Raw genomic sequence first — 144,179 nt, forward strand, 5'->3', positions numbered from 1 at the left:
ATTTATTGTTTATTAGCATATTGTTTAGCCTCCATATATTTGTATTTTTTTCCAAAATTTTTAATGGTTGACTTCTAATTTCATATCATTGTGGTCAAAAGTGCATGGTATGACTTCAATCTTTTTTATTTGTTGACACCTATTTTGAGATCTGGAGAATAGTCCATGTGAACTTGAAAAAAATATGTATTCTGCTATTTTAGGGTGAAGTGATCCAAATATATGTGTTAAGCCCATCTGATCCAGTGTGTCATTCAAAGACATTGTTGCCTTGTTTATTTTCTGTTTGATGATCTGTCCATTGATAAAAGTAGAGTGTTAAAGTCCCCTACCACCATTGTCTTATTATCAATGAGTTTCTTTAAGCTTGTTATTAATTGATTTATATACTTGGGAACTCCCAAGTTGGAGACAAATATTTAAACTGTTAGATCTTCTTATTGTATTGTCCCCTTTGTGATTATATAATGTCCTTCTTTGTCCCTTTTTACAGTCCAAATCCAACCAGGAGGCACAGAGAACACCCACCAAAATCAACAAAAGCAGGCCAGCACCACCAGACATACTGTAATTAATTTTGCAAAATGTGGCTACCTGCAGATTTCTCAGGAGAAACTTGGCAAGTCAAAAGGGAGTGGCATGATACATTCAAAGTGATGAATAAGAAAAATCTCCAGCCAAGAATACCCTATCCAGCAAGGTTATCATTCAGAATAGAAGGAGAGACAAAGGATTTTCAGACAAACAAAAACTAAAGGTTTGTTACCACTAAAGCAGCCCTGAAAGAAACATTAAAGGGGACTCTTTCAATGGGAAAGAAAGGCCAAAGGTGACGAAGACAAAAAAAGATCAGAGAAAATCTCCAGAAATAATTACAAGAAAGTAATAAGGTGGTAATATATTATACCTATTAATAATTGTTTTGAATTTCAATAGACAAGACCCTCCAATTAAAAGACCTATGGTGTCAAAATTATTTTTTTTAAAGAAGGACTCATCTTTACGTGCCTGTAAGATACTCATTTTAGACCTAAAGACACCTGCAAATTGATGGTGAGGGAGTTAAAAAAACATTAGCATGTAAACAGATGTCAAAAGAAAGTAGGAGTAGCAATATTTACGTCAGACAAACTACACTTTAAAACCTAAGCAATCTTTTGAAAGAAAAACAAAACTATATGTAACATGCTCTTAGATTTCAAACTATACTACAAAACCATAGCAATCAAAGCAGCATGACACAACAGACACATAGATCAAAGGAATGGAATACAAAGTCCAGAAATAAAACTCTGTTTATGTGGTCAACTAATATATGACAAGAAAGGTAAGAATAGACAATAGGGAACAGTGAGTTTTCAGTAAATGGTGTTTAAAAAACTGGAAAATTATGTGATAAAGAATAAAAACAAACCACTTTTTACACCATAAACACACACACACGCGCATGCATGCGCACACACATGCACACACACACACACACACACACCCTAAAATGAATCAAAGTCCTGGATATAAAGCCAGAAGCCATAAAATTCCTCAAAGAAAGCATAGGCAACAAACTCTTGGAGATATGTCTTAACTTTGCTCTTTTGGCTCTGTCTCCTTAGGGAAGGGCAATAAAATGAAAAATAAACAATACATCAAACCACAAATTTTTTGCCCAGCCAAGGAAATCATCAACAAAACAAAAAGGCAGTCTACCTAATGGGGGATGATATTTGCAAGTGATATACCCAGCCAGGGATTAGTATCCAAAATATTTAAAGAACTCCTACATCTCAACACCAAAAGTATAGAAACAAGTGATTTAGAAATGGGCCAAAGACACGAATAGATATTGTTTGAAAGACAACATACAGAGGGCCAACTGACACATAAAAAGATGTTCGACATCATTAATCATCAGGAGAATGCAAGTCAAAACCACAATAAGGTATCTATCATCTCACACCTGTCAGAATCAAAAAGAAAAGAAATAACAATTATCGGCAAGAGTGTGGAGAAAAGGGAATCTTGTGCATTGTTTCTGGGAATGTAAATTGATGTATTCATAATGCATGTGAGTATAGAGGTTCCTCAACAAAAAGAAAAATGGAAATAACATAATATCCAGAAAATCCATTCAGGATGTCTATTTGAAGAAAATGAAAACATTCACTTGAAGAGACATTTCCACCCTATATTTATTACAGCATTAATACTGTAGCCTGGATATGGAAGCAACCTGTGTGTCCAACTATAGATGAATGTATAAAGAAGAAGTAGTATATATATTATACTTAAAATATATGTATATTATATGTATCTGTATGCACACATACAATATACACAATGGAATATTACTCAGCAATAAAAAAGAATAAAAATTTTGTCATTTTTGACAATGTTAATGGACCTAGAAGTTTTAATGCTAAATGAAATTAGACAGTGAAAGGCAGATACCATATGATTTAACTGGTAATGCAAAATATGAAAACAAACAAAACAGAAATAGTCTCATATATAGAAACCAAAGTTGTGGTTGCCATAGGGGAGCAGGAAAAATGAGTGGCTAATTATTTAATATTCAGATCTCTGGCATGGTGTTATTGTTCAATATTGTTCACTGTTGTATTTAGTTTTTCAGCAGAAACCTAAATATCTTACTTACAAATAACAAAATTGATTGCAACTATTTTAAAAACTAAGGCAGAAAAATTGAGAAGATAAGTTTGGAGGGATGTCTGATTAGCTCAGTCTGGGGAGTTAAGCATCTGCTTTCAGCTAAGGTCATGATCCCAGGGTCCTGGATTTGAGCTTTGCTTCCTGTTCCTTGCTAGGTGGGGAGATCACTTCTTCCTCGTCCCTCCCCCCGACTTGTACTCATTCCCTCTCTCTCTCAAATAAATAAATATGATTTTTTTTTAAAGATAAGTTTAGGGGCGCCTGGGTGGCTCAGTGGGTTAAAACCTCTGCCTTTGGCTCATGTCATTATCCCAGGGTCCTAGGATGGAGCCCTGCATTGGGCTTTCTGCTCAGCAGGGAGCCTGCTTCCCCCTCTCTCTCTGCCTGCCTCTCTGCATACTTGTGATCTTTCTCTGTGTGTCAAATAAATAAATAAAATCTTAAAAAAAATAAGTTTGGAAATTGATGTTTTTGTGACAGTAGCAATAAATTTGAAAATGTAGTTAGTCTTCAGAATTAGTGCAATATCATTAAATACCCGTTAAGAGGATGATGATTGTTGAATATTTTCAGTGTAATAGAAATGACATAGCAAAGGCATAAGAAAAGATACGTAATGCCAAGATTTCGCAACCTTCTCTAAAAGTAAAACTTAAACATCTAAGATATTTTTCAGAAAGTCTTGGTACTCAGTGTTTGTTATTCAGTTAACAGCCTGGTGGTCAAGTGTGACCCCAGTATCTCCTGGAACATAAATATTTCTTAGGGGCGCTTGCCAAGGTACAAACAAACTAAATGACACACTACAAGCTCAAAGCCTTTACATTCTGGAGGTGTGTATGAGATGCACTGGCTTCAAAATAGCCCAAGTGTCAGAATTTCCTGTTCAAATTTTAAGTGACACATTGATGAGAAATCTACTTTTTCCACTATTGCCTCACTCAGTTCTCACAGGGCCAGCAGTCTGTGAAGACCACAGACACTGTTTGTTTACAAGAGTAACCTGGTCTCCCACTGGAAGATGCCCGACTCTCTGGTCAACAGAAGGTATGTGTCACTCCTCTGCTGTCTCTCTCTCAGCTGCCTCATTTGCTGGTAGACTACAAATGCTGAATAAGATATACCCGAGGTACAATTAATATACAATCCAATCACAGAGAACATTGGTATATTTATTCCAACAATTCAGGCGACAAACAAGAATGGATATGAAATATCCTGGAGAATTTCCTAAAATATTTGAATTCTTACCTGTAGAGAAGTAATTAATAATGTATGCATGCACATAATTGTGTTTGCAGATCAATGTAATTTCAGGTGAAATCCATAAGCATCATAAAAGAAAACACTTAACTTGGATTTGTCATCAATTATAATTATACATATTATTTTATATTTAGCCCAGTCTTAAAAAATACATTATTAATATGAATCCATTAAATCATAATGGTCAAACAGAATTCCTCATACATTTGCTTAGATGAATGAAAGCAATTTGATTTTTCATAAAAAGCAAGATGATGTACCTTCTGCAAATGTTAATTTAAACTTAACTACAAACATTCAAAAGACTTTTTAAAAACATACCCAAACTTGGAAAAAAAAAAAAAGATATTCAATACTTAAAGACACTCCTGTCTAATGAATTATGTTACATAGTCTAAAAGGTATGAATGCTTTATATGCATTATATTTTATTTTAATTCATATTTTAGATTAGTAGAAGCTAAGTAGTTAAACACGAAGTAACTTTATAAATATCATACTTTGTAAGTTCTGAGATCCAGGAGTAATTTCAGATTTCACTTATTACAGAGCTCATTGATTGAATTATGAAATTACACTTCTTTGATTTATTAGAATTCTTTATACAAGTAAACCTGTCCACACTGCCTTTGACATTCAGAGATCTTTCTGTGGTTTGTACCACCAGTGGTCTTCCATAAATGATCTACACTTTTATTTATCATTTATGATTTCATATCTTTATCATTAAATCAATTGTCAACTTCTAGTGTTATATAAGCATTTTTATTTTTTTAAATATTTTATTTATTTATTTGACAGAGAGATCACAAGGAGGCAGAGAGGCAGGCAGAGAGAGAGAGAGAGGAGGAAGCAGGCTCCTGTCTGAGCAAAGAGCCTGATGTGGGGCTCGATCCCAGGACCCTGAGACAATGACCTGAGCTGAAGGCAGAGGCCTTAACCCACTGAGTCACCCAGGTGCCCCGTTTTTGTTGTTTTTTTTTTTAATATTTTATTTATCTATTTGACAGAGAGATCAAGCACTTTTAAAAAATATATTTTGGTCTTTGCTTTCAATGTTTAGATTTCCAATAAGTTTAGGATGTCATGTAATATTTTTCAATATATAAAATCTTTCTTTTAAAATTAAATGACTTCTGGAATTCCACAGTTATTCAAAGTAAAAATTCACTTCATAACAATGCACTACCTTTTAGTAAGGAAATGTAAATCCCCCAATAACAGACATATACTACATGAAAATCCTGTATGTGGTAACACTAGTACTCTCAATCTTAGACCACTCAATTTTAACCAACATGGATTTAAAAGTTGTCAAAAAAGTTGGTACAGTATTTTTTTAAATTTAGTTTCTTTTTTTTTCTTTTATTTATTTTCAGCATAACAGTATTCATTATTTTTGCACCACACCCAGTGCTCCATGCAATCCATGCCCTCTCTAATACCCACCACCTGGTAACCCCAACCTCCCACCCCCTGCCCCTTCAAACCCCTCAGATTGTTTTTCAGAGTCCATAGTCTCTCATGGTTCACATCCCCTTCCAATTTCCCCCAATTCTCTTCTCCTCTCTAACTCCTCATGTCCTCCATGCTATTTGTTATGCTCCTCAAATAAGTGAAACCATATGATAATCGACTCTCTTTGCTTGACTTATTTCACTCAGTATAATCTCTTCCAGTCCTATCCATGTTGCTACAAAAGTTGGGTATTCATCCTTTCTGATGGAGGCATAATACTCCATAGTGTATATGGACCACATCTTCCTTATCCATTCGTCTGTTGAAGGGCATCTTGGTTCTTTCCATAGTTTGGCGACTGTGGCCATTGCTGCTATAAACATTGGGGTACAGAAGGCCCTTCTTTTCACTACATCTGTATCTTTGGGGTAAATACCCAGTAGTGCAATTGCAGGGTCATAGGGAAGCTCTATTTTTAAATTCTTGAGTACAGCATTTTTTATACAAGTTTTTAATTTTAACCCAGTTATTCCACTATCATTGAAAAGTTCTATTGAATCTGATCTTATATTGATAAGGACAATATTATTTCTGAATTCCTTTCTTCTTCCCTAATTTATTGCTTTACATTACTCCAACCAGTTGTGTCAAACATAGAATATGTTCTATGTTGTGTCAAACATTGAATACCGTCGTAAAAACAATGTATTCTATCATGAAATGCTTCTTTAAAGCTCTAAGGAAATTAGTACCAAATTTTACATTGTTCAACAGCAAATGAATGCTATCACTCACCACACACTCCACCCTCTGTGACTGTCCCAGCAATCTTCTCATCACATACACTATTCATCAAGTCCTTCAGTACAGTCCCATTCAGCCCTGTGCCTGACACCACGCAGCTGCAGAGATGAATAACCAAGGAGTTACCTATGCAGAACTCAGTCAGGTTAAGGGTTCAAAAAGACAGCAAGTGAAAGCTAAGAGCACTAAGAGTCCCATTTCAAAAACTGAGCAGGAAATAACCTATGTAGAATTAAATCTTCAAGATGCTTCAAATCTTCAAAATGCTTCTCATGATCCTCAAAGGAACAGCAAGAACTCCTACTGTAAAGGTAAAACATGTAATACACATGCAGTATATATGTAGTATATGTACTATGATGTGCAGTTGGCCTGCAGAATGCAGAGAATGAGTAGGGAATGATCTTCTGTATTTTTCATTTCTGAAGATCAGAGCTTGAAGTTGCAATATAGTGTTGTAATTGATATCTGACAACTAACTTTGTTCCAGCCTTGCTATAATTTGTAATCTTTACCCACATCTCCTGGGGTAATAAATTTACTGTAAATGCAAAGGTATATTCTGAGAAATGATTATAACAATAGATATAAGTTTGGGGTCCAAATTTTTATATGTGACTCCCTGTGCTCTGTTGGTTCTACTGCATGTAAATTTCTTAAGGATTATTTCTGCCAATCCTTTCTCAGTGTTTTCATTCCTCTTCCAACCATTTACCTTTATGTTCAGGAAAGCTCATTGCTGGGATCCTGGGAATCATTTGCCTTCTCTTGATGTCCACTGTGGTCACAATAGCTGTTATTCCCTGTAAGTGTTTGAATGACTACAAGAGAATTTTTCCCTTTAATGATATTCAGTGCCTTGAAATATTGCATAATATTATGGAATTGTATTACCTCATTTTAATGCATGTATGTTCTCAGTGTGGAGTGGTTATTCTGAATTTGTCAAAATTATAAATAACAGAATAATTGTAGAGAGTATTACACACATATTCAGATTTCATTGCTCAAAAACAAGTTATAGGAGAGACCTTACGGAGATATACAAGTTAATTCTTGAGATTAGTTAAATCAAATACTGTAAGATACAGTGAAGTTTGTTCTTTATGTTTTTGCAATATTTTCCTCCATATCTTCATTATTTTATTCACTTTTTTTGGTAAGTCAACTTTATTGCAGAACTTTCTCATTCTAAATAATAGACCAAGTTACAAAAAGAAACTCACATCATTATGATTTATTTACTTTAATATTAAGTTTTTGTGAGGATTACTTTAATTTTTCTAGTTACTGAAGGAACAGAGCAGAACAAAACACTCCTGGAAACAAGGATCCAAAAAGGTACAATCATTTTGCGAACTCTGATATTAACATAGATTTCTATTTTATCTTTATCTTAAACAAGGAAAAGATGATAATAGATTCTTTTGGGGAGAATAAATTAGAAAATCATGTAACAAAGTTTCAGAAATGATGACTATATGAAGGTATTACTTCTAATGTAACAATCTGAAGAAATACTCACTCAAATTCCCATATCCATTGTTACCCATTACCTCAAATTCCCTCCTACTATAACAGGGATAAGGGATAAATCTCAAATAATGGTTTCCTCCAGTGACTCTCATGACATGGAGAGATGGAAATTTTGGGGTGTTTGCTCTATATAAACACATAAATTAGGGAATGGTTGGCTAACCATTCTCTGTTGAGTGTGCATAAGCATATTTTGTCTTATTTATACCTTCCTAGGTATACATGGATATGTTATGCACACATATATGTACACATAGGTGAGCATGTAAATTAATTTGAATTTGTTAGTATTCAAAATTCTTTTGGATGACCTCTCATAATCTTTCTCCAGCTTATCACTGTTGTCCGAAAGAGTGGCTTACATATGATAACAATTGCTATTATATTAGCACTGAAAGAAAATCATGGCATGAGAGTTCAGAGTCCTGTGCTTCTAAGAACTCTAACCTACTTTCCATAGATGATGAAGAGGAAATGGTAAGGTTCAGATGTTTCCATTTTATTAAGAGCTTATCTGTTAATATTATAATATTATACTTGTAGAGTTCATCCATAGTTTTATGTTTGTGTTTGTATTTATAGATAATTGCTATTGTTTTAAAGTCTGCTAATGTTCCATAATTTGGCTCTAAATATTTTATTTATATTTTATGCTGTTAATGTAAATTTGATAAATTTCAGTCTAGGTTTTCATAGAAAACTGTGCTTCTATATATGCCATTTTGCCTAATTAATCTTTACTATTTAATCTTACCACAATTCAAAGAAACTAAGTCTATGATTGTGAAATTGATCACAAAGGAGCTAGAACCACATAATTACAAATCAGATCCTGAAATAGAAGCTTAGAGCCTTTATTAGCCCTGCTAATTTTCATATTGTGAAATACCTTTGCTTATTTTTGGACTTCATATCAATGGATTCATGCAGTGTGCAATTTAATTGTGTCACCTTTCACTCTCACATATTTGTAATCCATCTCTATTATCAATTAGTCTATCATTTGTGAATGTTCACTGCCCTGTCTTACATTAATATGACCTTTTAAAATCTATTCTTAGAAATTTAGTCCTTTTAGTATGTGGGTATCATTAATAACTATTTTATGGAAAACCTTTCCTTGTCTATTTTCACACATTGTATGTACAGTAATTTATGCCTGACTATGTAATAGTCATATACTTAGGCATATAAATATAAAAGGCCTATAAAAATAGTAGTAATATATTTAGGCATATAAGTATAGTAGTAATATATTTAGGTAAATAAATATTACATTTATCATCATAAAATACAAACAGAATTATAACATTATAATTGTATTTATGTTTAATTATAATACCTTTTTATTTAAGGATTAGAATGAAATTGCATGGTCATAGTTATGTGTTTTCAATTTATTAAATTATTCCAGTATTTTTTCTAATGTATTATTTAAATATATACTTTATCAAATAGAACCAAAATTCAGTAGTCTCAGAAAAAATAATTCAATAAGATCTGGTGGTTCTATAACAACACTATTTGTCTGGGCCATGAATCATTAGGATGTTATCTTTTGCGAGGATGAGAAGTCATCTAGTGTCACTTTTGATACTTGCCCATTTCTCCTTTTCCCTTCTTAGAAGTCCTTGTCATATTTTAGATATGAGCTCTTTTTTGAGTTTATAAGATACAAATACATTTTGATGCAGTGACTTACATTTTTACTATCATACTGGAGTTTTTAATCACCAATATTTATTTATTTATTTGTTTATTATTTATTTATTTAATATTTTATTTATTTATTTGAGAGAGAGACACACAGACAGTGCCAGCAAGCATGAGCAGGGGGAGGGGCAGGAGAAGAGGGAGAAGCAGACTCCTGAACTGAGCAGGGATCCCAACAGGGTACTGGATCCCAGGACCCTGATTATGACCTGAATTGAAGGCAGCCATTTAACCAAATGAACCACCCACATGCTCCAAGTACAAAAATTTATTAATGTAACTCTAGTTCAATTTATCATTTGGTCGTTAGTGATTGTTTTGGACTTATTTCAGAAATTAGTCTAAATTAATGAATATAATTGCTTATGTTATTTTCCAGAATTTACAGTTTTCTTTATTTATTTTTTAACTCTTAAATAGGGTTTATAACTCATTGGGAATTTATTTTTTCTGATGCTGTGTTTGTCATATTGTGAGATAATAGATTTTTGATGAATAATGCAGTTAGTGTCTAAAAATTTTCTCTTTCTAGCATGCCTTTTTTCCACTATTTTGACTGAAGATAAAAAACTTGGGGCTTTTGTCTGTCCCCCTTGGTAGCCATGGGTTGGCAGCCTCTCTGTCATCAGTCTGGGACAGGTGAGGGAAAGAGAAATTCCAGGGAACTCACCACCATGTCATTCCTCAGGTCTAGAGTACCTGGTTCTGTCAGCTTTCTTATCATCTATCTGAATCTTCTTATGTTGTCTTTATAGACTATCCAGGCTTTTTGCTGTGTTTGGTGGGAGAAATAGTGAAAAGTTTTCCTTCTCTATCTTTCCAGAACCAGAAGTCTGATTTGTAGTGGTTTTAATTTGTATGTTCCTAAGACTAATAGTGTTGAACATCTTTTCCTATACTCATTTGCCATCCATATAATGTTTTCTGAAGAAGTTGACTATTGAAATATTTTGGTTATATTTTTAATTTTTGTAATTATACTTTGAGAATTTTTTATGTATCCTGGCAGCCAGTCTTTTATGAGATTATGATTTGTAAATATATCTTCTGAAGTCTATGATTTACTTCTCTTTTCAAAGAGTAGAAATTATCTTGTCAAACTACACTTCACCAATTTTTTCTTTTATGGATCATGTTTTTCTTGTTCTATTGTCTGTCCAACATTAGGTCATGCATTTTTTCTAATACATCTTTCTGAAATCTTATCATTTACATTTATGTATGATTAATTTTAGCAGTTTTGTACATAGTATAAAGTATATATTTATTAAAAATATATGATAGTCCATTCTTTCCACAATATTTTTTGAAAAGACTATACTTCCTCCACTGAATTATTTGTATCTTTGTTGAAATCTACATTCTGTATGTGTGGATATAAATTTTGCACTTCTGTTTCATTAACCTCCTCATGTGTTTTTATGTCAATTTCATACTTTAAAAACCATCCTTTTTTATTTTTCTTATTTTTTTTATTTAATCTTTTATTTTTTATAAACATATATTTTTATCCCCAGGGGTACAGGTCTGTGAATCGCCAGGTTTACACACTTCAAAGCACTCACCAAAGCACATACCCTCCCCAATGTCCATAACCCCACCCTCCTTCTCCCAACCCCCCTCCCCCCAGCAACCCTCAGTTTGTTTTGTGAGATTAAGAGTCACTTATGGTTTGTCTCCCTCCCAATTCCATCTTGTTTCATTGATTCTTCTCCTACCCACTTAAGCCCCCGTGTTGCATCACCACTTCCTCATATCAGGGAGATCATATGATAGTTATCTTTTTCTGCTTGACTTATTTCGCTAAGCATGATACACTCTAGTTCCATCCATGTTATCGCAAATGGCAAGATTTCATTTCTTTTGATGGCTGCATAGTATTCCATTGTGTATATATACCACCTCTTCTTGATCCATTCATCTGTTGATGGACATCTAGGTTCTTTCCATAGTTTGGCTATTATGGACATTGCTGCTATAAACATTCAGGTGCACGTGCCCCTTTGGATCACTACGTTTGTATCTTTAGGGTTATTACCCAGTAGTGCAATTGCTGGGTCATAGGGCAGTTCTATTTTCAACATTTTGAGGAACCTCCATGCTGTTTTCCAGAGTGGCTGCACCAGCCTGCATTCCCACCAACAGTGTAGGAGGGTTCCCCTTTCTCTGCATCCTCGCCAGCATCTGTCATTTCCTGACTTGTTGATTTTAGCCATTCTGACTGGTGTGAGGTCATATCTCATTGTGGTTTTGATTTGTATTTCCCTGATGCCGAGTGATATGGAGCTCTTTTTCATGTGTCTGTTTGCCATCTGGATGTCTTCTTTGCAGAAATGTCTGTTCATGTCCTCTACCCATTTCTTGATTGGATTATTTGTTCTTTGGGTGTTGAGTTTGCTAAGTTCTTTATAGATTTTGGACACTAGTCCTTTATCTGATATGTCGTTTGCAAATATCTTCTTCCATTCTGTCAGTTGTCTTTTGATTTTGTTAACTGTTTCCTTTGCTGTGCAAAAGCTTTTGATCTTGATGAAATCCCAATAGTTCATTTTTGCCCTTGCTTCCCTTGCCTTTGGCGATGTTCCTAGGAAGATGTTGCTGTGGCTGAGGTCGAAGAGGTTGCTGCCTGTGTTCTCCTCAAGGATTTTGATGGATTCCTTTCACACATTGAGGTCCTTCATCCATTTTGAGTCTATTTTCACGTGTGGTGTAAGGAAATGGTCCATCCTTTTTTAAACATTGAGTTTATACTTGTTCTTTTCAGAGTTATATCTATTCTAGATCTTTGCATAAATGTTTCCTTCTTATTTCTATCTTGCTAAAGATATTTTTTTAAATAAGAGTGAATGTTAATTTTATTAATTGCCTTCTGCATCAGGGAAATCATACCATTTGATCTTCTTTACTCTGCTAATATGATGAAGTATGACTATGGAATTTCAAATGTAAATCCAACATTGTATTATTTCAATAAATCTACTTATGTCATAGTCCTTTATTTTCACACATTGTCCAAATCTATTTATGAATGCCACAAACATGTAATTTCCTTTTTTTTTTAGCATTCCCATCAAAATGCACATAACACATATTTTCTACCCTCAAGGTTTTCTTTTTACTGTTCAATTAGCATTACATTTTTCCTTATTTCTAAACATCTAAATATTCTGTAACTGAGTGTGAAAAGCTTTCTGAATGACAGATTAAATTGTATTAGAATTTGTAACAACACTTCTGACATTTTCATTTCTTTTTTTTTTTGTTTTCACAAAGTTGAATTTGGTAGGATTTTTTCAATTTTATGTCTAGTTTTAAATATGTTTCCATATTTTCAAAATATTCTCTTATGATAATTTTACTGTGGTATAAGGTACATACAGATGGATGCAATTTTACATGCCAAAAGATGCCAACAGATGGCTGCATTTTCAAGACTCACCATCATGTGGAATGAGAATACGAATATTACCATCACTACAAAATGCCCCTTTCATGTTCTAATCTGCATTTAAAAAGCACTTTATGTAAATGGATCATACAGTATGTATTCTTTCTTTCTTGGCTCTTTTAGGGAAAGCAAAACTTGAGCAATTCACCTATACAGTTGCATTGGTTTTCAATTGTCCAAACTCATTTCTTTCTTTTTTTTTTTTTTTAAGATTTTTTTTATTTGTCCGAGAGAGAGAGAGAGAGAGAACGCATGTGCATAAGCGGGCAGAGTGGCAGGCAAAGGTGGAGAGAGAAACAGGCTCCCCGCCGAGCAAGGAGCCCAATGCGGGACTCCATCCTATAACCCTGGGATTGCGACCTGAGCCAGAGGCAGCGGCTCAACTGACTGAGCCACCCAGGCATCCCTCCAAACTCATTTCTATTCCATTGTCTGATTCTACTTAAATTTATTCATCCATACTACTGTTGATACTCTTGGATATTTGGGAATTGATCCATCTGGGGCTACTGTGAGTTATTCTACTATATGTAATTCAAAATCAGCTTTTGGCTAAATATATGTTTATCATTTCCTTGTTCTCTAACTTTAATTGGCTCTTCTCTGTATAGCTTCTTGAGAAGGTCATCAGGTCATGCATTTTATAACATTCTTCCTTTTGAGTATAAGTGACAAAGCTTCACATTGTCTCTAAACACCACTTTAGTTCCACTCTAAAAGTTTCAATATAGCCTCAGTTTAGTATCATCCACTACAAGGTATATTCACAGATTTCATCTTGGAACTATACATTTTTCAGAAGTATACCACTTTTCCACAAGTTTGAAAATTGTCCACATGTCTTTTCCTTGTTGCTTCTAATTTAATCCTTTGTCTATTACTTTGAATATCTCCATTCTTCAAAAATGTGATCCCTATTCATGACCTAGACCCTTTTCTCCATTCATCAGTTATGTCAGGCTTGTTCCTACTGCTTGGATAGTCTTCCATAGGCCTCCTGATTTTGTGACTAGCTGTTCTCTCCCTACTAATGGAGCAACTTTTAAATCTCCAACTATACCATTAAATTGTTTATTTATCCTTCCAAATCCATCATTTTCTGTTTCATGGTGTTTAAAGGTTCTGTTGCAAAGTGAATAATATATGTTTGTAATTGTTTTATTTTTCTCTTATTTTGAGAGCCTTAACATGTTGAAATGTTTAATTTCTAATAATATATCTTATTTTTACAGTTACCTTGTCTGACACTAGAATAGCTATTTCTGCTCATTTATGGGCTGATTGTTGTAGGGAAGATCTTTTGTTATCCATTTTTTGTACCTATTGTGCTTTTGAGTCTAATGTGTGCCTATTACAGAAAGCATGTAGATCTTACCTTTTCACTTGGGAGACAATTTCTATCTTTTGATTGAAATATTTATTTAATTCACTTGAATATCTTTAATGGGATAGTTGGGGTTGGGTCTGTCATTTTGCTACTTATTCTATGTCTGTGTCTTTATTTCTTCTTCCATGTTGCCCAACAACTTTTGTATTAAACGTGTTATTTTAGTGTTCCATTTTAATTCCTCTATTTTTGTCTTAGCTATATTCTTAAGTTATTTCCTTTGTAGAAGCTGTAGGTATTACAAATATACCTTTTGTTTGTTTTTAATAGCTAAAATAGACATATAACATTGTATAAATTTAACCGTACAATGTGTTCATTTGATACACTTATGTATTAGAGTATGATTACTAAGATAATGCTAGATAACACTTTCTCATGTTATATATTTATCATTTTTGTGGATATTGAGAGCAGCAAAGATTTAGTCTTACCAACTTTGAAGTTTATAATACAGTAATGCTGACTATAATCACTACATTGTTCATTAGACTTCCAGAACTTATTATCTACTAGTTGTTACTTTGTATTCTTAAACATCTCCCCAATTCCCCATACTTCACAGCTTCTGCTAAACAGCATTCTGTTCTTTGCTTAGGTTCCTTCCATAACTGGCTATTGTGACTAATGTTGCAAAGAGAATGGATATGCAGATATAACTTTGAGATGATTTCATTTCTTTAAATTTATACATAAGAGTGGCATTACTGATTCTTATGGCAGTTTTACTTTTAATTTCTTAAAAACCACCACACTATTATCCATTTGGCAGTACAAATTTACATTTCCTTCAAAGGACTTCCTTTTCTTGACATGCTCACCAAAATTAGATAACTCTTACCTTTTTGAAAAAAACATCTTAACCGGTGTGAGGTGATATTTATTGTGGTTTATCTGATGATTAGTGATTTAGAGCACCTGTCACGTATCTTTTGACCTTTTGTATGTCTTCAGAAAAGTCTTCTCAGGTCTTTTGCCCGTTTTTTTTTTTTTTTTTTTTTTTTTTTTGCCCATTTTTAAAATTGCATTGTTTTCTTTGTTTTTACCACATTGTGTGAGTTCTTTATGTATTTTGGATATTAGTCCTTTATCTGATTTATAGTTGATAAATATTCTCTCCTGTTCTGTGCATTGTTCTTTCAATTTTTTTTTTTATTGTTTCCCTTGCTGTTCAGAAGCTCCTTAGTTTAATGCAGTCCTACTTTTTTCTTTTAGTTTTTGTTGCCTTGATTTTGGTGACTTATCCACAAAATCATTGCCTCTACCAACATCCAATATCCTTATCCTTCGGCCTCTACTAGTGATTTTATATTTTTATATGTTTTTATGTTACTTATTTTTGTCTTTTTTTCAGCTTTAAGAACTCACTTTAATGGGCACCTGGGTGGCTCAGTGGGTTAAGCCTCTGCCTTCAGCTCAGGTCATGATCTCAGGGTCCTTGGATCCTATCCTGCATCAGGCTCCTTGCTCAGTAGGGAGCCTGCTCCCCCCTCCCCCTCTGCCCACCTCTCTGCCTCCTTGTGGTTTCTCTCTCTGTCAAATAAATAAATAAAATCTTTACAAAAAAAAGAATTCACTTTAACATTTCCATAGGGCAGGTCTAATAGTTAACATTTCTTCTAACACATGGCATTAACCAACCATCACTAGGATCTTGCTTTTCCTCTCCTCTGACTGCCATCTTGGGCGAGAGTTAAAACTTTGACATGCTATCCTCGGAGATGCTGGAAAAGTCTTTATCTCTTCTTCAATTCTGAATGACAGCTTTGTTGAGTGAGGTATTCTTGGTTGACAGGTAATTTTCCCATTGATCACATTAAACATATCATCCCACTCTCTCTTGTGTCATCCATGGGAAGAAATTCTTGTGGAGAGGATACTTTTTGGTGTCTGGTTTGGCATGCTGACCTCAGAGCTCTCAAAGCATTATTGGAGCTGTCATCCAGGATCAGGTACCAATGGAAACACCATAGCAACTGCGTGTTGGTGCACAAGTGCACTTGCTGTGGCTGTGGCACTCAGGTCTGGGGTGGAGACGTGCACGTGCACTGAAAACTGTACTTGGGTCTCAGGGGCTCACCATGTGACTCTGGCTGGCTGGAGGGAAGAATGTAGGGGTGACATGGGCTTTTGGATGACAAGATTCATTTGGGACATGAGGCTGTGGGGCAGGGTGTGGTAGCAGCATAGTCTGAGGACAGTAAGTCGAAGTTTCAATTCTGTCCCAAGTAGCAGTCACAAGATAGCAACAGCATGAACCTGTGGTGTTTTTTTCAAATCATGTGTCAGGACCCAAGGAGCTGAGCATGGAGCTCTAGCAGTCTAACCCCCAGTAACAGTTCAAAGCTGTGACCTGGGAGCTGAAAATTTGTCTTGGGATGTAGCAGTACAGTACCCCCAATGAGTACTCAGGACCCTGCCAAGGAACCTACAGAATGGGACTCAAGGCAGTGAGAGCTTTACCCTAGCAATGACGGGTCAGAGGCTTGAGCTTCCATAGGTGGAGGAAAAGGTCCATGCAGCACCAACCTGGTATTAGCAATGGCAGTTCAGAGTCCAGGCCTGGGATGGGGTTGTGGTTTAGAGCAGAAGCACCATTTACAGTAAGACCCAGAGCCATACCATGGAACCTGATAGGTAGGGCATAACATCGTGGCATTTCATCCATGTTGTAGCATGTAACAGGATTTCCTTCCTTTCCAAGGCTGAATAATATTATATTGGTATATGTATACTATGTTTCCTTGATCCATTCATCTGTTAGTGGACTTTTGGGCTGCTTCAACCTCTTGGCTCCTGTGAATAATGCTGTAGTCAGCATGGGTGAACAGATATCTATTTGAGATCTTGCTTTCAATTTTTGTATATATTTCCTATATGTAGGTTTACTGATTCATATGGCAATTCTAGTTTCAATTTTTTAAAGAAGCACCATACTGTTTTTCATATTTTCATAATAGCTCACCAATATATATTCCCAACAATAGTGTATTGGTAAGATCAACACTTTTTTAATACTATACATCTTAAGGAGTATGAGGAAATATTTTAGAGAATTAGATTTGCATCTCTCTGATAACTAGTGACATCGAGCATCTTTTCATATGTTTTTAACCATTTGTATATTTTCTTTGGAAAAAATCTCCTTTTAATTCCTTTGCCCATTTTTAAATTGGGTTATTTGGGTTTTGTTACTAACTCATATGATTCCTTATATATTTTGGATATGAATCCTTTGTTTGATATATGATTTACAAGCATTTTTTTTTCATACTCTGTCATTTCATTCTCTTAATCATGCCCTTTGAGTCAGAGAAACATTTTAGTTTAATGTAGCCCATTTGTCTACAACAGACTTTTCCTTTGTGGTCTTTGCCTTTGGTGTCATATCAAGAAATCATTGCCAAATACAATGTTTTCCCTTTCCCCTCATATTTTCTTCAAGGAATTTTACAGTTTTATATCTTGTGTTTAGGTCTTTAACTTGGTTTGAGTTAACTTTAGTATATGGTGTAAATATTGGCATCCAATTTCATTCTTTTATATCAGATAATCAGTTTCCCAACACCATTTGTGAAAGATACAGTCCCTTCCCTACTGAATGGTCTTGGCACGTTCATCAAAAATGATTAGACCAAATACACATAGTTGTGTGTCTGGGTATATTTTTAAATTATTGTTTACATGGGGAATTTAGGGTTTTGTGTATCTTCATCTTGCTGATATTATCCCCCTGCAATCTGAAATACTGTGCCAGGCAGATAAGGATTCTGTGGTAGATGATGAGGTCTAATGGATATTATCACCCATTCCCTGATCTTCACACTGATTCAAGTCCCTTCATGATCCATTCTGTTCCTTCAGGAATATTTTTTTTGTCTGTAGTTTGGAAGTGTGCTTCAGCCATTTCATTATGATGTCTTAGTTGTGGATTTCTATGTGCTCTACTAGTAGTTTGCTAAGCCCCTGGTGTCCAGGACTATTTTTTAAATATTTGAGAAGTTGTTTATACATTCTGCCCTAGGATTCTTTTTTTTCTGTTGTCTTTTTTCTTTTTTTCTGCTCTGTTGTCCTTCTCAGTTTGAATTTAAACCTATGCAGGTTTTCCTGATACTATTTGGAATATTCTGAACATTGTTATTTTTTCTTTTTTCTTTCTCATCCTATGGGATGAATAAATTATGTTACTCCTTTGACAACCTGGTCATTTCTCTTCTACTGCATCACAAATTTTCTGTATTGCCAATACAGTGAATTTTTCATTTGAGTTATGTATTTATAAACAGGATTTCTGAGCTCTAGTTGCATAGTTTTATTTCTCTGTTGATAATTCCTACTTGAACTATTGCTGCCATAATATTTTCATTTAATTATTTGAACATAGTTTTCTTTATAATTTAAATAGATTTTTAAATATTACTTTAAAATACTTTTATTTTTCAAATAAATTTAACATCTTATCTTCATACAAGTTTCTATAGACCTTATTTTCCCTTAGTATGGAAGACATTTTCCAGTTCCTTTCCATTCTTTTTTTTCTTGAAGATTTTATTTATCTATTTTAGAGAAAGAGAGAGTGAACACATGCAAGCAGGGAGGCGTGGAGTGGGAGGGAGAATGAATCTGAAGCAGATTGCACTGACTGTGGAGACTGACAGGGGCTCAATCCCACAACCACAAGATCATGATTAAATAAAACCAGGAGTCAGACACTTAACTAACTGACTGAGACACCCAGGTGCCCTCCCAGTTCATTTTCATGTCTTTTTTAAGTTTTTTAGGTAGAATTTTTGATTATGTAGTTTAGTAAGTATGCATTCTATTTCATTTTTCTTTCATTTATTATTTTTGAAACTTGCAAAAAGTTTTACTACAAAATCTTCTAAGTCTGCCTGCTGATAGGTCTGCTCAGTTTTTCCAAATTCTTATTGTTTATTTTTATTTTTGAGCCAACATTCCTAGGGCTTGCCTTTGTGATTTTGTAGCTTAGATGTCAAACACTAATATTTTCCAAAGACTGTGTGCAAAGACTGCAAGTCAGTAGAGCTTCCACCATCTGCAATGTGATGTGTATGCATGTGTGTGTGTGTGTATGTGTGTGTGTGAGAGAGAGAAAGAAGGGGGGATTGCTCATAACTTTACTAGCAGTTCTATTTTCTACTGGGTTCATCTTGGTATCCTCTTTCTATGTGCTTATATATATATATATATTTTTTTTTTCCATCCACCAAGAGTGTGTAGAGAGTTCTTGTCAACTCTCCCGTTGTACTCTCAGTAACAGAATCTTAAGTATTTATGGGGGTCACAGTGTTTGACCACAACATCTGACTAATAAACATATGGGTTTTCTTCATTTGTACCAAGAGAAATCATCACTATGAGCTGAAAAGCCAATGGGCTATTTCAGTCCCTTATCTACTGCTAATTGAGTCTGTGGCACCAACACCATTGCTTTCTGCAGCTTCTCCAAATTGTGGAACTACAAGCTTCTGGATCACTGAGCTACAGTGGGCAGGCAGGGAGGCAAGGGAGCAGTGCTGGACAAAAAAGACTATGGATGTGCTTTTTCTTGCTTGAATCACTAGGAGTGATTTTCAATGATAGATATTTCACAAAATATTGTTAACCTTTGATCAATTTTTAGGACCCAGAAATTGTTGCCTTTGTAAGTTTGTCCTTTTCACTCACTCCTACTATGATACTCTTATAATATGTCCAGTGTGTAACATTATATGATAGTTTTATAGAATATCTAATGATAGAACATTATATGATAGTTTAAAAGATTCTATAAAGTAAGAAAGAGTTAAATTTGTGACTACAAAATTCAAATGACTATGAGTTTTTATTTGACTTCTAATAAAATTTGCTTTCTCATAGTGTTTGTTGGATGTCTTCATTCATTCTTCATGGATTAAAGTCTGCCAGAGAAGCCACTATAATTCATCTGTGCGGCCAAAAGGCTCATCTTTCTTTTCCAAAGGGTAAGTTTCTTGAGAACATTTATATTTCATGACTTAAAAGAATTGCTTTTATGAAGAAAAATAGCAATATGTGAACAACTATATAAACACAATTGTTGAGGTGTTTCTATAGAAAAATTATATGGGGCAGATTTAGAGATATAACTATTTGTCTAAATAAATTGTTTATTCAACAGAATATTGTTATGTATTGCTAAGATTAATACCATCTAATTCTCTGTATTTCAGGTTGTTGGTATCCTCAGAGAGTGACAAGGATTGCTCATTTTTAAATTTTGAATCAAGAAAATGTTCTTTTGACTCCTGTTTAGAAAGGAAAACATATGTTTGTAAACACCAGGCATATTAGCCACTTAATTTTGGTATAATGCTGTCTCACCATCTTAAAAAATTATATATATCTCATTTCTTTTTTTTTATTAATTTTTTATTTTTTATAAACATATATTTTTATCCCCAGGGGTACAGGTCTGTGAATCACCAGGTTTACACACTTCACAGCACTCACCAAAACACATACCCTCCCCAATGTCCATAATCCCACCCCGTTCTCCCAAAACCCCCCCCCAGCAACCCTCAGTTTGTTTTGTGAGATTAAGAGTCACTTATGGTTTGTCTCCCTCCCAATCCCATCTTGTTTCATTTATTCTTCTCATTTCTTTATAAGCCAATTTTTTTCTCAGAAATATTTCTGATATTATTTTTAGAGCAATTTTAGATTGACAACAAAATTAAGAGGAAAGTACAGAGCTAGCTTACATTGTCGCTGTATGCACATGTGCCTGGCTTCTCTCATTATCAGCATCACTCACTAGAATGATTCATTAGTTACCAACGAGGAACCTGCAGTTTGCATCATAATCATGCAAAGCCCGAAGTGTACCTGAGGTTTCCCCCTTGGTGTCATAGAACTGTTTTTCTGTCTTAATTTTATTAATGTAAATAATATAAATAGTCAGAGACAAATTATACATTTCTTAAGTTTTTGGTATTTGTTAAATCATAAATTACAAATTAAAATATCAAATACTGTTACTATAAAGCTCTCACCAAGGTAAATAATTCCACTCGTATTTCCAAATGAGTTGATTTCTCATAGTCCTTAAAGAGACCGCAAATGACAACCTAGGGTGGCAATGTTATCAATCAGAATTGAGCCAGGAGACAGAAACCAGAGGAAGATTGATATAAACAATTATTAAGTATTTGTAAGGGAAAGTCTACTAAGAGGAAAGGCTGCTAAAATAAGGAAAATTATAAAATACCTTTGAGTAAAAGGAAAGTACTCAAAGTAGTGAACACTGAGAAAGACAGATCTACTCTCTGAAGATGGGATTTAGATGTTATTGAAGACAATATGGCCACACACAGCTTCATCGCAAACATGCTCACTGCATTGGCCTGGGACAGGGCAGCTCCACAGTCCGCAGGCTGAACGAGGTGAGGATGAATCTCAGGCTGTGACTGGCAGACAGGAAGAACCCCTGTTAGGAGGGACGGAGCAGAGGGAAGGAAGTTGTGACTGGGACTGGCCACAAAACTTGCTGGAGGCTGAATACACAGGACTTCCTGTGTGTGTGCTGTTGGCAACGAAGCCATAGCAGCCAAACACCATGAAACCAGGAAGAAGAGCCCTTTCTGATGTGTCTCTCCATTGCTTTTTACCAACAGAACTCAACTTCATGTGAGCTAGCAAGGAAGAGAAGTTGATAGAGCCTAGCTCCTTTACCTGAGAACAGGGCACTGAGGGATCCATGTGATACTGAGAGGACTAATTGCTTCTCGGCCTTTTGGCTAAGATCAAGTGGAGCTGAGAGGACTAAATGGCTAACAGGCACTCAGGGTATGTGCATGCTGAGTGACCTTAGTGGGCTTTTGTTAATGACCATGGCCCCACCCTCCTTTGGCCTCTTGCTCAAAAAGGTCGGTGGTTGGGGTTGTCGATGTGGTTCTCTCAATGGCTGCATTCAGCAGTGCATCGTTGTTTACCTCAGGGGTTCCCAACCTTTGTGCAATGCCCTTTTTCTAACTTATGAAGTGCATCTTCTATAGTCGTGAAATTATGGCTGGTATAAATGACCCATATAGATGATGGAAAAATGACATGCTTAGACTTACTTTAGAACAAAATGCTATCTCAAAAATCCTAATCTTTTCACTAGGAATGGTGTAGGGCATGAGTGCACTGTGGCTTTTAATGGCTTCTGATGGACAGTTCGTGGTCAAAGGGGTGAAAGTGGGTGCCAAGATCCTAAAGTTCAAGTTTCACACCCCAGCCATGGGCAAACAGGCACTAAACGTAATTAGCTGGAAGTTGAAAGGGTAGACTTGAGTCTCTGACAGGTCTGCACCAACATTTTGGGGGCTTACAGGCCACTATCATAGATGGCTTACTGGGGTGCTGAGTTTGAAGACCTTTTCTTATAAAGGTGTGAAGAGCTGGGGTAGCTTACAAGGCCTGGAACAAGGAGTTTTAAGCCAAGGCAGACTCGTCAACTTGAAGATTTAGAGGGCATTTTTAAGAGCAGCAATCCAGTTATGAAAGCAGCTTACCAGTTGAAAGGCACCTGAATGGATGCTCATGGGATAGAAGATCATATCTTCAATTGTAATAAATTATTATAAATAACAACAACAACAAATCAGAAAAAAACAGGCACTCGAGTTTATCCTACAACAGGGTTGCTATATAAGAACCATTAATATCTGTCCCACATCCTCAGAGAATGGAACCAACATCTGTCTTCTGAATCTGTTTTAGTGCAGCATTAATAGTGATGAGATTTGGTTTTTTTACCAAGATTGGTATTTTCCTTGGATAATAACCAGTGTTCTTTGATACATTTTCTTGTTTGTTTGTTTGTTTTCCTCACCTGGGTTGTAGATAGTTTGGAAGATAATCCTGTTTTATTAAATTCTCCACATCCCTACTTTTGCTACTCTTCACTGCAATGCTTAGAAAAATACTTTAATGGGAAAAAAGTTAAATAAAAAAGAAAACAAGAATTAAAAATATCATGATACTTGTTGTGGGTCAAAGAGTTGGGTATTGACAGAATTTGGGAAAGCCTTTAGTAATCTGATAATTATTCAGAGACATTTCTACCCTAGTTTATTCACAAGAGGGAAAAAGCTTACATTTGATTATAACTTGCAAAATGAGTTAGTATTTCATATATATTATCTCTTTGAATATAGCTTTGTTCTTTATGTTCTCTATATTTATTCCCTAAACTCATATAGAGAAATTATACGAATATTCAAAATTAATTTCATACAATACGTAAATAACAACTGTTAACTAACTGCTAAAGTGGTATTACAAACTGCCCAAGATTGCGTTTACATTTAAAAATAATTTAAAGGTTCCCCAGGGAGGCTCAGTTGGCTAAGTGGCTGCCTTTGTCTCAGATCATGATCCCAGGGTCCCAGGGTCAGTCCCCTGGAGGGTTCCCTGCTCAGAAGGTAGCCTGCTTCTCTCTCTGCCCCTCCCCCTGCCTGTGCATGCTTTCTCTCTCTTTCATTTATAAATAAATAAAATCTTTTAAAAATTCTTTAAAAATAATTTAAATTTATTCCTCATTCAACCATTTATAGTTTGGTGGTGTTTCAGCTGTTGTAGGCTGAGCATGTATGAACTTGACCTCAGACTACAGATTCAGTTCAGATCTTTCTTATGCATTTATTCTTAGAGGAGTGAGATAAAAGGTGAGAGACCTTTTATAACAGATTAGTACCTCTCAGAGGAGCCAGGAGATGTGTTAATATTTAAGCTAATATTTTAATTAATATTTTATTTTTTTAAGATTTATTTTATTTTATTTTCATTTATTATGTTCTGTGAGACCATAGGGGGAGGGAGATATGTGATTCTTAATGCCTGGGCCCTGAACTTGTAAGATGTTACTTTCTTACTCACATTATATTGCGAAAAGAAGTCACATGATCCAACTTGCCTTTAATTGTCTGCAAAGTTACTCTTTTCAAAGTGGTCAGATGGAAGAAATGTAGATCACTGAAATATACCTAATCTACTACAATAGTAACAGGAATATTTTTCTCATTGTATTTTATGAGATAAGTAAGTCTGTTTGAAAAAAAAATATTGGAAAATAGAAAAAAGATTACTTTTTTACTTCCATTCTAGTTTGTGTGTGTGTGTGTCCTCTATACCAAATATTTTCGGAAGGTAGTTTTGTTTAGTGGTAAACATCATCTTATAGATGCTTTCACCAGGATCCCTAATCAATATAAAAATGAGAGTAACCAGTATGGGGTAAAGTTCAAGGACATCGCCAATGAAACCAGGTCATTTCAACGTACTTTCTGAATGCATCGTCTTAGCCCTATGACTTACTTGGACTCAGGTTCCTCTCCTGGAAAATACAATGGAAATCATGTTTGATTCATAGAGTTACTTGAAGATTATTTGAAGAACACCTCTTGGCACAAAAGTATCCACTAAATCTCAGTTGTTTTTACTTAAAAACTTCATGCTTCAGTTTCATCATCTGATATGAGGGCCATAATTATAGCCACTTACTAGGGCTGATCTGAAGAATACATAACATAATCCCTAAAGATCCTTAAAATAATGTGTAACCACATTCAGTTCTTGCTATATGTCCTCTTTTCTTATTTTGTTTCCTTAATATTTAGTAAACTCGGATTTCAAGAAGACTCGAAGTCTAAAACTTTGTTTTCCTCTTTTCACCTATCCAAATCTCTATTGTTTCAATATATTGGTATAATGTGGCATCAAAAATATCATCGATTTAACCAATTCATTCATATACATCAAACATACTGTATTTTAAACAAGATTTTCAAGAAATTCAACACATCATGTATGGACACTAAACAAGAGTAATTTTTTACTAGACATGCATTCCCATTTTGAAAATCAAGTCATGGTTACTGTTCTTTTTCTCAATGAAGAAGAACCACTGTGTCCTTCCACAATATGTTGTTTTGGATGTATTTAAAGGCTATCTTTTTTTTTTTTTTTTTTTGAATTGAAGAAATTTGAAAGGTACTGTCAAGGTCTAGATTTGGGGATCCTACAGGATCCTAGGGGAAGAAGACACCAAAATGCTCTCTTCTTTCCAATGCTGGAGCATCCCATCCACACATATGATCTTTTATTATTGAAAATGGAGAAAATGAAAGAGAAGCTGCTTAATACATCCTGATGTGGGACACCTCCCAATTTTCTCCCAAAGTACTTACTACATATCTAAACATTCATAAAAAGGTGCCTAAAGTCTTACACGTACCCATGAGAAGCCATGGGATTTATTTGGTAGAGTGAGCTTGGGTTAGGGGAGCCACCAAAACCACTGGAGCTATTTAAATATGGAACGATGTTAGGAGGATGTTAATGAAGAGTGAATTCAGAATAGAAAGAGTTGTGGAGAAGTCAGGGAAATGGCAACTTCCTGTGTCTAACCTTCTGAGAATATACATTAGGTGTTCAACATAATGAATGGGCTTGTTTTTCTGGATCCCAGAGTTAAACTGTACTCATTTCAGTACTAAATTCAGAGGAAGATGGTGCCTTTTTAAAATTTACTGTTATTGGAACAGACCAGAAAGTATTTTCTTTGCAGGCACTCAATTCCAGAGAGAATGCAAAAAGTACAGACCTTGTCTTTCCAATCTCATGTACCAAATTTACTAATGTAAAAATTTTATTTCATGGTAATAAATGAGTGTAAACTTATAGATAAAATAAGACTTCAGCATTTAGAAAGTGCTGCTCTGCCATACGTCTTATGAGTCTCTTCCCTTAATTACAACCTGTGCTTCTTTGTGACTCCTCCTACGGCAACATGTAACTATCCACCTCTTGTCCCCCTCAAATGGTCTGAATTAGATAAGAATAATAATGCAATCTCAGAAGAGACCAAAAATAATTTTTAAAAGAGACTGATGTGATAACATCAAAAGGTAGGACACCTGTACTTAGGACCATATAAGAAGAGGGAAACAATTGGCAGAGAAATATTTGAAGAAATAATGGCTGAAACTATTCCAAATTTGTTGAAAAACACAAAGTCAAATCAGGAAGCCCAACAGAACCCAAATAAGATAGATAAAAATCAAGTCATGAGTGGATGCATTAAACTCAAACTTCTGAAAGAGATTAAAAAAAAAAATCTTGAAAACAACCAGAGAATAATAACACCTATATGCCCAGAAACTTATGAGTAAGGAAAATAAGAAATAATGGAATAGTCATCGCAAGAAAAAAAATCTGCCAACCCAGAATTCAATATCATTGATAGTGTCCCAAAATGAAGATAAATTAAGACATTTTCAAACACTAGAGGGAACATCCATCACCAGCATGCCTGCATTTCAAGAGGTGATTAAAAAAGGAAATTCTTCAGGGTTATGAGTAATAGTATCAGAAAGTTGGGCATTTAGGAAGGTAAGAAGAGCATGAGAAATTATAAATATCTACATAAATATTAAAAGCCAATATTCTGTTAATTTCTTTCTATATGTATGACTATTTAAAGCAGAGTGTACAACAGTGACTTCCAGTGTTTGCAATGTATGTAGATCGTAATACATATGGTAACTACACCATAATGTCTAGGGGAGATGATCAATAAATGTTTTATACAAAATTTCTTAAATTGTAGAAAATTAACTCTAATAAGACTATGAGAAGTTAAAAGTGTATACTGTAATCTTTAGAACAGTCACAATATAGGGTAAACAGAGGTAGTCTAGAAGCCAGTATATTAACTGGAATGAAATTCTAAAAAATATTCAAATAATCCTGAAGAAGGCAGGCATAGAAGGCACAAAAACAAAACAAATTATGGATCTAGAATAATTTAATTTTGAAACTAACACTTATGTAATATGAAAGATTAAAAATAATTAAGAAAATAAATCATCTACCCCAAATTCTTACTTTGTTTATTCTCAACATAAAGTATGTGGCCTGGATTGAGTTAGTATTCCTAGGGAGATTAAGCTTAGATCGCCTTCCCCTGCTATAGATATAATATTTTCCAACCACAAAAAAATGGGTTTAGAAACAGGACAGATGGTAACCACAGTTGTGGTGAGCACAGTGTTATGTACAAATTTGTCAAATCACTGTTTTACACCCAAAACTAATGTAACATTGTGTTTCAGATCTACTCAAATAACAAAAACAAAAAATCTTATGCTTATTATTTTAAAATCTCCAAATGTGTGTAGTAATGCATAAAAACACTAACCTTTCATCCACATAGCCACCATCATCATCATTGTCATAATCATCATCTTCATAACAAAACAAGATTTCTCACCCTTAGGGTTTATTATATGCAAAATTATTTTCTCAGAGCCCAGGGATCATTGTCTTCAAAGACAATGACAGACCTAAAGATATCTGAGAAAAGGAAAATATCCTGACTTAATCTTTCTAGAGTGACTGCTATTTTTAAATGCTAATTGTTCATTTTGCTAGATATACAATTGTTACGTTTTTGGAAGCAATCTTCTTTATACAGTTAAATGTGATAAGTATATTTACATATCAGGGATAAAATAAACCTCTAATATTATCTCCTCTTAGATACACCTTTTTTCACAAAGTTTAGAAATGTAAAATGTTTTCAACTTAACTGACCAGGTCATACATGAAATACTGTACTTGCACATTCAGAGCCCATGGATTGTCCTTTTCCTCTTGATCTCCGTATGTCGGGACCCCTGATAATACATTGAATATGTGGCATTTCTAATGACATGACTTCTACATTCCTCTGGATTTACAATTTCAGTTCTGACACTAGCTGCTTTGATTGATTTTGGTTTGGGAAATACTTGGATCTAAGAAATCTGTGTCCTAAGGAAGATTTTTGTAGCACTTCCACAAGTTTTGTAAATGGAATAGTCATCTTCAGCAAATCCCTCAACTGAAAGCAATACTGATGCTTATAGGGACACCTGGGTGTCTCAGTTGGTTAAGTGTCTGACTTCAGCTCGGGTCATGATCCCAGGGTCCTGGAATCAAGTCCTGTGTAGTTGAATTCCCTGACTACCAGGGAGTCTGCTTCTCCCTCTACCCCTCTGCTTATTCTCCCTTTCTCTTAAATAAATAAAGAAAGCCTTTAAAAAAATACTGATACTTACAGTGTAGTCCAGAGACATGACAACTCCTCCATGTATTCTGACAACATCTTTTCAGTTTTTCAATTATCTAGGCTTCACTGGCATTTATTTCTTCACTAGCATCAGGGGTGCTAAATACCATGCAGTCAAAATTCCTTATGGAACTTTGGATTACCCCCTAAATTAACTACTAATAGTTTACTGTAAACTAGTAGTCTTACCAATAACATAAACAGTCAATAACGCATATTGTGCATGTGATATGTATTACATATTACATTATTATAAAAAATTGAGCTAGAAAAAGAAAATATTATTAAGAAAACTATAAACATTATATCAGTCAAGAAAGGTGAGGTTATCATGTAGTAACAAGTAATTTCCAAATATTGGGTTTTATTACATCAACAAAAATTAGATCTGCAACAAGAGAAATTTATTTCTTACTTAAACCATATGTCTCTCACCCAGATCATCTTCACCCCTGGATGAAGGTTTATTAAGTAGCCTCTATCTGGAACATCACTGGTTCTTGTGTCAGAGAGAAAAGAGCTATAGAAAGCCATGAACTTGCCTCCTAGTATTTCATCTCAGAAGTGACCAACTTGAGCTCAACAGGGTGAAGGTATATATTCCTCTTATTAGCTTAAAGGTAACAGATAATGAGTATTAAGATGCTTAAGACCATTGCCAGAGTAAGAATTTAAATACTTTCATTAAATTCTTTAATTTTATTTTAAGATGATCTAGGCTATGTGGCCTTTGAAACTTAACAAAATAAAATCCATTGACTTTGCCCTGTTATTATGACTTTAAGAGAAAGGCACTCAGGAATTAGCATAGGAGATACCAGACTGTATGCTAAGTGTGCTGACAAGTGTTGTGTGCCCCCAGTATGACTAGCTGCAGGAGGAATGAAATCCCATAAGATAGAATATACAGTATCTTCATACTTTGTCCACCAATATTGTTCCTCCCACAGTTTCAATATTTCCAGAGGTAAAATTCTTTGTATATTATCTGAATTGATTAAAAAAGTAATACAAATACTATTTTATGGCAAAAATATTGTTCAATTTTAATGTACTGCTCATCGATATAGATAGACAAATTACGATTACTAAACTTTTATGAGACTGAGGACCTTCAAGATTACTAAACTTTTAAAGAGAAAATCACCAAATGATCAGAACTCTCAACGGAAAATTAAGTGATCAAAAACAAAATTTCCAAATAAAAGTAATCGGACTTCTAAGAATGATCTTGAGAAAATGATGGCTTTTGTGTATATAGTTAAATCTTTCTTCATCTCAACTGGTGCTACTCTGGCAAAACAAAACAAAACAAAAGAACAAAACACCAGAAGATGTGCCTAGGTAGTTCAGAAGATTTAGCAGGGAATTCTTGATTTTGGCTCAGGTTATGAATTCAAGGTCCTGGGATCAGATACTGCCTCTTCTCCTAATTCAGTGCGAAGTCTGCTTGAAGATTCTCTCTCCTTCTCCCTCTGCCCTTCCCTGCTCCCACTCGCCCTCTCTCTCTCTCTCTCTCTCTAAGATAAACAAATATTAAAAAAAAAACTAGAATAAACTGCAGGGTAATGATTGAAGAGTTTACATCTGAATCCCTCTCCCTTCAGAAATATTCAGCAGAAGACTGCCTGCGTGGCTCAGTGGGTTAAAGCCTCCTCCTTCAGCACACATCATGATCCCAGGGTCCTAGGATCGAGCCCTGCATCCCTTTAGTGTATTTAACCATACTATTTGTATACATATAGGTTTTCTTTCTAAAAAATTTTGGGATACAATTTCTTCTAATAGACCAAAATATACCCTAAACTAGCACATGGCTTTTGTTTTAAGCCCATTCTCTCCTCTTTTTTTTTTTCTTTTTCCAACCAACTTATCAATTCCTTTTTTAGAAATTTTTTAAATTTTCATCTTTACAGTCATATTCCATCCCCTCATTGTATTTATCCTTCTTTTCATATATATATAAGATTTTCTTTCTTTAAAATTTTGGGAGGTAGTTTCTTCTAAGAGACCAAAATACACTCAACATCAAGTGGCGTGGCTCTGTTCTATTCACCAGTCTAATATATCTATGTATCTATCTATCTATCTAATTTTTTATTTTTTCAATTCTTATTTCTTTTTCCCCCTTTCTTCTCCCCCCAGTTATGGATCTCTTCTGATTTGGTTAGCATACATTTTTCTGGGGTCTTTGCCACCCTTTCAGTATTTTATTCTCTCATTCATATATTCTTATCTGGATAAAATGACCGGGTGGAAAAACTCACCAAAAAACAAACAAACAAACAAACAAAACAAAACAAAACAAAAACAAGAGGCAGTACCAATGGCTAGGGACCTAAAAAATACAGTCATTGGTAATATGTCAGAACTAAAGTTCAGAACAATGATTCTCAAGGTGCTAGCTGGTTTTGAAAAAGGCATGGAAGATATTAGAGAAATCTTGTGTGGAGAAATAAAATCCCTTTCTGGAGTAATAAGAGAACTAAAATCTAACCAAGTTGAAATCAAAAAGCTATAAATGAGGTGCAATAAAAAATGGAGGCTCTTACTGCTAGTAAGATCTAAAATCTTTAAAGAATTTATGAAACTCAACACCCAAAAAACAAATAATCCAATCAAGAAATGAGCAGAGGACATGAACAGACATTTCTGCAAAGAAGACATGCAGATGGCCAAAAGACACATGAGAAAGTGTTCAAAATCACTTGACATCAGGGAAATACAAATCAAAACCACAAGGAGATACCACCTCACACCAGTCAGAATGGCTAAAATTAACAAGTCAGGAAACGACAAATGTTGGAGAGGATGCAGAGAAAGGGGAACCCTCCTACACTGTTGGTGGGAATGCAAGTTAGTGCCTCCACTCTGGAAAACAGCATGGAGGTTCCTCAAAAAGTTGAAAATAGAGCTACCCTATGACCAGTAATCACACTACTGGGTATTTACCCTAAAGATACAAGTGTAGTAATCCAAAGCGGCATGTGCACCCCAAAATTTATAGCAGCAATGTCCACAAGAACCAAACTATGGAAAGAGCCTAGATTTCCATCAACAGATGAGTGGTTAAAGAAGACATTGCAGCCATCAAAAGAAATAAAATATTGCCATTTGCAATGATGTGGATGGATCCAGAGGGTATTATGCTGAGGGTAATAAGTCAATCAGAGAAAGTTAATTATCATATGCCTCCCTGAGAGGCAGAGGGGGGGGGGGGGTAGGGGGAGGAAAAAATAAAACAAGATGGTATCAGGAGAGAGACAAACCATAAGAGACTCTTAATATCACAAAACAAACTAAGAGTTTCTGAGAGGGGGTGTGTGGAGAGGGTGGTTGGGTTATGGGCATTGGGGAGGGTATGTGCCATGGTGAGTGCTATGAAGTGTTTAAGCCTGACAATTCACAAACATGTACCCCTATGACAAATAATACATTATATGGTAATAAAATAAATAAATAAAATTAAGAAAACAACAATAACAAAAAAGGAAAAATGAATATGAATATTTTGACTTCAGAAGGGTCTGTGAACATGAAAAGAACTGCTAAAATTAGAAATTTTGAGAGAGGACAGTAGAAAAATAGGCAGTTAAGATGAGGTTACAATGCAAAAGATCCAGTTTCAAACGTATGTAAATGTTCTATGTAAAGACTCCCACAGTGAGAAGAGAAACTTTATGGTCTAAATTTCCACAGGGCTTTAAATCTGCATTTTATAATCTGATTTTTTGTGGCTGTTATATTTGGGGATAACTTAGCATTAAACAGAAGTGAAAAAAAAAAGACTGATGAATCACTAACCTCCACCTCTGGAACAAATAATACATTATATGTTAATTAATTGAATTTAAATTTAGAAAAAATAAAAACTTGATTAAGCCTTTTTTTCCAACTGAAAGTATATTTCTAGTGATGACATTTATAGCTATACTTAGCAATTGAGATTTAAATACCTTTTCTTTTTCAAAAAAACAAGAAGAAACATTTAGGGAGAAAGTAAATGAATTGAAAGAACAATTGAAGATGAGAAAACAATGTAGAAACTATGAAAGATTCTCAAATATGAAGGATAGCATTTGAAGATTAGATCATAACAATAGGAAAAATTCAGATAAGTGATAATGAAAGAGAGCACACGTGATTGTAGTCAGTATTGGTGCGCCTGACTGATAGCACACACATTCAAGAAACACAGTTTATCACTACCAGAAAAGATAGTTTAATGAACACCCAGCTGCATCACAGTAAATCTATTTCTAATTCCTGTCTTTCCATTTTCCTTTAAAGATTTCACAAATTATATTTTTTCCCCAACAGTACACTGGGAATTATTCTCTATTTTTTTAAGTTCAGTAATAAATTGTCATCTTACTTGAATTAGCAGCAATATGACACACAGTAGTTCATTAATTCCTCCTTGAAATGTTTTCTTCACTTGGCACCCAGGGCAACGCATTTTCTTCTTCTTTTTTTTAAATTCCCATCCCATCACTATTGGACATACACTTTTATGTCCATAATTCGGCCACAATTAACCCCTTCCCTAAACTGGTTATTCTAGATCCTCAGATTAGTGACGCCAACATTTCACTTGGCAAAATCTAGACGCATATACATCATTCTGTACTTTTTCTCTCTCCACTCTTCTCTTCACCAATTGTTGGATTTTAAATTCCTCCACTGTGTCAGTTTAGTTCACTAATCAGTATCACACCCACCATTCCTAACATGACAATTTTCGGTAAAGTACATATTTACTTCTACAGTTTGTGGCCCATAACTGCTGTTCTTGTTTGTTCTTTATTTCCCATTATCAAATCCATTGTCCTCTAAGCAGATGGTCTACCCAAAACATAGAAATCTGACTTTGTTAGTCCTTGCTTAAAACTCCTCAAAGGATTTTTACTACTACATGTTACTATTCAAAAAACAGCTTAGATTATGACTCTTGGGGTGACTGAGTGGCTCAGGCATTGGGCATCTGCCTTCAGTTCAGGTCATGATCTTAGGGTCCTGGGGTTGAGCCCCACATCAGGCTCCATGGAAAGGCTGCTTCTCCCTCTCTCACTCCCCCTGCTTCTGTTCCTTCTCTTGCTATGTCTCTCTCTGTCAAATAAATAAATAAAAATCTTAAAAAAAAAAAAAAAGATTATGACTTTTCCTTCTCGCACTTGCTTCTTGTCATTCCAGACTGTTCCAGACTCTATCCTGATCTCCACCTATTCATAACCTCACCGAATAAACTGATAATAATGAACTTCATTTGACTTTCCTGATTTTACTGTCTCAGTTTTCTGTGCTGTTTTATTTGTAGCCCTATGTCCTTAGGCACTTGGGATAAGTAATGTCCAAATTTTATGTCATCTACAAAATTCTAGTATCCTTTCACATTTAGAGTTCTGAAATAAACACAAAACCTATCCAGATGCAAGATACAGAAGTTATAAATGTCATCTTATTGTTTGTTGTTGTTGTTGTTGTTGTTGTTGTTGTTTTAGTGAATGTGGAGATTACCACTGTGGCAGGAAATGTAAGGTTAAATGGCACACAAACAACCAATCAAAGAAAAATAAGTAGGATGCTGACAGAAATTTGAAATCATCCGACTTGTAAGTCATGCTTGTGATTTATTTGAGAACAATTTTGAAAAGAGTTGTTACTTATATAGCTGTTTATTCACAAATTCTAAGTAATAGCCCAGGGAAAATTTTTTGCTGTCCCATTATAGCATATAAATTGATATTAAACAAAAGAATTAAGTCTCCTAGGAGAGGATGAGAAATTAACGTGGTGAAAATATTTGTGAATAAAATGACATCTGAGTAGAATTGCTTATTTTTAAAATTACTGAAAGTTTTATTTGAGATGGGACCAAGAAATTATTTATCTATTAAGAGCTCAAGAAAGTGTGCCAAACAACATTAGTTAGTTGCCAAGATGGCGACCTATTCTCTCTCTCTTCTTGCCAAAGCATACATTTAAGATTTTTCAAATCTCTGCCTTGTATTCATCCTATTACAATGTTTTAGTGACATTAGTATGACATTATATGTGCTTTGCCCACTACATAATCCCTAGCTGAATGTTCTGCATAAATATTTAGTTTTTGAATAAGTATGTTTGCAGATTTCTTACTTTAAAAAAAAAAAAAGACTCCAGTACTGTCAGCATAGTGTTATATTTGTTTCAAGCATATAATATAGTGATTCATTAACTCCACCCACCTCCCCTCTGGTAACCATCTGTTTGTTCTTTATATTGCTATCTATTTTGCTTCAATATGTCCATCCACGCCCAAACTCGGATCTATTTCTCTGTCTTTATTATTTACGTTCTTGCTCTTGTGAATTTTAGAAGTGGTCTTTGGACATGTTTCTTATGAATTCAAACATATTTACCAAAGAGTTAAGGCTACACAAGTTCCATTGGGTCTTAACCACAGACCTTTTACTTTCATTTCTGGGCAACTGCCCACTATATACCTCTGACCACATCCAGGTTCAATGTCACAGCTTCAAGTGAGCATCCTGCCCCAGAGGACTTTTTCTCACCACAAAGTTGCACCTTGGCCTCAACACCTCCTCCCTTTGGGGTACACAGGAAGAGCTTATAAACCCCTCAGGCCATGTAAACCTGCAAAATTATAGCAAACTGACCAAGAAGGCCAGTGGATGAGGTGTTGGTGGGTGGTTATTCTCATTTAACAAAAGTAATTTCTGAATAGTTTGTTGAAGTGCTGGTGGGTGTTTTTAAATTACTTGAACCCAGGCTGTTTGCATAGCTTTGTCACTTTCTTTCCCCAATAGTTTTAAGAAGTCAGACAAATATGCCCAGATGAAGCCCATACATATATTTTTGTAGCCAAATTACCAATTCTGCATAAATTTTTGTTGGCTTTATTTCATGTATCAGAAAGTATATTTTCTGAAAGTTATATCACATCCTTTTGTAATTTTATGTGTCACCAAAGATGTTCAGCAAATCCTCTATAGATGTTCCAACATGATAGATGCAGAATATGTGCTCAGCATCCAGGAAGAAATTAGAATATCTGTTTACATATTATTTCTTGATACAACTAAGGTTTTTTAACTCTTCCTCTTCCTTTTAATTTTTTTTTTAATTCACCATCCTGGCCTCACACTAGAATATGCCTCTTTAAGACTCCTTTCTTCGGGGGCACCTGGCTGGCTCAGTTGGTTAAGTGTCTGCCTTTGGCTCAGGTCATGATCTCAGAGTCCTGGTATTGAGCCCCAAATCAGTCTCTCTGCTCAGCAAGGAGCCTGCTTCCACTCTCTCTCTGCCTGCCTCTCTGTGTACTTGTGATCTCTCCCTCTCTTTCTGTAACATAAATAAATAAATAAATAAATAAACTCTTTAAAAAATAAGAAAGAAAAAAAAATAAATCTGCATTCTTCACACTGTGAGATGTATAAAGTAGGATGACAGTATCACCTGCCTTCAGCTTAGTAACTTCTTTGCCAACACTTTCCACAATTCCAGCACCTACATGTCCTATATATATATATATATATATATATATATATATATGTGTGTATGTGTATGAAAACATATATATAAATATGTTTTCCAGAATGGCTGTACCAGTTTGCATTCCCACCAATAGTGTAAGACTGGTCCCCTTCCTCCACAGGCTCCTTTTGGGTGTGGTAGTCCTCTTTATCATTTTTTAAGGTAAAAAAAATTATGAGTAGCTAAAAACCAGAACACTAAGACATTAGTTGATTATATTGGTATTTTGGCAGAAGATTTGGTGCTAATGTTCTGAGAAATAGAAAGTAACATAATGAGTAATGTTCACAAGAAAAGTAGAGAAAAGGTCCTGTTTAATAGGAGCAGAGATGGCGTGAGATACCACATATATCATAAATGAAGTCATTCACCACTAACTGATAATTGTTGAAGCTATGAATATGAGGGTTCATTATGGAACTTTTTTTTTTGTATGCACTTTTCCATTATGGAACTTCTATTTTGTATGCATATATTTTTATAATTAAAAGGTCATGTGAATACACATATATGTCTATATACTTGTATGCACTTGTGTGTGTGCATATACTGATATATATGTGTATACATATGGAAGATATCTTTCTATAGTTCCAACTTATATGATATAGCATACTTGTTTCCATTCAAATTTATTTTTTTTAAGATTTTTTTTTTTTTAATTTGAGAGAGAGACAGTGAGAGAGAGCATGAGCAAGGAAAAGGTCAGAAAGAGAAGCAGACTCCCCGTGGAGCTGGGAGCCCCATGTGGGACTCTATCCCGGAACTCCGGGATCATGACCTGAGCCGAAGGCAGTCCTCAAACCAACGAAGCCACCCAGGTATCCTTCCATTCAAATTTATAACAGCATGTTCACAAGATGATTATAAAGTTAACTTAATTTTCATCTTTTTCCCCCCACACAGTACTTATAACCATATTTTAGAAAAATTTTTCACTTAAAATTCAGAAAGACATTATCTAATAACACCTTGTGTTTCTCAAAACTCTGGGTACCTTCTTATCACTGAATTCATCATTTAAGCCATAAAATCATGTTAACGCCTACCATTTATTTCACCACATAGTGGAATTTTCTGTGTTGTGATGAAGTGGAAGTAGTGTGGTTTCTGCTATGCTTCTTCACAATCTGAGATTACAGTAACACTTGCCATATCTTTCTTAGGAATCAGAATTGACTGTACTGCTCTAGTTTTAGTTCTAAAGTGATAGCTCAGGCCGTGTCTTAACTTTTCAGTTGTATAGGAGACTTTTATCCACACGAATCAAGACCTTCCTTATTTGATCAGGTTTGTTTCTGTGTGTGTCTGTGTTTCTAACAACTGTTTTTCAGGAAATGAGAAATTCTTGAGGTTTCAAACTCGAGAAAGTTTCCAAAAATACTTACACTGTAAGGTAACTATAATTGCTTCTTTGAATAGAATTATGGAGATCAAGGAATTCTTCTTACTTCTGAGGTATATACTGGTTTACACTATATTCAGTGGTGAGTAGGCAGGATATATTTACCGAAGAATAAGATGTTATGATATTGTTAAAAGATGGAGTCTTGTCATTAAACAAAACTAGAGGAATCAATCTACATTTGGGATTTAAAGATTGAATTTCCATTTTAATTGACACATGGGAATTTTCTGTTCTTATGCAGGGCACTTACCTTCTGTGATACATGACTTTATTTGTAAAGTGAAAAAAAATATTGTTACTTCCTACTATGATGATCAAATATGAAACAGCTTTTTTTTAAAATCTATTCACTATGTATATTTATTTAATAGCCATTTTCTCTCTGAAAGCTCTTCTAGGTACTGTAAGATGTTACTATATAAATAAACATGAGATTATTTTTCTAATAAAGATGGTGATGATAACTTATAGATGATGATGATTATGGTGATGATGATAATAATGATGATACTATGGACAGAAGTTGAATTAATATGTACTAGAAACAAGCATCCAAAAAATTCATATGTCTTACCCAAATTTGCCTTGCCAAAAAAAATTGTCACCAAGTAAGATAACTATAAATAGAAAACTATGGGTGTTGTCATTCAAGATCAATAATGGAAAATATTTTTGATTAAGTAGCTTAATGTAGGTGAATTAAGAACACCTATTGCATTTTTTAAATATTTATTTTTTATTTTTAACTAAAAGAAATGCAAAAACTTAATTTTGCCTGGCTTGTATGAACTCTTATTTTCGTTTTCCTCTTTATATATATGAATGGGAGTGATATTTGTGTATTCTTATTTTTCTATGGAAGATATGTCATCTTCAAGATGAAGATTTTGGATTCATCTCTGGAGTAACTAAATAGTCATAATCTGACAATGAACCTGATCCGAGATCGGTGGGCTTATCCCAACATGGGTATGTGTTTTCCACATAGATGTGTAGTTTAGCCTGTATATAATTTTAAGATTCCCAGAATTTGATACGAGTGTACAAGGCATAAGAAAGCAAGTTACTTTAATTCATTTATGTTCATTTCATGTTATATTTTAAATGGAGTTTTCAAAAACTCGAAAGCTTTTTTCCTCCTTTGTTTCATTAACTACCTAAAGTAATATCTTTCACAATTTGAGGTAGCCTGAAATAGTGACAGCATGAGGATTTAGAGTTAGAAGAATTTTAATCAAACTTTTACTGGTCTCTAGCTTTGAGATCTGGACAACCCACATATTCTCTGCACTTGAGTATTCTTTTTATATCAAATAGAGATATAAAACATGTTATATGTACATTAGTCAATTTCTATGTCTAGCATTATATTAAATACAAATATGATTTTGGCCTCCTGTAACATTCAATTTTTTCATCCATAAAATAATATCTATCCTCTTCACATGTTTGATAACTCTGTTACATATGGTATGTACAAACAATGCTTTAGTTTAGTTTTAGGTATAAAAGATAATTAATATTAACATTTCATTATGTAAAGTTTTTACGTATTCAGTAATGATTACTATTTCAGGAAGAGAGCAAAGTGGCTTTTTACTTTTCCTTCACTGGAAAAAAAAGGCAATTACTGTTTACTACATGATTAACATTATTGATTCTAAATAAATGCTATTTTAATTTCACTTTTTAAACCACTCATGACAAGTTGTGTTAATATCCTTTAGTGTTTCGTTCCTTTTTTCCCTTTTCTTTCTTTTTTTTTTTGCGTATAATTTGTGAGGTTATTAATTTAGCAAATATGGCTCTATGAATTAAACACATGCTATCTCCCTACGTCCCTGTCTATTTTACTATACACTGTCTTTATTTTAATGTTAGATTTTATTACACACTAAGAATTACCTTATTTTATAGCACAGATCTGCTAAAGACCATTTGCCATAGAATAAATATAATTTTATTCATATTACAAGTACAAAAATTGTAATAATGAAGTAATATAAAACAAAAGTAACTTGATGTTATACTTTAAAAAGGATATGAACAGTATGTCAAGTTAAATATGAAAAACTATGACCAAAGAGGCTGAAAGGCTATGACTCCTATTGACCTAAACTGTTTTTCTCTAGAAATGAATGAAGTTCGTAATTATAACTTGGAACTGGTAAAGCATGGTACTTCTCCACGATGGCAAAAGAGAAAGTCTACATTAATTACAAGCAAATGTGGAGAAAATAGTAAGTTCAATACTCCATTTGTCTTTTCTCACTATACTGAGGTGAGTCTTGGAATCTGTATGATTCGATCAGTGATTAACAGTCAGTTTGTTCTACCTTAATGAGAAAAGCAGAATTAAAGTTAACTCTAGTATAATATTGGAAATTATAATACAATTAGCAGAAATTGTTCAGCTTAGGATTTTTTCATGCCCAATAAATGATACTATCATTAACATAATAATGACAACTGAGACAGTAGTTTCTTGATTTATTTTCAAGTTTTTATTTAAATTCCAGTTAGTTAACTTATGGTGTAATAATAGTTTAAGGTTTAGAATGTAGTGATTCATTACTTACATATAACACCTGGTGCTCATTTCAAGTGCTCCCCTTAATCCCTAACACCTATCCAGCCCATCTCCTACCACCCACCCTCTGGTAACCATCAGTTTGTTCTCTATAGGTAAGAGTCTTTTCCTTGGTTTGCCTTTTCTCCCCCTAGGTTCATTTGTTTTGTTTCTCAAATTGCACATATGAGTGAAATCATATGGTATTTGTCCTTCTTTAACTGATTTTGTTTGGCATAATACTCTCTAGCTCCACCCACACCATTGCAAATGGCAAGATTTCATTCTTTATGATGGTTAATATTCTAATATTCTCTATATAAAATATTCTAATATATATCTCGCTTTTTTATCCATTCATTTTGTCCATTCATCAGTCAATGGACATTTGGGATCTTTCCATAATTTGGCTAATGTTAATAATGTTGCTGTAAACATCAGGGTGCATATATCCCTTTAAATTAGTATTTTGTATCCTTTGGGTAAATACCTAGTAGTACAATTGTTGGATTGTAGGATAATTCTATTTTTAACTTTTTTTCTATATATAAATTTTTTTTAAATTTATTTATTTTCTGCATAACAGTATCATTATTTTTTCACCACACCCAGTGTTCCATGCAATCTGTGCCCTCTATAATACCCACCACCTGGAACCCCGACCTCCCACCCCCCCGCCACTTCAAACCCCTCAGATTGTTTTTCAGAGTCCATAGTCTCTCATGATTCACCTCCACCATACTATTCCATACTATTTCCATAGTATTTACAGGAGATGTACCAGTTTGCATTCTTACAAACAATGCATGAGGGTTCCACTTTCTCCAATTCCTCACAAATGTCTGGTGTTTCCTGTGTTGTTCATTTTAGCCATTTCAACTGGTATCTGTTGATATCTCATCATAGTTTTGATTTGTATTTCCCTGATTATGAGTAATGTTGGACATCTTTTCATATGTCTGTTGGACACCTAGATGTCTTTGTAAAATGTCTATTCATGCCTTTGCCCATTTTAACTGGGTAATTTTTTGGGGGGGGTTGAGTTTTATAAGTTCTTCCTAAACATTGGATATTAACCCTTTATCAGATAATGTCATTTGCAAGTATCTTTTCCTATTCCATAGGTTGTCTTTCAGTTCTGTTGAGTGTTTCCTTCACTATGAAGAAGGTTTTTATTTTTATAAGTTCCATTAGTTTATATTTTTTAAAGATTTTTTATTTATTTATTTGACAGAGAGAGATCACAAGTAGACAGAGGCAGGCAGAGAGAGGAGAGGAGGAAGCAGGCTCCCTGCTGAGCAGAGAGCCCGATGCAGGACTCGATCCCAGGACCCTGAGATCATGACCTGAGCCGAAGGCAGCGGCTTAATCCACTGAGCCACCCAGGCGCCCCAAGTTCCATTAGTTTATTTATGCTTTTGTTTTTCTTGCCTCAGGAGACATACTAGTAAGAAGTTGCTATGGCCAATGTCAAAGAGTTTACTGTCTCTGTTCTCCTGTAGGATTCTCATGGTTTCCTGTCTCACATTTAGGTCTTTCATCAACTTTAAATTTATTTCTGTGTATGGTATAAGAAAGTGATCCATTTTCTTTCTTTTGCATGTTGCTCTCCAATTTTCCCAACACCATTTGTCAGAGACTGTCCTTTTTCTATTGGATATTCTTTCTTGCTTTGTCAAAGGTTAGTTGGTCATAGAGCTGTGGGTTCATTTCTGGATTTTCTATTCTATTCTATTAATCTATGTGTCCATTTTTGTGCCAGGACCATACTGTCTTGATTACTACAGGTTTGTAATATAACTGGAAGTGTGGAATTGTAAAGCTTCTAGTTTTGCTTTTCTTTCTCAAGGTTGCTTTGGGTATTCAGGATCTTTCATGGTTTGTATGGAATTGTGTTCTGGCTCCATGAAAAATGCTTTTGGTATTTGGCTAGAGATTACATTGAATATGAGACAGCAGTTTCTAAGGGAGCACTGAACAACTAACTTTAAGGAGAAGTAAATGAAATGGAAACAAAAGGGAAAGGAAATACAAAATATCTTTCAGAGATCTGTTCTTAAAGGTGTGGAAGCAACAATTTGATTGTCATCCACAGAAATGTTTCAGAATGTACAGAGATAAGCTCTCTGTCTTTTATCAAGCCAGAATACCATTGAAAATAGAGCCTGAAGTGGTTTACACAGAAAGGAAAACAACATACTTCTCACTTATGAATCTTCATAAAGTCTTAAAAAATAAATGATTATTTATGAGTGGATTACAGGGAGGGAAATGTGCCATATGTAGTCATCAAAGGGGAAAGCTTGTATGATCATATGCATAATGTTGAAAAGGTTTTAGATAAAAATCACTCTGAGTTCTTAATTTAAAAGAACTTAATTTTAAAAATCTCAAATAAATACTTTTTTCAAACATATACTTGTTCAGAAGTTATCATTATGCTTATTGATAAATGCTAGCTGCATTTTTTTTACAGGTTTTATTTATTTATTTCACAGACAGAGATCACAAGTAGGCAGAGGCAGGCAGAGAGAGAGGGGGAAACAGGTTCCCTGCCAAGCAGAGAGCCCAATGCGGGGCTCAATCCCAGGACCCTGGTTTCATGACCTGAGCCGAAGGCAGAGGCTTTAACCCACTGAGTCACCCAGGCGCCCCTGCATTTTTATTATAGTTAGCAAAGACAAGAATTTTTGCTCTCATTGTTGTTGACTAATAGTGATTGTTCTGCTAGTGCTAGCCAACATGAATAACCAAGAAAAAGAAAAAAGCAAATGATGTGACATTAGAATAAAAGGGCAAAATAAACATTACTTGAAATTATATGTAATTTAAAATACTTTTTTTAATTTTTAAATTTTTTAATAAACATATAATGTATTTTTATCCCCAGGGATACAGGTCTGTGAACTGCCAGGTTTACACATTTCACAGCACTCATCATAGCACATATCCTCCCCAATGTCTATATCCCCACCACCCTCTCCCAGCCCCCCTCCCCCCCAGCAACCTTTTAAAGACCTTCAAAAGCTTCATTCAAGAATATGACAAACAATAAGAAAATCTGATATGAGGACTCAATTGAAGATAATATATAAAAATCAATTGCCTTACTATCTAGAAAAACAATAAAAATGTGATGAAACAAAAATTCCATATATACAAGACCAACTTTTAAAAAAAATACAGAAATAAACTTTTTAATTAAAAACACTAGAAGTAAAACTATCAATTTAAAGTTGTATTAACAGGGCCACCTGGGTGGCTCAGTGGGTTAAAACCTCTGCCTTTGGCTCAGGTTGTGATCCTAGGGTACTGGGATTGAGCCCCACATAGGGCTTTCTGCTCGGCAGGGAGTCTGCTTTCCCCTCTCTCTGCCTGCCTCTCTGCCGACTTGTGATCTCTGTCAAATAAATAAATAAAATCTTTAATAAAAAATTGTATGGACAAACATAAAATAAGACATGCATAATGGGAAAAAACATTTTAAAGATGTAAATTATCTTCATGTATTTATGCATTTAATGTGACTCTATTGAAAGATTAATTACAATATTTTAAACATACAGGTTCTTGAAAAACTTAAAGTTCTTTTTATTTTTTTTTCTTTTTATTTTTTTTAAAGGTTTTATTTATTTATTTGACAGAGAGAGACACAGCGAGAGAGGGAATACAAGCAGGGGGAGTAGGAGAGGGAGAAGGGAGGGCTTCCTGCCGAGCAGGGAGCCCAATATGGGGCTCGATCCCAGGAAGCTGGGATCATGACCTGAGCCAAAGGCAGAGGCTTAACCCACTGAGCCACCCAGGTACCCAAAGTTCTTTTTATTTTAAAGTTCTTAAGGTACATATAAAGTGGAATGATAACCCAAAATATTTTGAAAAAGAAATGTAATATATAGTTGTGGGTACTGTGAAAAACTCAAGCATGTTGCAAAACTAAGGGAATTTTACATATAGTTTGAATAGAAAATGCATGATGAATATAGGAATAAATGAAAATACAAATATGAATGTATTAGATGCCAAAGGTGGTATTTCATAGCAATGAGAACACATTGATTTATTCAGTAAATTATGTTAGAAAAATTCAGTACCCATTTGGAAAAAATAATTTTAAATTTAAGTTCCTACCTTATTTATTACACACACACACAAATATCAAATAGGTCAAATAAAAAAGGATTTAAGATTTTATTTTTTTATTTTTATTTATTTATTTATTTTTTAAAGATTTTATTTATTTATTTGACAGAGAGAAATTACAAGTACACTGAGAGGCAGGCAGAGAGAGAGAGAGGAAGCAGGCTCCCTGCTGAGCAGAGAGCCCGATGCGGGACTCGATCCCAGGACCCGGAGATCATGACCTGAGCTGAAGGCAGCGGCTTAACCCACTGAGCCACCCAGGCACCCCTCTAAGATATTTTCTTAAGCGAAAAAAAAAAAAATCACGAAGTATTTTCCGCAGTTTCTTCAACGTGTTTTTAAAAAGGGATTGAAGGGAAATGTCTATATTTATTCTTGTATCTACATAAAAATATTTTTTAAATTATAGCCATGATTTATTCTATGGATGAAACTGGAGAACTCTTAGAAACAGTAAGGGAGTATGCATTTCTGTATTCTTTTTCTTTTTTTAATCACTTGCAAAGTACTTATTTTACTAGTTCTGAGTAAAAGTACTGATGTCCCTTCCCCCTAAAAAACACTCATAACATTTATATCAAATATGAACATACCAAACTTTTTAATCTTTATTTTCTATTCTTTCTCATCCTTTTTTTTTTTTTTTTGACAGCATCTCCATTTTTTGTAGCCCGTGCCATTGCTATAGCTATGGGGATCCATTTCATTATAATGGTAATGATATGCAGTGCCATATTCATACATTGTAAGTGATAGTAGAGAATAGATAGATCATTCTTGACCTAATGATTGTAATGCATTACTTTGATTAGTATTCAGAAATACAGAGGCACAAACAAGCAATATTGTATGTGTCTTTATGTTTTTGCTATTAGTGTAAAAATGTGTCAACTACTTTTGCTAAGACTATGTTACTAATAACCTTTTAGTAATTTTATTTTTTTATTATTGAACTGTGTTTTACATATAATGTTATATTAGTTTTAGGTGTACAACATAGTGATTCAACAATTCTATACATTACTCAGTGTTCACAATGATGAATGTAATCACCATCTGTCATTATACAATGCTATTACAATATTTTTTACTATATTCCCTATGCTATACTTTTCATCTTCATGACTTATTTTACAACTGGAAGTTTGTACTTCTTAATCCTCTTAATTATTTTAATAGCATTATTCAACCAAGAAGCTCCAATTTCTTTGCAAGGTAAGTGAAAGTTTTCTAATATTTTGAAGCACAGATTACATGAATCTCTATGTAATTGAGCATAAGCATGTATCCAATGTTATTAACAAGAGAATGTATGAGAAAATGATGAATTCCTGCCTGTAATCCATAACATCCCCCAATTTTTATTTTCTAACAATGAAAGAGTGCTTCTAAAAAAGCAGAAGATACTTGGTTTTGACATCTGTCTCTCTTTATAAATGTGTAAAGATATGTCATTGGAGGGATCCAGTTGGTTATCTGGAATGTTAAAGTTACAATAAGAGAGTATTTAACCTGTCTAGACAAAATCTGCTATAATCTTCTGACTCATACAGAATTAATAATATATTCTTTCTTTCTAGGAAGTTATTGTGGCCCATGTCCTAAAAACTGGATATGTTATAAAAATAACTGTTACCAATTTTTTAATGAGAGCAAAAACTGGTACCAGAGCCAAGCTTCTTGTATGTCTCAAAATTCCAGTCTCCTGAAGATATACAGCAGAGAAGATCAGGTTGAGTATTTGTTTTAATTTCCCTTACTATACTCAGTCCTAACATGGGAGGCAACTCATTGAAATATGAACCTGAAACATTAGAGAGTCACTAAGACTCAGATATATCCATCCTAAATTTTTCTGCACCAAAAATAAGAAAGCACAGGGCACTGGGGTGATTCAATTGGTTAAGCATCTGCCTTCAGCTCAGGTCATGATCCCAGGGTCCTGGGATGGAGCCCTGCATCAGGCCCCCTGCTCAGTGGAGAGCCTGCTTCTCCCTCTCCCTCCACCTCTTCTGCCCCACAACTTGTGTGCTCCCCCCATCTCAAATAGATAAATAAAGTCTTTTTTTAATAAATAAAAATTTAAAATTAAAAAAATAAATAAATAAAAATAAGAAAGCACAGAAATTTTAGGTATTATGTACAATGTTTAAGTGAGAATTAGGCTAGAGGACAAAATGCATTTCCCCAAGTGTGGGGAAAAATGATTAAATAATTATGGCTTTGTATTAATTAAAATTCTGAGCACTGATTTATTTGTGGTCTCAAACAGGACTTCTTTAAATTAGTGAAATCATACCATTGGATGGGACTGATACAAATTCCAGCAAATGGATCTTGGCAGTGGGAAGATGGCACCATTCTCTTACAGAACCAGTAAGTCTTAAGGTGTCTATTTGTGGGTTTGTGTCTAAGCTGTCCCTATGGTCATTCAAAATCATGTTACTTCACACAATGCCAGCATGTTCCCATATTCTAACAGATTCAGCAAAACACCCTGAGGTCCTAAATTTGGGAGATTATAGACAGAGCAGCCAATACCAATTATAATGAGTAACATTGTTTGCTATGTGCTAAGTACTGCACAAGGTAAATCTAATACTATGCCCATTTTACAGAGGAAGAGACTAAAGCAGAGAGGTTAACACATATTCTTTCTAGAAGTTTCACCTGCAAAACTTTCCCTTTGCACCTTTGTAATCTCTCCTTCTTACCCCTTTTGCCACCTTTTTCTGACCCCAGGCAACTAACCTACTTTATGTCACTATAGATTAGTTTGCAATTTATAGAATTTAATATGAATGGATTTCTACCGTATGTGCCATTTTTATGTCTGGCTTTTTCACCCAGCATAATTATTTTGGATTCAGCCACCTCATAGCATGTATGAGGTATTCCATTTATGAGTCACTCAATTTGTTTTTCCTTTCCTCTGTTGATGGATAGATAGGTAGTTTCCAGTTGTTGACCATTAGCAATAAAGCTACTTGCTATGAATATTTGTGTACAAGTCTGTATGAACATATACAGAACATATACATTTCTTTTCTCTTACATTGAAAGGTAAGAGTAGAATGGTTGGGTAATATAATAAGTATGTGTTTACTTTTAAGAACCTGCCAAACTATTTTCCAAAGCAACTGTGCCATTTTACATTCCTACTAGCAGTGTATGAGAGCTCTAGTTCCTCTCCATCCTGGTCTACACTTGTTACATCCCTGACATTTTAGCCATTCTCATAGGTGTGTAGTGGTATCTCATTGTGGTTTTAACTTGCATTTCGCTAATGACTAATGATGACGAACATCTTTTTTGTGCTCATTTACCATTTATTTTTCAATTTTCTATTTCATTAATTTCTGCTCCCCACTTCCACTATATTTCTTTCAGTATTCACTCACACAGGCTCCTTGTTCAACCTTCAGCTGTATTAAAGGACTCCCATTTATCTATCCTCTAAAGAAAAGAGAAAGAAAATCACCATAGTATCTTGTAGTGAAAACTGATCTATTGGTTTGAAATTTTTTTCCTAATAGAAACACATTCAGGCTACAAATATGTAAGATAATTTTGCAACATCCTCACACGTTTTGAGATATTATGTTTTCATTTTCATTCACTTCAAAATAGCTTCTAAATTCCCATTTGCATTCTTCTTCGATCCATGGATTATTCAGAAGTATGTTATTTAGTTTCCAACATTTGGAATTTCCCAGAGATTTTTTTTCTTTTACTGAGTTCTAATTTAGTTCCATCTTAATCAAAGAATACTTTGTATGACTTGAATCCACTTAAGTTTATTGAGATTAGTTTTATGGACCTGACTATGGTATGTTTTCCAAAACGTTCCATGTGAACTTGAACAAACTCTGTATTACACGATTCTTGGGACGAGTATATTATAATTTCAATTAGGTCAAGTTAGTTGGGAGTGTTGCTTCAGTCTTCCATATCCTTTCTGATTTTCTGTCTATTTATTCTATTAATTACTGAGAGACAGATATTGAAATCTTGGAGCATAATTACAGATTTATGTATTTTAGTTGTAGTTCAAAAATTTTTCCCAAAATATTCTTAGGATCTACTGATAAATGTTTGGGTTGTTGTGTACTCTTGATGAATTTATGACTCTTATCATTATGTAATCTCTTTTTCCATAATGACATTTTGTGCTGTGAAATCCTCCTTTGTCTATTATAAATATAGCCATGTCAGGTTCTCTTTGATTAGTGCTAATGTGGTGTTTATTTTGCATTCCTTTCTTCTTAACCTATCTGTGTATTTATATTACAACTAACTTCTATGGACAGAATACTCTTATAGACAGACTACAGTTGGAATCATTTTTTCATCAAATCTAATGATCTCTACCCTTTTGATGGGAAGTTTAAGACATTCACTTATTCACATAATTCATATTATTTATGTGATTTAAGTCTTTATCTTGCAATTTGTCTATTATTTGCCCAATTCACTGTTTATTTGTTTAAGAGATAAAGTTCAGTCATTCATCAGTTGAATATAATACCCATTGTTCATTACATCAAGTACCTTCCTTAATGCCAATTACCCAACTACTCCATTCCCCCACCCAACTTTCCTCCAGCACCCCAGTTTGTTCCCAATAATTAAGAATCTCTTATGGTTTGCTTCTCTGTTTTCATCTTACTTTATTTTTTCCTTCCCTTCCTGTATGTTCATCTTTTTTTTCTTACATCCCACATATGAGTGAGATCATATGGCATTTGTCTTTCTCTGACTTATTTAGTAACTGGTATTATATCACTTATGTATTAGTATAGAATTCTTGCAATAGTATCCTTCCATTTCTTCCTTTTAAACTTTGTACTATTTTTTTCTAGCCTGTTAAGATATAATTAACATATAACATTGTGTAAGTTTAAGGTGTACAATATAATGATTTGCTACATATATATATATATATATATATATATAATTTCAGTGATTACCACAATAAAGGTTAGTTAACACATTTATCACCTTCACTTGACCACAATTTTTATTTATTTATGGTAAGAACATTTAAAATTAACTCTGTTGGCGACTTTCAAGTATATAACACAGTATTGCTAACTATTGTCATGCTCTATACTAGATATAATATCAGATGACATGTATATTATTGTACTACATATGTTATATATATAACATATTTACATGTATATGTTAGGTTGCTCATATGAGATCTTTCTTTTCTCTTCATTTAGGCATTGATTCCTATAAAATCCCCTCTTAGAACTAATGGCTTTGCTATATTCCATAAGTGTTGGTATGTTGTACTTTCATTTTTGTTCATCTCAAGATCCTTTTTGATGTCTCTTTTGATTTCCTCTTTAATCCATTGGTTGTTTGGGAGCATATCGCTCAAATTCCATGTATTTGTGAAATTTTCTGTTTTTTTCCTGCTATTGATTTCTAGTTTCATACCACTGTGGTCATAAAAAACACCTGATATGATTTTTAATCATAAATCTGTTAGGGCTTGCTTTGTGGCCCAATATATCATCTATCCTGGGAAATATTTCATATGCCCTTAAGAAGAATGTATAATCTGCTTCTGTTTGATTGAATGTTCTGGATATGTCTGTTAGGCCCATTTGGTCTATAGCATTATTCAAATTTACTGTTTCCTTATTAATTGTCTCATGTCTATTTAATGTTACAAGTACAATACTGAAATTCCCTATGTTACTGTCTTGCTATCTCTTTCTCCCTTCAGTTCTGTTAGTAGGTTCTTTAGATATTTAGGTGTTCCAATGTTGGGTGAATATATATTTAAAATTGTTTTATCTTCTTGATTAATCAACCCTTTTACTACAATATAGTGACATTTTTGTCTTCTGTGACTGATTTTGACTTAAAGTCTATTTTGACTGATATAACTATGCCCACACCTAGTGGGCATCATATGGTTTGGCATATGATTTGCATGGAATATCACCCACCATTCATTCAGTTTTCGCCTATGTGTGCCCTCAGAGTAAGTCTCTTGCAGGCAGCATATTGATGTATCTCATTTTTAATCCATTTAGCCACCCTATAATATATCTTTTTCCCATCTCTAGCTACTTTAATAGTTTTTCTTTATAACTGGATTTGAGAAATTGGGTTATAATATGCCTTAGGTTAGCTTTTTTTTTTTTTTTCTTGTGCTTGTGTTTTGTTGAGACACTTAGATCTGTGAATTTATAATTTTCAGAAAAATTTAAAAATTTACTACTATTATTTATTCAAATTTTTTGCCCTTTCATTTCTCTTTCCTTTCCCTCAGACACACTACAGTTACAAATACATTAAACAAATTGAAATTGGAATGAAGTTAACTTGTGCTTTTTTCTTATATAAAACTATAAAAGTTTTTAATTCTTTATTTCAAGTGTATTTTACTTATTTGAATCTCTAGTTCTGTAAAGATGATACAAACATCACAACAACATTAACGCTAATGTCTGGTTAATTAGCTGGTTCCTTACTGTCACAGACAGTTTTACGCTCTTCATATGTATCTTTCCATTGAGCACTCTTAAAAACCTCTTTAACAGGGTCATTTTTAATTTTGCTGGTAAGAAACAGAGTTTTAAAGTGTATAATAATTCACCTAAACTATAAAATGAGTACTAGTTCTGGTAGGTATTCAAATAAATGTCTTTATTACTCTACAGCCAAAATTACTATTGAATGACCTTTAAAAAATCCCTTCTCAAGGCACCTGGGTGGTTCAGTTGGTTGGGCATCCCAGTCTTGGTTTCAGCTCTGGTCATGATCTCATGGATCACGAGATTAAGCTACACTTTGGGCTCCACCATCAGAGGGGTGTCTGCTTAAAGATTCTCTCCCTCTGCCCCTCTCTCCCTTTCTCTCCCTCTCTCTAAAATAAATAAATAAATATTTTTTAAAAAATTGCTTCTCCTGTATCAGCATTTAAAAGAAAAAAATGAAATTAAATTTAAATTAATTGAAATTAAAAAAAAAATTGCTTCTCCTTGATTTTAAAGTTCACTTTGCTTCCCTAATGGTTAGTTGGCAGTAATCAATGCATAACCTTTTACTGCCATCTGTTTCCTTCATATCTCCCCTTATATTCATTGTAACAGGTACTACCTATGCTCCTCCTTCATTATATATTTGGAATTTGGAGGCCCCAGTACTCCTTAGACTTGATGTGGAAAGACCTCATTTCTGTATGGCTTGTGATTTTATTTTTGACAAAAACCAGTCTATTCTCCAGATATACTAATAAAACTTGTTTCACCTTATCTCAGTATTTTCCATGCTTTAAGTGTAAGTGTTTTTTTAGAAGCAAAAGCAAAACAACTAGCAAAATAAATTTCAGTTATGCATGTGATATTTTTTGAGTGTTATTCAATTTCCAGGAACTTTGCAGAGATAATGACAGAGATGAATAGGACAAAATTCCTTCAGGGGTTTCACACTTCTGTTAGAGATATGGTTATAAGCAAATAAGTACCATCCAGAATAATCAGTATTCTGGCAGACATGGGATACAAATGGTATGGGAAAACACACAGAAATGGAAGGAATAAAAAAAAAAGTGAGATTTAAAAATGAGACTCTAATGTACATAGACTGAGACCAACTAACAGCAGTTACTAAAAATATCTTAATTTTTTCTCCTGTGGTAGCTAATGGTTTCTATATGGACTGAGTCTCTTCCCTTGTCCTTTTGAATACAAACTATCAGACCATGGTCTTTCTCTATTTTTTTGTTCAGATTTACACTGATGCATCCTCACTCTTTCCTTGGCCTTCTATTTCCCACAGGTTCCTGGCAGAATACAAATCACCAGACTCTGAAGCAAAATAGATACACAGATATAACTATCTCTACATGAAAAAATAAATAAGTAACTATCTCTACGTGGAATGTCTACACACACACACATATTTTATATATATATAATATATATATATACTTATATATATACACAGACATTTCATATATAAAAGAATTTTACAATATTTATTTCCTTACCAAGTAAATTTGCATATATCCAAAGAAGATTGTTTATTTTTACATAAAACATGACATCTGCTGACTTCTAAATTGAATTCTAAGTTCTAACCTATTTGATATGCTTAAAAATATTTAAAAACTTTCATTTCACTCAGGTACATATATCAAGAGATTCCAGACTTCCTAAATTGACTAATTTCCAATGTAGAAAAAAATAGTGGCATATAATTTATAATAGAATGAAGTTTTTGCTTTTATAACTGACTTGGCTATGTTTTGCATATCTTTAACTAAGAAAGACTAGGCATGATCTTAAAACCTTCTGAAACAATATTATTTCAATACCTATATTTAGATTTGTTGTATTGCATTTTTATATTTATGCATTGATAAATATGTATTGTTTGAATTAATTTACATATTAGATATGTAAATATGTGTTAATAAAGTCACAAATATAATTTGTCCTTCTAGATTAACAATGGTTGAAATGCAGAATGGAACCTGTGCAGTTTATGGATCAAGTTTTAAAGGTTATACTGAAAACTGTTCAACTCCAAACACATACATCTGCATGCAAAGGACTGTATAAATGCTTATGATTTATGAAAAATAAAGAATTCAAGAGCATAAAAGCCATTCTTGGGGTGCTAGTGTGGCTCAGTCTGTTAAGGCTCTATCTTTAGCTCAGGTCATGATTGCAGGGTCCTGGGATGAGCCTCAAGTCAAGCGCTCAGCAGGGAGCCTGCTTCTCCCTCTGCTCCACCCCCTCCTCATTCTTGCGTGTGCTCTCTCTCTCACTGTCACTCTATCTCAACTAAATAAAAATAAAATCTTTTAAAGAAATAAGTCTTTCTCTGAATGTTCTCTGTGAAGAAAACTTTCAGAAGAAAATTCTGCCTATAGTTATTGAATTATTTTTCCATCTATGACCTGACACAAAAATAACCTTGCAGGGAAATAAAGGCTGATAATTAAAGAATTTATCTTCTATAAAAATGTTTTGTTTAATTTTTGTAAAATTTCTAGTAATGAGCAAATTCATTTTTATATTTAATAAACTGTTGATGAAACCCATGGTTAAACTAAACTTCAAGCTACAACTTTGTGCACAAATAGTACACTAAGAAGACTTTTAGAGTTTTTCAAACTCAAAAATTTTGAAAACTAAATAAACTTCAATTTGAGCAGAGCAGAATGATGAAGATGAGGAGCCTACAAAGTGGAGGAGAGAGAAGCAGAGGCTAAAGCATGTGGAGCTTTGTGTACCCCATTATATTTTTTATTTTTTTCTAAGTGTAATTGCCACTTGTATGTTTTGTGAGGGGCATGAAGAAGGGGGTTGAATAGCATTTGGGGGGGGATTAATATAAGGTGCCATGGAGAAAATTTTTTATTTTCTCAGTCAATTAAGGGCTGAGGAATGTGTTAGTCCAAATTAGTTTTTAAAATTCTTGTGTAAAGTTGTAATATGCACCACTCATAATTAATAAAATTTAACACTTAGTCACACTTGTTTTAAGGTTTTATTATTAAATATTTAAATCATAGAAAGTGTGCAAAAAATCACATATGTTTGCTTTGAAAAAATAAAGCAATATAAATGGGAGTATGTTACCGTTTCTGGAATTAAAGAAGCAAAAATAGCCTGCTACTAGCTCCCACAGAAAACAGCAAAAAACATTTTGTAATACTGTTATATAATGTATTACAGTTTAGGGAAAACCCTGCTACAACAAGATGGTAAAAAATAAAAAACTAGAATCTCACAATTCAGTGAAAATGGGATTCCTGTAAGGACCTATTTAGAAACGGTCCCTGCTCCACTTCCCCCAGGGGATTTACAGGTAACAAAGCCCAGATACAAGGGTGGGTCAGGCCAGGTGGAGACATTCGATCAGTGGGGGGATGCATACTGTCTCCCTGGTTACCAAGGAGTATGGGCCCTGCCCTTTGGGAGCCCTTTTGGCACCAATCCCAATCAAGGCATAATAGGCTGGTTCAAATGTCTACTAGGGTAAATTGTAACTCAGTTGGTCACCTAGCATCACTGTGGAGTTTCCTGTGTGTGTTACAATCTCATTGGCCACCTGTGTGTGGCCAGGCCCGACTGCATGGCCTTTGCCCTTAAAAGCTAGCCTGTGAAACAGAGAAGGGTCGTTCTCTATTGTAAGAGGTGCGCCCCGAACATTCGCTTAGGTTCTTGATGCTTGGCGGGAAATAAAGCTTTGCTTGACCTTCGCTTTATATCAGTCTCACTCCTTTAATCACGGACCCATTATTGGGGCATAACAATTCCCAAGAGAAAAGCAACCACAAAAACTGACTTTCATTCTGATGGTCTATGGTAAACTCAGAGAACTTTAGTTTCTGTTTTGATTGTTGTCATGGAGCACCAGAAATACAAGATAAAGCTTAGGGGCCACCTTTCCTAAAGGATTAAATACAAGTTATCTTTCTAAACCTGGAACACTCTATGGCTAAACTCTCATATAAAAAATAGCAAATAAAACCTACATTTCAGAAAATAGTAACAAGGATCCTTTCTAGTGAAGCAAAGCAGAATATGTCACCCTAAAATATGCCTCTTTGACATAATTATTTTGAGCTCAAAAAAATTAAGAAGCAGCTTTAAATCACTGTCTCGAAGATACCTGCATCTCATGTTCATTGCATTTTTTTTAAAGATTTTATTTATTTATTTGACAGAGAGAAATCACAAGTAGATGGAGAGGCAGGCAGAGAGAGAGAGGGAAGCAGGCTCCCTGCTGAGCAGAGAGCCCGACGTGGGACTCGATCCCAGCACCCCGAGATCATGACCTGAGCCGAAGGCAGCGGCTTAACCCACTGAGCCACCCAGGTGCCCTGTTCATTGCATTCTTATTTATAAAATTCAAACATGGAAAAAACCCAAGTGTCCACCAACAAAAGAATGGATAAAAAAATGTGATACATATAAGTAATGAAATAATTATTCAGACACAGAAGAGAAGGAGATCCTGACATTTGTGACAATATGAAATGAAGTTAGAGCACATTATGCTAAGTGAAATAAGGCAGACATAGAAAAAAATACCATGTGATCTCACTTATATGTAGAATGTAAAAAAGCTGAATTCATATAAACTGAGAGCCAAGTCCAAAAGAATTGCATACAACTCTGGCTAATTGAATTTAAAATTAATTTTTAAAAATAAACTGCTGAAAAAAAAAAACCCTGTAAATTCTAAAAGTCTATGCCCATGAAAACATTTTTAAACATGTAGGCAAAATAAAGACATTTTCATACTAAAAAAAAAATAAAGTAGTTCAAGGTGAATAATGGTCTGCCTATTAACAATACCATTAGTATTGTTATTTCTTGCAGGAAAGCAACTTCAACCCGCTCTTGAAAGAAAGGACAGTAGACACAAAAACAAACATGGAGAGGGAGGAGGAAGAGGGGACCGAGGAAGATAGAGAGAGGAAAGACTATAGTAAATATGATAGTACCTCAACATTTAAGTAGTTTCTGGATGAAGAGTATAAACTTTTGTACTGCTTTTGCAGAGTTTTTATAGGTGTAAAATTATGTCCAAAAAAAAAAAAATCTAAAACAAACACAAACCTGGAGTCATCCTTGAAGTTTCTATTTCTCTTACACACAACCTCTAATATGACTGTAATCTGATTGTTATACAAATATATATATATATATATACTTAAGGTGGACATATATATGGATATTTAAAGTGCAGATACATAAATACATAATCAGAGTTGTCATTTCTTACCTCCATTACTATCAAGGCTGCTGCTGTTGACAAATTGTTGTTGACAAATTTTTTTAAGATTTTATTTATTTGTGGGCGCCTGGGTGGCTCAGTGGGTTAAGCTGCTGCCTTCGGCTCAGGTCATGATCTCAGGGTCCTGGGATCAAGTCCTGCATCGGGCTCTCTGCTCAGCAGGGAGCCTGCTTCCTCCTCTCTCTCTCCCTCTGCCTGCCTCTCTGCCTACTTGTGATGTCTCTCTGTCAAATAAATAAAAAAGTTAAAAAAAAAAGATTTTATTTATTTGTTTGACAGAGAGAGACACAGGGAGAGAGGGAACACAAGTAGGGGGAGTAGGAGAGGGCGAAGTGGGCTTCCCTTTGAGCAGGGAGCTCATGCGGGACTCCATCCCAGTACCCTGGGATCATGACCTGAGCTGAATGCAGGCACTTAACGTCTGAGTCACTCAGGCACCCCACAAAAGCTTGATTTTTCTTAAATACTTTCGTTTTACTTTAATCTTCAAAAGGTCTTTCACTGGATATGTAAAATTGTTTTGGCAGCTATTTTTCTCACTTTCAGGTTGACAAAATTATGCCTTCCTCTATTTCTGTTAAGTTAATTGCTTGGGAGGGGGCCCGGGGTGGCTCAGTCAGTTAAGCGACTGACTTGGTTTCAGCTCAAGTTGTGATCGCAGAGTCCTGAGATCAAGCCCTGTGTCCAGTTCTGTGCTTAACATGGAATCGGCTTGGGACTCTCTCCCTGTCTGCCCCTCCCACCTTCTCTACCTCTCTCGCTCTCTCTCTCTCTCTCTCTCTCCAGTAAATAAATAACTCTTTAAAAGAGAGAGAGAGGTAAACTGCTTGGGCTTCTTCTATTTTTCTAGCTACTCTGAATATTTTTCTTCATTTTCGCTTTCAGCATTTGGACTGTGACATGATATGAATTCATTTCTGTTAATCCTGCCCTTAGTTTGTTGGGTTTCATTTCATTTCATTTGTGGTGGGGGGAGGGTTGGTGTTGGGTCCCATTCTTTCTCTCTTCTCAGCCTGCAGCCCCAGCTCCACATATAACACATTTAGTTCATCCATTTATCTGTTTTTATTTTTCTACTTTTGTTTGTCTCTGTGTTTCAGTTCATGGGATACATTGACCAGACTTTGAGTTTACCCATATTGTATCATTTGTTGCGATCTCCCATTTAACCTATCAGTGAGTTTTTCATGTCAAATGTGACTTTTCAGTTTTAGAACATCCATGTGGTTCTTTTTAAAGATTGAAATTTTCTGCTGAAATTCTTAACATATGTTAATTAGATTGATCTTGTCTACATTTTTCTATCATTGCTGAACACATTTATTATACTTATTTTAAAGTCCCAGTCTGGGAGAAAAAAAAAAAAAGAAAGAAAGAAAAGTCCTGGTCTAGTAACTGCATATGTGCATTGTTTATGTATCTACATCTCGTGTGTGTGTGTATGTGTGTGTGTGTGTGTGCGTGTGTGTGTGTGTGGTCTGCTGTATTTCATTATTGGCAATATTTTCTTGCCTTTTTCACAGTCCTGTGGTTTTTTTCTATTTTAAGTCAGATGTTGTGTCTAAGAGAACCACAGAAGTCCAAATGAAGTTCTCTTCTACCAGAAGGGGTTCCCTCATTTATTTATTTATTTTTTTAAATGCATGGGATAAGGATGTGATCACTTTATTGAGAGAAATAGAAGGATTAATAGTTTTGGTAACACTGAGTTATCCCAAACTTGCAATCTACAAGAAATTCAGTTCTTCCTTTGACTTATTTTCATTTTAGTTATTCAACATCTGACTACACATAGCATCAAAGTTTGGCAAATGTCTTGAAGGTGATACGAGGCATATTTGCTTTTTTTTTAAATTCCAGTATAGTTAACGTACAATGTTATATTAATTTTGGTGTACAACATGGCAATTCAACAATTCTATTCACTACTCAGTGCTCATCTTGATAAGTGTAATGTTAATCCCCTTCATCTATTTCACCCATCCCCCACTCCACCTCCCCTCTGGTAACCATCAGTTTGTTGTTTTCTATAGTAAGCATCTGTTTTTCGGTCTCTCTTTTTTTTTTTCTTTTATTCGTTTCAATTATTTTGCTTCTTAAAATCCATGTATGAGTGAACTTATGTGGTATTTATTTGTCTTTATCTGACTGATTTGTTTCCTTTAGCATCGTAATACTCTCTAGCTAGCTCCATCCATACTGTTGCAAATGGCAAGGTTTCATTCTTTCTTATGGCTGAGAAATAGTCACATACATGTATATATACCACATCTTTTTTATCCATTCATCTCTTACTGGACACTTGGGCTGTTTCCATAATCTGGCTATTATAAATATTGCTGCATCTTGTTTCATTTTTTTCTTCCCTACCCCCCACGACCCCTTCTGCCTTCCCTCTCAAATGCCTCGTATCAGAGAGATCATATGATAATTGTCTTTCTCTGATTGACATTTCACTCAGCATAATAGGATACAAATCATAAGAGACTCTCAATCTCACAAAACAAACTGAGGGTTCCTGGGGGGTGGGGAGGGTAGGGATACAGTGGCTAAGTGATGGACATTGGGGAGGGTATGTGCTATGGTGAGTGCTGTGAAATGTGTAAACCTAATGATTCATAGACCTGTACCCCTGGGGCAAATAATACATTAAATGTTAATAATAAATAAATATGGGGTACCTGGATGGCTCAGTAGGTTGAGCCTCTGTCTTTGGCTCAGGTCATGATCTCAGGGTCCTGGGATCAAGCCCCACATCAGGCTCTCTGCTCAGTGAGGAGCCTGCTTCTCCCCCTCTCTCTGCCTGTTGCTCTACCTACATGTGATCTCTCTCTGTGTCAAATAAATAAATAAAATCTTTTGAAATAATAAATAAATAAATCTGCAACGGACATAGGAGTTCACATATCTTTTTGAAGTAGTGTTTTTTTATTCTTTGGGTAAATACCCAGTATTGAAATTATTGAATCATATATTGACCCTATTTCTACTTTTTTGGAGAACCTCCATAGAGTTTTCCACAGTGGCTACCCCAGCTTACATTCCCACCAATAGTTATTTTCTTCACATCCTCACCAACAGTTGTTGTTTCTTGTATTGTTAATTTTAGCCATTCTGACGGGTATCAGGTGATAGCTCATTGTGGTTTTGATTTGCGTTTCCCTGATGATGAATGATACTGAGCATTTTTTCGTGTGTTTGTTGGCTATCTGGATTTCTTCTTTAATACCAACCATGTTTTTAAAATCCCATCATCCTTCAGTTTTGTCATTTGCTTCTTTGTGAACAGTAAAATCCCCACTGGTTTTTCTGTTCCGAAGCTATGGCCTTCTGCCAAGGGACACACTTGGTTTCTCAGCTTCTGGCTATTTTCAAACACAGTTATTATCGTCAATTATGACTATGCTACAGACTTCACTGACTCTCATACACTGTTTTTGGTTTGTTTATAGGTCCTTTTTTTCTTTTTTTAATGCATTTATTTATTTATTTGACAGAGAGAGATCACAAGTAGGCGGAAAGGCAGGGAGAGAGTGAGAGGGGAAGCAGGCTCCCTGCTGAGCAGAGAGCCTGATGCGGGGCTCCATCCCAGGACCCTGGGATCATGACCTGAGCCGAAGGCAGAGGCTTTAATCCACTGAGCCACCCAAGCACCCCTGTTTATAGCTCCTTCTGTCTAGTCCTTGTTTCCTGAAAACTAAAACTTCGTAAGGTTTATTTTTCTTAGAATCATTTTTTAAGTTCTTATTTAAGTTCTAGTTAGTTAACATACAGGGTAATATTAGTTTTGCTTGTAAAATATAGTGATTCCACACCTCCATACAACACTGAATCTTTTGACTTTGCTTCACAGTCTTCTCTGTTTTGTCTCAAGATCTACCAAACGGGAAAAAAAAAAAAATCTACCAAATGGCCTGTGAGAAACTTGATGTGAGGACTGTCAAATCTCCAGTACTGTCATGCTAACCCATGTAACCACTACAAGTTTTGTCAGTTTCTTATCCCAGGCATAGTTTCTCTGACATTGCCAAGATCTTCTCCACAAAAATACAAAAACAACAACAGTACCAGATTGCTGATAGAACTCTGCTCTGGAATTTGGGCTTATTTAGTCATCATTCCATAGATCTTTGATGTCTAAAAAACTACATTTTCAAAAACCTACTTAAAAAATCCTTCTTCTTTTCTCATTTTGACTTTTCTTTACCAACTATAGTTTATCTGGAAGCGAAAATGCTATCTATGGAGCCTTTGCTTTATATTACTGATATTCTCCTTTATCCCATGAGGACTTCTTAAAAAGCTTATTTTAAATTTTTATTAAAGTTGTGCTCTTTATTTATTCTATTTATTTATTCTATCACATAAAATAGAAATTAATTTTGCTTCACTACTGTTAGAAGAGTTGTACTGCTTCGGTATCTAATAATTTTTGTCTATAGCTCATGTCATCTGGGGGTTCGGGCAACTCTGTGAATGTATACAGGTTTGGGTTCTCTGCTCTATTACACCTTCTGGCAGTTTGGATGAGTTAAAAGGATTGAGAGTACCTTGAGGAAGTCCATCTTTCTTACAATTTTTAAAGTTCTGTGATTCCTTGTTTCTTTCTTTCACCTCCTAGGTGGCCTCAGGCCATTTTTCCCTTCCAGCTCTGGGATCCAGCCATCCTGATCTTCATTCCAACACAAAGCCTTCCTACATGAGGTTTGTTTTTCTCTCTGGCATACTTCTTTCCTTCTGGATTCCCTCCCTCATTTGTTAATAAATTATTTATTTCTCAGATCTATCCATATGGATAGAAACATAGTAATATCAGAAAGGTCTTCACTAAATTTTTAGTCTAGATCCGGTTCTTTGTTAAAATCTGATAATCCCTTTCTAAGAACTTATTTGAATTGTAGTTTTATTAATGTGGTTACTTTATTAACGTTTCTCTTATTCTCTAATTTGTAAGCTCCATGAAAGCAGACATAATTCGTTGATTTGTACAACTAGGTATCTCCAGCACTTTAAATTCAGTGCCTGACCAATGGCAGGAAAAATATCCTTGTTTTTGAATGAAGTAAATTCTGTCCATTTATTTCACTCCAGTGGAGACTACCTATTTCCACACTCTGTAACTTGTGTGGCTAACAAAGTTAGCATTTTCTGGCTCTCTATCACTGCTTTTATTATTTTTTTCTATAACCACTTTTAAGTCATTATTTTCTATCTTACCAAAACTGTAATTTTTCCTTGGAATTCATTTTGTCAGGCAATTTTATCTTCTTATCCTGATCATCCGTTCCTCTAAAATATGACTGTAAGGAGGCAAAGGAAGACTGGCATGTTATATAAACCTACACAGGAATATAACACTGAAGTGACAATATTTATTTTAAAAGTACTGGAATATTTGAGTGTCATAAAAATGTGATTTACTGACTACCTCTGTCCCAAAATGTTCCTTCGCATTCCTTATTTTCTTTTTATTATTCCATGTTATAAATATATTATTAATTGTATTTATCCTGTTATATTGTTATAGAACACAGACAGGAACACAGATCCTGACCAAAAAAAAAAAAAAAAAAAAAAAAAAAAAAGTGGCACTGGAGACTTCGGGTGGGAAGTTTATTTTAAGCCAGAAGGCCCAGAGGGGAGTAATCCCTCAAGGTCTGAGCCCTGAGCACAAACAAAGGGGGTAGTTTATACACTTTTACTTTCATATCTGTGCCATTCTTGTGGCTTCAGCTAGTGGGGCTAGGGGAAAACCTGGAATGGCCCTGGGATTCCCCTGCTGGATTGGTCAACCACCTCAGAACACAGATTTTTCTTATCAATATATTATGAATTGAAGGCGAATAATAATAGGTAGACTTCAATATTTAATGACATCTAATTTCAGCTAAGTAAGTAGTTTTCATGGTTGAAGTCATCACACTGGGGAATTTCAGGTGTTTCTTTTTTTCTTTCTTTTTTTTTTTTCATTTATTTATTTTCAGCATAACAGTATCATTATTTTTTCACCACACCCAGTGCTCCATGCAATCCGTGCCCTCTATAATACCCACCACCTGGTACCCTGACCTCCCACTCCCCCACCACTTCAAACCCCTCAGATTGTTTTTCAGAGTCCATAGTCTCTCATGATTCACCTCCCCTTCCAGGTGTTTCTTTTCCATTTTTTTTTTCTTTCTGATATATTTTACTTAATCCAAATATATTATCTTCTTGCAGATACAATAACCATTATTCTGGCAATCTTCAGCAACCACCTGGCCATGTTTTATATGTACACATTTATTGTTAGCATTCTTAAGTCCTTGAATTTGAAGCCTAGAAGAGAAAATACCTTCCATTAATTCTTACATTTGCTTTACATTTCAACTGTATATTTTTAGATCCATAATGTTCCAATATACTTATAAAGAAACAGAAATGTTGGGGTGCCTGGGTGGCTCAGTGGGTTAAACCTCTGACTTCAGTTCGGGTCTGGGTCTCAGGGTCCTGAGATTGAGCCCTGAATCTGAATCCAGGCTCTCTGCTCAGCAGGGAGCCTTCTTCCCCTCTCTCTCTCTGCCTGCCTCTGCCTACTTGTGATCTCTCTCTCGGTCAAATAAATAAATAAAATCTTAAAAAAAAAAGAGAAAGAAAGATACAGAATGTGGCTTTCTGGTTCTCTAACAATGCAAATAAGGAATATATTAAGTATCATCAAAATTTAATATTAAATCTGGAACTGGGATGGTAACACTGCCTTTAATTCTGGCAATCATCTCTGTGACCTCAGGCAATTTCAGAGTAGTTTTCATTTTCACAGAGGTTTACCATGGTTCTTTTGTACATTAGCATTCTGAAAAATACTTTCTGTTGCACATACAACACAACATTATTCATCAATAAAAGTTCATTTTTTCCTGGAAAAATTTAGCTTGTTTCTTCCAGAGTAAAGACCAGAATCCTCATTGTTAGTAAGTATTAGCAACAATTTCAGAAGATCAAGTATATGAATACATCAGTGAGGATCAGAGCGATTCAAAATATGTGCTGTAATTCCTGAAGAGGAGCATACGTTTATTATATTAAGTGCAGCAAACAGGATGTTTGAATAACAAGACCATGACCACCCAAGTGGCAGAACCAAGATGTAAATCCAGGCAGTTTAGCTTCAGAGTCTGTGTTATAAATTACTTATTATATTAAACTCTGGAAGTTAAAACTGGGAAACCAGGGTATTACAATTTTGGTATTTCCCCAAATCTTGCTAACCTGGCTTTAACACACAAAGTGGTCTACTGGTCATGTTAGGAATCACATAGGGAATCATGTAGAGATGTATTCACAGGAAATGAAATGAAATACCAACAAATAGGGACCCAGGCTGGAGACAGAAAGCATCAATTACAAAGCATGAAACATAAAAAAGGAAACATGGACATGAAGAGTAATGATAAATACAGTGAATCAGATACTTAATTGGTAAATACAGGATGGGAAGTTTCACCAGTTTTTGTTTTTGTTTTTGTTTTTTAAGATTTTATTTATTTAACAGAGAAACACTGCGAGAGAAGGAACACAAGCAGGGGGGGTGGGAGAGGGAGAAGTAAGTTTCCTGCTGACCAGGGAGCCTGATGTGGGGCTGGATTCCAGGACCTTGGGATCATGACCTGAGCCAAAGGCAGATGTCTAATGACTGAGCCACCCAGGCTCCCCGCCTCCGCTTTTTTTTTTTTTTTTAAGATTTTTATCACCAGTTTTATAGTTTGATGGCTACAAACGTTTTTTGTAATATATTTGACTGTGTATTATATATACAGGTGTTTGAAATAAATGTTTAAATTAGAATGGTAGATTGGAAAGACATGATTAAAAAATATAATCCATCAAAGCAACATATTACAATTTTTCTGATTTTCAAAATTAATTCTCTCTGCTGCATAATTATCACTAAGTTTCATAAATGTGGTGTTTGGTTTTTTTTTTAGTTTTTTCAAAAATGTGTTTATGATACAATAGAGTACAGCATGGAGTGGAGGTGTGGACACCTAATATTCAATGTGTTGATTCAGAATCATTGTATTGTTTCAAACCTTCAGCCACTATTGCATCCATAATCTGATAATAAAATTGCTAACTGTATATAGAATTGTAGACAGTTGTTACCACTTTTTCAGGAGAGTTTTATAAGAATATTTGGCTTTGTCAAACATATCAGTAGGAGAATTTTATTGTTAATATTTGAATCACTTATTCTAGCTAATGTTGTCACTAGTGATGTGAAGTTTCTTCTCTCCACCACTTCATTCAATTGTTAATGGTTTGATTTCACATTAATTTCACATTGGATGAAGAAGTCCAGAGAAGTTTCCATGCCATGATCAAAATATTTGTGATATTCAGTGTATTAAAATTTTATTGAACTCTTCTTTAGAATGCAATTTTATACCTCCCACTTCTAGATAGCCTAATAAAATCCTCTGAGTTAAAGCCTAGAAATCTTTTTTAGATAGTGTATGGACTAAATAGTCTCTCCCTAAAATTCATGCTTACCCAGAACTCAGAATGTGACATTATTTGGAAATAGGTTCTTTATAGGTAGAATTGAGTTAAGAATTACAAAGAAATCATATTGGATTGGGCCCTAAATCCAATATTGGATTGTGCAGAGAGAAATGGGCACACAGAAATGCAACGAAGGTAGCAATGTGAAACTGAAGGTATACATTTGAATTAGGTCAAGAACTGCCATCAATGTGGCCTCAGGGGATTTAAGGATATCTTCCATTTTCACTGAGATTTACAATATTCTCTTTATACATTAGCATTTTGGTAAACAAGTTCTATAGTATATACAATATTACAAATTTGTTGTTAATCCCCTATAATAAATAATTTTCTCCCTGGAAAAGTTTAGCTAGCTCCTTCAGGAGAATGAAGCTTCCAGAAAAAACCAACTCCACCAATACCCTGATTTCAGACATCTGACAGCCTAACCTGTGAGGGAATAAATTTCTGTTCTTTTGAACTACTCAGTTTGTGATGATTTGTTACGATGGCAAAGAAGTAGAAAGCAAGTAGCAAACAAGTAGAAAATACATTTGGTGGGTCCCAGAAAGGTGGGAAGTACACGGTAAGAAAATTCATTATGTACATGTATTAGAGTCAAACAAACCACATGAAAGTTAAAGTGACAGATCTAATATAATCTTGTACTAGTTTGTTTATTTAATAACCATTTAACAAAATGCAAAATTATAATACCTTAGTCATGAACTAATAAACAATTGAAATAAGTTATGAAAGCAAAATCGTTTAGTACTCCCTTCTGTCTCCCTTTTTGACTCTCTTCTGTCCATCTCTCCTGTCTTTTCCTGGTTGATTTATTACAGATAGCTATTACAAAATCTAACATCTGTCCGTATCCACACTGAATATTTAGATTTCAAAGAAAAGAACATTATTCTGGACTAAAATTTTAAAACAGCAAGAAACTTACTTGTGCAGGGTAACAACTGTGCCATCTAGCCAGACCCATTTTAATTTCTTATTGTTGTATAAACTGATCCAAAACTTTGCTTCACGTAGACCACATTGCATCTTTGACAATTTTAATACAAAATTCTGTGGAGTGAGGAAAATAAATTAAAAAGAAGAACATTCCCTGAAAAAGAATATAATGGCTCAAAAATGTTTCATTTATAGACTTCCCTGTGAATTCTTTGCTCTAATGTATAAAAGGAATCTGGAGGAATTAACCCTAGATTTTTTTATCCATAGACAAAGGGATGCAGTAGTTAATGACTCATTTGTTCACCAAGCAATTTTTTTTTCAGTAAACATTATGTTCTAAGCATTTTCTTAAGTTATGGACTGCAAAAGTCATATATCTGTAGTCATTTTAATTAGGTTCTTGAAAATGAAACCTTAATTGAGTCTATATAATAAACAGTGATCCATAGGACACGAATGAAAATACAAGATCAAAGAGGGAAAATTAGCAGGTGATTTTAACAGGCCTTGATGAACCAAGGCTTTTTCCGAAGGGATTACCTAATAAGTTAAAATCTTAAAAATGTGAGGCATTAATCAAGAGAAGACAGTTTGGGTGGGAGGTAAAGGAGATGAAACATGTCACAGACAAATGGGACAAGGACATGAAAGAGAACAGTGGACCATGATGAATTTAAAGAGCTTCTATATAGATGGAGACCACTGTGTGCTTCCCTTGGAACAGTGTGGTAGAGAGTCTATCAGCAAAGAAGACCAGGGAAATAGGGTTCAGACTGCAAATGGCAGTCTGTTATTTGTACCTTATCCTAAGTACTGAGGAAAGCCACTCAAGCATTCTTGAAATACACTTTCAGCAGTATAGTCTCTGCTACAATATAGAAAGTGTTTCTCTATTTCTGACTCTCTCTGACTCTCTGACTCTGACTCTAATATAGACTACAATATAGAAAGTGTTTCAGTAGAATAGGAAACTTGAATGATAGATTGCTATCATTCTTAAAACTTTCAGATACTGGAATTTATGAAACAAAGTACTGTAATTACCATCTCTTCTTCCGTATTCAATTTAAGAAAGCTTGACTCTAAACCAATGCAATAATGATCACATTTTTCCCAAGGAAGTATGTCCCTTGAAAAATAGTAACAATTTTCTCCATGTTGATGCCAGTTGTTTGAACAGGTAGGATAACTCTGAACTATTAAAAAAATATAATAAAAGAGAATGCTTTCCATCAGTGCAAGTCACATACAATAAGTTCATACAGTAAATCTACCCTCTACAAACAAATATTATTTGAGTTTTTCATTATAAACTTTATGCACTTAAATTTAGTATTACATTTGTACTAAAGTAATAATTCACCTCATTGAAAACATTTTAGTCTTCAAGATTCATAAGATGCATATTAAGGAGTATTTATCTATTTTTATTTTAACTTTTTTACCATGTTCAGTTAGCCCACATATAGTACATCATTGGTTTTTCATGTAGTGTTCAATGATTCTTTAGTTGCATAAAACAATTCTTTAGTTGCAAAAAGAAATATCTTTTTCAAATCACAAAATTTGAAGTATACCAAAACATATCTAATGCATATCTCTTAAAAATATCAACACAATATTCTTTGTGTTCAAGATGAAAAATATGTAATACAGTAACTATACAACTACAGTTGTGTAACTGTAGTTGTGTAGTTTTTTTTAATTTATTTTTTTTCAGTGTTCCAAAATTCATTGTTTTAAAAGGCTGGAAGTTTCAAAAGTTAGACAATGAGGAAATGTATAAATAAATCACAAATAGATATCTCCCCAATAAAAATCAACAATGCACTGTCAAAATACAGAGTATTTTGTTCAACCTTAGGTCACCATTTGATAGTGCCCTCATTTTGAGTGTGTAAATTATATATATATATATATATATATAGAGAGAGAGAGAGAGAATATCTATATAGTCTATCTATATATATATATTACATGGAAAATACTTTTTGATATACAAGTAGATTTCATTCATACTTTGAAATGTTTTATTTGCTTCCTTGTTAGAGGAGAGATTTCCTGGATATCCTTCCCCTTGACACGATTTCTGATGCACTGAAGAAAAATCAATCAGAAAGGTCAGTTTTAAACTCAAAAATAACAATAACTGGGCATTACTATGTGCAAGACACTGTACTAAATTTGGATATAAAAATCATTAATGAAACATGACTTGCTTCAAGGAACTGAAGTATAATAGAGTCATAAACATAAAATCAACTGACAATACAAGTTTGACAAGTTCATATAGCAGCTGATCACAAAAGAGGGAAATTTGTGAGCAAAGGAAAGTGTGAGCAAGTTTTTCATAGAGAAATTTTAAAAATATATATTTTGGGGCAAAAGAAATACAAGAACAAATAATAAGGCATTTCACAGAGTTCGTGATATGCTTAAAAATGGACAATTTGATATGTCTCTAAAAAGTAATCTTCAGTTCTGTGCCCAAATATTATTCATGGTCAAGAAACTGAATTGACAGGGGTGCCTGGGTGGCTCAGTGGGTTAAGCCGCTGCCTTCAGCTCAGGTCATGATCTCAGGGTCCTGGGATCGAGTCCCGCATCAGGTTCTCTGCTCAGCGGGGAGCCTGCTTCCCTCTCTCTCTTTGCCTGCCTCTCCGTCTAGTTGTGATTTCTCTCTGTCAAATAAATAAAATCTTTAAAAAAAAAAAAAGAAAGAAAGAAAAGAAAAGAAACTGAATTGACAAAAAATACCTTATTTTCAACAGATTTCATTATGTGAGTAATGGAAAAGCAGATTTCTGTTTTATATAGTGACTTACACATTGTGGCTAGGATTCCAACAGACCAAGTAAGCATCAGGCAAATGATCCACGGAATCACTGCAATGAATTTCCATGGAGATGGAGTACAAAGATCTGTAGAAAGAGATGAATAAAACGTGTGAGTAATAGCTGTTTACTCAGAGTCCTGCTTCTATTTTAGGTGTAGTAAACTGTACGACAACATGGCTCACCGTACTAAAAGTGGGGGAAAGGAGGGTAATCTGTAAAATCATAATTCATTTTCAATGAATAAGATCACTGAATTCAAAAAGCAGTCAGATGAGCCGAATTCTAAAGAGGGAATAAGCCCTCCAAGGTTTCTATCGAAAATACAGAAAGCACTATTTAGCTTTTGAGAAAACGTAGGAGAAAAAGTGGCAACCATAATGTCATGAAAGAATTTTAACAAATATCACGAGGCTTTAGAATTGCTTGCAGCTCTAGGCCAATTGGAGTTCACATCTGGTTGCCAGTGATTCTCCATTGTCTTTTCCTGGGTGTTTGTGGAGAGATGAGGAAAGTTCAGAAGACCTGAGAGACTCCCCTTTCTGTGGCACAGTCTACAAGGTGTGCCAAAGTTTGTGGGTTTAGTGGATAAACCTAGAGATCATCCCTGCTCTTGGTTCTGAGTAAAAGGTGATAAATGCCTGCTTCTGGGGGAAAAAAACATAAAACCCATCTGGTGCCCAGAGTGTCCTGGCTCCAAGACCTTGAAAAAGACAAGCCACCACTGGGGAAGGAGAAATAAAATGCTGCATCACTTCCCACTGCATCTTCCATTCTAGGAAATGTTCTTTTGCTAGTGGAGGAAAAAGTGGAAGGCCAGCCTGCTGTGTACCCTGCACTGAAAATGGACAAAAGCCACCTGCTTCCAGAGAAGAAAAAAAAACAAAAAATAAAAAAATAAATAAACAAACAAACAAAAACAACTTATGCTCAGGATCCTAAAATGGTACAAAGTGAAGCATTTCAAATGGGTAAGAGATTGGGAACTGCCTCACACAAGATCCACGAGTACAGATCAGATGCCACAGAGGAAGGGAGAGAAAACCTGCCTGAGCAATAAACTCTACATTAAGTGGAACACATTTTTAAACAATAAGGCATTGAAAACTAGGTCTGGAGATAAATGAGTTGTAATTTCTAGACAGGGAATTTCAAAGAATGGTGACTGACAGGTTAAAGCATCTTATGGGGGAATGAAACTGGCATAAACATATGGGTCACATCAGTAAAGACAGCAGAATTTATAAGAAGCATAAAATGGAAATTCTATCACCTGTAGGCAGGATCGAGGCAGAAGGTAAAACGTCCTGACTGTCACTATGATCATACTGATTATTTTACCTTTTGGATCTTCTTGACCTGTGTTCCAAAACGTGACGCTACATATATCTTTCTTCTTAAATTCCCTGAACTTGGATTTCTTGAATTTGCATTCTTGTCTCCAATATTATCAAAATCCACTTGTCAGAGTAGAATCAGTGAATGACAGTGCATTTGGGGCCAGCCCGCACTCATCTGACTGAATTTCATGTTTCACTTCAAACCTCACATTTGTGCAAACTTTTACGTGGTCATGATGGAGAGCCTGTTTATAAATATGTGACTATCCCTTCCATTTGCCTCCCCAACCTCTACACCAAGTGAATATTGTCTTTACTTGGGTTATTTTTATCCCTCTTTTCCAATATCTAGAGAAAATGTTTACCCAGTGATTTTATTTTTTAAAAAGTGAGTGGGTATTCTTAAAAAATTGAAACAAAGTGGTGCTTGGGTGGCTCAGTGGGTTAAAGCCTCCGCCTTTGGCTCAAGTCATGATCCCAGGGTCCTGGGATCGAACCCCACATCAGGCTCTCTGCTCAGCGGGGAGCCTGCTTCCTCCTCTCTCTCTGCCTGCTTCTCTGCCTACTTGTGATCTCCACCTGTCAAATAAATAAATAAAATCTTAAAAAAAATGAAATAAAGCAAATAAATAAAAAATAATTTACATAATAAGGAGTTCAATTGAGCTATATGAGTAGAGATAGAAATATCAAAGTCTTAGGAAAGTGATGTTATTAAATTTAGGAAGATAAGCATAAGGATAGTTTTTAGAGAATATTTACCCTGTAAGAGAAGAGGGCAAAAAGGTAAAGAAATCAACTGTGAGAAAGATTGCTATAGGTTATAAATAAAACCCCCTCTAAAGCACATTAAAGTTAAAATTCTTCTGAAACTTCTTTTGTTTGGTTGGTTTTACTATTTTAGATGTGTTTTGAAGCAAAACTAGGCCCTGGAAATTTCACTCACAAGGTGGGCATCAGCAGAATTTATTTGGTTACACTTAGAATATCCTTTCATTATCCACCTTCAACCTAGATTTTTAAATCCTTACCCCGGGTCTGATTAGGCATGCCGTCTTACTAAGATTGCACAACCCTTGAACTAATGGTAGAGAGAAATGTTTCAGAAGGATGGATTAAACTTAAGGCTAATTAAGATATTTGTAATATGTCAATAACATCAAGCAAAAATCAGAAAACTGATCAGAAGTAGGGATTATAATTTTTCACAGAAGTCTCAGGTCAGAGATGTTTCAGGTGGAGAATCAGATGTCTTGTGACATTACATGAGTGCACTAAATTGAGATAGAATTGAGATCTCCCTATGAAATGGATAATAACTAAAATATCAAATTCACTCAGTCTCCATAAGCACTCCTTAAGGACTGAGAGTCATTTGGGAAATCAATCATTGTTCTATGCTGAAATCCTTTTAAAAATCAGTAAAGAAGGGTGCCTGGGTAGCTCAGTCCATTGGTCCTTTGACCCTCGATTTAAGCTCAGGTCATGATCTCAGGGTCTGTGCTCAGTGTGGAGTCTACTTGAGACTCTCTCTCTCTCTCTCTCTTTCCCTCTGCTTCTCCCCCCAACACTCTGTCTCTCTGTCAAAGTAAATAAAATCATTTTTTAAAAATCAGTAAAGAAGTAAAATATATAAACTTAAAAAAAAGAATGAAAAGCAGAGATTAAAAAATGGTTTTGAAAGTTATAAAGTGGATGGAGGGATGGTCATGAATTACTCAATACAGAATAATGCTTAAGTTAAATATATAGGCAATGGTGTACAGGCCACTTACTAGACCCACGATCTGGGCAATTTACTTAATTTTTCTTTGTCATAGTTTCCTCCTCTGTAAAATAGTGATAGTAATACACAACCTATAGTATTATTGAAGGAGTTGAACACATTATAATATTTTAAATCCTTAGAAGAGTTCCTGGTTATAGTCATGAACAGTAAGCATCAACAATTATTAATAACAGGGAAAATATGAAACCTAGGTGTCCAACAGGACCTAGACCTTGGGTAGCTTAGAGTAGACTAGCTTTTTTTCTGAGTGAACTAGGAAACCATGGGGGGCATTTGAGCCAAGGAAAGACAATCTGACTCATGTTTCAACTGGAAGCTCTTTGCTACTCATAAATGGAATGAGGAAGACAATGTGAACGTGGAAAGATGTGTAAGGACAGAATGAAGACCAGTCTACCAGAACAATAGAAAACAGAAAACGGCAGCTTGCAGCAAGGTAGTGAACATGGTGAAATTTTGAAATTGTAAACAAAAGGCCGACAGGATATATCAATGCAGCTTGTGAGGAAAAAAAGATGAATTAAGGAAGCATTTCAAGTTTTTTGTTGTGAATAACTGAAAGCATGAAGTTGTAACTAGCCTAAGTGGGGAAAAATACAAGAGAGCATTTAGGGGGACAACATCAGGAGTTCAGTTTGGAATATATGTTTGAGATTTCTATTAACTTTCAAGAAGCAATTTGGACTGGGATACTGTGTAGTCAGCCTGAAATTCAGAGGATAAATCCAAGATGGCTATAAATTTCGAGTCATTAGCATGTAGATAATATATAAAGCAAAAAAAAAAAAAAAGTTGAATCACTATGTAAATGTAAATCGAGTCTGCCTGAAATTCTCTCCCTCCCTCTCCTTCTGCCCCTCCTCACACTCATGCTCTCTCTCCCCACTCTCTCTCAATAATTCCTAATTTCACAATGTGAAGTGTTTATCATTGCATGTGTCAAGGAAGGTGTTTTAAGAAACTTAGTTAAAATTAGAAAGGCAGGAAAACATAAGGCACCTTCTTAGAAAAGTTAGTTGAAAGCCATCTGGAAGGAGAAAAAAGCTTCGGACTTTGTAGGTAAGGACTGAGTTCCAACAACTGCAGACTCTAATGTCCCACATATGCCACTTAACTAACCATCATGACTCTTTGCTTATGGTGGAACATTGGGTATGAAAATGAAACTTAGCTCATGGAGTTCTTTTGTTACTGATTTACATATGCGACAACACTTTATAAACAGTGAAAAACTAAAATGTATTGTTAGGTTAAAAAAACAAAAGACAATATAATGACTCTAAATCATTCTGTTTTGACATATAGAAAAGCAAAAGTGATGGTGAAGTAAGTTCTTTTGCACATACTCACACAGTTACGCAAATAATAATTTCATTAATAAAGTTTCCCATACAAATCAGAAGTCAAGAATTTCTGAATACATTATAGGAAGATTGTGTAAGATGCAAAAGTTTTTTAACTGTTTTTTAAATGTTAACAACATATTAAGGAAAATTTGAAGATATTTCCTCACTTATCACATGATAAATGTGTATATCACAAATATTATTATAATTATTAACTCTCTAAAAAGTTGGAAGATAATCAATTCAGCCCCAGTTTAAAAGAGGAGATCTTACCCAAAGTTATGAATATCCAATCATTATAAAACAAATTACAACTAGTAAAATAATATGTGCATTTCTGATCATTCCACATATTGATTTAAAATATTTGAAGAATGCAAATTAGCAACAGTGAAAATGCCAAGTAAAACAAATTTCAAGTGATAGGAAAATGATCAAACTCCACATCATCATACATACTAGAAGAATGATCACTTTGTAGTGTGCATGTCAAGATAGAAGCAAGGTACTTGAAAAAGACACTTTGCACTATGCTACAAATACATAAATCAAGAAAACAGGGGGGAAACTCCCTAAATCACAACAACTGTAATAGGATAATGAAATTAACTGTACGTTTTCTCACTTCTCAATTTCCTAAATGTTCTATTTTATAGTATTGATATTTTTAAATGACAGAAAATGGTAAATGACAGAATTTGATCTTCATTATATGTCAGTCATCCAAACATCAATTTAATGTTTACAGGGTAGTTAAAATTATTGAACCTCATAGGAAAAAAAGTCTAATCTGGCTTCAAAATTGTTGATTTTCCTTGTTTAGTAAAAGATAAACATTTAAAGTATATATATGTGTGCATGTATATACATGTGAGCATGATAATGCATAATTTGATATATTTTAACCCAATTTAAAATAAGAAAATGCAGAAAGCACACATACCTTGGTGCTTATAAGGAAAAGAACTTTTTCTTTCAGAAGTTGCAGGCCTTTGTCTTCTCTGTGGCTGAGATGAAGGTTGAAGTCGCAAATCAGAATATGTTACAGTTAATTCACTCATTACTGAAAAGCAGAGATACAACAAAAACGAACAGGAAAATGTATTTTCAATTCATGTAAATTGTGAAATCAGTAGGTAAAATTAGTGTCGAATAAAATAGCGCTGGGGATGAACTCAAATCACTAGCTATTAGAACAAGACTACAAAAACATGAAAATGGTTTAAGTATGGAAAAAATATGAATTCTTTAAAAAATTAGTTCATGGGTTGGTATGGTATGTCACTTTCAGTCTCTTTGCTATTATCCATCCATAATTAAAATTCCACAAATATCATTCACAGATAAGTAAAAGTGCAAAATATGACACTGTGGCTTTATTGAAGTCAGGAGGATGAAGTTCATCCTTACAAACTGGCGTCAGATTTCTCCAACAACCTCACCTGCTCCCGCCCCTGTCCCGCCCATCCTTCACACCATCAGTCCCCAGCTTCCCATAATCCCACGGATACACTTAACTCTTTTTCAACTGAACAAATGCACTTTTCCAACCTGCATGTTTTATTCAAATTCTTCCTTCTCTGGTACATTTTCCCCCAATATTTACTTATTATAATTTGAGCTTATGCAATCTGTAAATCAGATGCCACCACATTTAATAAAAACCCCCAGATCCTTCAATAGCAATCTCTTCTTCTAGCTTTTCTCATTATTCTTTGTCACATTCTATCAATCATTTCCCCTTCTCTCACTTCCATTGATATCTCCCCCATGTATTATGAATTCCTTGATATGTCTTACTAATGTTTGTTATTGCCTAATCATTTGATTTCTTTATGCAATAATAAAAACAGTTAAATTTATCTTCAAAGATAATGTTCTATGCACTTATTTGGGAAGACGTTGAGAAACATTTTTTCTTGATTAAAACATTTTAGAAAATTAGAAGAGAATCAATGTGAGGTTTTCTTTTCTCTCTCTCTCTCTTACCAGAAGATAATATCTCCAAGTTCTTCATAATCACAGAACACCTCCTATGGGAAGGTTAATTATGCTTTACCTTGATTGTTCTGTATTTTTTTATCTGTTTTCTTTAAGCTCCTATTTCATATCACTTAACAATTTCTAGGGGTCGTAAAATGTCATATCAAATAATAACAGTGACTATAGCAATAAAATTACTAAAACAAATAATAATAATTAGAATAGCTTCTCTAAGATTACTGAAGCACCCCTCATTTCCCTCCTGGCATCTCTCTTTTCTTCAGTACTTTCTCCCTTTTTTTCCTCTCTGTCCTCTTTCCCTGCTCAGTTACTCACAATTTTATTCCCTTTTCTTCCAAATGAAAAATATAGAGAAACAGATATATAGATATATATCACATGAAAATACAAATATATATAAAATATTTGTACCTACATATGGATATATCAATCTGCCTTTGTGTAACTTTTGTTTTTTTAATTTAATTTCCCTTGAAATTCTAAAAAACATATGTTAAGAAATAGAATGAGTATCCGAGAAATTACAAGTACCTGATTTTTAGAAGCAGACGTCAGAGCTTTTGCAGAGTACCACGTATATCCCGGGAAGAAGAGGATCTTGACTCTTATGACGAAGCCTGAATTTAAGAATTTCAATGGCCTCAGTATATATCAAGAGCTCAGAAAAGAAGCCAAAAAAAAAAAAAAAAAAAAGGCACAGGCTAATACTGCCTTTGTCTGTCCTATAAGAGGCTGATAGGTGAGTACAGAAGTCAAGAACAGGGGCTCTGAATGTAACCATACACGAAACTGTTTTACTGTTGCTCAGTTGAGCTCTGTATCATCTCTAGATTGGGCATTTCACCAGTCTTACCTTAAGTACACAAGTTTCCTAAAATATTTGCATGAATACCCAATCAGTTTCACTCAACCCTTGAACTGTCAAGATGTAATTGAATATACATAATTGATAAATGAGAAAGTAACTTCAGACTTTTAAATTTCTTTCAGCATACTTTAATATTCTGGAAATATTATTTTTATTAACACTTTTGTGATGTCTCTTTATTAACCCTTTCAGTTCTAAAGCAGGTAATATTTTTCATCACTAGGTGGTGTATGCGTGATTTTTCACAGTAACCTCAGCATTTATGATCAGTAAGCCATCAATTCCCCAAGATCATTCTCATGAGTCATATTACTTAAAAACAAAAAACAAAAACAAAAAACAAAAACTACAAATATCAATCAATGTATTATTCACTTTCCTATAAAATTCAGTTTGGGAGAGGGATGGATGAGCCTGGTGGTGGGTATTAAGGAGGGCATGTATTGCATGGAGCACTGGTTGTGATACATAAACAATGAATCTTGGAACACTGAAAAAATAAAATAAAAATTTTTTTAAAGATTTCATTTATTTATTTGACTGAGGGAGAGACAACGAGAGAGGAAACACAAGCAGGGGGAGTGGATGAGGGAGAAGCAGGCTTCCCTCTGAGTAGGGAGCCCGATATAAGGCTGGATCCCAGGACCCCAGGACCATGACCCAAGCCAAAGGCAGACCCTTAATGACTAAGGCACCCAGGTGTCCCTAAAATTCAATTTCTTAAAATAATCTCATTCTTTGTGTGATAGAAAACATTTAAAACATTTTGACAATTTCAGCATTGTTTTAGCTTGGGTTAGTTGAAATTTTTTATTCATTTTGCGCCTTCCCTAACATTTTCAAAGATTTTTTTATCTAATTAATCTGGGGTAATTTCTCATTACACTCAGAAAAATCACATTTTAAGCTACTAAGTCAGAAAATAAACTATATGTGGGAAAAAGGACAGTAACCGCTTATTAATTGCATAATTAATTCAGGAAAAAAGAATAAATACAAAATATCAAATATAGGGAAGCAGAAGAACTTTATAGCTAAATTTTGGTAAAATAAATTTCAAGAGAAAGAACATATCAGACTCCCTGAAATACTAACTTCATATTCAATTTTAAATTTAATAATGAAAATAAATAGGAAGTTAAAAATAATTATAAATAATAAATATAAATTGTTATAATATGTCTTGAAAATCCATTCCTGTAACGTATAGGATAAAAAAAAAAAACAACAGAAAATCCACAAAGTGTTAACTATTGTTAAGCAAAGCCATTAATCAATTAAGAAAGAAAAAAAAGAAGAAAAGCTTTAATTGCAATTGTCCTAAGTATATAATTAATTACACTTGAGAATATTATTTAGAAAGATATACTAAAATCTGTTAGGCCAATATTTTAAAATTCTATCTAATATAAATCTTCTTTTAATTTCACTACTGGAAATCAACTCAATGGAAATAAACCTAAAAAAGAAAAACACTTTGTATTCAAAGTTGCTCACTGAAGAATTTATAACTCTAAGGGAAAATTTAAAATATCTGCAGGTAGTATAACAGGAAAACATTAAAATATGATTAATTAAGTCAATATGATATAATAAAATCCTGAAAAAATTTGATCAAGAAGTAAAAATGAAAAAATATTCATGAAGACTTGTTTGTATATTTAGTTAAAAGAGTAATGATAAAAATTGTAATGACATTAGTTGCCCTCTCCCAAAGCTTATTACAGCCTTGTGGGTAGGTGACTACTTTTCTTACACATTTTCAATGCTCATTCAAACAAGCACACATAAGCATAAGTGCATACACACACATTCATTGTTTCTTATTTCTAGTTTAATGATAGTTTGAGACTGTACAAATTTCATTCTGCTTTCCCGCTCCTCTTCCATACCTTGTTCTAAGAAAAATACCTTAGCGGGGAGGATAATGTGAATGTGCTTGTTCAACTATAAACTTTATACTACTTGTCCAGACATATTTTGCCCTCCTTCGTGTTTATCTACAAGGCATATGACTACTGGTTGGCCTTGTTCCGCTCTTCTGTTGTCTGTTTCTATCCAATAAAAGCAGGACTGAGGAGGTGTTCGGGGCAGCAGTCTTTTCTACTGTTGTCCCCTGCTCCGTTTCTCTTGCAGCTGACTTGTTTGTGCCTCATTCTTCTACCGTTCACCGACAGGAAGCAGCAGACAATAACTGTCCAAATGCAATAATAAATTCATGCACTTTGATATTTTATTTGTCTCCATTTATAATAATTATTATGATATTCTATTTAAACCTATAACTATTTTGCCATTTCAAAATTTAAAATTGCCAGTGGAAACACCTTTTAGTTGATTAATGAGTCCTTTTCACAGTGTTTCCAGGTAAGGTTTATGTAGTATAACTTCTTTTGTAATCTGGCACAACTAATTATCCTAATGAAATTTGTTTGTGTGTCTGCACATGAGTGCTCACTGCCCTATCAGAAATTACTTATTTCTCCAAAGAATCCTGGTTGCTATTAAGGATGGTTAATATTTGGACATGATAATGTGGGCACTGGGAGTGTTCATTAATAATGGAATGCCATTGCTTCGATAACTTTTGGTGTATCAAGCCAAGAAATATTTACATAATTTTAAAAGACTTACTTCAATACTTCAACTCAAATTTTTAATGATGGGCACTTTACCTAAACACTTTGATTTTTCTAGTTGTATCCTTTTCTTATACTGTAATTCTTGTTCTTTTATAATTTAATACAATTTCATATGTACTTTTTCTATATCATACATATAATAATTTCAAAATATGATTACCAATACTATAACTAAAAAGATTGTCACATACTGTTTTAAATTGCTTGCAAATGGTTTTGTCCATAAAATATTTTGGATTAGCAGCAAAAACAATAATGACAAACCATTGTATTTCAGCCACTTGAGCTCTTTTTTTCTGTATGGTCGGGTCAGTAATTTGACACAGATTTAATTTGTTTCCATTTCATTCAAATTTTTTGTTTGGTGGTGGTTGTTTTTTGCTAGTTATTTAAATGCATTCTTTTTTTAAGAACTCATTTATTTATTTATTTGAGAGCAAGAGAGAGAGGGATACGGAGAGAGCGTGCACCAGGAGGGGCAGAGGGAGAGGGAGAAGAAAATTCCCTACTGAGCAAGGAGCCCAAGGCAGGACTCAATCCCAGCACCCTGTGATCATGACCTGAGCCGAAGGCAGCCACTCAGGTGCCCCAGTTTCTGAACCTTTCACAATCAAACTCCAAAGGTATGTCTAGAACTTACACGGTTGTCTGATTTTGCACATTGGCCAATTCATTATATCAAAATGTCCTGGAGTTAATGGTTCTTATTAATTTTAATATCAAACATAAGAATGAAATATTCCATTTTCAAATAAAATATTTAAGCTATATGCAATAGTTTTATCATATTTGAAAATTTGACAAAAAATTAAAAAAGAAATCAAAATATAATGTTGTTTCACTCAGAAGCCAAAAAGTATAAAAAAGTCAAGAGTCAAAAGTATAATGACTTGTTTTAACAAGTCATTATACTTTAAAAATTTTTGCAAATTGCATAATATTCAAGCTATATCATAATTTGACTATTCTGCAATTTTCAGATATTGAATTTATTTCTATTTCTATTTTTTTCTATAAGAAGAAAATATCAGAATATAGTTTGTCATTAAGTCTGTTACTATCAAGTGTAAAATTCTATAGGCAAACACTGTATACACTATAGTTTTAATCCACATTTTCTTCAGCTATTTCAATTTGAACTATTCTTTAATGAACATATTGACTATTTTTATTCTTCTGAATAATCTGCCCATTGGGAGTTCTAGTGTTAAAAATATTTATTTTAGTGAGTCTATCATATATATCAATTCCTTAGTTAGGCTGATATCAATTCAATATATCAATTCCTTAGTTAGGCTTATAAAGAAAGAAAGAAAGAAAGAAAGAAGAAAGAAAGAAAGAAAGAAAGAAAGAAAGAGTGAGTGTTGGTGAGGATGTGTAGAAAAGAGGACCCTTGTGTGCTGTTGGAACTACCTTGTGATCCAGCAATTTTACTTCTGAGTAGTTACTTGAAGAAAACAAAAATACAAACTCAAGAGGTATCTGGACTCCCATGTTTATTGCAGTATTATTTATAATAGCCAAGATGTGGAGACAAACTAAGGGTCCACCAATGGACGAATGGATGAAGAAAATGTCTCTCTCTCTCTCTCTCTCTCTCTCTCTCACACACACACACACATATAAATATGTACCAAATAGAATATTATTTAGTCATAGAAATGGACACCTTCCCATTTGTGATAATATAGTTGGAGCTTCCAGGGCATTAAACTAAGTGAAATAAATCAGACAAAGACAGACAAATGTCATATGCTCTCACTTACATATGTGGAATCTAAAAAAAAAAAAAAACTTGAGCACTCACAGCAGTGGGGAGGATAGTCAAAATGGGTGAAGGGGGTCAAAAGGTGCAAACTTCCATATACAAATTAAATAAGTCATGGGGATGTAATGTACAGCATGGTGACTACAGTTATTAATGGTTTGAATATTTGAAAGTTACTAAAAGACCTTAAAACTTCTAATTACAAGAAAAAAAAAGTGTAACTGTGAGGTAATGCATGTAAACTAGACATATAATGGTGATCATTTTGCAATATATAAAAATACTGAACAGAATGTTGTATACCTGAATCTAGCATAATAAATTGATTATATCTCAATACAAAAGTTAAAATAAAGAATACTTCTTTGTATATTATTTATAGCCATCAACTCCATCACAAAACAAATAAGCACAGAACATATGTCTTGTAACTACCCAATAATCGTCCTCAACAAACTATACCTCAGACTTTGACAGGTTTTCAGTTTCTAACATCTTCAGGAAAAACATTTATTAGACAGACTCCATTCCTACCTATGGGACTTAAGGATTAAAAAATATATTAAAATAAGATATAGAGACAAAGTGGCATTAAAAGCTTGAACAATTAACTTTTTAAATTACTTTATACCAAGAAGCATAAAATTGCTCGTATATTTTGGATACTACCTCCCTAGCAGATACATGGTTTGCAAATACTTTCTCCCATTTGGTAGATTACCTTTACATTTTGTTGATGATTTTCTTTGCTTGGCAGAAGTTATGGTGTTCTTCAATAGCCAAACTATTGGGAGAGAGGCAGGGAGGGAGACAAACCATGAGACTCTTACCTCAGGAAACAAACTGAGGGTTGCTGGAAGGGAGGGGAGAGGGGATAGTGTGGCGGGCTGATGAACACTGAGGAAAGTATGTGTTATGGTGAGCACTGGGTATTTTATAAGACTGATAAAACACACAGATTTGTACCCCCAAAATAATACATTATATGTTAATTAATCGAATTTAAATTTTTTTTAAAAATGATGTTCTAAGATGTATCCAAGGGACACTATGAGTGCAGGAGAGAGAAGAGTGGTGCCAGATCATGGATTTGAGCTGCAAGTAAGAAATCCAAAAGATGCTGGTAGAGAGGGTGAATGGCTCAGTGTGTCCTCGAGCCCCATGTTGGGCTCCTAGCTCAGCAGAGAGCCTGCTTATCTTTCTCCCTCTGCTGCTCCCCTTGCTTGTACTCTCTCTCTCTAATAGATAAAGAAAATCTTCTAAAAAAATGAAAAAAGATGTGGGTAAAAAAATTTTTAAAGATGATAAACAAAAACCATACATATAAATGATGTTTATTCAGTGCCTCTGTGAGAAATGGATAAGACTATGATCAAGAAGTAGAGAGTATACTTACTTCTAGAAATAAGTAGGATAGTACTTACAAGATTTTTTAAATTCATACCTACAAAGATGAGAAAGAATTCTTTCATTTTGCTGTTTTGTTTTAATCCATGAAAACAAATATCATTTTGAAAAAAATTCATTCAAATATTTGAACAAAAGATAACCAAATAAAGATAACTTTTAAGGTAACTTTTATTACAAAAATAATGTTCCTCCCTTAGAAAGAGTTAACATTTGTGTGAGGGCCATTTTAATTACATGTACTTTGCTTAAACTAACTCATTGATTCTTCAGAACAAATCTGGAAGAAAGATGTTTTAATGCTTTCATTTTTCTAACTGAGAAACTGAGGTGTAAACTGAGAAAAAATAACTTTTCCAGAGTCACATAAATTATAGACCCAGGAAATCTTGTTTCAGAGAGTACCCCTAAGCGATACATTATACTGTCTCTTATCCAGCCTTCTTTCCCTGCACATGTAGGTCCTGTGGTTTTCTATTTCTTTCCACTTACACATCACCTTCAAAATAAATTCCTTGGAGATGGATTGCTGATCTAAGGAGTACATGAATATGCAATTGGGTATGTTGGGTATCTCTGTTTTTTCCCATAACTATAGCTCTAGAGCTATACCTATTCCTATATCAATATCTGTAACTGTTCATCTACAGAGAAGGGTAGGCAGAGGGGGAGAAGAGAGGAAAAGAGACACTTCCTCCATGGGGATGTAGCCTTTAGCATTCCCAAGAGTAGGATATGAAAACATCTATTTCCCCTCAACTTCATCAAGCTTTAGAATTTTTGCTTATCTGGCAAATGAAAAATAGAATCTCATTATGATTTTAGTTTGCATTTCTCTTATGATGATTGAAGTTTATTTTCTCAGTTTAATGGTCATTTATATGAAATAATTATTCACGGGGTTTTGCCCAGGTTTTTGCTAGGGGATTTTTGGTCTTTTTTCCTCAGTCTTTAAACATTCTCTATATGTTAAGAATATGATCTTTTATCTTTTAATGTATATTGTAAATTTTTTCCCAAGTTTTTCATGTGTATGTTGACTTTAATTTTGGTATTTTTTGCTATGCAAATTAAAATAAATTTAGGTAGCCATATTTTTTCAAACATTACATTTATAGCATTGAAATTTTTAGGATAATTAGAAAGCCTTTTCCCAGATCATAGAGAAATATATCCAGTTTTCTTCCATTTATATGGTTTCATTTTATTTATTTAAATTTATAATCCTTTTGACGCTAACTCCTATATATGGTTTGAGAAATATATCTAACTTTAACCTTTTGCAAATAGCTATCCAGTTATCCAAACAACATGTATCCTGTGATTTAAGATCACCACCTTTATCATAATCTGAATTTTTATATGTAGTTGTGACTATTTTTGACCTTTGTATTCTATTCCTTTGTTCTATTTGTGTATCTTGACTAACCATACTATTTTAAATGGAGGTTTTTGAAGTATGTTTCAAAAATTAGTAGGTCTAGCACTTCCTCATAGCTATGCTTTTGCAGTCTATATGTGCCGTGTTTATTTTCCCTTATGGAACTTCAATGTCAACTTGCTTAGATCTCTCAGTCTTTGGGTTTTGGGGGATCCATTCAAATGTACAAATTAAATTAAGAAAAGATCGCAACCAAAAATAGATGTTCTTACCTTTCAAAGTCTATTTTTTGTCTTCCAGGAATGTTTCACATTTTTAAAAAATAGATTCTAAATAGTCCTTGTTAAGTTCATTCCCAAATATCTCATCTTATTTATCATGATTATAAATGCAGTTTTTTCCTTCATGTCTTCTCAGTGGTTTTAGTTGTATAAATAGATGTTGTTTTTTTTAAGATTTTATTTACTTATTTATTTAAGAGAGAGAGCCTGAGCAGGGAGAGGGGAAGAGAGAGAGAAGCAGACTCTTTTCTGAGCAGGGAAGCCATCGCAGGGCTAGATCCCAGGACCTGGTGACCATGATCTGAGTGGAAGACAGATGCTTATCAGTTGAGCCACCCAAGCACCCTGGAGGTTATTTATTTTTGCATATTAACTCCACAATCTGTTAACTTACTGAATTTATTATTATTAGAGTTGGGCTTATCATCAATTATCTCATATAATTTAGGTATATTATCACACAGGTGCAAATATGGAGTTTTTTTTAAATCTTTTTTTTAGCCTAGTTATATTGGCTAACACTACCAGAACAATAATAATAAAGAGTGGAGATAATTGGCATCTATGCTATCTTCCTAACTCCAATGGACTACCTTAAGAGTTTTTCTGCAAAACAAAATGCTTTAGAATACTCAAAAACATATACATAACTGTACATAAATACATACACTTAAGTGTATGTATGAACTATATCCAGATCAAAAAGCATCCATACATTTTTTTTTTTTTGTGGATGCTTCAAATGCATTTGAAAAGAAGGTATATTTTCTACTCTCCGGGTATAGTAGTCAATAAGTATCTTAAATATCTACGATGTTGACTATGTTATTTAGAGCATCTGTAACATAACATCCTGTTCAAACTTGCTGTGCTATATTGAGAGTGGCCTATTAAAATCACCTTTCAGTAATGTGTTACTGCCTATTTCTTCTCATATCGACTGTAATTTTTATAATATTTAGTCACTATTACTTACTGAATAGATTCATAACTATTAATATCCATAATAGCCTGTTATCTTTTAAGATTATAGAGAGTCTTTTCTTGGTCTCGATTAATTCTCTTTAGGTATACCTCTTTGTCTAGTATTGGGGCTTGAACACCTGCTTTCTTATATTTCCATTTGTCTTGTAAATCCTTGCTTTACTTTGGTCAATTTACTGCTTTTCTGAGTTTCATTGACTTCTGCTTCATTTCAACCTTTTATTTTTTGGCACTTCTGTTCCTTTTTATGACTGTGTGAGGCTCTTGTATTTAATTTTTGTGTGGCACCGGTTTTCATCAGCTTTGTGGTTGTTTTCTTTTTTAGATGGATGATTTTTTTGGAGGTAGAAAATATTTTATTCATATTCTTGAATTGTTAAAGTTATTTTCTACAGACACAGTCTGTTTTTTAAAATTTATTTTTTAGGGACGCCTGGGTGGCTGAGTTGGTTGGGCAGCTGCCTTTGGTTCAGGTCATGATCCCGGCGTCCTGGGATCGAGTCCCACGTCGGGCTCCTTGCTCGGCGGGGAGCCTGCTTCTCCCTCTGCCTCTGCCTGCCACTCTGTCTGCCTGTGCTCGCTCACGCTCCCTCTCTCTCTCTGATAAATAAATAAAATCTTTAAAAAAAAAAAAAAAAAAAAAAATTTATTTTTTATTTATTTTCAGCATAACAGTATTCATTATTTTTTCACCACACCCAGTGCTCCATACAATCCGTGCCCTCTATAATACCCACCACCTAGTACCCCGACCTCCCACCTCCTGCCCCTTCAAAACCCTCAGATTGTTTTTCAGAGTCCATAGTCTCTCATGGTTCACCTCCCTTTCCAATTTCCTCCAACTCCCTTCTCCTCTCTGTCTCCCCATGTCCTCCATGTTATTTGTTATGCTCCACAAATAAGTGAAACCATATGATAATTGACTCTCTCTGCTTGACTTATTTCACTCAGCATAATCTCTTCCAGTCCCGTCCATGTTGCTACAAAAGTTGGGTATTCATCCTTTCTGATGGAGGCACATCTTCCTTATCCATTCGTCCGTTGAAGGGCATCTTGGTTCTTTCCACAGTTTGGCGACCGTGACCATTGCTGCTATAAACATTGGGGTACAGATGGTCCTTCTTTTCACGACATCTCTATCTTTGGGGTAAATACCCAGGAGTGCAATGGCAGGGTCATAGGGAAGTTCTATTTTTAAGTTCTTGAGGAATCTCCATACTGTTCTCCAAAGAGGCTGCACCAACTTGCATTCCCACCAACAGTGTAAGAGGGTTCCCCTTTCTCCACATCCCCTCCAACACATGTTGACACAGTCTATTTTTTGTTTTTTGTTGTTGTTGTTTCTATCCCTACTCCTGTACTGGTCAAGGTTCCTAGTCAGAGAGCTCCCTCTTCTGTCAGTTCTGCCCTGTTCTGTGCAGTTTCCTTTACGGATGGTGTGGACATGAGAGGCGCAGCATGCAGGGAAAGGCATGTCTTTTTTCTTTTTCCTTTCCTCAAGATCCTTAAATCCCCATAATTAGTATTATTTATTATTATTATTTACTTTCACAAGTAAGAGGCACAACCCCCTCATTATTATCTGCTTCTCCCAAAGGGGGAAAAAAGTGTTTTTCCAAGTTTCTCCTATGTCTTACATTTCAAACCCTTTATGAAATACGGAGTTCCAAACTCTGTTAAGTATTTTGGAATTTCTTATTGCAGTTTTATCTTCCTGGATTGATTCTGTCTGTGCTTCATTGGCACCTTTTGTCATCTTTTTCATAGAAATCCCCTGACGCTGCACCGTACATGCATTAAGTAGTTGGCTAGATCAAGAACTCCATTAAATTTCTTTTCTCTGCTTATGGTTAATTTGAAAGTTGTGGTAGTCTGTATCAGGAGTTGCTGAAAGGTCATGGGTCTTGTGTGGTTTATTTGCTTTTCTTACTGAGTTTATGTATTTGGGCGAGAGTTGGGAGATAAATTTGAAATCAGACAACATCTTTGTAATATGAAACTGGAGACTTAGCTAGTATATTTATTAAAATACCCTTTCTTTTGGATCCATACTCTAAAATATACTTTGTACTCTTATCCAGCAAAAGCTAGTATGGAAGACTCATAAGTTTTCAGTGACTAAGCATTCAAAATGTTAAACTGAGGTGGCTATGTTCTGCACATACAATTGGCTCTCTCACAGCACATCTGTGTTACTTGTTTAGTGCTTTCACAAACATCTGTAGCCCATAACAGCTGAAAAAATGCAAGTCTAACAACTTTAATGCTGGGGCAAGTAAAAATGTACAAAGAAAGAATATCACATTGGGTTTTGCAACACGGGTTGTACAGGAGCCAGAAACATCTCAAAGGATATTGTTCAGAAAACCCCAGCAGGTAATTATAAAATATTAAAAGTCCCAGGTAGTGTTATAAGGAGATGTTTTATGGCATTATTTACAATGGCGATTGTTCTCCCAGTCATGAGATGAAGCCAGCCACTATTCTTTCACTTACACAGGGTGTTATTTTTGTCCATTTAAACCCAGTTAAACTGCACTTGATTGCAATTCAAATCTGATTTAGATATAAATTAGAAATTGAGTGAATAAGTATTTCTATTTTATATCACTTAAGGCTGGAAATATGTATAGATAAATACATGTGAATTAGGAATATATAGTGTGCTTATTTTCATTTTTCTCTTCTAGGGAAAAAAAAATTAGCCAAATGACATCAGCAAGAGAGCAAAACAGGAAGTACTTAGCCATCCTTCCAACCACAAACACACCAACTCAATAACAACTCATGGGTAGAATCCCTTTGTGAGAAATTCTAAAACTAACCGAGAGGCTTCATGTAACCTGGGTGAATGCAAAACTACCCACTTTGAAGCCAGTAGGGAAAATTGAGACACCCTCTTGTCATAATGTTCACCCTGGCTCAGGTCTATGCAATCAGTTCTCCTCTATCTCTGTGGAAGGAAGAGGTAGACTGAGTGTCTTAGTGCCCTGACTTTTCATAGTCTACTGAAAAGACTGGATTCTGTCTAGGCTATTTCAGAATGTTGATAACACCCAACAAAATCTAGCCTCCTGTGGCCAGTGAGAACTGTGACAGTGGTGTGTGCTGGCAGTCATCCTAATCTCAAAGCCTTCATAGCCCGCTCAACAGTGAGTGAGAAAATAATAAACTCTGACTCCCAGCTTCTCCCTGTGGAGGAAAAAGGTAGACTACACATCCAATGTTCTAACTTCTGGGAACATTTCCCATAGGATTGACTTCTCTCTAGCCTGTCTGGAAGTGCTAATGTAACCCAGTAGAGTCTCATTGCCTGGTACCAATGAGAACAGAGATGATGGTGTGAAATAGAAGCTGTCATAGCTCCTCAGATCCACTCACTGGCCCAACACAAAATGGGTGGACAAAATACTCCAGCTCCCAACTTCTCCCTAGAAAGTAAAAGAGTGGAAAGAGGATCTGATAACCAACTTTCACAGAGGTTTCCTCAGGAACTGGAATCAGTGTCCCTTATGTCAAAGCACTGAAGGGGCGCCTGGGTGGCTCAGTGGGTTAAGCCACTGCCTTCGGCTCGGGTCATGATCTCAGGGTCCTGGGATTGAGTCCAGCGTCGGGCTCTCTGCTCAGCAGGGAGCCTGCTTCCTTCTCTCTCTCTCTCTCTGCCTGCCTCTCAGTGTACTTGTAATTTCTCTCTGTCAAATGAATAAATAAAATCTAAAGAAAAAAAAAAAGCACTGAAGACTTGCCTATACAGTAGATGACTGGGAGCTTCTAAGAATAAAATGGGGTGAACTTAACACAAAGGTTGGAGGTACTGCAGAGTATCTGGCCAGGCTGATTGGTGAGATCAGAGGACTTTATATTGTTAAAATGTCCATATTACTCAAAATGATATTCAGATTCCATGCAATGTCCATCAAAATACCAGTGATGTTTTGTACAGAACTAGAAAAAAATCCTAAAATTTCTGTGGACTGACAAAAGATCTCAAATAGTCAAAGCAATCTTACACAAGAAGAACAAAGCTGGAGGCATCAAACTTCCTGATTTTAAATTATATGATAAAGCTATAGCAACCCAAACAATATGGTACTGGCATGAAAACAGATGCATCGATCAACAGAACAGAATAGAGATCCTGGAGATAAATCCACTCATGTACAGTCAACTGATCTTTGACAGGGTGGCAAGAATACACAATGAGAAAAAGATTGTGTCCTTAGTAAATGGTGCTGGAAAAACTGGGATATCCACATGCAAGGACAAAATTGGACTCTTAGCTCACACCGTATGCGAAAATCAACACAAAGTAGATTAAAAACTTACCAAAAGATCTGAAACGATAAATCTCCTAAAAGAAAATATAGACAAAAACCTTCATGACATTGGTCTTGGTAATTATTTCTTGGATATGACACAGAAGTACAGGCAAAAATAGACAAGTGGGATTGCATCAAACTAAAAACCTTCTGCACATCAAGGAAACCATCAGGAGGGTGACAAAACAACTTATGAAATAGGATAAATATTTGCAAACCATATATCTGATAAAGGGTTAATTTCCAAAATAGATAAGTAATTCTTACAATTCTATATGAAAAAAAACTAATAACAATTTAAACATGGACTTAATTTTGAATAAACATTTTCCTAAGGGAGATTTACAAATGTCAACAAGCACATAAAAGAAAGCTTAAGAATACTAATTATTAAGGAACCACAGCAAGATACCATCTCTAACACCTGTTAGAATAGAGATTAAGAAAAAAAAAAAAGACAAGTGTTGACCAGAATATGGAAAAATTGAAACATTTGTATACTCTTAGTGGGAATGCACAATGGTGTGACAGCTGGCAAAAACAGTATGAAGATTCTTCAAAAAGTTAAAAATAAAAATTCCATATGATCCAGCAGTCCTTTTTTGAATATGTATTCAAAAGAATAAAATCAGAATTGAAAGAGATATTAACACTCCTACATTCATCGCAGAGCTATTCATCACAGCCAAGATGTAGAGCCAACCTAAATGCCCTTTGACAGATGAATGGAAAAAGAAAATGCGCCATAGATGTTACATGATGATAAAAAGAGGGTTGATAGGCAATTGATAGACAGGTGTATATCTGTATCTACATAATATAAAAATAGTTATATGTATCTATATATAGTACTTTAAACAGAATATAATAATAATATACAATAATATATCAAGGATACTTGGTTAGGATTTAGTCCTATTTTGCCCTGAAATATCTCTGCATAACTCTTGGACCAACCTGCTAGGTTCTTGGTTCTCTCACCTAAATCATTCTTTCTTTTTAATGAAAGGCAGCATTTGTTTGTCGCTTCATCGTTTTCTTAGGTGCTTCCTACTTGCAAATATTTGGGGAGACCAAGATTCTCATTTATGTATGTTTGTATGTATGTATATATGTGTCTTTGTATTAGGTGTTTGTATTTTTACTGTCTCTGTCCTTTTCAGTTCAAACTAGCCATGCTTGGGCTGATAGTAATTATTTTAAAAATGTTTTGGAGGCTCCTATGAATTTCACTGGGGTTCACTTCATTCCCAAAAGCCCAAACACATTCATCTCTTTGAGCTTCTCTGCAGAGAGCTCCTGCTGAGATAACTGTGAAAAAAATACCAAGCTTTCTAGATGGCTAGTTGAAGTATACTCTTTATAGATCTTTTTTCTGAACTGAGGCACCACTTTTGCTCTTTCTGTAAACTTAACAGAGAATTTTACAGTTATACCCATAGCTTTTGCCTGACATTGTACTTCCCTGAGAGCACCCTGAAATTGATCTTCGCTCAGAATTCATAATTAGCTTTTTTGCTTTTTTTTTTTTTTACTTTAGAAGAAACTTGAGAATCTTCAAAACCAGTGAGCTCTAGCTCCTTGTTTTAAAGACCTCTCCTTTGTTAATGTGTCTCCTATTGCATTGGTAATCTAAGCAAGAAGAAGAAACCAGGCCTTATCTTCAACAGTCAGGCTAGAAATAACTTTAGCTTGTTCACTCAATTTATTAGGTATATTTCCTATCATCTCACATATTGCAGATGACAGTGATGCTACACCTGACCCACAGTAAGAATTTCTTACACCAGTTTCTAACAACATGTTTCTCACTCCCCTGTAAGCCCTCACTAGAAACCATCCACCTTTTTCTTTTTTTTTTTTCCAACATAAATGGGAAGTTTTATTCACATACAGCTCAGAAAATAAGCCAGACTAACCTGTTCAGGGTTACATATTTATATAATTAACTACAAAGAACAACAAGGAAGTGGTATGACCAGAATCAGGATGGGGGTCATTGGGCAGCACAGCAGATGATCCCAAAGGACCGTCTCTGAGGTCTGCCATGCCTGGCAGGCATGTGATGACCATGTGATGGCCAACGTGCATGAAGTTGAAAATATTTACCAGCCAGTTCTTCAAAGAAAGCTTTCTAACCCCTACACTAAGACATAAATAGAAAACATTCAAAAGGTCCAAAATTATGGAAATGAAAAAGAGGGCTTAAATGTTCCAAAAATTTCCAGATTTAGATAATTGAAAGAAATCATAAAGCTTTAATAAGCATACCCATATGAGGCTTTTTAAAAAAGCAAATAATACAATACAGCAGAAGAAAATTCTAATAAGCAGTTGGGGACCAAAAAACCATTCAGGAACAAGCTCCCCAAAGTTCTTACTTCCACAAAAGCATGGTTCATCTCTGAAGAAAACTGTTGGTATTTGTGCTGATTCCTATATGAAGAAACTTGGTTTTAGGAGAGTTCAGACAGAAGTTTCCTGTATAGTCTGATTGTAAAGTAGAAAGAACAGAATATATAACTAATTATCTCCAGTATAAGTAAATAAAAGTAAATATATTGGTTTTAGGTTCCACACAAGAAGTTTGAACTTTAAAAAACTTGCCATAAATTTTTATGCTAGTTATTTTTTATGTTAACTTAGTTACTTACTTAGCTAGCTCACTGGCCAAGAGTCAAAAACCAACCTTCAAGCATCCTTGGACACAAAGAGCTGTCACAATCCAGCTACACAGAAACTTTGTGTTTAATAGACAAACTCAGTAGTGGAGGAATGAAGAATTAATACATTGGAGAAAAAAATTTTAAAGTATTATTTGTCCTGGCATATATGAATTCAATTCTTGGTTATCTTACCAGGAAATTAAAAGGCAATGTTTAATTTCAATAAACTACATAGTAGCACTTACAACATATATTTTAGGGCTATGTTGGTATGGTTGGCAGTTCTAAGATGACCTCAAAATTCCCTGATGTACATTTGATCATGTGCCCTTGAATTTCAATGGGATTTATGAAGATGATTGGGTGTTGCTCTGTGATTAGATTACATTAAATGGAAAGATTAAGCTATTTCTCAAATGTAACTAGGGTTCTAAATTAGACCAATTTTCAGTTAATCAAAGAGAGAATAATGTGGGTACAGCTGACCTAATCAGTTGAATACTTTAAAAAAGGCTCTAGAGCTGGGACAGAAAAGAGTACACTCCTTTTGCCCTTAAAGAAGCAAAGGTCCACGGTGTGACTGTCTATGCAGTTGGACAACCCGAGGGAGGCAAATGTCTCAGTTCTACAACCACGAGGAACTAAATTTTTCTATCAGACTGAAAAACTTGGAAGAGGACTCCACTTCAGATAAGAATTCAGTGTGGCTATGACTTTGGTTCCAGCCTTGTGAAGTCCTGAGCTAAGGACAAAGCCATGCTCAGCTCCTGATCCATAGAGATTATGACATACAAACATGTGCTGTTTTAAATTTCTAAATTTGTCATAATTTGTCACGTACCAATACATTCAGAGTAACACACTTAATTAACAGGATAAAATTAAGGAAGTATAAGTTGATTCTTGGCAATATTATTTCATTACTGGAGAGAGGGTGGACATTTCCTCACCCTCTCTCATTAGTTTTACATTCAACACCGAGATATTCACTCAACTAGATCCTTCCACGTGCATTAGCCCATTTCATAACAAAAAAGCAAAGAACAAAAGAAAAATAACATTTATCCCCCAGAAAATGTGTCAGAAATAATGTTAGAAGAGAAAAGAGATATTTAATACAAAGATCTTTATATAAAAGAGGTCTTTCTGATCCCAGCAATGACAAAGATATTTTCAGGATGAAGGGAAGTAGTATGCAGGTAAGAGTGGGAGGAAGACTAATAAAAATAAAACAGGTCTGATGGCCATGGACTCAGTGTCACTAACATGATGGGGTCATGCTGCGAGAAAGACACACCACTGTGGAAGACTAGCATTGTCCTTTCAATCCAGGACTTTCCATCATAAATGCCCTGAAATGATATGGGAATTGAAAAAACACGTGAGCTATAATTGGGAGCCTACAGGAATTCTCCTCTCTCGGTAGAGACAATTTTTGACATGGATTACTCTCTGAAATTAGATATTACCCACCATATTTTGCACCTTCTGTTTCCTCATTGCTCTTGCATGTTCTTGAGTTCTCACAGTAAAGGCAGATAGGGCTCTGGGCACCTCATAGGGTGATGATGTGAAAAGTAACAATCTGAAGCTATCCTTGGCTGTGGCTAAATAAAAACACTTGAGATTGATTCATTGTGGTCAAAATTATACAAAATAGACCATGCTTGGTTCACTAAAACCACCCCAAGGAGAAAAACAAACAAAAAATCAAGAGGAAATCACCTCATGGGAAGAGGATGGGGAGATGGGATAGTTGGGACAGAAAACATTAATCTTCATTATGTTTATCTCTCTTTTTTAATTTAATTAAAATATATTATTTTGAATGTATATGGAAAAAAGCCAAAACATTTTAGAGAGTGATTGATTGATTGGTTGATTGATTTGTAGAGAGTGGGGAAGAGGGGTAGAGGGAGAGGGAAAGAGAAACTCTCCAGCAGACTCCCTGCTGAGTTTGGAGAATAACATGGGGCTCGATCCCACAATAGTGAGATCACGACCTGAGCCAGATCAAGAGTCAGACACTTAACCGACAGAACCACCTAGACACCACAAAGCCAAAACATTTTATATATCCAGAAAGTATAATGTGTGTCCTCCTAGTCCAAGTTAACATTTGATTTAGATTGTCTTGTAGTTTTCACAATATAATTTTAAGGGCATTTTCCTAATCTTCATATGAGAACATGAAGAATGCAGTTTGTAGTCTTATTACACACACACACACACACATTTTAAGATTTTATGTATTTATTAAACAGAGAGAACAAGCAATCACAAGGAGGGAGAGGCGCAGAGGGAGAGGGAGAAGCAGACTCACCACTGAATAGGGAGCCCAATATGGGATCATGACCTGAGCCCAAGGCAGATGCTCATCCCACTGAGCCACTGAGGTGCCCATTTATATTTATATTTTAAGAATTAAAATACACAGGCTCTTTTCTCTTCCTGGCTCTTTATTAAGAATCAATTTGAGGTTCTTAATTGTTATATTTTAATTGAAATAGAAAACAAAAAGATGTTTCAATATAAATTTTTTTAAAAGCATATGCAACAGTTTTTAAAAGTGGAATTGGCTTTTGATATTTGTGAGGTTAGGAAAACCCTAGGTCACAGGCAACAGACCTTTTTATGCTCCCACCCTTTCTCTGACACACTCAGGACCCCTCAGTTAAATGGGTTACTCCCTCCCCAACATTAAAAGGAAAATGTTCAATATTTTACACATAACTTTTAAGAAAAAGGCTTGGGGTTGATTGGCGAATAAGATCTTCAATTTACATCTCAGTGACTTTTTACTGATGGATAACCATAAGGCAAGAAAGACATGTAGGGTAGAAAAATAAGTATTGTAAATTTATTTGATCAGGCTTGGATTCCGTTTACCCTTGAGAAATCTAAAAATAATCACATGGGAACCACCTATTTGGCCCAAGATTCAAAAGTACTTTGCAGAACTCAGGACCACCAAGAGAAGAACACAAACATGTTCCCCTCTAAAGTCTGATGATGCACATGAGGGAGCTGTCATATGACACTTAAACCTCTAAATTGAAACATAGAGATATATAGATATCCAGAAAAAACTAAGTTCCAGAAAAGTAAGATGAAGATGGGACTTCCCAATTTACTATGACTTACAAAGTTCTGAAATGACATTGATATAGATCATTTGGTGCAAATTATTTTATTTGAATTTCTTCAAAAAAATTCACAAGGATATATGCATAAAATATGTTAAATTTAATGTTGAACATATCCATTAAATCACAATAGTCCTGAAATTCCTTACCTTGGTGCACTGTTATGGCAGATATAGGTGCACAAGTTTCACCAACTTTATTTTATTTTTTAAAGATTTTATTTATTTGTTTGATAGAGAGATAGAGAACACAAGTAGGCAGAGCAGCAGGCAGAGAGAGAGGGAGAAGCAAGCTCTCTGTCGAGCAGGGAGCCTGATGCCAGGCTCAATCCCAGGACTCCAGGATTATAACCTGAGTTGAGGGCAGCTGTTTAACTGACTGAGCCACTCAGCTGCCCCAAATTTCACCAATTTTAAAGCACATGATTTCAAATGTATGAAAATTGTATCATAAGACTTGATTTGAAACATTTTACAGATCCCAGAAGTAGATAATTAGCAATAATATAAGAGGTGAAGTCATTTCTTAGTACTACTGAATCTTCACTGCCCACCACCCCCACTCCAAGAAACACTTAAATAAGCTCTTTTTTACATATAAAACGACTTTCATCATCACAGCGTTCATCCAAAATACCTTGGCTTGAGCTATACATTATGCATTTCTTTGTATTTAATTTTTGAAGTGATGGCAATCTGTAATGAAAAATAAAATGTTAACATATAAGAAAAGGAAATGAGACTATTCAAAGATAGTGTTTTTTTATGAAATGATAGAATTTTTAAAGCACTTGAATGAGATATTAACATATTGAGTCGATTGATTTTTATGCAAGAGCCATGTTTTCACAATTTCAAAGCACAGTATTACAAAAACTCAGCTACTTCCTCAATAATCAACAGTATTAAGGCCAACGATTTCATGTTTTTCTTGCTGTTTTTAATGGTTTTGATATATGGTATGCTTCTGTTTTGTTTAAAGATATACTGGATAATCAACTCTGGGAAAAAAAATCCAAGCATAAGATTTATCATTGTCTGAGGCTGCAAATCCAATGTTTATGAATAAAAATGAGAACCAAAGTTTACAAATATACAGAAAATAACCACAGACTATATGAAACATGGGAGTATGCTGAAAATAACAGACTCAAGAAGAGTAAAGAAAATAATATGCTATTTTCCCTGAACAGCATCTGTGAAGGTAAGCATCTGTACATGCACGTAGGCATCCAAGGGCTTGTATGAGGCAAAAAAAAAAAAAAATCGAAAACTGTTTTATGGTCACAAGTACACTAACTTCATGTCACTTAAGCATAAATTTGGATGATCTAGGTGGAGCTAAAATTATTAGATTGCCTCTCTTTTTTATATTTTCAAGACAGATAGGTTATCCTAGCTACATGCTCCCAGATGTTACAGTATCTGGCGAGATCTACAGATAAACTCATAAAGATCTAAAAGAGAAAGAAGAGGAGAGGAGAAAAAGGTAAGATGAGGAAAGAGAAGGGAGGGGAGGGGAGAGAAGGGGAGGGAATGTTAGGGAAGGGAAGGGAAGGGAAAAGAAGGGGAAGGGAAGGTTGGGCAGGACACGGCAGGGCAGGGCTAAAAAGGAACTTGACTGCCAGAAACTTACAGATCTTGGGAGACAGGAGAGCCATCTTCCCACAGCCAGGCCTTTTTGTCGTTATGGTAAAGGAGTCCAATCCAGTAAAAATATGTGCTGGAGCTCATAAAATGCTGATTGGAAACAGAGACAAATATATTAATCAAATTTGAATGTATTTCAGGAATAATATACTTTTAAGAAGGTGTCAGCATCAAATTTAACTTTTTAATCACAGAAACTGAAATCATTTTTAATGTCCAGTTTAAAAAACATAGTCACATGCCTCATGTTTTCTTCCTTATTGAAAGTACAGTTACATGCTTTCTTCCTTATGTTATTTATTCACTAATTTCCACAAATATCATTTATGATACACAAATAAATGTCACAAAATACCACTTCTTCAAGGAATAGAAAACATTAGAAGGAAGTAAGAGTTTTCAAAGATTACAATCAAATTTGATCCCACATCAACAGTATCTGGAGGATAAATTTCATAGATATAGTCTACTTAACTTATACTCAAGATAGTTTCATAATGCAGCTAGAGAAATTTTCACTTTTTCTTAAGTTGTGTAATTTTTTTATCAGACCCTCCATACTTATCGCACATTAAATCCCAGAATGATGACAAAAAATGTAATTACAAAGTAAATTATAAGCCCAGTTAATGAACTAAAAATCATAAAATTATTTTATTAGTCTTTGAGTAAAAATAATGGCCCATTATTCATTCTTTGAATTCTCTCTAAAATGTTCCTTGTACTTTATCTGGACTGTAACTTGATTTTTATTCCTATAATATAAATCTTTGATAAATTTTATGTAGGTTTTATAATGATTATTTCAAGATATAGCAAATTAGCAAGTCAGTTCAAATAATAACCATCCATTTACTATAATTAAAGACAAATTAAAGTATTCAGCTTATTTAGATAGCATATTTTCCTAGGTCAAAGAAAATGTAGGAAATCAGAATTAAATACATACCAATTTATCTCTGTTTTGGAACCAAAGTAGACTGGAATTCAGAAAAGCACAGAATCTCTGACTTTCCTGCCAAGTCTTCAATTCACGAGAAAAGAAGTAGCAGTTGCACTGGTACCCAATCCAGCCTTTTGGACAAGAACAACAGTCAAAGTCTAAGAGAAAAAAGAAAAATGACTTATGACATTCAATTTTTTCAATGTTATTTACTCATTCAAAAATCATTTGTTATTTCTTCACTATTTTCCACAAATATTCTTTGAGAATCTACTACACATACAATAGTTCAGGTGCTATTAATGTGACATGTCAGACATAATGCTTTTTCCTAATAGAGATTATATTCGAGATATAGAGTCAGAACAATATAATTTCCAATCATTTATCAAGTCAATTTAATGATAATTTTGGTAAATATACACAAGAGTAAGTCAGTATGTTAAAACATTGGGTAGCAGAGTGTAAATTGGAGGGTGGCTGAAGAACCTTTTGGAGGAAATGACCCAAATTGAGCCCTGCTGTATAAATAAGAATAAGCGAGATGAAAGAGATATAAAGGAAAATATTTTAGCATATTTCCTGAGTCAGAAAACAATATAGCACAAATTGGAGAATTCCGATGTTTGGATATTTTATTTTGAAAATAGAGATAAATAAAACAATGAGCTTGAAGTCTGATATTGCACAGTTTCCCAGTGATAGTGTCTTGAACATTTACTCTCCTCAGTGATAAAAGTCAAGACACATGGTAGGTACTCAAATCTTTGACAAGTGAACGGTTCTGAATGTAGGGTGGAGTGGTCCTTACTAGGAGCTGGAGGGTGGGGTAAATGGAGAGATATTAGTCAAAGGGGACAAACTTCCAGTTAGAAGGTGAATAAGTTCTAGGGATCTAATGCACATGGTTATGATTATAGTTAGCAATACTGTATTATGTACTCAAAAGTTGCTAAAAAAGTAGATCTTGAGGACTCTACCTCTCCAGAAATGGTAATTCTGTGACATGATAGAGGTATTAGCAAATGTTATGGTAGTAATCCTTTTGCAACTATAAGTGTATCATATCAACCTGTTGATTACCTTGAACTTACACATTATATGTCAATAATATTGAAATACGACATCAGGCCATCAGGGAGATTCAAATTAAAACTACATTGAGATATCACCTTACACCAGTTACAGTGGCCAAAATTAGCAAGACAGGAAACAACATGTGTTGGAGGGGATGTGGAGAAAGGGGAACCCTCTTACACTGTTGGTGGGAATGAAAGTTGGTACAGCCTCTTTAGAGAACAGCGTGGAGATTCCTCAAGAAATTAAAAATAGAGCTTCCCTATGACCCTGCCATTGCACTACTGGGTATTTACCCCAAAGATACAGATGTAGTGAAAAGAAGGGCAATCTGTATCCCAATGTTTATAGCAGCAATGGTCACGGTCGCCAAACCGTGGAAAGAACCAAGATGCCCTTCAACGGACGAATGGATAAGGAAGATGTGGTCCATATACACGATGGAGTATTACGCCTGCATCAGAAAGGATGAATACCTAACTTTTGTAGCAACATGGACGGGACTGGAAAAGATGATGCTGAGTGAAATAAGTCAAGCAGGGAGAGTCAATTATCATATGGTTTCACTTATTTGTGGAGCATAACAAATAGCATGGAGGACATGGGGAGATAGAGAGAAGGGAGTTGAGGTAAATTGGAAGGGGAGGTGAGCCATGAGAGACTATGGACTCTGAAAAACAATCTGAGGGTTTTGAAGGGGCGGGGGGTAGGAGATCGGGGTGCCAGGTGGTGGGTATTATAGAGGGCACGGATTGCATGGAGCACTCGGTGTGGTGCAAAAAAATGAATACTGTTATGCTGAAAATAAAAAATAAATTTTAAAAAATTGCAATACGGATGGAAAAAATGTTAAGGGAAAAAAAAGACAAATATGATCACAGAAGATGGTGAGACAATTTGGAGATCATTTGGAAAAAATATTTTAAAAAATTGGACTTTGAGCTGGCTTTCACTGGGTAAGTGAAATATCTGCACTATATTCTGAGTCATGCAAGAAGCAGAAGCAGAGGTGAAGAGATATAAAAATATGAGCTATGAGCAAACCAGCAGGTAATTAGGATTAACCATAGTATTTACTGTACCTTATTTTTTTATTTGTTACTTAAACATGAGCACTCATATAGGAAAAAAAATGTCATTTCAGGTTAATATTTTCCTTATTACTTAAATATGTAAATGACCCATGTTCAATGTAATTTAATGCTTTTTACATTAGAGAAAAATGAAACATGGCTATCCTACAATTAGTAGGTAAAACCGTATTCTTAAGTGTACTATTCCATCATGCTCAGTGTGAGAAAAACAAGAAACTACCAAAACTAAGACTTTCCCAAGTATGGAACCTACCTTTCTGGACTTCAGTGATTTCATCTGGTGACAATGTTGGCGGAATACTTTGTTTAGGATATACTGTAAGAAATGATTAAAAATTTACTTCATTAAATACAAGTTTATGAAATAATAAAATATTACACATTAGTAAAATGAAACATTTATTATTGAATGGTTTTACCTAAGTTATGGTTTTTATACAAACTTGACTAGAAAAACTTACAATTTTTCAACAAAATTCCCATAGTAGCCATCAAAATAAGGCATGTTACTCCTAAGATGCCAGAAATCAAATTCCATGGAGTGGTCTGAGAAGCTGTAGTGAAAGAGAAATACAGTGATTATTTAAAGAACAAAGTTCTTAAAAGTAATACAGTGAGAGAGAATCCAAAACATTCTTTGGTTTGATAACCCAATAATCTTGCCAATGAAACACTGGAAAATGAAAATATTCCCTTCATAACTTGCTCCAATACCCAAATTTTTATGTGCTGTAATTTATTCATTATTGAAATTATCTATAAATTTTCTCCTTTACCAGTCTTGTTCCAGTAAAGTGGACTTACCATTTATTTCTTAATTCCACAAAGAAGCTTAGAGATCCAGAGTAAGAAGACATCAGTAGGCATCAAGTTGTGTTTTATAGGCTTACATAACAAGAAGCACAAGATAATATGATTCCCATTAAGTAGATAAAAAAACGTCAGGTCCATTAATAATGTTATCTTCTCCAGGTATCAAAGCTAGTCAGTATCCAAGTCAGAAATCAAATGCAAGTTTGTCTAGACCCAGATTCTTTTACTTAGCATCTTCTATCATTGCAGCAATAGTACGTGGAAATGTGCCCTTCTAGTCACCTCAGTGCATTCTCTACCTACGAAATGTCCAGCTGCTTGTAGTTTTGTAGAGGTTTTTTGATAAGGAAGAGAAGACAGAGGAACACTCCCAGCCTGATGTGACATATGGGTAATACCTTGGGGACCTGGATTCATTTCACTGTACATTAAGTTAGGATATATTAGCAGCCATTTTTTTTTCAAGAACATTACGCTTTCTCACACCAAAAATTACTGCTTTTTGACATTTACTCTAAAACAAATTAATGTTAGGAGATGTGGCATTAACATTAGCACTCTCCCAAAGAGTCACTAACAGACATACTATTAATCTAGGTGACTTAGAGTGTCATAACACAAATGGTAAATTTTTAAAAGGACACTTGTAAGCATTGTCATTAATTTACTTCGGTGCTAGCATTATGTTTTTCATAACTTAATCTGGTAAATTCAGTTTGCATTCAGAGTTTAGAGCTTATCATTGTCAGAAGTCACTCTTTAAACCTGCTGGAAAAGTTTCACAAAATCATTTCTAAATTATAGATAAAGAATCAGGAGTGGAGAGCACGGACACATGGAAAGCCTAAAAATGTCCATTTCTTCCTAAAAGCGCTACCATGAAATTAGCCATATCCCTGAGATGCCTTTTCTCTTTCATTTCATTTTTAAAAATTTTATGACTCGGAACTCACATACCTGCCATGAGGAATGTTCCAGTGTCGATGCTGGCAACACACAGTACGTGCTTAATCAAGAAGGATGGTGGTGTGTTGGTTCACGGAGCTGAGCTGGAAGCTAAATAATCCAAAAGTTATGCATGAAGAAATTTAAAAGGAAAAAAAAAGAAAAATTATTTATTTGAACAATGTTCTCGAATCTTCTATAGGTGAATGTATCATATGAACAAGAAGCAGTAAAGTCACTAGCTTCTAAAGTGTTCCAGGAACCACAACACAGGAAATCACCACAGTACATGTGTAATGCAAACCCTTTGATTATCATAAAAGAAAATGAGAGGGATTTTTTTTAAATATGTGAATATCAAAATCAACTTAAATTCATTTGGAAAATGGGAAATTTATGGTTTTCATCCCTGAGTTTACTGGGAATCTGGGTAGAGATGAATTGTTACCCTGTTTCCTTTGTTTTCTTGTCTCATATTTCACACCCTGAGGCTCTACCTTGAGGACAATTCTATAAAACTGCCTTGGTGTTACCTGAGGTAAACTCAAAAAAAAAAAAAAAGAACTAAGAAGAGCACCAGAACTACCTGACACTTAACAAATTACGAGAGAAAGTGGAGTCATCCTGCCCAAACCAAGTACTAAGCGAATGTCTGACTTAAGATGGTAGGAGTTCATAAAGCCCTGGTTAGAAACACAGTGGAACATATGAAATAAGTCCCAGCCCCAGCAGCCCCAATTACACAGAGTCATAGATTTGCTTTTGCCTAAGCAAATCTGGGCTCACTGCATTTTGAGTAAAGTAAATGAATGTCATCTGATTCTGCTATTTAGCCTCATGCTCCAACAGGATTTTCTCTTATTTTTTTCTGCACAATTTTCTCTTATAATAAATAAGTAATCACATGACTCATTTCTCTCCCTTTTCCTCTCCCTCTCTTTCTGCCCATTCACTCATGGTTTCTAAATTACCATCAAAGTGTATTCATCTTAGGATATATCAGAACATAAATGCCTTAAGCAACAGTTTCTTCCTAAGTAATTAGAAGTCCCATCTTCGGACATTTGAATTCAATGAAACTATGTAGATAAAGCACTTGTCTTAGAGTTTCTGGAGTCAGCTAAAGTGTCAAATGCAGACATAGCAAGAACTTCTTTTCTTAAAAGGATGGACTAGGGGCGCCTGGGTGGCTCAGTGGGTTAAGCCGCTGCCTTCGGCTCAGGTCATGATCTCAGGGTCCTGGGATCGAGTCCCGCATCGGGCTCTCTGCTCAGCAGGAAGCCCGCTTCCTCCTCCTCTCTCTCTCTGCCTGTCTCTCTGCCTACTTGTGATCTCTCTCTGTCAAATAAATAAATAAAATCTTTAAAAAAAAAAAGATGGACTAGTTTTTATATTCATACCTCTAATATGGTTCCACATATTATTTCAGAGATGCAAAAAGGACCCATTATTTTAAAACAAATGGTAGAAATGAGTTAAAATAGTTGTGATTCAAAGTTTAATTGGTTGTTGCATAAAACAATGGATAAGAATGAAATTCTACTCTATTTTGAAGCCACATGTTAGAATTATGATTACCTATTTTATCTCTAATCACCTAAAGTATGAAACATGAACCTACTCACTTTATTTAAATGAAACATCATCTGGGAAGAACACTGAATATGTATTTTTTATTCATAATTAAAATAATTTATTTTCATAGAAACACAAGTATCTGTATTTTAGTATTTACTAATGGTCAATTTTTATTCATTGTTAATTTTCTTAAGAGTTTCTTAACCAGGGCGCCTGGGAGGCTCAGTGGGTTAAAGCCTCTACCTTCGGCTCAGGTCATGATCCCACGGTTCTGGGATTGAGCCCCGCATCGGACTCTATGCTTGGCGAGAAGCCTGCTTCCCCCTCTCTCTCTGCCTGCCTCTCTGCATACTTGTGATTTCTATCTGTCAAATAAATAAAAATATTTAAAAAATTTTTTAATTAAAAAAAAAAGAGTTTCTTAACCTTTTCCCAGAAACCTGAATTTCATGTTATTCATGTAATTTGGTAAGGCACCTTATGTCAGTTCTATAATAACTACTTTAGGGTAAAAGGAACAACCAGATAATTTTTTCAAAGTTCATTCAACATCTAACAACCAAATCAAAGGTATTCAGCTCAGTGTTGAGGTATTTTTCAATATCACTGAATGGAAAATGTGTGACACTCAGCTTGAGAAAATATCGATTGATCTCTACTCTCTATCTATTCTAATATACTAAAATTCTGGAAATCATAGGAGACCCCAGCTCTTTCTCACTTGTGCTTCATTACAGAAGAGGTATCATTGAATCTATTTCCAATCCACCCTGGAGCAGAACAAAGAAACAGAGAAGGAAGAGGCAACTTCAGAAAGAAATAAGGAAAGGACTCATTTTAAAATTGAAATTTGAGCATGAGCTTGTGGGATAAATTAGATTTGGAAATACAGAGCTGTAGTTACTGTAAAGTGAGAAATAGATAATAGACATACCTCACAACAAAACCTAAATAAGACAGAAAAAATTCAACACACATTTCTTCTTCCCATTTTTTTAAATAAAATGAAACATACATATTGAAATGTAATAAAAGCAAAAAATTCTAATGAATTATCAAAGGAAATACCTGCAGCTACCACTCCCATCAAGAAATAGAACATTTCCAGCACCCTCAAGATCTTTCCTTACCTTACCTAGTTACTACTCTCTTTCTCCTTCCAGATATCACCTCCATCTTGCTTCCAAAATTATCTTCACTTCAAATGCAAACTGAAAAATGCTAAAATTCAAACCATTTTTGAAATTTACATAACTAGAACAATATACTACAAACTCTTTTGTGTCTAGCTTATTTTCCTCAAGTTCGAAAGAGTTATCCAAGGATCCATCTCCATCTTGCTGATACTGATTAGGCCAGATGCAAATTCTGTGGCTAGTAGATAAGACAAATTGATTGATTTGAATTGATTGGTGTCCAATTTGGATACTGGAGTGCAGCCAAGTTTACTAAAAACAATGTGGTATAAAATGAAGATTAATGATCATCTAAAGGAAATCCAAGACACTAAATTTCTAGAAAGATGAAATTTGGGAAATTATTGGCCCCTTTTCAGTATTTGTTCTTTTGTTTTAATTCCTTTATTTTTTTCTTAAGATAGGTCTTTATGAATGAGTCTACCACTGATCAACCAATAAAAGTTCATTTTGAAGCACAGGGGAAAAAAGAGTGAACTTCTTGCGTACCAATTGTAATCAATTCAAGTCCTGATTCATCAAGAAAGAATGTTATAACAGATGAGCCATGACTTGTATGAGCTTTGATTTGAAAATATTTAGCATATCCGCTGTCTCTGAATTTATTTCTTTTTTTCTTTCTTTCTGTCCTTCTTTTTTTTTTTTTTTTTTTAAGTAGGCTCCATGTTAGAGAAAGGATAGTGTAGCTGAGATATGAGAAAGGGAAATGAAGATAGCTGGCGCTAATACAAAGAGAATAACTATAATAACTATACTTTCTTCTAGTTAATCTTCTAGTTAATCTTCTAGTTAATCTCTCTCTCTCTTTTTTTTTTTTACTTATGTTGCAATGCATATGGATTGACAAAAGTTGTAAAATTAATACAATAGAGGTAGTTCCCTGGCACCCTTCACTCAGTTTTCCCCATGGTCATATCTTGCACAATTTGAGTATAATATCAAAGCCAAGACATTGACATTCATACAATCCATAAACTATTCAGATGTCACCAGTTTTATATGCACTTATTTGTAAGTGTGTATAGTTTTATGCGATTTTGTCTTGTATATAAGTTTGTATAACTGCTATCACATAATCTGTTTTTATATTTTAGAAAGCAACTGCCACCTTTTATTTTGTTATCCTGAAGTTTGCTTGTGAAAGAAAAGGCAAAATAAGTGACTGGAACTTTACCAATTTTCAATTTAATGATTTGATTTAGTGGGGAACATTTTAACATTTATTGAGCACATATCACATGCCTATTCTAGTGTTTAATTAAAAGTCTCATTAAGTGTATGAGTACACATTTCCCAGTACCAGTACATTTAATCCTAATGAAGCATTAGGATTACTTCACTGATGTAGCAATTTATACATCGGAAATTCTGCTATATCCAATACTTTCTTTGATGTAAAGATTACACAAGTAGATCTAGCAATAGGAAATCACGTAAATTTCTCCCTTTGAATATTCTTGTCATGGAGTTAAAGATCCTGACATTACTTTAAATTGAGTAACCAGATTCTTATTGGTCATTCAGTTCCACCAACAGAACTTTCCTAAGAGTAGACTAGGATTGTTCCTTACAGGATCTCGCTCTGGCCTTCTCTGAGGAGTTGAGATGATCATTTTGTAGCTCCAGCGAGGAAATATTTGCCATTAGAGGAATGCTGATTTTTCAGTTCTTATTCAACACATTGTTTTAATTCAATCTGTATTTTTTACCCAATATCTGTGCAATTGTATTATGAGTTTAAGATACTGCATGTTTGTTTGACAAGCAGGGTATCATTTTACAGTTGTGATTTAGAGATAGTTACAAATTCAATCATGGATATTAACCAAAGATGTTACATAACAATGTTTCTCTTTTTTTCCCATGAAATTGAAAGTACCAGGAAACTGCTTCCCACCAAAAAAAATAGACAAACAAGCAATAAATTCAAAGAAGCAATCAATTCTACATCCAGTTCAGGAAGCACTTACTCAGATTCAGATGAAAGAAAACAAATGTGGAAGTTTTGAATATACTTAGATTTTTCTCAACACTTGACACTGCCTAATAGCTGTTTTATAAAGTAAGATGTCAAAAGAAGCATTCAAAGTAATGACCTAACTGGTAATAGATTTTGGACTAAACATTGGCATTCTCTGATTAAGGGCAGAGAGGGGTTTATAAAACTAGAATGAGGAAAAAAAAACAAAAAACATACAATTTGTTTCAAAATTTCTTAATCTCAGCTCTTAACGCATATCTCTTCTAATTAATAAGTCCCATCACAGGAGACTTCGCTAGAGTGTAAGACCTCATGTAAGAGTTGCATGGAACTTGTTGGCTGCAACTGTGGCTTGTCAGTCCTCCTGCAGATGGAACCAGTGTGTTTGTGGTGAGCTGTTGGGAGGGTGTTTAGTTTCTCACTCTGAAGCAGCACACCTAGTGACACATTGTTTACTTCCTAAGGTCTAAAACTGAAGTATTTTTACTAAATATCTGTGGAATGGCACAAAGCCTCTTTCTTGACCTTAGACAAAAATATATGTATTACAAAGCTCCGTGATCAGCATCTCTTGATAAAACCTGAGCATAAAGGAAAAACGGAAAAGAATTTCCTAAGTAAGACACAGTAAGTACCAAACAGGAGATTACTCCGCTCAATAAAAACCCACCAGTCTGGAAAACTCACCTTTTAGTTTTCTTACTGATCTCTCAGCTAGTGAAGGTCAATTAACGTATACATTTCCAAAATCCAGTTGCCTGAACCAAATCTGAAAGAAAAGGGCATATAAAGGATTCTTCTTAAAAAAATGTTATGTGTCCCTAATTCTTTGGTAGAGAAGTAGTCTTTTTATTTATTTGTAATTTTAGTTTGTAAAGTGAATCAAGTTACACAAAAACAAGTACCTCATTTAGGTGATACATAGATTGGGCAAGAAAAGCAAAGAAAGAAAGAAGGGAAGAAGAAAAAGGAAAAGAAGAAAAAGAAAGAAAGAAAGAAAGAAAGAAAGAAAGAAAGAAAGAAAGAAAGAAAGAAAGAAAAGAGAGAGAGAAAGAAAGAGGAAATAAAGAAGGGACGGAAGGGAGGGAGGAAGGAAGAAGCAAAGACGGAGAGAAGGAGGGAGGAAGAGGAAGAGAGGGAGAGAAAGAAACAGGAAGGAAGGAAGACCACCGCCTGTGCTCTCTTTTTCTCTCAACAAATAAAAATATTCAAAAATATATATTTAATGTTTAATAATACACATCTTTAATAAATTATGAATATGTAAATATATACATGCACACATAATTGACTATATACTGTTTGTTTTTATGCAGGTAAAACCTAGATTTCAACAGATCATTAAATTGTCAACAAAACTTCGTATAACCTCTCATAAATAGCTTTCCATTATATGCTATATTGTTTTCTGGTTTGCCTGTTTTCATTCCTTCTGTCTTCTAAAAAACATAACTTATTTTTTAATCTGTTCACATTAATATTGATTTGTGAATTTACTGATGCTTTGAGATATAAAATAATTCACTAGGATATCATTACCAAAGCAGATGGTTCTTTTTAAAATTTGGGGGTTTTCTTTGCAGTTAAATTTCATAGGGGAAAAAAAAAAAGATCTTACCCTGCTCCCTCTTTCTACTCGCTCTCTTTCTCTGTGTATGTGTGTGTATGTATGTGTGCGGTGGGAGAAGTGATAAATTTTTAACCAGAAAGATATAAGTGTAAAGTAAACATTATAACTTGTCAGTAGCAGTTACAGGGTATTTACTATTCACTGTATGTGAATATCATGTTTACAATGTTCCAGGAAGACACTAACAGGTAGAATGATGAGAATAAACTATCTTTAATTTTAGATCTCTGCCATTGAAAAGGTTAGAAAATTATAATTTTTTTTTAACAACTTAAGAAGGGTGCATCCAACATGCTATGAGACAGTAGAGTTAGGTCTGGTAAGTCGGCTTCATGATGTGAAGTAGAAAATACAAATTATGTCTCACTTGAGACAAACCTTCTTTATCAGTGATGAAGACTTTGGTTTTTTCCTGTAACCTTAGGATAATCAAAAAATTTTATATTACATATACTACATTTTATACTACATTTATACTACAAAAATTTTTATACTACATATACTACATTCATGTTTAACATGAATTTTTCCTGGTTATAGTCACCTTCAGAGTGCTGGGAATTTAAAAAGGGAACAGAAATAGCCTATATTCTGTTTACTTTCTCCCAAGTCATTAGCATGCAGCTGATGCTCTTCGTCTTTGCAGTGACTGGCATAGGAGGAAAAGGAGTGGTGAGTGTTGTCATTCCACTATGAATCTTGTAAGAATGTTGATCAAGAGGCTGAGGTATCCCAGAAGAGTGTCACATCTTGGCTATTTGCTTTGCTGTATCATTGAAGTGAGCTACTAAACGTTTTAAAATTGCCATTCTTAATTGGAATGAGCTCCATTCTTCTTCTTCAACAGTAAATAGAGAACAGAATCACATTTTCTATTATATGAGAATTATAAATTTTTATGGATAGAGTAGAAACAACTTTGAGGGAAAAGTAAACTGATACCTGAACGTGTTAAAGCCAATATTTTGAAAATAAAATAACTATTTCAAAGATAGTTCATAGTGAAATTCTTAAGATTTTCCCCAACTCTTAAGTTAATAAGCATCAATACATCCTCTGAAGATATTTCAAGCTAGACTCAATTTCCTTATTCAAGGAATATTCCTGGGTAACTCTTAAGTGCCAGACACTCTTTTGGATGCGGTGAATACAGTCACCCACAAAAGAAACAACAATTTGTGTTTTGTGGTATTTTAACTCTGTTGCAGGAATCTAGCAATAAGATCACACATATGTAAAAAGAGTTTATCGGGGCGCCTGGGTGGCTCAGTGGGTTAAGCCGCTGCCTTCGGCTCAGGTCATGATCTCGGGGTCCTGGGATCGAGTCCCGCATCGGGCTCTCTGCTCGGCGGGGAGCCTGCTTCCTCCTCTCTGCGTCTCTGCCTACTTGTGATCTCTCTCTGTCAAATAAATAAATAAAATCTTTAAAAAAAATGTATGATAATGTCCATTTAAAAAAAAAAGAGTTTATGGGATGGAGAAATATAAAACAAAGAAGGAGGACTTGAAGAGGTGGGACAGGTGTGAAGTGGGATGATAAAGGGTTTTTTTTTTTTTAAGATTTTATTTATTTACTTGGCAGACCGAGATCACAAGTAGGCAGAGAGGCAGGAAGACAGAGAAAGGGGGAAGCAGGCTCCCCGCTGAGCAGAGAGCCCAATGCTGGCTCAATCCCAGGGCCCTGGGATCCTGACCTGAGCCGAAGGCAGAGCCACCCAGGCGCCCCAAGGGATGATAGAATTTTAAAGCAGATGATGAAGGAAAGCCTCGCTGTGAAAAAGATAACTGAGCGGACAGGAGCAGACAGGAAAGAGGTGAGTGAAGGGACATCTGGGTGGGTCAGTCGGTTAGGCAGCCAACATTTGATCTCAGCTCAGGCCTTGATCTCAGGGTCACAAGCTCAAGCCCCTGTTGCACTCCACACCTGAGTGTGAGCCTACTTGAAAAAAAAAAAAAAAAAAAGAAAGAAAGAAAAAAGATAAAAGAAAAAGAGAGAGGTTAATATGCAAACCAGGCAGCAGGGGAAGGAGCTCTGAATGCTGTGGTCTCCACAGTTGTGGTGTGAAGTACTCACTTGACTCTTCTATTGACATGGCCTGCCCCTGTTACTAGGAAATGCACAGTCCAAGCCCAGAAGTGCTTCCTTGGATTTAATCCAGCTATGCCAAGGAAGAATGCCTAAAACTCAGCCAAGAATCCTGAATTGTTATTTTTGTTAGAGAAGGCCAAGAAGATTTTAGTTTGTTTCAGAAACGGATGAATCTACTTTGAATCAGAAATACCCACTAGCTGTGCTCCAGCTTTCTGACAGTTATCCAACTTCCGATGATTTACTTATAAGTAACAGTTGCGAAAAATAAAAAGGAATGATTTCAGGGGAAGGGTAGGCTACAGCTGAGTTTGTGAGTTTTGTCAATTGTTACTTTACATTAAACTAAACAGACAAAATATCCTGGTGAAGAGCAAAAATCAGTAGCCACAAGGATGATAAGGTCTCTGTCAGTGGAGTGATTAGGGAAGCCTACCTATATCTGAAATACAAAGAAAGGAAAAGTTATCCACACTTTAACCTCTACCTGCTTCCCAGAATCAGCTGTATACCCATAGTTCTAAGGCAGGTCTGTCATATCTCTCTAGAAAGGCCAGGCTTTTGTCCTTTACACTAATTGAAATGCTCAACAAGAACATAGGAGTCACTAGTCTAGCACTAAAAGAATTTCCAGGAAATATAAGAGAGGGGTTGCACGGGAATAGGAATTGGGCCAGTTGTTCAATATTTTAAGGCTGCAAATCACTGAAAAATAGACACACTCGAGCGAGGTGTAGCTTTCTTGGCTTGTATGATACCAGACTCCATCTTGAAGCACACAGGTGTTTTCAAATTAATGTCCTTGCAACTGTGTACAGTGCTCCTCCATCTCCATGAGCTGTGCTTGGGAAGTACGCAATGAAAGGCAAGCAATCTTCTTAGTTGTGGCCACTGTTAAACTTATCCACATGCTAGCAGGGACAGCAACACAGTTTGCTCAGGGTACAATGTCAGGCTGGCCCCCTCTCATTGGGGACATGGAGGCAAAGAACATGGAAGTTTTCTATCAAGCATCAAGTGAACTCCTGAAATAAACTTGCAGGATGCCCTTCGTTCTATTTCTTCCTTTGAGGCTTATATGGTTTGAGAAGGATAACTCTGTCCCCTTGTGGATGTGGTGATTGTTGATTACTTTTTTTAAAATATTTTATTTATTTATTTGAGAGTCAGAGCAGAGCAAGAGAGCATGAACGGGGTGAAGGGCAGAGAAAGAAGCAGACTCCTTCCTGAGCAGGGAGCCCAGGGTGGGGCTCAGTCCAAGATCATGACCCAAGTAGAAGGCAGACACTTAACCAGCTGGGCCAGCCAGACACCCCTGTTGATTCTTCCAACTGTCTCAAAAGCTGAGATTTCAAGCAAATATATTGTCTTGGATCTCTACATTTTTTCAGTAGATCCCCTGCTTCACGATTTATAGCCCCAAGTTATATTACTAGAATCATCCTACCATTGACCATCCCATTCCCCTGAATGCTCAACAAAAGGAGATGCCTCCCACTTCCAAAGTAGATGCAAACATTTACTCCTCTTCCAAAAGCACATACATCAGAAAAGAATAGTTCCTGACCCATTTTGGGCACTGACTGTCCAGCAGTGAAATAGGACAAACACCTCAACGACACAAGATACAACTCAAGGAAACTCAGGGATAGTAGGGTGCACATGGTGCCCCAGACTCTGCTTGTACTGTAGAGAGTCATGCTTGCCTGGGTACAACCAAAGTCAATGTAGAAAGCAATCTTGATTGTCAGGGGTTATAATAAAACACTTTGGGATTTATTATAGATTTTTTCTCGTAGATCAATTTATGTCATTTTGAATATTTTTCGCTCCTCATTTAAGCCCTAATATATAAAAACACTTATTTGATCCTTAAAAGTTCCGAAGGCCTAAAGTAATAACCAAATAATGAATTACTTATACATTAAAATGTTAAATCTTGGGAGAAAAGGGAAACAATGAGAGCTTTCCATGTTCAGCATCAAAATAAATTAATTAGGGTGCATGGGTGGCTCAGGTCATGATCTCAAGAGTCCTGGAATGGAGCCCCGCATCAGGTTCTTTGCTTAGCAGGAGGCCTGCTTGCCTCTCTGCCTATTTGTGATCTCTCCCTCTATCAAATAAATAAATAAAATCTTTTAAAAAATAAAAATTAATTAATTAATTAAACATATTAATATTCAGGAAGAAGCAGTGAGAAAAATGCTCAAGGAAGACTTAGAGGACAAGAACTTCACAGTTGCACAACCAACCAGGACATGATTCAGAACGGGCCACTTTCTCTAGGTATCAGTTGCAGCACTGCTAGAGTGGTTAGATCTAAATCAGCGATTTTCATACTTTTATCTTTTAGAACTGAACTTTTATATAAGTGAAATTTTAAGTAGACATGTAAACCAATAAAATGCACAAAATCCAGACATATAATTATTGAGGCCAGGGCTACCCTCTCAGTTAACTCTCCCCACACATGCCTTGGAGTATCTAAGGCTGCTATTTTTAAAACTTAGAAGCAAATTATTTAGGTGTTCGACATCCATTTTAACATTCAAAATCTATGATTTTTTATTGAAGTATCGTTAATGTACAATATTATATCAGTTTCAGGATCTGTATCCTGATGTGCCAAAATGTAGAGACTTAGCAATTCTATGCTCTACTCAGTGCTCTTCCTGGAGACTGCACTTTTGATCCCAATCCTGTTTCACCCATCCCCCCACCCATCTCCCCACGGGCAGCCACCAGTTCTCTGTATTTAAGAATCTGTTGTTTTTGTTTCTCTCTCTCTTTTTGTTCTTTGTTCTTCTATTTTGTTTCTTAAATTCTACATGTGGGTGAAATTATATGATATTTGCTTTCATACCCACAGTTAGGAGATCTGCTTGAGCTATATGCCTATTTCCAGATTTTCCTTGATTTTTTTTTCTTTGAACCAGACCAATCCAGTGAAAATAAGTTCTTTTTGATTGAATTAAAGTCTATAAAGAATCTACACCCATAACATTGTAAACATCAAGCTTGGACTGTTTTACTATCTCTGCACCTCCGACACTTCACATCAATGGGCCACAGCAGATGTTCAACATTAGTTTTCATGGGTATTGACTCAAGACTAAATAATTGATTAATACATGTGGCAGATTGTTATAATGTGACCCCCAAATACTATCCTCTTGTATTTAGGCCCTTGTGCTCTCACCTTGCCCTTTAAATCTGAACTGACCTTGTTACTTGCTTTGACCAATAAAATGTGGTAAACATGTTTCTCAAGTTCTCTAACCAAACCCTTAAGAGGCCCTAAATCTTCTTCTCTCTTGTGAAGAGCTAAGTTCCCATGTGAAGCAGTCTGAGCTATCATGTTGGCAAGGCCACATGGTGAGAAGGGTCACAGAAGATAAATAACTATGAAAGGAAAAATGTCTTTGAGAATAAAGACCAAGGAGAAATAGACCGCAGCCTTGCAGCCATCCTAACTGAAGGGCAAGACAGGATTATGGAATCATGGAGGCTTCCATCCCAATAGCAGCTCCATGAATGAAGCCGACCACCATCATATAGAACAGAAAGAAGAGTTATCCCCACTGGACTCCACCCAGCCAACCCACAGAAACGTGAGAAACAAAATATTTGTTGATCTAAGATGTTAAATTTTAGTGTGGTTTGGCACACCACAATAGATAACCAAAACAGTATGAGATAAGCAAGTAGGTTCAAAGGCTCTCTCAAAGAAAAAAGAACTTGCCCACTTCAAACCTTGACATTGCCTTGCTCTACTGTTTTCTCTAAGAGTTGTATGCTTTTTCATTCCTTACATATGTCATTCTTACATATATTATCTAAAGCATTTCAAAGAGACCTATCACATCTTATCTAGTCAGGAAACCAGTTTTATTTCAATTTTAATTAAAATTTTAATTTGAAAAATCTTTTTTGTTTTTTAAAGATTTTATTTATTTATTTGACAGAGAGAGAGAGAGAGAGAGCACAAGCAGGAGGAGGCAAGGGGAGAGGGAGAACCAGGCTCCTCGCTGAGCAGGGAGTCAGATGCGGGACTCAATCCCAGGACCCTAGGATCATGACTTGAGATGAAGGCAGACGCTTACCTGTCTGAGCCACCCAGGCACCCTAAAATTTTAATTTAATTTTAATACACCGTAGTTTTCAATCAAATCACACATATAAAATACATTTAAAAAGTAACATTATTTATTTGTACATTAAACCTAATAAAATGTTGAATTTTTAAAAAGGATTATGGTACAGTCATTATTTGAAATCACTAACAGATCTGATTCATTAACCACAGATTTCCTTTAACTCAACTTCATCTCTAAAGTGTCTTCTTGATTGCCTTGATCTGGTTCCGTTTTAGCATTTTCCTTATGCTGTGTGATATTTCATCTTAAGATGATCACTATTATATGCATATTTTCTTCTTTTTGTTTACATTTTCATTTTATTCCATTTCCTTTCATCTTCTTTTTTTTATAAATACAAATAATAAACTTTAAAATACAATAGAGGGGCACCTGGAAGTCTCAGTCACTTGAATGACTAACTCTTGATTTTGGCTCAGGTCATGATCTCAGAGTCCCAGGATTGAGCCCCAAATCAGTCTCCATGCTCAGTGGGGAATCTGCCTAAGGATTCTCTCTCTTCCTCTCCCTCTGCTCCTCCCCCTGCTCATGTATGCTCTCTAAAATAAAAAAATTAAATCTTAAAAAATATATATAATCAAATAAATTTTCTCTGAATTCTAATAGTAGATTTAATATTTGTTTAAAACTGTGTGAAAGGGGTGTCTGGTGGGCTCAGTGAATTAAGTGTCTACCTTTGGCTCAGGTCATGATCTCAGGGTCCTGGGATTGAGTCCCGCATCTGGCTCCCTGCTCAGTGAGGAGCCTGCTTCTCCCTCTATCTGCCACTTCCCCTGCTTGTGTTCTGTCTTTCTCTCTGACAAACAAATAAATAAAATCTTTAAAATAAAAATAAAACTGTTAAAAATTAATAATGGAAAGCATATATCAGGATTACAGTTATGTTTAAAATGGTAGCAATTTTCTAACAATAACATTTGGCATCCATTTTTTTAAATGGAAAAGTAAAAGATTAATTTGGATGATTTTAAATTGTAATTTTTGTTTCTTTCCATCCCCTCCCTTCGTTGTTTTCAAATTTCATTAAAATTAAAAGATAATTGAATGGTACATGATGTATCAGGACAGCTTGCATCATCGATATATTTTTCTAGTAAAAGAAAAGAAACACTTTTGGGGCGCCTGGGTGGCTCAGTGGGTTAAAGCCTCTGCTTTCAGCTCAGGTCATGATCCCAGGGTCCTGGGATCGAATCCCACATCGGGCTCTCTGCTCAGCAGGGAGTCTGCTTTCCTTCCTCTCTCTCTGCCTGCCTCTCTGCCTACTTGTGATCTCTGTCTGTCAAATAAATTAAAAAAAAGAAAAGAAAAGAAAAGAAAAGAAACACTTTTATGAGAATGTGTTAGCTCTGACTGAGCCAACTATAGTTTGAGATAAACTCACACATTCAATCTGTTTTGTAAGTTTATAATTAATGACTCCGAGTTATTTTTTTTCTCATTTTTCTCCTTCAATGAAATGCAGTATTTACAGATAAAATTCTGTATTCAAACTCGTCATTAAATAGAATGGCCTAAGCCAACATAGTGAATAAAACAGCATGATAAACACAGCTTCACAGGCTTAGCCTTGGAATCCAAATGATCTAGATTGAAAGCAGTTCTAACACTTTCTAGCTTGGTGAATCGAATTCCTAAATAAATAAATAAGTAACAATTACTTAGCAAGAATTTCACAATTTCTAAAATTATATGTTTAACTCATTGGTTTGGGGATGACTAAATAAAATGAGTGTAAATTACAGGGTACAAAATAATTATGCTGACCTACAAAAGATAGATGGCGTTTTATAATTATTAGTAGTGGTCAGATGAAAATGACAAGATAAATGCAGATATCACATAGAATACGAAATAGGAAGATCACTAATTCTTCCCCGTCATGAAAGAATGTGAAATTCTATAGATTGCTGTTATCTCAAGTTTTCTGCATGTCAGGTAAGTAGTAAATGTTATTCCCCACCTGCTGGCCATTTCCCTTTCTGCAACCACCAATTTTCTGGAAAACAAACAGTCCTGGAGTCATTCAAAGGAGATGTCATGCTGGATTTGTTCTTTTTTGATGTGAATACTATTTCTCATCACACCCTTGAAGTTGCAGGAAATACGACAGTATAGGGGACATTAAACTATATATAAGGAAAAATAAGCAAGAGTCTGAGCTGGTTTAGAGTGCAGCAGTCCTACTCAGAATGGGAGCTAGAGAATGAAGAGGGAGCAGCAGGAGGGCGAGGAAAGTAAATTTTGCTTTTGTTACTGAAATCACTGTTTAGAATTGGAACCAGACTTTTTTCTGGACACCAGTAAAGTAATAAGGAAACTCAAGGACCAGGATAGGAGTTTAGTATCTCCTTCCTTTTTTGAATGAAAAGTAGCCTATTGATGTGCTTTGATTTTTGGTGTTACTGAGGTTTCCTCTAAATGATGTTACTGATATTTATGAAAATAAATGTTTAATTTTTAAAATAATAATGTCCATAACAAAAGTATAGATAATGCTTAGAAGTATGAGAAAACTGAAACAAGCTAGAACTAAAGTCATTCTAATCATTTCCTGATAATACCCCTCCAGTGGAGATTCATACAATGTTACAGTTTGTTACTGACAATAGCTGGAGTTTGACAATATTCTATGAGTTTTAAAACTTCCAGATTATAGACAAAACTTTCCAAAATTGAAGACAGTGAAAGGCATAAACCTATTTTTATTTTTTAAAAGATTTTAATTTCTTTGTTTGTCAGAGAGAGAGAGCGCGAGCGAGCGCACAAGCTGGGGGAGCTGCAGACAGAGGGAGAAGCAGGCTTCCCACTAAGCAGAGAGCTCAGTGTGGGACTCGATCCCAGAATCCTGGGATCATAACCTGAGTCAAAGGCAGATGCTTAACTGACTGAGTCCCTCAGGCATCCCATGAAGCTTTTCTTAAAAATAAATATGTTAACAAGTGTGTTTTATTTTTGTCACTTTAAAATGAAAAATGTATCTGTATGACATTAGAAAGTTGTGTTATGTGTGTGAACGAGCTCCTTTAGTTTGACAAAATATTTTGGCATAGTAGAGAGTTCCCAGCTATCCATGTAGGACTTTCCTCCATGGAACAGAAGTTAGTTACTTTGGCTAACAGTCAGAACTAATATGGGTGGTTGAAACTATATGAGAAAAAAAGATGGAAAAATATCACAGTATCTGTGTTTAATTTTTTTAAAAAAGATAGATTTTTCCTAAATTAGAGGTGCTCAAACATGTTAAATCTCTGGACCTCATTACACTCTTAAAAACTGTCTCCTGTGGTGGTGGCTAAAGGGAGATTTCCAAACACTTCTGACACCAAAAACCTCATTACCAATTCCTGTCTAAAGCATCATTACTACTGCTGATGATAAAAATTCACAACAGACATGGAGATGCTGGAAACCACATACATCTGTAGAAAATGTCAACATGACCTCTATTTGCTAAAGAAACTATTGGAATGATTGTTTATGATATTTTATGCACTTACTGTACCTTGTAACAAAAAGGGAAAATACTCTTCCATTTGCATATTTTGTAATCTATCAGTAAGAAGTATGAGTGTTGATCCAGAGAATTTTCTAAGTTATTTGCATTTATGCATGTATATATTTGTTTTAAGAACATCAACAAATACACATTATGTGTCATGCATGCTTCTAAGTACTTTATAAGTAACAACTCATTTAATAACCGTACTGTTCTCAGACATGTCCTTCGATTCCCTCAGTTGGCTCTTTGATCTAACTTCAAGACTGTATCCTTTCCTGAATATCCAGTTTGGTCTCTGCTGGGGTTTTTTGTTAGTTTGTTTGTTTTTAAAGATTTTATTCATTTATTTGACAGAGAGAGAGATCACAAGTAGACAGAGAGGCAGGCAGAGAGAGAGAGAAAGAGAGAGAAGCAGGTTCCCTGCTGAGCAGAGAACCCGATGTGGGATTCGATCCCAGGACCCTGATCATGACCTGAGCGGAAGGCAGTGGCTTAATCCACTGAGCCACCCAGGCGCCCTCTGCTGGGTTTTTAAGCATCTAAAAAACCAGTGGGGTTTGTTGTATGAACAGAACTGTGCATAAATAGTTATGGAACACCCAGGACCTAAAACATGCAAAAACACAAATTATTTTCAATTAAGAAATTGATATCAGGGCACCTGGGTGGCTCAGTCATTAAATGCCTACTTCCCGCTCAGGTCATGATCCCAGAGTCCTGGGATTGAGTCCCACATTGGGTTCCCTCCTCAGCAGGGGCCTGCTTCTCCCTCTCCTCCCTGCTCGTGCTCTCTTTCAATATCTCTTTCTCTGCAATGTATAAATATAATCCTAAAAAATAAAAAAGCTCTTTTCTTGTCATTACCTATCTCTGGTAGGCCTGCCAGAAATAAAGAACATGAGAGAGGAGATTGTATCTTTTGGTTTAGTTCTATAGCTACAGCTCCTAGAATCACGCCTAAACCACAGAAGATTTTAAATAATAACTACTGTTTAATGAATGAATGTGTGAATATGGAAACAGAATCAGGTGATAAGCAGATATCTAAGAATTGAATGACACTTAAAAACCAGAGGAAGTCTGAAGCAACACAACTGTCTCGGTACCATGGAAATTATGACATCAGTGGAATAAGCTAATGTGAGCAAGGCACACAGAGAAGCTGGAAAAATAACATATAGCTAAATGAAATGAAAATACAAAGGTTAAAAAAATTTTTTTAAATGTTTAGAATCCAAAACCAGTGTCAAAAAGTAGCTTCAAGTGTCTGATTCTGGTTTTTTCGTTAGATCTATAAACTTGAATGGGTTATAGAACCCCTTTGTTATTTCTTTTCATCAGCTGAAAAGGTAAAATGCAAGGCAATAGTTTATTAGAAATATATTGTAACAATAGTTTAATGTAGCAACATAAAGATACTTGTAAATACTTTTAACATCTAATAAGTAATCAACATTAAGATATATACATATATAATGTATATGTAATATATGTAATATAATGGACAGGGGTTATTAATTACATTCATTTTGGAGATTAAATTTGTTCAAAAAGGATGTCTGGATTCGGATATGGCTCCAGACATCCTTTCTGGCTCTTTCAGTCAGACTATCAGCAGCTCGGTGCATACTATGTGTATAAAAGTTGTACTTATTGTGCATAATATTTCCAACCACAGACTTACTGCTGCTTGATGTAACATTTCATGTCTACACTTGCCTTGACATAACTGTACAATCCCAGGGATGGTGAATGGGTATCAGGCAGAGGAAATAGCATGTCTGCTATTTCATAGCTACTATAAAAGATACTGGTAATCTAAGTAGTTTACCTGGTCATGGAACAGAAGATAAAGCTTAAGGAGGAGACAAGGAGACCAAAAGTGAGGTACACAAGCCTGGATGTGGAGATTGTTATCACTTTAATGATATTATCTGTGTCGGGCGCCTGGGTGGCTCAGTGGGTTAAGCCGCTGCCTTCGGCTCAGGTCATGATCTCAGGGTCCTGGGATCGAGTCCCGTATCGGGCTCTCTGCTCAGCAGGGAGCCTGCTTCCCTCTCTCTCTCTGCCTGCCTCTCCGACTACTTGTGGTTTTTCTCTGTCAAATAAATAAATAAAATCTTTTAAAAAAAAAATGATATTATCTGTGTCATTATCCTTTGGGCAAACGTGACCACAGGAAATGACACTAAATTCAGAATTATGACAGCATTTACCCACCAAGAGAGGAGGAAGTTAGAGGAAAGAGCCAAACACAAAGAAAAATAACATGAAGATCATAAATCATTGATTAGACTGTAAATTCTGGAGTTATATTTTGGATGAAGTCTTTTTTTACCTGGAATTTTCTTCTGATAGAATGCTTACTGGTAACATATTTTATAGACGGAAATGGTGAATAAGTAATGACACAAAAAACTAACACTGCTATAGAGAAATAATATGGTTAAATAATATAACAAAAAAGTAACTGGGGTGGTTTTTTTTTTTTTAAGTTTGTGAAAAGAATTGTTTGTCTCTGAGCTCCTCTTGATTGTTATCATAGCAAAACAGTGATTGGAACAGAAAGTTTTCAAAACAGTTTTCAAAACAAATTTACATGAGTGGAAAAGAAAGTCAGCATATGGCAAAAATCATTCCAGGAATACAAGTGAATCAGTCACGATTTTGCTGGGTGTTTTAAGAGAAGCAACCCATTCGTAACAATCCATAGCAAGACACCATATTTAAGTGTCAGTTTTATCAAGAACATGTTCTAAAGGTAAGAGTTTATTGTATAAATAGTAATAAAATCTTTTGAAAATAAGAAAATGTTATCTAATCTAAGTTAATAAGCAACATCACTGTTACAGTGTACCAACAATACCAATATAGCCAAAAAATAAGAGAGATGGAGAGACAGAGAGAGAGAAAGAGACAGAGAGAGAGAGAGAGAAATCAAGCAAACTAAATCAGAGGTTGTGGGGCACCTGGGTGGCTCAGTGAGTTAACCCTGCGCCTTCGGCTCAGGTCGTGATCTCAGAGTCCTGGAATTGAGCCCCACATCTGTTGAGCAGAGAGCCTTCTTCCCCCTCTCTCTCTGCCTTCTGCTTTGCCTACTTGTGATCTCTCTCTCTCCCCGTGTGTGTGTCAAATAAATAAATAAATAAAAATCTTTAAATCAGAGGTTCTTTTATACAGTGGTTTCTCACAATTTCTTTAAAAGAGATAGAATTGAAAATTAAGTGATGTGCAAGATACGAATATAATCCCTAATTCTGTATCCAAAATCCCTGGAAAGAAATATCTTTTGATATTCACAACTTTGTCTTTCAAAATATAGTTTGTGCATATTCGTAAATTAACAATACTAGTGGAATCTGGTGGTGGTTCACCCTCTAAATAAGCACAGCAATTTTTCCTTAGCAAAACACAAAAAGCCAAAAGCATAATCAACTGAGTTCAGGTTTTAGAGCCAAACTAATAAAAATATTTTGTCTTACAGATACTTGGTTTTTAGCGTTGTAGATAAGTAAGCGGGAACTTGTATCTCTCAAATCAGTGTATGCATTAAAGTATACTCAATTCTTTCTTCAAAACCTTTTTACCAAAATCCTTTCCCTTCTTACCAAACCCTTTCATATGCGGTTTCATACTGATAATTTATCTGAGAGATCCTATCCACGTGTTACAATAAGGAGATTGACATAGAGTAGAGAAGTTACATTTACTCTCTTTACAGAACATTATGCTAACAAATCATATTTTTATTTGGATATGAGAAGCATCTGTCCCCAAATATTGTGACCTATGCTGTGGTCCATCTGGTTTCTTCCACCGTGTCAGTCATTTTCCTCTCTGTTCTCCATGGCCTTTCCCTGCTCTGCCCATAACTCCGCGTGCTGATTCCTGCAAAATGCATTTCACAGTTTCCATGGCCAACCCGCTTTCAGTTAGGTTCAGTCCATGGGAGCAACTGGCTTGATATTTGGAAGGTGGGAAGAGAGGAGAAGCATGGTGTTTTTCCTTTCCTCTCTGCACTTCGGGCTTTATCTCCTGCGGTGGCTGCACTTTCAATGGGATCCTGCTACACAATTGCCTCTTCTTCCCAGCTCCCACCAGGAACCATCCACAGTCATTCCAGACCCCACTGTGTGATTCCAGGGACCCCTCTGCCTCCCTCTGTCTTTCCAACTCTAGGAACGACTTTCTGTTTTGATCTTCTCTGTGCTGTCTTCTTTCTCTTGTTACTTTCGGGCTCTCCAACTGCTTTATAAATATTTTCCTGTATTAAATTCCCTCCATTGAATGATCTGGCATGGGCTCTGTTTACCTCCTGGACCCTCACCGGTACGTTACCCTACTTTAAATAAGATCCAAACCGTTTGCCACACATTCACTTCCCTGACTAGTCCTCTGATTTCCTTTCCTATCTCGTTGACTGCTCCAGTCCCAGGGCCTTCTTGTTCTTCCCAAACAAAGCGCACCATTTTACATCTCAACGTGTTCGGATTCTTTGTATGGTTCTGGCCCAACTGTTTCAGAGCCTTGACCCTTCACCTCGTTTGGACCGACTCAAAAGTCACCCCTTTAAGATGTGGAGCTCTCTGAATTTGTGCCTGTATCATTCCATATGATCTATAATATTTCCTGCAACTGATAAAGAGGCCAAAATTTCTTCATAAGACCAACAGCTGAAATTCAAAATAAAGTGACTCACTACTTTAAATGTATTCTTATATCTAAGTGTTATGTGAAGTGTATTTTTATTGAATGTATCTCTCTAGGCACTTTATCTTATAGACAGTTCTATGACTAATACTGACGAATGTTGGATCAGAAAGTTAGAATTCAATAAATAGGATAAACAAAACAGGGACGCATACCCATCAGAGGAGCTGATTTTCAAATAGACAAGAATACCAGATAACCAAGGAAGATTGGAACCAAAAGAGATTTTAGATTATTGATATTTTTAATAGAATTTAGATAAAAAGGAGTGCATTTCTGGGCTATTCCGTGTTACTCGGGCCTCCAAAATCCTGTTCATAAAAGCAAAATGATGAAAATAACTCAGATATGGCCTGAGGTTTCTCTCAATTTCCTTTGAACTTGATACGCAGTTCTATTCTTTACCTGCTTCCCCAGTGTCTCCATTAATGTAAGTAATTTTCAGACAGTTGCATCCTTCAATTATTGTCAACCGAAAGAACATGCCAGTTCAGCAATTCAGATCTCCAGTTAAGTACAATAACAAAATTATGGAATATCATGCAAATTTAAAATTCATTTCCTTCTTACAGCTTCAGCTGAACTCGGACAAGAAAAACAGAGCAGACCAAGGGATGGGCTTGGTTTCTCTCTTTGTCCCACTGCAGTGTCAGGGAGCTCCTGGAGAAGTCCCCAGGAAACTCTGTACATGCCGCTCCTATGACATGGGCCATTAATCCCCACCAGTTTGTGGTCTAGTTCTGATTCTTCCCTCAAACTGGAGACACCCTATGTCCCATGAAAGACTAAACATCCAAAAGAGCTTTCTAGGGCCCACAGCACATTGCAACAGGGCTGAATGTGTTCCTTGCCTCATGCTGCTCTCATGCCTGTCAGCATTTAAGGCTCACGGCTGAATCGCTCCAATTTCTGCTTCCATAATGACATTGCCTTCCTTCTGTACTCCAATCTCCCTCTGCTTCCCTCTTCTACACATACTTGTGATTATATTTCATGCTCACCGGGAAAATCCAACATACTCCATCTCAAGATGTTTACCTTAATCTCTTCTGCAAAATCGTTTTGCCACAGAAGGTAATATTGTCGGATTCCAGTGATTGTGATGTGTGAATATCGGGGGTCATTATTCAGACTACCACAGAACCCCAGATGCCCCCAGGTTGTGTTCTTCCCCCACCTGGGCCCTTTTTAGCCCACAAGAAACACTCAGACAGCTTATCCCAGTATTGCAGATATGCCATTGTGCTCCCAGGAGAATTTTCTCTACTCTGTCCCATAGGCTACTTCGATGGGCATGAGGCCAGTATCTTTTCCTCAAAATGTCACCCCCACATCCATTCTCCATGATTCTTTGTTGCAGTCTACGCTCCTGGAAGCTGAACTTTTAACAATTGCATCCCTTAGGCATCCTTGCTCTCTGGGTTCTGGTCAGTTTCAGCCACTGGGAGACATGGACAGGAAATCAGAAGGTAGGAGGAGAAAGTAGGCAAATTATTTAATTCTTCTGTTTCCCCTGGATGACTCAGGTCTTGGCAATGGCTAAACTATGTCCTTGTGAACCCCCAGCATCCTTCTGACACTCCACAGTGGAGAAATATATGATCCTTACCCTGAAGCCCTGCACAACATTGCCTGGGATATACATTACTAAAAAAGCAAAGTATTCTATTTATTAAGGAATAAAAACTGAATCCTGATAAAGTGTTGTTTAACGTCCTGATAAAGTCCTGATAAAGTGGTAGTTTCTAGAATATTGGCTCCTAAAAAATACTTGTCATATAAGTACTAAATAAATAAACCACTTGTATTCTGCTATGGCATATGTGGCCGTTTCTCAGAAAGATGCGACACTTTCTTTAGCATTTAACCCAGCAGTTATTTTTAGTTTAATCATCATGCATCTGTCAGTACGCTCTAAGGAGTAAAGCTGCCACTGACAGAGCTACTCACTGTCCATTCCTCTGCACAGAATATTTCCAACCACAGTGCTGTTAGTATTTGAAAGTGTGTTTAGCACCTAAACCACTGTTGATGTTTTTGTCATGACTCTTGGGGATCACAAGAGAGGCTATGAAAAAGGAGAATGAAATTTCTGGTGAAAAATAAGATTCTCCTGTAGAGGATATGGGAAGTAAATCCTGCATGAAACCTGTGTAAAGGGCCAAGAAGCAGGAGAGTTCTCTTTGAAGAAGAAAAGGACGTCAAGACTGGGATTTACAAGCTTGGGTTTGGGGATCACTGGGACAGTCACATTGGCGTCCTTTTCAGTTGGACACGCATCATCACAATGGACAACATTAGCTCCGGCATCATGACTGGATTTTACTTTGAAAGAGGAAGGAGGGAGGAATGAAGAGAAACCTAACAACGTGAAATAACATGAGGCTAGAGAAGTCTTTGATATAATGAGACTGAGATAGAACATGAGGATGAAAATATCCCTGAGGCAAGTCCTACATCAAATATGGAAATGTTACTGTCGTGTTCCCAGTATGTCTTTCTTAGAAATTTCTTCTCAATGGGACCTGTATAAGGAACATATTTTTGTAAACAGAAATAGTGAGCAAGTAAATGCCTATAAGAACTCCTGTCATACTGTCTATTTATATAAAACACTCGTTCATAATCTCAAACTTTCTACAAAAATAAATTGACGGATGAGAAAGGTTTGGGAAAATACATTCATATTAGAGAAATAGGAAGATAGGCCACCATAAAAATATATTCTGAAATAATAAGTAGGTAAAATAATCGTGGTTTGCTGAATACACTGAAAGAAACACTTCCTTCTTAACAATTAGCAACAAAAACTCTATATTTAAGCGGCAGTTTTAGGAAGAATATAATTTAAAACTAAGGACTTACTTTGCAAATAGTACTAATGGCTTATAAATCCATAGTTATTGTGAAACATGGCCTGTATGGAATGCACAAGGGAAGCAACAGTGTCAGAAAATAAAGAGGAATTGGAACATCCTTCTTTCAGGGATCGTTCTTAAATACATACTATGTGGACCAAGAGGAGGTGAAAGAGGTAGACTCAGATATTTCTTTTTTGGATTTTTGAGGAGGCCATACCAAAGCTTAACAATACCAGAAACCTGTGGATAGTAGAAGATCCATCAAATACTTTATTTTTCTTAAAGATTTTATTTATTTATTTGACAGACAGAGATCACAAGTAGGCAGACAGGCAGGCAGAGAGAGACAGAGAAGCAGGCTCCCCGCTGAGCTGAGAGCCCGATGTGGGACAGGATCCCAGGACCCTTAGACCATGACCTGAGCCGAAGGCAGAGCTCAACCCACTGAGCCACCCAGGCGCCCCTCAAATACTTTAAATAGTGATCATTTTAATGATTTTGCAATAAAATGTGCGCCATTATCAGACTAGCAAATGGTCTGGAAAGCTGAAAACCTAACACAGATTATTTTCAAATTTTTGGCTAATCAGACTAGAATAGTAGCAATTTTGTCTAGAAGCATGCTGACATCAATGAGTTATTACTGATGAGTCCAAGGGAGGAAAATACCTGATGACATAGTTAATCTGCCAGTAGTGGGTGGGGCAATGCCCTATGTGTTGTAGTCTCCACCAGAAAACAATAGGATCACCTTAGCCAGGGGTTACAAGTCTGGCACACAGTGATATCTCTGAATCAGAAATGGAGTCCCACACTTTGGGCTAGTCTATGATGGCCCTATGTTGTGTCCAGTATGAGGTTGGATCCAGGCAGCAATGGTAGCAATCAGATGGCATGGATTCAATCAACAGCTTGATTCTGGTCATTCTTTTCAAAAAATACAAGCATCAATATGAGAGACACAGGCAGTTAAACGAGTAGCTGTAGATTCTTTCTACAGTTTACAGGCCAGAGGTGGAGTGTCTTAAGGGCCCTTTGAGGTTAGGTTTCCAAATCTAAGCCACACACATAGACCACTGGTAACAGTCTGTCCATGAGTCAATCAAAACATAGTAAGATTCACCCAAAGGAATAAAGGAATAGAGGAGTTTCTAGAACAATGACAGCGGCTTTGAGTTCAGCCAACTGAGTGTCATGACCAGGTCAGCTTTCATTCTCCATAGCCAGCACTGTGAAAACGTAAGCATACCAGTATCAGATTTCAAATAACCAAGGCATCAGTGAGTCAGCCCTAATATTTGAGGGACCTCAAAGAGATCCACTGAGTTCATCACTTTTCCTCAGGTGATGAGCTTGAGAATAGAGTTTCCACCAAAGGGACAGGCATAACTTTTCCAGTTACAGAGAAGACAATGCTGGAATCAGACTATATGTGTTTTTGAATATAAAATTTCCCTTTGAGAAGGAAGGATTTTGTGTCTGCCTCACACTGCTAATATTGAGTCCGAACTGAATCACCCCAAAATGGGACTGACAAGCCAAAAAGAATCACAAGGGGCCATGGATAAAATGTTCCATTTTCCAAGAAAAATTTATTTAAAGCAAATTAATAGCTTATAGTCCTTTTCAAAAAGACTGTAAAAGGTAGCCATGTTAGGGAGACAACTAATCTAAAATCACAAAGGACACCTTCAGGTGGAGGCTTCCTTTGCTAAAATCAAAGTTGTAGAAATCAGCAAAATCATCAGTTGTAGAAAGTTGTGCTTCTAAGGTATCACTAAAATCATGAGGCCATGAAGTTAGCAAGCTAGAGCTGGCTGGACTGCTCCCAATAAGCCCTTAAAGTATGTTGATTTGCAGGTTAACCCACTGGGTTGGAGAAAAACCAGTAAGATGGCTTTTCTCCAACCCAGTAAGATGTCAGACCTCTTGGATGTGGAAGTAGAGAGAAGGAGACAGCAGTGTTCTTTGACTTCTGGAGAAATTAAGTATTGTGACCCAATCCATGTTGCCCCAAGAAACTTAGATTGGAGAGCCAAATTTTGAATTTGGTGGGGATTCATCAGCATCTCTTTCAGTTCCCCATTGTTGGCAGAGATGTGATAATATTGCAGCCAGGTCTGGTGAGGCCAAGGCTTCCAACTTTCCAACCAAGAGAGCATCATCTATATGGTGAAAACTTTGGATGTTGGTGGGTAAAGACATTCCCTATAAATCCTGATTTATACCCCATCCTCATACACACACACATATATACTCGTGGCAAATGCCAGGGAATTCGTCCCTCTCGAACAGCTCTACACTGGTCTCTTCTGATCAAGAGAATCCATCTGGCACCGATGGAATGGATAAGCACAAGCACAGAATACATCCATTCCCACTACACATTCATACATAGAAGCAACAAGAGCAGAACACTGAACTGGCCCTGAAGTCCCCAGCTATAAGATCCTGTTAACATTGCTTTCCCACTGTGAACCCTACCAATTCCATCAGCTGAAACTAGCCTGTACCCTTTCTTCCAAAGATTTGGTGTCATGATGACAGGGGTGACTACCAAACAGAGCCTTATTACATACGATTTAATAGGCAATAATTTATAAGCAAAAAGAATATTCTATTTGGTTTCTGTGTTTGAGAATCCCATAAAACTTTTTGTTTGTGGGGAGGGAAGGATATCTGTTAATGTCTATCAAATCAAAGCTACTGATTTTATTCTTTAAAATTTTTAAAGATTTATTTATTTATTTGGGAGACACAGCGTGAGTAGGGAGAGGAACAGAGGAAAAGAGAGAGAGTCTCAAGCAGACTCCTCACTGAGCACAAAGCCTGACCCAGGGATCGATCTTATGACCCTGAGATCACGACCTGAGATGAAATCAGGAGTCAGAGGCTTAACAACTGAGTCCCCCAGGCATCCCTCAAGCCACTGGTTTTAAATGGACTTTGATTGAATTTTTGAATATTCAAATTTTTTTATACATGGAGGAATCTGTAATGAGTCCGTGTTTGCTGTGGTTATGCATAGATATGTGAGTTTTTGTATTACTTTATCCACATATTTTTTATAGAGATTTATTTATTTATTTTGAGAGAGGGAGAAAACATAGTGGGAGGGGCAGAGGGATAAGGTGAGAGAATCTCCGGCAGACTCCACACACTGGGCACAGAACCCAACACTAGGTTGGATCTCACGACCCTGAGATCACGACCTGAGCCGAAACCAAGGGTCTGATGTTTAGTCAGATGTTTAACTGACTGTGCCACTCAGAATCACCTACTTACACATTTTTTACATTTCATTTGCCTTTGGATTTTTTTTGCTACTCAATAAAACTTCATTTTTCTATTTAGCTTTCTGACTCTGTACTTGTGCCATCAAACACATTGACAATGCCCCTCAGAGGGCATGGAATTTTCCCATCAACAGTGCAAGAGGGTTCCCCTTTCTCCACATCCTCATGAACACTCATTGTTTTGTGTGGGGGGGGTGGAGTTTTTTTTTTTTTTTGAACAGATGTGAGATGATATCTCATTGTTGTTTCTCTGATGATGAGTGATGTTGAGCATCTTTTCATGTGTCTGTTGTCCATCTGTACATGTTCCTTGGAGAAATGTCTGTTCATATCTTCACTTCATTTTTTTAATTGGATTACTTGCTTTTTGAATGTTGAATTTTACAAATTCTTTATATGTTTTGGATACTAACCCTTTATCAGATATGTCATTCATAAATATCTTCTCCCGTTCGGTAGGTTGTCTTTTAGTTTTGTTGATGGTGTCCTTTCCTGTGCAAAAGATTTTTATTTTGCTGGAGTCCTGATTATCTATTTGTGCTTTTATTTCCCTTGTCTTAGGAAATATACTTAAAAAGATGTTGCTAAAGCCAATGTCAGAGAAATGAGTGCCAGTGCTCTCTTCCAAGATTTTATGGTTTCAGGTTTCACATTTAGGTTCTTAATCCATTTTGAAATTATTTTTGTATATGGTGTAAGAAAGTGGTCCAGTTTCATTCTTTCCACATCGTTGTCCAGTTTTCTCAGCACCATTAGCTGAAGACTTGGTCCCATTGCATAGTCTTGCCTCCTTTCTTGAAGATTAGCTAACCATATAACTATGGGTTTATTCCTGAGCTTTCTTTTCTGCCTGTTGACCCATGTGTCTATTTTTGGGCCAGCACAATACCGCTTTCATTACTACAGCTGTGTAATACAACTTGAAGTCTGGAATTGTGATACCTCCAGCTTTTATCTTCGTTTTCAAGATTGCTTTGGTTATTCAAGCTCTTTGGTGGTTCCATACAAATTTTAGGATTGTTCATTCTAGCTTTGTCAAAAATGCTGCTGATTGGGATTGCACTAAATCTGTATATTTCTTTGGGTAGTACAGATATTTTAACAATATTTTTCTTCCAGTTATGACCATGGAATGTCTTTCCATTTGTTGGTATCATGTTCAATTTCTTTTATCAGTGTTTTATAGTTCTCAGAGTACAGGTCTTCCACCTCTTTGGTTAGGTTCATTTGTAGGTATTTTATTATTTCTGTTGCAATTGCAAATGGGAATTTTAAGTTAATTTTACTTTCTCCTGCTTCATTGTTAGTGTATGGAAATACAACAGAGTTTTGTGCATTGATTTTGTATCCTGCATTTTGTGCATTGATTTTTGTATCCTGGATTTATTTATCAGTTCTAGTAGATTTTTGGGAAGTCTTTAGGGATCTCTCTATATAGTACATCATCTGCAGATAGTGAAAGCTTTACTTCTCCCTCACCAACATGGTGCCTTTTATTTCTTTTTGTTGTCTCATTGCTGTGTCTAGGACTTCCAGTACTATGTTGAATTAAAGGGGTGAAGTAAGCATCCTTGTCTCCTTCCTGACATTAGGGGAAATGCTCTGTTTTGTTTTGTTTCTGTTTTTGTTTTCCCATTGAGTATGGTGTTCACTGTGGGTTTTTCATAAAAGGCCTTATTATGTTGAGGTATGTTTCCTCTAGACCTACTTCATTGATTTTTTTTTTTTTTATCATGAATGGATGTTGTTCTTTGTTAAATGCTTTCTCTGCATCTATTGAAATGATCATATGATTTTTATTCTTTACCTAATTGATGTGATGTATCACATTGATTGATTTTCAAATATTAAACCACACTTGAATTCCAGAAATAAATCCTACTTGATCATGACAAATGTTTTAATGTATTGCTCGATCCTGTTTGCTAATATTTTGTTGAGGATTTTTGCATCTATGTTCATCAGAGATATTGTCCTGTAGTCCTCTTATGGTGTCCTGCTCTAGTTTTGGTATCAGGATAATATTGACTTCATAGAATGAATTTGGGAGTTTTCCTTCCTCTTCTATTTTTTGAAAGTGTTTGAGAAGAATAGGTGTTAGCTTTTCTTAAATGTATGGTAGAATTTACCTGTGAAGCTATCTGGGTCTGGACTTTAGTTTTTTGGGAGATTTTCCATTACTGATTCAATTTCATTGCTATTAATCAGTCTGTTCAAAATTATTTCTTCCTGCTTCAGTTTTAGTAGGTTATATGTTTCTAGGAATTGATCCATTTCTTTTAGGTTTCCAGTTTGTTGCCATATAATTTTTCATAAAATTCTCTTATAATCCTTTGTATTTCTGTTGTATCTATGCTTATTACCCTTCTTTCAATTCTGATTTTATTTATATGAGTCCTCTTGCTCTCTCTTTTTCTTTTTTAATGAATCTGGCTAGAGGTTTACCAATTTTGTTGATTTTTCCAAAGAACCACTCCTGGTTTCAATGAGCTGTTCTATTGTTTTTGTTTCTACATCATTTATTTCTACTCTAATCTTTATTATTCCCTTACTTATGCTGGACTTGGGTTTTATTTATCCATCTTTTTCTAGCTCCTTTAAGCTTGTATTGCTATAAATTTCCCTCTGGACCTGCTTCAGCTGCATCCCAGATTTTAGGCCATTGTGTTTTCATTTTCATTTGTCTCCTTGTATTTTTCTATCTTTCCTTTGATGTTTTTGGTTGACCCATTTATTGTTTAATAGCATGTTATTTAACATTTATCTATTGGTGCTTTTTCCAATTTTTTTTCTTGTGGTTGAATTCTAGTTTCATTGCATCGTGGTCAGAAAAGATGTGTGGTGTAATCCCATCTTTCTAAATTTGTTGACACTTGTTTTGTGACCTAATATATGATTTATTCTGGAAAACATTCCATGTGCACTTGAAAAGAATGTGTATTCTGCTGGTTTAGTGTAGAATATCTGAATATATCTATTAAATCCATATCTTCCAGGGTGTCATTCAAAGCCACTGTTTCCTTAATGGTTTTTCTGTTTGGATGATCTGTCCCTTGATATAAGTGGGGTGTTAAAGTCCCCCATTACTGTATTATAGTTGATTAGTTCTTTTTTTTAATTTAATTTTTTTTCAGTGATCCAAAATTCATAGTTTATGCACCACACCCAGTGCTCCATGCAATACCTGCCCTCCTTAATACCCACCACCAGGCTCACCAACCCCTCACTGCCCTCCCCTCCAAAAGCCTCAGTTTATTTCTCAGAGTCCACAGTCTCTCATGATTAGTTCTTTTATATTTGTTATTAACAGTTTTATGTTTATGGATGCTCCTATGTTAGAGGCATAAACATTTACAACTGTTAGGTCTTTTTGTTGGATTGCCCCTTGATGATTATATAGTCTCCTTCTTTGTCTCTTGTTGCAGTCTTTGTTTTAAAGTCTAGTTGCTCTGGTATAATTACTGTTACCTCAGCTTTCTTTACACATCCATTTGCGTGATAAATATTTTTCCAGCCCCTTACTTTCAATCTGCATGTCTTTAGGTCTGAAATGAGTCTCTTGTAGGCAGCATATAGATAGTTGTTGTTTTTTTTTTTAATCCATTCCATCACTCTATGTCTTTTGATTGGAATGTTTATTCTATTTACATTCAAAGTAATTATCGATAACTATGTATTTATTGCCATTTTGTTACTTGTTTTTGTGGTTGTCTTTATAGAACTTCTCTGTTCCTTTCTTGCATTGCTCTCTTCTCGCACCATAACTTAGCTTTCTTTAGTGATATATTTGGATTCCTTTCTCTTTATTTTTTGCATATCTATTACTGGTTTTGGATTTGTCATTATTGTTAAGTTTGTATATAACATCTTGTGCACATAGCAGTCTATATTAAGTTGAAATTCACTTGAGTTGAACGCTTTCTTTTCTTTTCTTTTTTCTTTCTTTCTTTTTTTTTTTTTTTTTTGCTTCTGTTGCTTCTACTGTGTTGCCATGTCCAAACAATCTTTGCCAAGACCCATGTAAAGATATTTTCTTCTGTTTACTTCTAGGAGTTTTATGGTTTCAGGTCTTACATTTAAATCTTTAATCAATTTCAAGTTAATTTTGTAAGTAGTTAAGAGAGAGGTGGATTTTCCATCCATTTGCATGTGAATATCCACTTTTCCAAACACTATTTATTGAAAAGACTGGCATTTCTCCATTGAGTATTCTTGGCTTCCTTATCAAATATTAGTTGGCCATATATGCAAGGGTGTATTTCTTGGTCCTCAGTTGTGTTCCTTTGGTCTATGTGTCTGTTTTCATGCCAGTACCATACTGTTTCAATTCAGTTTTCTAATATAGTTTCAAATCAGGAAGTATGGCTTTGGGTAGTATGAACATTTTAACAATATTAAATTTTCAGTCCATGAACATGAGATATCCTTCTATTTATTTCTATCTTTTTCAACTTCTTTCATCAATGTTTCGTGGCTTTCACCACCTTGGGTAAATTTATTCCTAAGTATATTTTCATTTTTGATGCTACTACTATAAATGGGATTGTTTTCTTTATTTCTTTTTCAGATTATTTGTTGTTAGTGTACAGGAACGCTGCAATTTTTAGATGTTAATTTTGTATCCTACAACTTTATTGAGTTCACTGATTAGATCTAACAGATTTTGGGTGGAGTTTTTAGGATTTTGTATATATAAAATCCTGTCATCTGCAAATAAAGATAATTTTACTTCTTCCTTTCCAATTCTGATGTCTTTTATATTTTTTTCTTGTGTGACTACTATGACAAGGACTTTCAGTACTCTGTTGAATAAATGTGATGAGAGTGGGTACCTTGTCTTATTCCGAATCTTAAAGGAAAAGTTTTCAACCCTCCACTGTTAAGTACAATAATAGCTGTGTTCCTATTATATATAGCTTTATTATATTGACATACATTCTTTCATTACCTAACTTTTTAAAGAGTTTTTAATCATGAACAGAGATTTATTTCACCAAATGTTTTTTCTGCATCTACTGATATGATCATATGGGGTTTTTTTTCTTTCATTTTATTAATGTGATGTGTCACAATGTGGTCAGAGTGTAACCATTACTCTTACCTTTTAATGCAGTCCTTCTTGGTCTTTGTAGTACAAAAAGGTACTTTACCCTCACTGTTGTGTTCTAAGATTTTTCCTATGGTGTGTTGCGTAGTTGATGGTTGGTCTTCTTTGAAAGGGATGGAAGTCAGAAATGACTTTTATTATCCTGATGACACCACTCCCCCAGTATTTTAAAAGAATCCAAAATTAGTAATGTTTCTTTGTCACCTAACAGAAGAAAATGTAAATATTCTCTAGAACAACTCACTTCATCCAGACTTATTAAGTTCCCATAAATAAATTAGTAAGGCAGATAAGAAGCTCAGAGCCAAAACAAACAACTTAAAAATTAAGCACAAAAGTAAACAAGTCACTTTGGAAAGAAGTAGTAGGAACAGAATGACAGCTGAAGATTCTAAATCATTACTGCAATTATCAAACACATTGTATAAATTTATATATATATATTTTAAATTTTAACTGTATTTACTATGTTTTAAAAATATAGTGCAAAATTATAAATGTGATTAGAGAACAAGAAACTTTAAAAATAATCAAATAGGTTTGAAAAGGTACTAAACAGAATTTTTAAAAAATAAGATAAAATAAGATGATAGGTTTATCATCTACCTTGGCACAGATAAAGAAAAAATGAATGAATTGGAAGACATTTGTGAATGTCTTCCTGTTCAAAACATAGCATGTAGACGCAAAAAAAAAAAAAAAAAAAAAAAAAAAAAAAACAAGATAAATATGAAACAACTTCTGTAGATGCCTAAAGGTAACATTTCAGAGTGAAAAGCAAAAGGAGAAGATGAAATTAATAGCGAAGACTGTTTCAATCCACTGATAACACACCAACCCACATATTTATGAAGTCTAATCAACATCAATCAGGGTAAAAGAAAGAAAAGAATTTCACAAAAAAAGGCACATTATAGTAGAAACAGAGCAATACCAAGAACAATGATAAATTTCCAAAAGCAGCATTAAGGAAAAAGCAATTACTGCAAAGAAGCAACATGTATTCTACTTGCTGAGTTTTCAACAGCAAAGTGGAAATAAGAGGAAAGTGAATGATGCATGCACTATGTTTACAGAAAATAAATCAAGATAAAACTCAATACCCAGGCAGGTTTCCCAAGCATGAGAGAAAAAATACATATTTTTCAAACAAAAGATGACAGAAATTGGCATTTTAATTTAATAAAGAAAGAGTATTGTTTGAATCTTCTGTAGATTGTCCAAATCTGGTCCTTTTGGTCTGCTTGATGTTTGTCAGAAGTAAGTTAAAATCTCCTCAAATTATTGCGTTATGTTTATTTCTCTTTCTGTATATACATATCATTTATTTTTGTGATATTTTGAAGTTATAGCAAAAGATTATATTATGGGTACCTGATGACTCAGTAGGTTGAGTGCCCAGCGCTTAGCTCCAGTTCACGTTGTGATCTCAGGTGGTGAGATCCAGCCCTGTGTATGGCTCTGTGCTCAGTGAGGACTCCACTCAAGATTCGCTCTCTCCCCCCACTTTTTCCCTTCCCCTGCTCATGCTCTCTGTCTAAAATAAATAAATAAGTCTTTTTAAAAAATTACATTAAAATTGTGATGTATTACTATCAAGTTGAAACTTTTATATTGTTATTAAGAAACCTACCTTAAATATTACATTTTGCACAGTGTATTTTGTCAGATATATATTAGAAGCCATGACTGCTTTAATTTGTGTGCATGATACATATGTTCATCTCTTATTTTCAAACATTTCATACTTATCTATTAAATGCAACTTTTGTAAATAGTATATAACATTTTTATCAGTATCCTACCAATTTAATATATTTTTTGTTTTATTTTTTTAATTTATCTTTTATTTATTTTCAGCATAACAGTATTCATTATTTTTGCACCACACCCAGTGATCCATACAATCCATGCCCTTTCTAATACCTACCACCTGGTTGCCCAACCTCCCATCCCCCCGCCACTTCAAACCCCTCAGATTGTTTTTCAGAGTCCATAGTCTCTCATAGTTCACCTCCCCTTCCAATTTCCCCCAACTCCCTTCTCTCTGACTCCCCATGTCCTCCATGCTATTTGTTATGCTCCACAAATAAGTGAAATTATATGATAATTGACTCTCTCTGCTTGACTTACTTCACTTAGCATAATCTCTTCCAGTCCTCCATGTTGCTACAAAAGTTGGGTATTCATCCTTTCTGATGGAAGCATAATACTCCATAATGTATATGGACCACATCTTCCTTATCCATTCGTCCGTTGAAGGCATCTTGGTTCTTTCCACAGTTTGGCGACCGTGGCCATTGCTGCTATAAACATTGGGGTAGGGGTACAGATGGCTCTTCTTTTCACTATATCTGTATTTTTGGGGTAAATACCCAGGAGTGCAATGGCAGGGTCATAGGGAAGTTCTATTTTTAATTTCTTGAGGAATCTCCACACTGTTCTCCAAAGAAGCTGCACCAACTTGCATTCCCACCAACAGTGTAAGAGAGTTCCCCTTTCTCCACATCCCCTCCAAAACATGTTGTTTCCTGTCTTGTTAATTTTAGCCATTCTAACTGGTGTAAGATGATAGCTCAATGTGGTTTCAATTTGAATCTCCCTGATGGCTAGTGATGATGAACATTTTTTCATGTGTCTGATAGCCAATTGTATGTCTTCACTGGAGAAGTGTCTGTTAATATCTTCTGCCCATTTTTTGATATGATTATCTGTTTTGTGTGTGTTGAGTTTGAGGAGTTCTTTATAAATCCTGGATATCAACCTTTTGTCTGTACTGTCATTTGCAAATATCTTCTCCTATTCCGTGGGTTGCCTCTTTGTTTTCTTGATGGTTTCCTAGGCTGTGCAGAAGCTTTGATTTTGATGAAGTCCCAAAAGTTCATTTTCGCTTTTGTTTCCTTTGCCTTTGGAGACATATCTTGACAGAAGTTGCTGTGGCTGATATCGAAGAGATTACTATCTACGTTCTCCACTAGGATTTTGATGGATTCCTGTCTCACGTTGAGGTCTTTTATCCATTTTGAGTTTATCTTTGTGTACAGTGTAAGAGAATGGTCAAGTTTCATTTTTCTACATATAGCTGCCCAGTTTTCCCAGCACCATTTATTGAAGAGACTGTCTTTTTTCCACTGTATATTTTTTCCTGTTTTGTCAAAAATTATTTGACCATAGAGTTGAGGGTCCATATCTGGGCTCCCTACTCTGTTCCACTGGTCTATGTGTCTGTTTTTATGCCAGTACCATGCTGTCTTGGTGATCACAGCTTTGTAGTAAAGCTTGAAATCAGATAACTTGATGCCCCCAGTTTTATCTTTGTTTTTCAACATTTCCTTAGCGATTCGGGGTCTCTTCTGATTCCATACAAATTTTTGGATTATTTGCTCCAGCTCTTTGAAGAATACTGGTGGAATTTTGATTAGAATGACATTAAAAGTATAGATTGCTCTAGGCAGTATAGACATTTTAACAATGCTTATTCTTCCGATCCAAGAGCATGGAATGGTCTTCCATCTTTTTTGTGTCTTCTTTAATTTCTTTCATGAGTGTTCTGTAGTTCCTCGAGTACATTTCCTTTACCTCTTTGGGTAGGTTTATTCCCAGGTATCTTATGGTTCTTGGTGCTATAGTAAATGGAATCGATTCTCTAATTTCCCCTTCTGTATTTTCATTGTTAGTGTATAAGAAAGCTACTGATTTCTGTACATTGACTTTGTATCCTGCCACATTTCTGAATTACTGTATGAGTTCTAGTAGTTTGGGGGTGGAGTCTTTTGGGTTTTCCATATAAAGAATCATGTCATCTGAGAAGAGAGAGAGTTTGACTTCTTCATTGCCAATTTGGATACCTTTTATTTCTCTTTGTTGTCTGATTGCTGTTGCTAAGACTTCTAATACTATGTTGAACAAGAGTGGTGAGAGTGGGCATCCTTGTCGTGTTCCTGATCTCAGAGGGAAGGCTGCAAGCTTTTTCCCATTGAGGATGAAATTTGCTGTGGGTCATTCATAGATAGATTTGATGAAGTTCAGGAATGTTCCCTCTATCCCTATACTTTGAAGCGTTTTAATCAGGAACGGATGCTGGATTTTGTCAAATGCTTTTTCTGCATCAATTGAGAGGACCATGTGGTTCTTCTCTCTTCTCTTATTGATATGTTCTATGACATTGATTGATTTGCGAATGTTGAACCATCCTTGTAATCCAGGGATGAATCCCACCTCGTCATAGTGGACAATCTTTTTATCCTGTTTTGATGCTGTTGGATCCTGTTTGCTAGGATCTTGGTGAGAATCTTAGCATCCATATTCATCAGGCATATTGGTCTGATATTCTCCTTTTTTGGTAGGGTCTTTGCCTGGTTTGGGGATCAGGGTAATGCTGGCTTCATAGAAAGAGTCTGGAAGTTTTCCTTCTGCTTCAATTTTTTGAAACAGCTTCAGGATAATAGGTGGTATTTCTTCTTTGAAAGTTTGGTAGAATTCCCCAGGGAATCTGTCAGGTCCTGTGCTCTTGTTTTTTGGGAGGTTTTTGATCACTGCTTCAATCTCGTTACTAGATATCAGTCTATTCAGGTTGTCAATTTTTTCCTGGTTCAGTTTTGGGAGTTTATAGTTTTCCAGGAATGCATCCATTTCGTCTAGGTTGCTTAGCTTATTGGCATATAACTGTTGATAATAACTTCTGATGATTGTTTCTATTTCCTTGGTGTTAGTTGTGATCTCCCCCTTTTCATTCATAATTTTATGAATTTGGGCTTTCTCTCTTTTCTTTTGGATTAGTGTGGCCAATGGTTTATTGATCTTATTGATTCTTTCAAAAAACCAGCTTCTAGTTTCATTGATACGTTCTACTGTATCTCTGGTTTCTACCTCATTGATCTTAGCTCTAATCTTGATTATTTCCCTTCTTATGTGTGGAGTTGGTTTGATTTGTTGTTGATTCTCCAGTTCTTTAAGGTGCAGAGACATCTGCTGTGTTCTGGATTTTTCAATTTTTTTGAGGGAGGCTTGGATGGCTATGTATTCCCCCCTTAGGACCGCCTTTGCTGTATCCCATAAGTTTTGGACCGAAGTGTCTTCATTCTCATTGGTTTCCATGAATTGTTTCAGTTCTTCTTTGATCACCTGGTTGATCCAAGCATTCTTAAGCAAGATGGTCTTTAGCATCCAGGTGTTTGAGTTCCTTCAGAACTTTTCCTTGTGATTTTTTGAAACAGCTTCAGGAGAATAGGTGATAGATTGAGCTCCAGTTTCAAAGCATTGTGATCTGAGAATATGCAGGGAATAATCTCAGTCTTTTGGTGTCAGTTGAGTCCTGACTTGTGACCCAGTATGTGGTCTATTCTTGAGAAGGTTCCATGTGCACTTGAGAAGAATGAGTATTCTGTTATTTTAGGGTAGAATGTTCTGTATATATCTATGAGGTCCATCTGGTCCAATGTGTCATTCAATGCTCTTGTTTCTTTATTGATTTTCTGCTTCGATGATCTGTCTATTTCTGAGAGAGGCATGTTAAGATCTCTTGCTATTAATGTATTCAAATCAATATGACTCTTTATCTTGATTAACAGTTTTCTTATGTAATTGGCTGCTCCCATATTGGGGGCATAGATATTTACAATTGTTAGATCATTTTGGTGGATAGTCCCTTTAAGAATTATGTAGTGTCCTTCTGTATCTCTGACTACAGTCTTTAGTTTAAAATCTAATTTATCTGATATGAGAATCGCTACCCCAGCTTTCTTTTGAGGACTTTTGGCATGAAAGATGCTTCTCCATCCATTCACTTTCAATCTGGGTGTATCTTTAGGTTCAAAATGGGTCTCTTGTAGACAACATATGGATGGGTCCTGTCGTTTTATCCAATATGCAACCCTGTGCCATTTTATGGGCGCATTTAGGCCATTCACATTGAGAGTGATTATTGATAGATACGTTTTTATTGACATCGTGTTACCTTTGAAGCCTTTCTTTCTGTACATTGTCTCTATATTTCTGTTCAATGCTATTCTTAGGATTTTCCTCTTTTATAGAAACCCCTTAATATTTCCTGCAGTGTTGCATAGTCTTTTAAGCCTTGCTGGTCTTGGAAACTCTTTATCTATCCATCCATTTTGAATATCAGTCTTGCTGGATAAAGTATTCTTGGCTGCATGTTCTTCTCATTTAGTGCCCTGAATATATCTTGCCAGCCTTTTCTGGCTTGCCAGGTCTCTGTGGACAGTTCTGACGTTATTATGATGGGCTTTCCTCTGTAAGTAAGGAACCTCTTTGTCCTAGTGGCTTTCAAGAGATTATACCTATAGTTATGATTTCTCAATTTGACTATCAAGTGCCTTGATGTTTTTCTGGAATCTATAATCTTGGATGGAGACCATTTGACCTCTAGTACATGAATGCTGGTTCCATTCGCGAGATTGGGAAAATTTTCATGAGGAGCTTGTTCCACTATATCTTCTAGACTTCTTTCTTTCTCCTCCCCTTCAGGGATTCCAATAATTCTGACGTTGGAATGTTTCATGGCATCATTTATTTCCCTGATTCTGTTTTTGTGGCTTCTAAGCTGTACATTCCAAGCTTCCTCTTGATCCTTTCTCTCTATCTGTTTGTCCTCCAGATCATTAATTCTATCTTCTGTCTCAGTTACCCTAGCTTTTAGAGAATTTAGATTAGATGAAACTCATTGAGAGGATTGTGAAACTCAGCCCTGGTAGCTTTTAGCTTTGTCCTAACATTGTGAACATCCTGTCTGGTCGCTTTCAGCTCATCCCTAATCAATTCTGTTCAGTCATCCATGGCTTTCTCCAACCTAGCTATTGCCTGGATAATTGTTAGCCTGAATTCTCTTTCCGACATATTGTCTATGTTGATAGCCATTAGCTCTGTTGCAGAAGGTCCATCCTCTGTATTTTTCTTCTGTTGGGCATTCCTCCTACTAGTCATTTTGGTGAGAGATGACCGAAGAGATGTAGCTGGATGTATCGACTGTGGTGCAGTCAGGATGCACCCTGGAACACTTCTGAGCAATCAGGATTCCCCACCCAAATGAGAGAAAAAAGAAAAGAAAAAGAAAAAAAGAGAGAGAGAGAGAGACAGGAAAGAAAGGGAAGATGAAAGAGAAGGTTCAGCCCAAATGGGCCCCAAGGTAAGAATGATGACGTATACAAACAAAAACAGACAAACAAAAAGACTGATAATAGTATATAACAAGAGAAAAAAATATATATATATATGTGCAAATAAAGGAAGAACCTTGTCGAAAAGAACCCCAAATGTAAGATTTATATACTATCAGGACAAACACAAAAACACAGAAACAGTGGTGGAAGAAAAAGATGGGAGAGTAGTTATAAATTTTCAGTGTGGGCAAGGAAGGTTGTTTTGATTCTTCCTGGATGTATCTTGATATCTTTGTTAAAGGATTCAACTTTCCTAAGATAAAGGGGGATTAAAAATTGGTTTACCTATAGGGGTAGTATTGATTGGGAAAAGAGGATTACTTTGAAGTTTAACTCTATATGAATATTAGAGGATAAAAATAAAAAGGAATAAACTAGACTAAACAAAAATTTTAAAAAAGGAATTCAAAAAATAAAAACGCAAAAGAAAAACATAGGTGTATGTATCAAAAAGTTCAGGTTAGAAGGTTATTATGGAATTTGATGTACTGGACAGCTTGCTGTGATGGTAAATAGGTTAAAAATTATCTATATTAAAAAAAATGAGCCAGAATAGTGGGAACAAATCAAAAATAAAAGTTGTCCTATGAAGTAGTGGTGGTGGTTCTCTTGTAGTCTTTTTTTTTTCCTTTCCTGGATGGTTTTCTGGGGGAGGGGCCTGCCACGTGGGTTTTCAGTCAAGGATGTTCCCTGAGTTAAGTCCTCCAGTCCCCCTCAAGGGGGTGGGCTCTGAGGAAACCGGTTTTTTCAGGCTTTTGTTCTCTGGAGGTTTTTATGTTTGTTCACTTTTTTTTTTTTTTTTTCCTCCCGCCTTGACCGCTTTTGATGGTTTTTGTAGGTTTAGAGAAAAGCAAACTGCACCCTGACCTCCCTCTCAGAGAGAAGCCTCAGTCTATTCTTCTGTGGGTGTTGCAGAGCCCATATAAATTTCCTCTTGGCCGCTGGCAGAGCAGGTTCCCAGTGGCAGTCTCTGGGGATGCAGGATCTTCTGCTTGTACCCAAAACCACAGCAGGGCGGCTCTCTGTGCAGCTCCAGACCGCCAGAGAGGTTCAAGCAGCGATCGCACAGATTTTCCCGCTGGCCCGATCTGGGAGTGCCTGGTCTTTCTGGGTCTAAGAGCGCCCGGCTTGTGCACACTTTTTGGGGGAGGCTGTGGGTCGCTTGCGCCTCTCAGGCTCAGAGATCAGGGCGCAAGTCCGAAAACACCAGGGTGGACCTTCCCGCACCTCTCTCAGGGGAGAGTTTGCAGCACATGTCTTAGGCTCTGAAACAATGGCGCGGGTCAAAGAGCTCCAGCTTTGTACCTCTCTCAGGGGAGGATGAGGGGCGCGAGCATGCGCATCTCAGGCTCTGTAGCAGGGCTCCTGCATTCTGCCATCTGGCGTGGCTCCCATCCCCTCACAGAAGCCAGGCCCCTTGCAATCTCGGGTGCGCTGGAGGCTCAGGGACCAAGGCCTGGTTTCTCCCCCACACTCTCTCTGGCTCAGCGCCAGGGGAGGCTGTCCTAGGACCCCGGACTTAAGCCCCTCTCCCTAGCTGCCCAGATTCCCACAATTACCACCCCACCCCCCCTTGATCCTTTGCTCTTTTGGAGTGCTTTCAACCAGTTTCCAAGTTAATGCTGGTCCCCAGCAGCAGGGCACTCTCAGATTGGGGTATCACTTTCCACCCAGTCACCTCTGGTGGCTCCCTCCCCCTTTTGATTATCTTCTGATATCAGTCCGCCATTCCCACTCCACTTTACCTACCCACTGGCATCTTCTGCCCCTGTAGAGATCCAGACGTGTATAATTCTGATCTCAGGCTGATTTCATGGGTGATTGGAGTTCTTTGGTAGGTAATCAGCTCACTTTAGGGTACAGGTTGAAAAGAAGCCTCCTCCTACTTCCCCGCCATCTTGTCCCCGTCCTTTATAACATTTTTTTAAAAACCATGTGTTCATTTTTATCTCTATACTGGAGTGTTTAGAGGGTTCACGTTTATTGATGATATATTTTTTTTTCATATGGTTTCACTTATTTGTGGAGCATAACAAATAGCATGGAGGGCAAGGGGAGATGGAGAAGAGAAGGGAATTGAGGTAAATTGGAAGGGGAGGTGAACCATGAGAGACTGTGGACTCTGAAAAACAACCAGAGGGTTTTGAAGGGAGGGGAAGGTTGGGGGAACCAGGTGGTCGGTATTAGAGAGGGCACGGATTGCATGGAGCACTGGGTGTGGTGCAAAAACAATGAATACGTTATGCTGAAAAGAAATAAATTTTTAAAAAAAAAAAGATTTTATTTGTCAGAGAGAGAGAAAGTGAGCAAAAGCAGGGGGAGCATCAGGCAGAGGGAGAAGCAAGCTCCCTACCAAACAAGGAGCCCAATGTGGAACTCAACCCCAGGACACTATGACCATGATCTGAGCCACCCAGGCATCCCAGATATATTTTCTTTTTTATCAATATCATAATTTTGTGCTTCCTCTTTGTTCTACTTATTCATGGGCTTTCCCCCCTCCTCTCTAGCTTCTTCTGTATCTATTTTTCTCAATCTATGTTTTCTTCCCTAATTTTCGAAGTAATATTTTCCATCCTGTCAGCATTTACTTTAGAATTTGATTCATGTTTACTCAAATTATCAGTGTCTGAAATTGATGATTATCTTTACACTCTTCCAAAGCAGTCTATGGTCTCCCACATTATATGCTTTTGTGATGAAGTTTAAATCTATTGACCAAAGATGAGGGCAGGGGCCCCTGTGGTTACTGTGGTGTGAATATATCAAAGCATACATTAGCTGAAAATAAAACACTTTATTCTTTCTAATGATAAAAATAAATGATGTTCAACAATCACACAAAAGTGGAAAACCACATATGTAAACTGAAAATTTATCAAGTTAGTCACTTAAATATTATTATATTACAATCTTAAATTACCAGTTTGGGCATGTATTATTGTATTAGAAACATGTGCATAACATTTGTTTTTCTACAAAATATAATATAAAATCATATTATGAAATACTTTTAACTTTTCACCACTTAATGTATTATGGAATATTATCCATATCAGTATTTGAAGAACTTTCTCATTTATATTTAATGACTGTACAAGTTTTACTGTAGGAAGACATAATAATTCATTTAATTATATAATATACTGATAGTTAAATTGTTCTTTTTACTTTTTTACTGATAGTTAAATGTTCTTTTTACTTTTTTAAACAAAACATTCATTGGTCACTTGAAAAATTAGAAAGTTATGAATAATTATGTTTATAGTTACATTGAGGAAACAGGGTTGTATCATTTTCATTTTCTATAGGATATATTCTAGTATTCTTTCAATTACTTGTAATGAGCATGGATACTTATAACTATAAAAAAGATATTTCCAAAAATAAGCATCTGTCACAATCTTATTCAAATACAATATATCACTTATTTTCATAAATGTTTTAGTCTTTATTGTTTATTCATTCTTTTCAAAAAATATGGCAGAGAAGAAATTATTATGGTTAAAATCATTTTAAACATTACCTTTGGGAATAAAGATGTGCTTCATTATGCATAGAACAACAACAAATTTAATCTATAGAGACTGCATTACATTGCCTTTTTACTATCTTAAGTGGAGAAAGTAGTTTACATATTAAAGTTAGAATAAACATCCTGTCTGATGATGCGATATTGAGATCTGTTTTCTAGATTCTGTCTCATTCCAACTGTCTGCTCATCATCTGACCTGTGCAATTTGAGCTAAACTATGGAACCAGACACATCAGCACCATCCAGCCCCTATCCTGATCTTCACCCTTCACCAGTGGAAGTTCACGAAATAAATACAGGTAAAATCAGATACTGCCGTTATTGCTAAGTAGTCCCTTTTTTAATGAGAAAATAATATTGTAAATAACAAAGTTCATAGCCAGATACTTCGGAGGAATAGTTGAAAATATTTTCTCTGTATGAGTCAACTTAAGATTTTCCAATTGAAGATGATTTAAATTTCAGACAATCATCATTTGATAAGTAAATATTTACAATGGGGTTAGGGTTAACATCATTCAGAAAAAAGTTACTGACTTGGTGGCTGAGTTCTACTTCACTTGTACGAAGGAATACGTGCAATATATTGCAAAGAGAATTTATCTACCTAATGAGAATGAGATGAATTTTTTCATGCTCTTTTAATTCAGATTAAATTCAACTATAGGAAGGGGCAAGATAGACATTTAGATTAAGTTTTATATTTCTACTCTTGCTTCTGCAA

The 144,179-nt window shown here is 35.3% G+C and overlaps 4 protein-coding genes across 11 annotated transcripts; 2 read left to right on the forward strand and 2 right to left on the reverse strand.

The window, feature by feature from the left end:
* The first annotated feature begins 5,963 nt into the window (after positions 1-5,963).
* LOC101691874 (NKG2-A/NKG2-B type II integral membrane protein-like) lies at positions 5,964-20,702 on the forward strand. 2 transcript variants are annotated; one of them, XM_004779752.3, is made up of 6 exons: positions 5,973-6,506; positions 6,923-7,000; positions 7,483-7,536; positions 8,063-8,208; positions 20,160-20,263; positions 20,492-20,699. In XM_004779752.3, the coding sequence occupies exons 1-6, from the start codon at positions 6,302-6,304 to the stop codon at positions 20,610-20,612; spliced, it is 708 nt and encodes a 235-aa protein (XP_004779809.1). In that variant the 5' UTR covers positions 5,973-6,301; the 3' UTR covers positions 20,613-20,699. The 2 variants fall into 2 exon arrangements, with proteins under 2 accessions (XP_012904997.1, XP_004779809.1); XM_013049543.2 differs by lacking the exon at positions 7,483-7,536 and having other exon boundaries at positions 5,964-6,506; positions 20,492-20,702.
* A 16,367-nt stretch (positions 20,703-37,069) lies between these two features.
* On the forward strand, positions 37,070-52,704 carry LOC101691420 (NKG2-D type II integral membrane protein). Of its 6 annotated transcripts, XM_013049555.2 has the most exons (9): positions 37,070-37,242; positions 38,223-38,329; positions 39,493-39,600; positions 44,722-44,814; positions 45,249-45,284; positions 45,650-45,801; positions 46,342-46,445; positions 51,873-51,955; positions 52,540-52,704. In XM_013049555.2, the coding sequence occupies exons 2-8, from the start codon at positions 38,290-38,292 to the stop codon at positions 51,913-51,915; spliced, it is 576 nt and encodes a 191-aa protein (XP_012905009.1). In that variant the 5' UTR covers positions 37,070-37,242; positions 38,223-38,289; the 3' UTR covers positions 51,916-51,955; positions 52,540-52,704. The 6 variants fall into 6 exon arrangements, with proteins under 6 accessions (XP_012905009.1, XP_004779807.1, XP_012905010.1 ...); XM_004779750.3 differs by lacking the exon at positions 51,873-51,955 and having other exon boundaries at positions 37,074-37,242; XM_004779751.3 differs by lacking the exons at positions 37,070-37,242; positions 51,873-51,955 and adding an exon at positions 37,318-37,410.
* A 9,248-nt stretch (positions 52,705-61,952) lies between these two features.
* On the reverse strand, positions 61,953-75,470 carry LOC101691145 (C-type lectin domain family 1 member A-like). The gene is made up of 7 exons (XM_013049539.2): positions 75,187-75,470; positions 73,595-73,714; positions 68,168-68,263; positions 67,362-67,439; positions 66,387-66,538; positions 65,329-65,453; positions 61,953-62,168 (listed from the first exon to the last, which is right to left on the reverse strand). Exons 2-7 carry the CDS (start codon positions 73,710-73,712, stop codon positions 62,042-62,044), a joined length of 696 nt encoding a protein of 231 aa, XP_012904993.1. The 5' UTR covers positions 73,713-73,714; positions 75,187-75,470; the 3' UTR covers positions 61,953-62,041.
* An 18,675-nt stretch (positions 75,471-94,145) lies between these two features.
* Positions 94,146-100,879, reverse strand: LOC101690095 (natural killer cells antigen CD94). Of its 2 annotated transcripts, XM_004779747.3 has the most exons (7): positions 100,651-100,879; positions 99,685-99,765; positions 99,342-99,434; positions 99,134-99,196; positions 96,716-96,867; positions 95,753-95,856; positions 94,146-94,812 (listed from the first exon to the last, which is right to left on the reverse strand). In XM_004779747.3, the coding sequence occupies exons 3-7, from the start codon at positions 99,370-99,372 to the stop codon at positions 94,692-94,694; spliced, it is 471 nt and encodes a 156-aa protein (XP_004779804.1). In that variant the 5' UTR covers positions 99,373-99,434; positions 99,685-99,765; positions 100,651-100,879; the 3' UTR covers positions 94,146-94,691. The 2 variants fall into 2 exon arrangements, with proteins under 2 accessions (XP_004779804.1, XP_004779801.1); XM_004779744.3 differs by lacking the exon at positions 99,685-99,765.
* Between the last annotated feature and the right edge of the window lie 43,300 nt (positions 100,880-144,179).

This window comes from Mustela putorius, unplaced genomic scaffold (assembly GCF_011764305.1).
Source record: "Mustela putorius furo isolate JIRA1106 unplaced genomic scaffold, ASM1176430v1.1 tig00537227_pilon_pilon_pilon, whole genome shotgun sequence".
Taxonomy (NCBI): domain Eukaryota; kingdom Metazoa; phylum Chordata; class Mammalia; order Carnivora; family Mustelidae; genus Mustela; species Mustela putorius.

Bases quoted from the DNA above. Each gene is read 5' to 3' on its own strand.
- LOC101690095 (XM_004779744.3), bottom strand. The intron at 99,197-99,341 runs GTAAGTTTTTCT...CATTTCTTACAG, and splicing joins GGGAATTTTGTTGAAAAATT to TATATCCTAAACAAAGTATT. The intron at 95,857-96,715 runs GTATGTATTTAA...GTTTCCAATCAG, and splicing joins TCCAAAACAGAGATAAATTG to CATTTTATGAGCTCCAGCAC.
- LOC101691874 (XM_004779752.3), top strand. From the start codon at position 6,302: ATGAATAACCAAGGAGTTACCTATGCAGAACTCAGTCAGGTTAAGGGT. The intron at 7,001-7,482 runs GTAAGTGTTTGA...TAATTTTTCTAG, and splicing joins CACAATAGCTGTTATTCCCT to TTACTGAAGGAACAGAGCAG. The intron at 8,209-20,159 runs GTAAGGTTCAGA...GCTTTCTCATAG, and splicing joins TAGATGATGAAGAGGAAATG to TGTTTGTTGGATGTCTTCAT.
- LOC101691145 (XM_013049539.2), bottom strand. From the start codon at position 73,712: ATGAGTGAATTAACTGTAACATATTCTGATTTGCGACTTCAACCTTCA. The intron at 65,454-66,386 runs GTAATTACAGTA...CTCACTCCACAG, and splicing joins TGAATACGGAAGAAGAGATG to AATTTTGTATTAAAATTGTC. The intron at 62,169-65,328 runs GTAAGTTTCTTG...TTTCTCTTCTAG, and splicing joins ACAGTTGTTACCCTGCACAA to GCTTCAAATTCAAGGACTTA.
- LOC101691420 (XM_004779750.3), top strand. From the start codon at position 38,290: ATGAACCTGATCCGAGATCGGTGGGCTTATCCCAACATGG. The intron at 44,815-45,248 runs GTAAGTGATAGT...TTATTTTAATAG, and splicing joins CAGTGCCATATTCATACATT to CATTATTCAACCAAGAAGCT. The intron at 46,446-52,539 runs GTAAGTCTTAAG...TTGTCCTTCTAG, and splicing joins ACCATTCTCTTACAGAACCA to ATTAACAATGGTTGAAATGC.